The sequence below is a fragment of the Melanostigma gelatinosum genome (genome assembly GCF_949748355.1).
Source record: "Melanostigma gelatinosum genome assembly, chromosome: 6".
Taxonomy (NCBI): domain Eukaryota; kingdom Metazoa; phylum Chordata; class Actinopteri; order Perciformes; family Zoarcidae; genus Melanostigma; species Melanostigma gelatinosum.
Genome location: NC_136639.1, coordinates 2,938,149 through 3,082,327, shown reverse-complemented (window position 1 = coordinate 3,082,327; position 144,179 = coordinate 2,938,149). Strand labels below are relative to the sequence as shown.

At 44.0% G+C, this 144,179-nt stretch overlaps 2 protein-coding genes across 2 annotated transcripts in view; one reads left to right on the top strand and one right to left on the bottom strand.

Moving 5' to 3' along the window:
• The window catches only part of prdm8b (PR domain containing 8b), a gene marked incomplete at its 3' end in the record, with an annotated part of 5,104 nt that extends 421 nt beyond the window's left edge, over positions 1 to 4,683 (bottom strand). The window contains exons 1-4 of the mRNA XM_079269773.1: positions 4,611 to 4,683; positions 1,894 to 2,118; positions 1,028 to 1,259; positions 1 to 838 (exon numbers count right to left, since the gene is read on the bottom strand). The exon at positions 1 to 838 is cut by the window's left edge and continues 421 nt beyond it. Of these exons, the coding sequence (XP_079125899.1) occupies positions 1 to 838; positions 1,028 to 1,259; positions 1,894 to 2,112 (1,289 nt within the window). The 5' untranslated portion in view covers positions 2,113 to 2,118; positions 4,611 to 4,683. The remainder of the gene's footprint in view (positions 839 to 1,027; positions 1,260 to 1,893; positions 2,119 to 4,610) is intronic.
• A 30,974-nt stretch (positions 4,684 to 35,657) lies between these two features.
• Positions 35,658 to 98,493, top strand: antxr2a (ANTXR cell adhesion molecule 2a). Its single transcript, XM_079269732.1, has 17 exons — positions 35,658 to 36,069; positions 39,430 to 39,501; positions 42,174 to 42,245; positions 43,071 to 43,152; positions 43,250 to 43,354; positions 43,721 to 43,789; positions 44,891 to 44,971; positions 48,346 to 48,406; positions 48,828 to 48,923; positions 50,560 to 50,629; positions 58,208 to 58,286; positions 58,732 to 58,827; positions 64,008 to 64,058; positions 65,045 to 65,134; positions 66,749 to 66,925; positions 67,747 to 67,827; positions 95,904 to 98,493. Exons 1-17 carry the CDS (start codon positions 35,897 to 35,899, stop codon positions 95,940 to 95,942), a joined length of 1,494 nt encoding a protein of 497 aa, XP_079125858.1. The 5' UTR covers positions 35,658 to 35,896; the 3' UTR covers positions 95,943 to 98,493.
• Positions 98,494 to 144,179: the final 45,686 nt, after the last annotated feature.

Here is a 144,179-nt window from a genome sequence, read left to right as displayed (position 1 = left end):
GTGTTGCCCACCGCCGGGTGGCAGTCCAGCAGCTTGGTGGGCATCACCAGCGGGGAGATCTGGGAGAAGGAGCGCGACGGCTGGCTGAAGGCGCTCTTCCTCTCGCCACCGCTGCCGCCTTGCTGGGTGACCGAGGTGAAGGCGCTGCCCATCGGGGAGGTCTGCGGTGGCTGGGTCTCCGACAGCACCTGCCGGATGTTGAGGTGCTTCTCGGACGGATTGCTGCTGGGGCGACCGCCGTCTTTGTTTTCGGAGTTGGCGCTCTGGAGGTTTTTGCTGCCACCGCCGTGGTGTTTGAGGTTTTGGGCGGACTTCTTGACCTCAGTGAAGGCGCTGCGCTTTCCCTGACCGAGTTCTGTGGGGCCCGGCGGGGAGAAGGACTTGTGGTTCTCCTCCAGACCGTACGCCCCTCTGTAGTTCTGCGCCGACGTCGCGAGCTCGTCTTTCGACTTGGACTGCAGGAGGCTGGGTCCTCGGCGCTCCCGGTCCTCCATTTCCGAGAACTTCCTCTTCCCCGAGATCTCGCTGCAGATCTCGGCCTCCTTGTCGCTCGGCGGGCTGGTCCGGTTGTTCTCTAGATCCCTGGCCAGGTTGTGAAAGTCCGTGGAGGGTTTGTTGCCGTCCTGAGCGCCGCTGAAGCCCTCGGAGCGGCCCAGCTTTGGGCTGGTTCTGGTCGGGGTGGCGTTTGGTCGCTCGGCGCCGCTCTCTTTGCCCGGCTCCTCGTCGGCCCCCGTGATGCTCTGCAATCTTTTGGTGCAACGGAACCGGAGATGGGCCAAGAACGGGAACTCGAACTGGAAGCGCTGGCTGCAGTCTGGACACGAGTGGTGGGACGAACCTGCGAAGGAAAGAGCTGGAAATTAAGATCTGGTAGAAAGAGACGATCCTAAAACGATCCTGCATGAATGAGCAGCTTTGTAGAATTGAATTAAATCTGAATTCAGACATTCTCACAGATTGTTGAATCAAAATAAAGACGCACGGGCGTCAACAACGTCCAACGAGGACATGATCTCGCTGGACTCGCCTTTGCTCTTGGCGGGCGCCCGGCTGGAGCTGAGCAGCAGCAGGTCGATGAGGTCTTTGCCGTACCAGACCAGCAGCTCCTCGTCCTTCTCGATCCGGCGGCGCGAGCGGTACAGGAGCTGGCCGTTCTTCACGTAGGCCTCCAGGTTCTGCTCCTCTTTGTCCCGGGCGGACTGGACCAGCCGCAGCCACATCAAGCCCTCCGAGGTGCTGTTAGCCGCTGACGTGTCCACCTGAACAAAACAAACACACCCGTTAGGTTATTGTTTCAGTGCAACTGCTCAAATTCATTTCCAAGCAAGAAAATCTTATTTTATTTTGATTAAAACAAAACAAATATTGCAAATAGGGTGATTTAATTTCACCAAACCCGTCACACCACATATTTATTTCATTTTTTAAATTTCACTCGTATTATTGATATTATTGATGAATATTACTGGAATTTGAAGCAAATATTTGAAATAAATGGCTTTTTACAAGAACAAAATGATATCATGATATCATCACATGCACTGGCAGTCGTCCTTTCTTGTAGAAATAATAAAACAGGATTTTCACGACTAAATAAAGAACTGACTTTTGTTGCAGAATGGCCTGAATGGCTTTTTAAATTATTATTAAACTAAGACTGCAAAGATCTACCAACATAACAGTGTTGCTGCTCATGCATGGGAATATTTTGCAGATTTCAACTTCTTTATCCAGTCATGTGCATAATATGACAAGGGCCCGAATCTGTAATAATATATTTTGGATCTGCACAGCAAGAAAAGCTTGAATAAAAGACATTTTGACAGGACATGTAAAAAAGTAAACTTGCTGGTGCATTAAAGTACAATGAGTGTAAAATAAAGAGCCACTCGCCCTGAAGATGTAAGGTGCTGTGCGCTTGTCGGTGGACTTCAGAGCGATGAAGGCGATGCTGTCGTACAGCGACGTGTGGCTCAACACGCAAGGCCCGAAGATGGCGTTTTCTGGGATGTCGCACGTCGTGAAGACGCTGGTGAAAATGTCCGTCAGACACTGCTGCACCGCTTTGGCGTCCCCGTCCCACACCAACTTCTGGGAGCTGGACTCCTCCATTTCACCCTGCGGAGACGCGGAGACGTCAGAGACCAGAGATGGAATAGAATACTGCCAGTAGAATAAAACAACTCTTTTCTCTAAATGCGTTCTCACAGAAATAAACCGTGAATGCGAACTCAACCTGTGTGAACTATCTGTGTATTTGGTGTCCCAGCTGAAATAAATCTCTTCCGGTAGAGACAGATTGGCTAAACCAGCTGTCAAGGGGTCGTTTGGGGCCCGTTTCTTTCTTTCTTCCTTTTTTTTTGTTTTGTTGGCCAGGCTTTCTAATTAATTCAAACCCCATAATAAGTTCATGACGGTTCCCCCTTCAGCATCCTGCTGATGTGCTGTCCCAATGTTTTACATTTTATTTAAGAAGAAGAATACAAAGTAGCCGAAATACTAGCAGAATATAATAATAATCGTCATTAAATCACATTTATTGTGAATATTATTATTATATTATTATTTGTATTTGTATTCTCTATAAAAATTATATGTTTTTCAGATGATGTCACATCATTATTTTATTTTGTTTTATTAGATTATTTTAGATAAACGTTGGATTATGATAGAGTTTACCAGTCCGTCTGCATAATAATAATATTAATATTAAGCTATATAAATAATAAAAGTATTAGCATTGGTATTAATATTCTACAGCAGCATTAGGCCTCCATTGCCCTTGTCTGGTCAGCTGGCTAATTGTTATAATTAAAACAAAAACAAAAAAATCCTACAATATTTCTTTAATATTCCCAACGTGACTTCTCAAAAGCCATTCATAATCTCCTTATCGTGCTTTATGTTATATTTTTATTGTCATATATTCTATAGATAATATTGTAATGTGAAGGCTTTGTTTATTCGTCATAATAGAATCGCGACGTGGATCTTTATTCCTCGTAGACTTTAAAGACGCGTCTCAGTGGGAGCTGCTGAGGTCTGAGCACGTCCAAAGGACAGAGCATGTCCAATGGGTTTGGAGTGGACTGTCAGAGTCAGTGATTTCCTGTCAGCCAAACCTTTCTCTCCTCTCTACAAGCGGCAGCGTATGCCCCCTCATTACCATAATCCAGCACGTTCCCCTCCGAGACTGTAATTAAAGCAGCACGACCGGTTAATTATTTCTTTTCTAACCTCTGAATGTGTGTTTAGGCGGCTGCGGGGCTCTCCTTCCCCTTCGCCCGTCACACACACACACACACACACACACACACACACACACACACACACACACAGCGGAGACTGCGCGTGTTCTTCCGCAAATATAGACTCACTGGACAGAAATAAATTATATATATTGTAGAATGAGAAAAAAAAAAAGTCTTGCAACGCCATCAACCGCGAAGAAAACAAGTAATTCCTGATTTATTTATTTTAAATAATCCCATCGGTGCTGTGATTATTGCTGCACAAAAATGAGCATTACAAACATATTTCTCTTTATAATGTGGCTTTTTGGGGCCTATATGGCACGAGTTTCTATGTGTTATTACAGTCACATCGTGATTTATTTTGACGTTTAATTCTCCTATTAACCGTTTATAACAAGTCATAAATCAAACACCAACCAACCACTCGAGCAACTTCCACCGTGACACAGTTTGTGCAATAAAATAAATCTGTTAATTCAAAATAAAATAAAATAAATAAATTCACCCAGTAGGACCAAAAGTTTTGTTTTGCGCAAAATCAGGAAAGCGCACACTGACATTTGCGCATCAAAGCGATCCAATTAAGGAAGTAATGGGTCTAAATCTCACCAATGATGACTGGTGGGAACAGATCCCCAATACTGTGGTTTTTGTGACTGCACGCGCAGAAAAAAGCTGATTTTTCGTGCTGATTTGCTCAATACAAAGGGGGGGGGGGGGGGTGATCTGATTAAATAACCCGAGATAGTTCTAAATAAATGTATTTCTGCTAATCCGGCTGATTTTGGAGCATTTTGTTAACCTTCATAAGAGGCTCAACAGAAAGGTCCTCTGTGGAACATTTTGCGCACGGTGCGCTGGAGAGAGGCTTCTCCAAAGTGGCGCTCAGCGGAGCCCTAATATAATTTGTTTCCGGTAACGTGAAAGACCCCCTTTCAAACGTTCAGAGGAAGAGACTGCACGGAACGTGAGACAATAACATGCATCACGGTTCAAAGGGGAGGAAAAAAGAGCGGAGTGTTCGCACATCCAGAAACTGCAGGAACAGCAGACACCCTCTCCATTCAGAGCCACTGCGAGTGGGGGTGAGGGGGGTGAGCAGAGATGGGGGTGAGTTGGGTGGGGGGGGGGGGGGGGGGGTGGGGGTGTTTAACCCATCTGCTAAAGCCGTGCCAGGCTGAGAAACTGTCCTAAATCAGCGCTGTGACAGCGGCGCTGAAACATCTGCGGTGTTTTTTTGTTTTCTGTTTATTTCCCTTTTTCAACGCATCCTGCAGGATGTGCGGCTGCACGTGCGTCTTAAAAAAACTATCCAAACCCAACACGCTGTGCTCCCCGTTTCACAAAAAAACCTACCTTTCTTTTTTTTCGATGACGAGGAACAATAATCCACAAACGAAGAGCGAGCGATGCTGCGAATCCCCCCAAAAATAAGAAAGAATCCCCCGTTTGCACCTCCGGATGGCTGGTGGTGGGAAAGAAGAATACAAAAGCCCCGGAAACAAGCAGGGGGATGCGGCGTGATGGAGGTGATGGAGATGGTGGTGCGCTCCCGGGCTGCTCCGTAGTGTCAGTACATTTCCCCCCCCCCCCACCCCGGTGTGGTGAAAGTGACAGTGCTGCTGCTGCTGCTGCTGCAGATACTCGCCGACACTGGAAGTGAGCGGGCGGGGTAGCGAGAGCTGGACGGATAAAGGGAGACAGACGGGGAGAGAGAGCGCGAGAGAGAGAGAGGCGTGCAGATGGGGCCCGACGCTCTGTGGCTGACTGGCACACCGACACACACTTTTTGTTTGCGGCACATAATCTACCCAATGAGGCGTGTCACTCTCCGTCTCCTCCCTTTAACTCTTCACTGACCGACTGTCATTTGATGCGATTTATGGACGAGCAGAGGGATAAAGCCCCCCCCCCCCATTATTATTGTAATTCTAATCACAATAGTTGCTGGTTGTATTAGAATAAAGTGGCATTTTAGGTGTCGCATGTTTAAAGGAAAGAAAGTTTTTCTGTTCAATATCAGCTGGATGACAGTCAAAACAGGAATATTTGGCATGTTATTACTAATATTATTATTAACTTTGCCCCCCCAAAAAAGATATATATAAATAAAATAAATAAAATAAATAAAATAAATAAAATAAATAAAATAAATAAAATAAATAAAATAAATAAAATAAATAAAATAAATAAAATAAATAAAATAAATAAAATAAATAAAAATAAATAAAATAAATAAAATAAATAAAATAAATAAAATAAAATGAAATGAAATAAAATAAATAAATAAATAAATAAATAAATGAATGAATGAATGAATAAAATAAATAAATAAATAAATAGATCGATAGATAGATAGATAGATAGATAGATAGATAGATAGATAGATAGATAGATAGATAGATAAATACATAGAATAAATAGAATAAAATAAATAAAATAAATAAAATAAATAAAATAAATAAAATAAATAAAATAAATAAAATAAATAAAATAAATAAAATAAATAAAATAAATAAAATAAATAAAATAAATAAAATAAATAAAATAAATAAAATAAATAAAATAAATAAAATAAATAAAATAAATAAAATAAATAAAATAAATAAAATAAATAAAATAAATAAAATGAAATGAAATGAAATGAAATAAATAAATAAATAAATAAATAAATAAATAAATAAATAAATAAATAAATAAATAAATAAATAAATAAAAAATAAAAATAAAATAAAATAAATATAATTAAATAAAATGGGGTGTCACTCACTCACAATATATTTAAATATATGCTAATTACACAGACTTCCTTTGAGGCTTTAACTTGCACCTAAAGTGCTTTCTGGAGCATGCCCCCCCCCCCCCCCCCCCTTGTCGTTCCACCCTGCTCTGCACGTGTCCAGCGATGCAACCCGGGTAGTCTCACCGCGGACCGCTGCTGTCTGTACTGTGTTCAGGCTCATTTAGGGGGCGCCAGTGTATAATTTGCATTGAGTGAAGGCTGATATCTCTGATGGAAGGGAAAGCTTCGGGTCAGCTGCAGCACTGATGTTTCTGACTTGTGTCTGTACGAGAAAGCATTTCTGCACACTGAAGTTAAATATATACTTGTACTTCTTAATACTTAAATATGTGCTTGATTAAATATGTGGGAAGCTTTTTATGTTTCATATATCTGTTTTGCAACTCACAAATAATGTTTAGACTTAAATGACGAGTTTAAAGAAGATATGAGCAAATATTCACAAAAAAAATGATGATTGACTGAATAAAATCACTTTTAAATCAAGTAGCAATAAGAAGAATTTTAAAGTCAACGTATGTTTTAGTGTTATATACATGCATTTAATCAGTAATAAACAGCCATGGGCAAATCATTTCCAGGCCTTTTTTATACAAAAAATAAATAGAAATGAAAATAAATCAGTAATATCATCAATATCCTGTCCCACATCTCACATGGTTCTTGTTTATCACCATTGATTAGTGTCATTAGTGCCCATTTCTGCTTTGACAAAACAAACTGCCAGGAAAACCCAAAACACAGAACACATGACGTCCAAATAACATTTGATCAAATATTATATTCAACTAAACACCACTCGTCACACATTGTGTTAAGTGTGTTGGGTTCAAACGAAAAAACAAATAACCTGTGATATTATTTCACCATTTCTGACAAACTATTTCGGCTTTTTAAAAGTCGTGGCACAAAAGACGATTTTGTTATTTCTTTAAGACTTTTTTTTTTGCTGGAGAAATCCAGTTTCAAAAGATAACTGTTGATTAGATATAAGACTTGTGATGGACATGACGAGGGGGGTCAGAGGTCAGAGTCAGAGCAGCAGCACAGGGAAGTAGACGGTGATCGAAAGGAAGCAGGGAGGAAATAAGAGAAAGGGAAGTGTTCTGCTCTGCAGATGTAACGGCCGATCTGTTTCTTCCACGATCACTTCATAGAGGCTTTAAGTCACTGCAGCCGTAGATGCGACTGAACCGGAGCTCATTAGAACTCTTAAAACAGGAAACATGAAATCAGGTGAACCTTGTCACCAAGTGATGATAAATGATGTATTTCACAACAATGTGTTCGTCCCAAGAGAGAAGTAATTCGCTTAAAATATTTAAAACAATTATATGGACGTTCTGTATCTGCTTCAAACTGGTGAGAAACAATGCCGTGCAGATGAGCTGCACGCCACAGGAAAGATGTGCGGTGCAGAGCAGAGCTGAAGTACAACGTCGTGGACTCGGTGAACAGCAAACATGTTCAGGAATGAATTCATCGCAGCACAAACTCACGAGTGATAGTCGTCACATCTCGCTGTACAGCTCCCGCTTCTGGCTTTTCAATCCAGTTTGACAAAATCATTTTTCACTGTTATAAAATGTGTGTGTGTGAACTCATTCATGCAAAATCAAGGTATGTAAAAATAAAAGTATAGCGTCGTTCCCTGACTCTTTTGTTGCTGATGTTGTAAAAATAAAGAAATTGACACATTTTGTTTTCAGTTTTGTTTTCCATTTCATTTTGTTGATTGTTCACTGAAAGACATCTAATTCTACCGGAAATTAATATTAATTCAATGTGAAACACAAAACAAGTGTGCAGCAGAAAATACATTTTTAATTCAGAAAAATAGAAGAAATTATAATAAACTAAAGTAAAAGCAGCTTCCCACGTGTCCCATTTAATCACGGCTCGACTGTGAGACACGTTTCATTCTTTTCCTTCTTGTGATTCTCTGATCGTTTACATTTCGTATCAAAGTTTCTGCGCCGAAATCTCGAGAAAGAGAAATACAAGCTGTGCACTTTCAACAAACAATGTTTAAATATCTCACTTGAAATGAGAGCAAAGATGTGAGTGAGAGAGTGTGTGAGTGTGTGTGTGTTCACAGAGAGTGAGAGAGTGTGCAATGATGCTGAGGGTTTGTGTGTGTGTGTGTGTGTGTGTGTGTGTGTGTGTGTGTGTGTGTGTGTGTGTGTGCGTATTTAAAGACAGAAATTGACAGTTGAGGGAGCAGCGTGTCTTTGCGTCATCCTGATAATTCGACAGCTGTATTGTTTCCTGAACAGTCCACGATGAAATCAACACTCTCGTGTCTCATTACTGAGGAAGTTCATTTGTTCAGATAAACATGAGAAACACTCAGAGAAAGGGACTGAAGGCTTTATCAGGATCAACATTTAAAAAATGAAGAAAGCGATTGTATTAAAAAGGTGAAAAGTCGTGGAAATTGGCACCGACCTTGATAAATAAAGCTTGTTGTTGTGAAATGTTTGACAGTTATGTAAATCAAAGGGTTTGTTGTCGTTACGTTGGTCATTTTAGGACACGTCATGCTCATCTCTACACCGTGTGTCTCAATTTGAATACTTCCGTTGGTACACTTAGTCCACTGTGGACAGTACTGACTTACGTAGTGCGTGTATTTCAACTGTGCGGTGTTGTCTTAAATCAAACACGGCTGTTGTAGACTCACCGGTGATGATGATCAGGGCTGTGCTGTTCGCTAGCTAGCTAGCTCATAAAACAGAACTGTGCTGTTCGCTAGCTAGCTAGCTCATAAAACAGAACTGTGCTGTTCGCTAGCTAGCTAGCTCATGAAACAGAACTGTGCTGTTCGCTAGCTAGCTAGCTCATAAAACAGAACTGTGCTGTTCGCTAGCTAGTTAGCTCATAAAACAGAACTGTGATCGTCGCCGTGCGCTAGAGCCACAAAATAGCAACAGACAAATTGCCAGGAAATGGCGAAAAGTGCGGTTGTTGATCAACACAGACATTCCAGAATTAGCTGATGTTCATATAATAGACGATGCCGTACTTCAAGCTGCATCCAGTGCTGACGTTGAGCGCCCCTGCAGGAAGTATTTGCAAGTGTTTCCTTTATGAAGCAAAGCTAAAAATGTGCCTGTTTCCACACCTCTGAATCGCTCTGATTTCAAACTGACGATGAGGTCGACGAAGCTATACAGGGTGCTGTAAGTCAAATACAGAAACAACAGCTCAATTTAAATGAGCTCAAAACCTCAGACATGAACACTGACACTACGACCAGTCGTTGACCTTCTCCTGCTTCGGCTGTGCAGCTGACGTTCCCATCAGGTGAAATAACCTGTTGAGTCAATACTGAACGAGGAAAGCAGGTCCATGCCCACACCATCATCAATTCACCCTCATCACGCAACATCTTGTGGGAACAATCTTTGTGATTATAAATTCCCCGCCATCAATTCAAGGAAGAGCTTCTGACAGGATCATATTTTTTTAATCATGGAGCAACAGGAGTTCTTGAATGTTACCTCACAACTGAGCAACTTCTAAACTTTATGTCTGATCCTCTCCTTGTGATGCTAAATTCTGTGGAAATGATAAATTAATCTCCCCACACACACACACACACACACACACATTTCCATTCAACATATCAGGAGAATGACAACAGAAGCTTTTAGCAAATGGGTTTCAGCAGACAGACTCTGGCAGCGCCGCGTCCCGGATGTACTGTCTTCCTGTCACCGCGTCTCATCAAATATTAGGCGTGTTTTGTGCTTCGGAGGAGAAAAAAAAGCAGCTCTGGAGACGAATGCATTGATCTGTGATGGGTAAACACATCACAGGGAAAAAAAACACAGTTATTCACCCAGATGTCAAAGTCCTCAGCTGTGGACGTGTTAACAGTTATTGTTTCCAACAAAGCTCTTTAATAAATCTCCCTCCACTTTGATACGTGGAGCGGAATATGTTTTTGTTTAATGGTCCGACACATGAATAAAATAAAAGGAAGATGGGACACTTTGTTCCTTTATGAAACATACCGCACTCTCTCTGTTACCTGTAAGTGGAAAACTTTCTGACCTGCTTTACTGAGGTGCCTTTAAGCAAGGCAGTTAACCAGGTGGTTCATGCATGTAAAGCATTGGGATAATAGTTGGGGACATAATGTAGACAAGCCACTAATTACACCTAACTTTAAATTAAATGTCAATCAATATCGATGTTTTCTTGTAATTTTCTTCCCGTCTCAGGGCGGTTGGAGTCGGAGGGTGTAAGACGGAAGGGCGAGTAAACAAAAGGAGGTGTTTGTTTACATTTCATGACACAAAAACTTGGACGAACTTCGATATTGATGCATTTTGTACATGACGGTCTGCATCAGGGGCGATACGTGTACCTGCAATAATGTGCTGAGAATGTGGAGATGTAGAAAAGGGGATGAATGAAAGGCGGTATAATCTTGCAAGTAAATAATAATCCTGAAAATCTGTCTACATTTTTTATCAACATTTGTTGTGTTAAAACCTTTAGAAATATTTTATAATCACCAACAGGCCTTTCACGATTTGTGACCAAATTAATTTAATCTTATTTTAGTTTTAGTTTTTACTTGACCCTCTAAAATGACTACATCACAGTGTTAATTAGTGTTTGAAATCATTCCTTATTTGCCACCTGCTTCTAGCATTTAATATCAAATATATTAGTTTAATTGTAAGGTCCATGCATTATAGTGCCCTCCTAAACTCTCAGTGTCCGCAGCATGTCTCTTCTTTCTGCTGATGCAAAGCTTTGCCTCTGATGAATGAAATGAGGCTGCGGCCCTGAGTCACCTCATCGGTGCTCTTTAATGCTTGTGTGCACAGATAATCGTGGTTCGTACTCGGCATGGCTGTCGTGTTTGTGTAAAGTGCCTCAAGTCAATAATGTAGCCAGAAACTCTTTTGTTAATAATAATAACAATAATAATGCATTTTATTTGGAACGCACTTTTCATTAAAAAAAATCCCAGAGTGCCACAGAGCCAGTACATAAAAACAGAGTAAAAACATAGTTAAAACAAACTATAATAAACTCAATTTTGTACCCATTGTTGAAGAGTCAATTGAATATCAAGTCGTCAAAAACAGGTTCAGTCAGTTTATCTGTGCAGCAGCTGACAGGTTGTTCATGAAATCCTACTTGAGCCATTGTTTTCTTTATGCATTTAGCTTGTTCATCTACATTTATTGTAAGTATTGTGCTATTTTGTGTCACATGACTGCTGTCTTTCTTTGTGTCCTATTGGGATCATGTTGCAAATAAAAAAACATGTTTTTTACATCCATTAAAAAACGAATCCAAATCATTTATACTGGTGAGCAACATCTCACTGCAAAATATCAGCAGATTAATTCCAGAGGTTGCAAAATGATTAACAGAATGAGAAGTAAAATCTGCTGACAAAGAAATCATGTTCATTTTTTCAGACTTTTCTTAAATCTTTGTTTCCTCGAAAGTAGATTTGCCTCTCAAAAAGATGAGGCATCACTTGAATCTAACAGCTCCGACTCACTGCAAACTAATGGTTGTTATGTGGTGAATGAGCGATCGAGGGAGCGATTCTGCACCCAGCGGCTGCATCTTCTCCTTATCTACGAGTGGCGTCATCATCGCGTGAATCACCAAGAAAGACCCTGGCTCCGAATGGAGTTGTTGTAAAGGCAGTCTAGATGCAACGAAGAAGAGTTCTGCAGAATGAGAAGAGAAAAAAAGACATGATGATGATGGAGGAGCTGCAACGCTGAGACTGTGGGAGTCAGTGAAGACCTTCTAGTGTATTTCCAATGGAGGGCAGAAGAGGAGAGGGAAGAGAGACGCAAAAAGCAAAGAGGAAGTGTGGGATGTTTTAGAGTGTGTGTGTGTGTGTGTCAAAGAAAGACACACACACCACGAGGAGACAATTCCTGTGATAGTGGAAGAGGAATGTGAAAGCTGTTCATGTGAGACAGGGGAGGAAGAACAGGCAGCGGTGAAAAAAAGGCCTCTCTGTGTCCAAGAGCTTTTGGCTCATTTATTCACATTTAAAAATAAAAATGAATGTCAGTCCTGCCGCTCGCTCTCAATGATATAACACAACAGTCACTCAACCTTCCTCTGTCACACAGGAAGTGATGTGTCTTTTGGCTCATGTGGAATAAACAAGGAGAACTGGGTGGTTAGGTAAGAGCCTGACAAACTGACAAGTACAATTACAGTTTTCAACAAGAAAGTTACTTTATGTTAAAGTACTGCTCACAATGTATTACTGACAGGTGGAAAACAAAAATGCAAGAGTCTGATAAAGGTGCACAGTGCACTTTAAAGTAGGAGGCGAATAATAAATATGCATGGGGACTATATTTATCTTTTTATCAACAAAAAGGAGCCAAAGCCTGATATATCGTCTTCCTCGAAGCAATTGAGCTCCATTATTGTTCAAAAACTATTAAAAACACATCAATTAGCCTCACCGTTGCACTGAGTGACATGCTCCTTTGTCACCATGAACACCTAGTTTATTTTGACTCAATCCCACATACACTGTCCTCCTGCTGGAACAATTCAGCAGACAACAAAGTCTGTATTCATCCGCCGCTGGAAATAGGCCCCAACAAACGCCCTATTGTAGTTAAGTTTTGCGATCAAAAACTACAGTTACCAGCTGTTTTAGGAAATGATTGAGTTTTTTAAACAAGGTTTTGTACTTTGTACTTTGTAATTATGAAGTACATGGTGATTGCACAATGTCGGCTAATGGATGAAGATATGTGTTCAGATTGGTTACCTATCAGCCTTGTTTTCATTGTGTCTGCCACCAGGTCTCCCGTAAATATAAAGGATATATTTTTATACTGGTTTTACTCTGCCTTTATCAAAGCTCTGCGATTTGAGTTTTGTAGTTCTTAGGATTCTTATGGTTGTTTCTTGCTTTGGACAACAGCAAGGCTGCTAATGGTAGCCATGTTGCTAATGCTGCCGCTAGCTACTGCTAGCAGCCAGAAAATGAAATTGTGTCTGGCTTTCCAGCAATAGCTATGTTACTATGCTAGCTAACACTAACACTACCAGCCAGAAACAAAAAGGTTTCATAATCTAAACAACGCTAGCTAGTGCTAATGCTAACACTAGCAGCCAGAAACAAACATCTGTGACTCATTGTTCATTTGATAATCTACACAACGCTGGCTTGCGCTAACGCTAACACTAGCAGCCAGAAACAAACATCTGATTCATTGTTCATTTGATAATCTACACAACACTAGCTAGCGCTAATGCCAACAATAGCAGGCAGAAACAAACATCTGATCTTTTTGATAATCTAATCAAAGAACACAATCTGTTGAGGTGGTGTTTCTAAAATAAGCAGTGTTGTGTTTGTGATTATAATAAACTTGGAAACACTAGCGGGGGAAAAGTTAAAAAGTTATCTTTTTGCCACTTTAATAATGAAACTAAATATTTGTGAGCTGGTTTTAATGATTTCTGTCATCAGTAGGAAACAATGGGCATTGAGCTGAGAGCCACAGACTGGTGGAGACAGGTGGAGAAATCAGAGTATTTAGAAACTAACACATTGTGGGTTTTGGCCTTTATTTAGATATCTTGAAAATAGAACAATACAGTAGAACTTGGATTGTCCTTTCACAAATGCTGCATGTTGACTCAACCAGCAAAGTAAATTACTTCAAGAAACAAAAAATGCATCCTTTCCAGCCGTCAAATGCCCCAAGAGTTGGGTTTGTTGTTAAAATAAACCAATTTCGTTCTGATTAAAAGCAATTAAAACCTAATTTGTGCGTCAGTAGTGCACAAAACAACATTACTGCATGAATTAACCAAACACTTTAATCCCCACACTGCACGTTAAATTAACTTGTCGTTCCTTGTCCTCATAGACATCAAATGGATCTGGAAAGAAATAAAGGGAAATTGAGGAAAAACAAAAACACAGAGGGGAACTGAAAATAATTTTTAAAAAACTGGGAAGGAATGAATTAATAATGAGCCACTTTTATACCGGATCCAGCGATTATACAAATGGGGGAAACGGCCAAAAAATATTCTGTATGGCATATGGCACTTCAGCTGCCATATGTGCCAGTTTTCACAAAAATTGGCAATGACGTTCATGATGGTCAGTCGTAACTGCCAAAAACACAGCAAGGCCTGAACAGAGGGAGAGAGAGAGAGAGAGAGAGAGAGAGAGAGAGAGAGAGAGAGAGAGAGAGAGAGAGAGAGAGAGAGAGAGAGAGAGAGAGAGAGAGAGAGAGAGAGAGAGAGAGAGAGAGAGAGAGAGAGAGAGAGAGAGAAGGGAGTAATGCTTCAATAGCTTTGTTGGCTGGCTTGGACTCTTCTCTCCACAGCTTCTGGTGCTCTAACTACAAAGAGAAGAGACAGAGGGAGAAAGAGACAGAAGAGACAGAAGAGGGGGGAACAAAGAGAAACTGTCTGTGTTCACAGATCAAGTAACATTTTTCTGTCTCTGTTCGGTTTGTTTGGTCAAGTTATTACAATGCCACTTGCTTATTTTTTGTAGGCCCCGGCTGGTGTACGTGTGTGATTCACAGCCGAGCTACAATTGTACAATTGTTAGCTTGTAAAAAGCTAAATCAGGAGCTAAAAATTCCCCCTTCTGCATATCGTGTTATGCGTTCCACCACACACACACCCTGGAGAGCGAAGAATGAGGCATGATGGGTTAAAAGCAAAACAACCAAAAATATGACAGCGATGTTTGAGGTGCAAATTGTCACACGTGAGGAAATAACAGAGTGCTCTTTGTATTTATGTTTTTTCAATGGTTGCATTTGTGGAGGGGGACAATGCAGAGGTGGAGACGGAGAACAGCAGAGTGGTTTTTGGCAGAAAACATCCGCCCCCGGACCCTGATGCTGAAAGTAGTGACACCTTGAGCTGAATGGGCGGGGTGTTCTGATGCCAACCTGAATTGACGAGACTAATTACAAATATCATGTGCTCCAACAGCATTATAAACAATGCAGACGAACATTTCTCAATGCTTCTCGTGGCTTAAAGGAAATATTTTATGTTACTGTACAGACACATATACGACTTCATAAGATCCAAACACAGGACTTTCAACCAGGAGACCGGTGTTCGTGTCCGAACGTGTTGAGTTATTTTGAAGTTACTTCACTGATGTTTTTTGACATCTTTTCTGCACTTATCTTACGTTGTCCACGTTTTTCTTGGTTTACATACTTATTTTAAACCGTGACGTTTTTTTTCTAAACCTAACCTATGAAGCGTAAAATTCAAAAATTCAAAAAGAAAAGAAATCTCAGCAAACATAATTCAGAAAAATGCAACAAAAACTATCAACAAGCAAGAAGCACACAAATAAAGCCACAGAAATGAACCAGAAATGATCTAGATATTATTAATTAGCAGAAATTAAAGAAGGAATGATCCGTTTTTTCCACACAAACTGGCGGCTACTGAGACTCTTGATCGCAGTAACTAAATGTCTGATATCTTCCACAGAGATTTTGGACCTTTTGGAAAACATTTTTAATAATTGAATCACAATCGTAATATTTCTTTTTTTTCAGGAAAAGCAAAACTTTTACTCTGCACCTTTTCTAAAAGCTCTGTGGATGTTTGTTTTTTTCAATAATTATTCATCTCCAAAAAAATGTAATAAATAAGGAAGGATTAAAAAACCATAAAATAATAAGGCTAAAAATAATCTGACCTCAGATATTCAGTCGTGTAAATCCTGTTTGTTTGTTGCTTTTCAGCTAAATTCCCAGGAGCCTAAGAAACAACCTGGCGTCTGCTCCATGGGTCAATATTTTTTGGGACATTTTAAAAGGAGACACATTTTCTGTCGGTCAATCCATCTTCCAAAAATGTTTTTTAATTATTGCTCGCTCTCTGCTCTGGACCAACACAGCCAAACAACAAACAAAGGGGATCAACTTGTTCCCCTTCTGTTCATATACGTGATTCCCTCCCAAAAAATAAAGTGACAAAAAACATCTCCGTCGCCTCGGACGGGGGGTGTCCCAGAAGAGTGAAGATGAGCGAGCTGAATGGGGAGGGGTTCTCCCAAAAAACCTGTGCCCAACCCCACGCTGCCACCTCCACCCCGGGCAAGCTGCCAGAGCCGCTCAAGGCTCAGAGCTGTGCTGAGCCGCCGTGGCATGGCTTCATGTTCCAGGTTCCTCTGCCCTCGGGGCATCCTCCCGTACACAACCCGGGGAAAAACACACTCTTTGGGAAGAGAGCTGCACGTCTGCCTCTGTCTGGGGACAAACAAAAAACAACGTCCCCCGAACTCTTCAAATGTAAATGTCTTTGCTCTCTGTGTCTCACAGAAAGCGGGATGATTCAAACAGACTGAATTCCCCCAATTTAAAAAAAATAAAGTTTGTTGCTAAGTCTGTCACGTGAGAGTTGTCAGATGTGATGAGGGGGAAATGTTGCTCTGAGTGAATACAAACATGATTGTAATTAGTGGATCCAAACAGGAAAGTAAGTGCAGCATGAGAGTGTAACATGTGAATGTATAGATGTGTACAAACAACAAGATACCCACACACTGGATCTCAGCACCAACCACAAACAGTTTCCTCGGGTGTCCACTGATTCTAATGATGACGTTTCAATTTTAAATTCTGGCGCCATTTTCCTTATTATTGTGGTGCAAACAGAAACCTGTCCTTGAAGGTGGCACTTTCAAAGATGGTTGTGTGAGCTGTTTGATTTGGGAGAGGTGGAAAGTCACATTTTCTTTTCTTTTGTGTGTAATATGATGTTTCAAGAATGTTATTTGCTGATGAAACACCAGACAAAAATCTGAAATATTCTGATACAGACACTTCAAATGATGAACATTTGTTTAATTTTGATGTGGTAAACCTTCCTGACTTTGTTTGATTTTTTATGTTCACTTTGATTTCATAATTTTGACTTAATTCTCAGAATTATAAGAGATTAAACTCCCAACTAATATATTTTAAATGTGGCCTCATCACTGCCTTATACTCACACTGCTGAGGCACACGTAGTCAGACACAAAGAGCGGTGTGTGTGCAAGAATAATTTAGTCCAAAAATGGTTAAAAATAGTTCAAATACAATGTACTTAACAAAAGGAAAGCCAAGATAACGTTACCGCAAACCACCACCAACAAATACAAGAGGTATAAAATCCCTTTACTTTGGTCTTTATTACCTTGTTTGGGGGTCTCCTCCTCCTCCTCAGACACACCACTGGTTCCAGCAGCTGCATCTCGATGATACGAGTGCTGTCCCGTTTGTATTTCTACCGTTTCCGGCCCTCGCAGCCTCTCACACTCCACCATTTAGCAGGTGACCCTGAGGGTTCAGGGTTTAAGGCCTTAGGGGGGACATTGGGATTGGGCCAACAATCACAGGCCCAGCAGCAGGAAGTTTACATACATTTCAAACTAAAAGCATATAAATAACGCCAAGCAGTATCATAAAAAACATTTAAAACACAAAATATAAGTCATACCAAACAAAACTATGACAAATAAAACAATTTGACACACACATATTATGTTGTGCTCCTGTTGTGCTGGTTAGAAACAACACTAAAAAACCCAAACCGGTAATTGTGACCTCACAGTGTTTTATCACATGGCCCACACAGTCAGTGAGCGTCATTACTCTGTGCACAGCCGTGGTTGAACTCAGTAGGATAACGCATGAACATCATACTGACAGTCCTGTGTGAGTAAAAGCTCACGTCGCCAATTTTAATGCTAAACTTCTGTTTGAAATCGTTTCGGGAGGGGACAGTTGTGATGCAGCCGAGAGCAACAAACACACACAAAACACGTTTTTTTTGCGAGATGAAGATGACAAATGATGTGGAATGCCTTGAGGAGGGTCAAAGTCTGTGTTTGGGGGGGAAAAAAAACTGAATATAAAAAAAGAAAAAATTCAAACCGATGCAGACTGTCATCGAGCAAGACAGTCGTTCAGTGAGGAAAGTTTTATCCGGTTTCTGAGCTAACGAGCTGTTTTTACAGCGACACGAAGCCCTCAGTGAGGAGGAGGAGGAGGAGGAAGAGGAGGAGGAGGAGGATGAGGAGGAGGAGGAGGAGGAGGAGGAGGAGGAGGAGGACCTCTATCGTGGATGTTCTTTGAAGTGCTAAAAAATGCACGTGGCAGACACAGAGATGTGCAGCACGGGTGCAGCTGTGACGGAAGTGACACGTTTTCGCCACATTGCCGCTCTGGCTCGGGTCCCAACAGGAAGTCACGCAGAAATTCATCTGATTTGCTGCTAAAATCAAAAGAGCATGAATTCTGTTCAGTTGTCATGCAGGATGAATGAAGGATAAAATGGAGTTCCTTCTTATCTACCGATAGACCCTTTTACAGCCAGTGTAAGTGTTGTTTCCCCCCCAAACATCCAGACGAGTTCAAAGCTTTATTGATTTACAGTTAACAGCATCTGAATGTCTGCTTGTTTCATGTTCGGTTGTCAGAGTCGATATTCCAACAACGGACTCAAGTTCTACCACTGGACTGTGTGTTAAAGCTGAATCTAGTGGAACCTCTGAGTGTCTTCATGGTGTCTGACGTTCTGTTCATGAACTCAGAACAGAGTTGATCATCTCCTGATGTCTCTCTGGTGGAACGTTTCACACATACATGTTTACATCTGGACTCTAAATATATTCGGCCACTTGGTTTTCCACTCACTGATCTGGAGTCACTCTGTTTAGGTTGCATTCTCCATCTTTGCTGTTGCTCTCCGTCGTACTTCTGTTCCTAACAAACTGTAAAAAGTGGTGTAATAGTTATTTAAAAAAGCTTTGAAATGCTGCTGCTTTGTGTTTCCCTGCTGCAGCTGATGATGATGATGATGGTGATTTTTCTTTTTCTCTCTGGCCTTGAAGCCTTAAAGCTGCAAAATTGTATGACACGATGAGAAGGTTTTTATCTGACCACAGTATTATATGTTATATACAAATCTATAGTAGTGTTCCATGACTAACACATCATTTTGAGGAGGTCCTATGAATCAGGATGAGAGTCGCAATAAAAACCCAACTCGCTTCTTTCTTAGAAATTGTTTCAGTACCATATGGCTTGCAGGATTTGAGTGGTGGCATTAATAAGAGGATGAATCCCTCTGGACTTCCTGTGATGCCTCGCAGGGAGCTAAAGGGGCTGAGGTTGGTGGGGGTGGTGAGGGGGGGGACACCATCCCGGGACATGCCGGCAGTCACCAGGGATCCTTTAACTCTTGACCCTGGCTGACATGGATAACCATGTCTGACCATAATCGCTTTGAAGCCCCCCTCTCCTCCAAGACGTTTAAGCCGAGGAAAGGACCCCGCCCTTAATGAGTGACCCCTGCTTTTTAACGAAGCGCCGCATTGACCCCAAACCCCCCTCCGGGCACCTTATTCCCCGGACTCACTCCGGGGTCACGCACCCGTGGCTCGTCGACCTCATTCTCTGTCACGTCAGTGGGCCGAGCAGACGGGCGTCGTCCTCCACACTTTCTACATCGAGGAGGGGGGGGGGGGGGGGGGGGAGGTTTCACAGCAGATTTACCTCATAACCACCAACATCCTCCCCTCTGCTCTCTGGGGAATCCCCTAATTCCCACTGTGATCTCCTTTGTCTTTGTTGTTGTCTGAGGCTGGCACGCATCCCTGAACCACCAGTCCCTGTTTGTCTTATGTGGGGTGGGTTTTTTTGGGGGGGGGGGGATGGGGTGCCAAAAAAAGAAAAGGCATCAGAGTGTGGAATGACAAAAAAAACTCAATTTTAAATTGTTTTTTTTGAGCAAAACTTGGTCTGCATGAAGAGTTTAGAATCAAACTGATGATCAGATAAAGCAAAATGTCCGCTGCAAAAGCCTGACGTGAGAGGCCCTCCTAAAGAGTCCCGGGTTCTTCAACCTCACTGTTTGCAAAAAGAAACTGAAGGTGTTTCCGCTGAAAACCGCTCCGGGGAAGTTTGGAGCGAAGGATTTCGAGTTTCCCCGCTGAGCCAAGAACGTGACCCGTTGAAACGTTAGGCCTCGGCTCGAGCTTCTAACGGAGCGTTGCACACACACACACACACACCTCCCCCTCGTTCTCGAGTGGCGGTTGGTGTTAAGCTAACGTGACTTGAGGCTCAGGCACTGCAGCTCAACGTCCGGCTAAATATCGCTGAGATTGGCCCCCGAGTTTTACTGGTATTGTAAGTGCGCTCATTTCATCCCGCCGCCTCGGACCGCACACATCCGCAGCGCTCATTACTGTCACAGCCCTTTAATGTGAGATTAGTGACCCTTTGGAAATTAGAGGATGACCAGAGAAAGAGGCTGGAGTGATTGCCAGGAGGGATGTGCAGGGGTTATTTGCCCATCATCCATCCAAACCTCTTATGTTCGCTTTTGGGGGGAAAACGGAGGCCGTGGCCTGGACTCATGTCATCCTATGTGGCCGGTAATCGCATTAAAAGTTATGTGAAGAAAGAACTGTGTGTGCTGTCCTCAAAGGGATCCCACGTGAAGGGGCACGATGCGGCTCTCTGGTGTGCGTTACCGGGACATGACTCCGGGCTGAGATGGAGCTTGTTATAGCTGATGGTCCTATGGAGGCTCACAGGGTGATGTAAAGACGCGGAGAAGACACGCTGAACTGAGAACCTTTCTGACAGCCTCAAACTTTGGAAATAGGTTTCACTTTATAAGACATTTCTTACAAATGTTTTTTTTTACCTCGGTTCATATAGAAAGCTGACAAACCAAACGCTGGTGCCAAGAACTTTAAATGAAATACAAATTCTAAACTAAATAACCTAAAATGATTACGATGGATTTACTTTATTTTCACTCATCAAACAAATCTGCTCTTCCCAACTGTACTGAGCATGAAGGTGAACTGCCATCATTATTATTTATGGCATTATTTGATGTGCTTGTTTACATATCATTATTTATAAAACTTGTTTTCATGAATATTGATTTGGATTAACACTCCATAGGAACCATGTTTACGTCCTAACTTGTTCTGGGACATATTTAATTGTGGCAATCTTCCAAGAAGACACGAGAAGTGTTAAAAGTTTTTCCACTCCGCTTAAAGATTTAAGTTTCAAGTTCTGTTGCATCGCCCGTTTTTTAAAGATGTAACGGTTTTCAAACGGACTCATTCCTCTCGGTTGTGTGCAGCCAGTACTTTTCATCACGTCTCTGATAAGATGTGACATTTTTCAGGACGTTATTTTCGACACACTGCACTATGACCTTTAGCCTACAAGGACTGCAGTTAGCCTTCTTCTCTCGTTTGGTTAATTGGTGCAGAATCAGAAATGTAAAAGCAACAATGTCTTGGAGTTAAGTCCTTTAACTATTTATGAGCAAACAACAACTGGACGCAGTATTTCCTTGTTGTTGCAGGAGGGATCCTCTGGGAAACCATCCATTTTGTTGACCTTTGACCTTCCATATAACCCCACTGACAGGTCAAAGGGAAGATACATTCAAAACTGTTACCATGGAATTCAGATATTTTGGATATTCATGGTCCCCAGAAGAGTAACCACAACGTGTTTTGTGGCTTCCTGGCTGAGGTCTGATTGAAATACCTTTGTGGCACTGTACGCATTGATCAAAGACTTCCACAACAGCGAGAACATCTTGTACAAGAGGAGCTCGATGAAGAGATGAAGACATGATACCTGAATGAGAACCTGAGACAAATACCAGGGAGGGAAAACAATACAATGCAATTGTAGCTGAAGTGAAGCTAAACGTTCCCAGAAGAACAAACAGGATGTTGCCTCCTCCTAAACTACAGTCCTCATCGTTGCTTTCTGTTTGTTTTGCCGCTTTCTAGGTTACAAGAGTTGACGTTAGATGAATATTTGTGTTTAATGTCCTCCAAAGAAACCAAATTCACTTCTGCGGCTCCGGTCTGGCATGATTATTCATGAATGCTCTGATACTTCTACAACATGTGTTTTCTCTCACTCGGGCTTGGCGGAGAGGGAACGCGCTGAGGTTATTGATTACACGTCTGAGATCTGTGGGGAGCAGAGATTCACTGGTGTCTCAGCCAGAGTGTCTTAGCTCATATGAGTAGTGACTTCCCTCATCAACACTGTCAGTTTGTCACAGCGGGAGGGAATTTTCCGTCAAATTTTGTCCAAGATTAATCTCAATTATTGGCTTGGTCTTTTACTTTCGAGCCTCAGGAAATGAAAACAGAGGGACAAGTAGATATTTCCTTTCTAAACTAAATATTTCCAGCACATTAATCCATCTGTAGTTCATCCGTACCATGAATCTCTTCGAATACCACAGAAGGTTTCAACACAACAATTTCAACATTGAAAGCGTCTCCGTTGTCGATCCTTATATTACCTCCGCTGATGTTCTTGGTTCGGTTGTTGTCTGTTTGCAAGCAGGATGACGCAAGAACGAGAGGCGAGATCTCCATGAAACCTTGTGGAATGGTGCAGCACGGACAAAACATTATATTTAGGAGCAGATCCGAATCAAGGCCCAGATACACACAATGTTTTTCACTTATAAAAATGGCCTCGGTGGAGATCTGCACTCCCCAAGTTTCCCTGTTACTTTAGCCTACTTTATTAAACAAGACTAGAGACTTCAGTCGTGCTCGCGGCTCTGTGAGGCTACTTAGGCAAAGCAGGCGGCAACATCCTGTTCTGCCGAGTGAAGCCAATGCGGAAGTGTCTGCATTCTCTCTAGTGTCCACCAGGGGGCGACTCCTCTGGTTGTATAGAAGTCTATGAGAAAATGACTCTACTTCTCTCTTGATTTATTCCCTCAGTAAACATTGTAAACATGAGTTTATGTCTCAATCTCTAGTTTCAAGTCTTCTTCAATACAGCATGATGTTCATTTAGTACATTATGGTCCATTTAGAGTCACACAGACCATAAAGCAGGGAATGCTTTAGGGCGGGGCTACACAGTGATTGACATCATTGACCAGAGATGTATACGCCGTCTCTATGTTACTTCTCCGCAGTCCAAATATGGTCACTTCCATTCACTGGTTGCAAAGGTCCAAGATGGCGACGGACAAATCGCAGAACTCAGGGCTTCAAATCATCAGTCCACAAATCACGACGACTACGTCCACTTCTTATATACAGCCTATGATATAGTGTTTAACATGTTCAACATCTTAGTTTAGAGTGTTAGCATGCTAACGTTTGCTCATCAATGATGAACTAATTATTCCCTTGATGGGAATGTCATTTTTCAGCCTGGCTATTTGGTCAATATCCGAGTATGGGACGAACTAAGATGTTAAGTCCTTTTCAGAGAGAGCACGAAGAAAGAATTAAAGTCAATGGAATGATGCGGTTGGATGCAAATTTCAGCAAACGTCTCGTTCATACATTGGCTGTTTGGGGCAAATGAACACAAATGGTCCAGCTGTTAAATTTGGACTTCACTTTCTGTCTGAACTCACCTTTAAAGTGCCACGGCAATTGGAAATGACAACTCCATGACAGCTGAGCAAACTCCATCTACTGAGGAAGACTGTGTGATATAATTTAAAGCTCCAGAAGAGCTACGAAATGAACCTCGTAGGGGGATTTGTCAAAAACCCACAGATGTTTGTCTCCATTGGAAGACAGAAAAGTGAGTTTTACTCTCGTTCCTTTTCTTGAAATACATAAATTGTAGTAAATACAACTTTCCATTCTTCACTCTGAATGTGTTGAAGTAATAATCTCTAAGATGTTCTTTTCAATAAATGTCTGTTAAGTCACCATCTATCGTCTTGTGAGGTAACACAATGGTGATTGAGCTTAAGGTCCATTTATGACAGCAGACCTGAGATCCAAAACACATTCTGTCTTTTCAAGCTCAATTAAAAAGCCTCATCGGTTTGAACTTGAGGAGGGATACCTTGAAGAAGTTTAATATTACCACACCCTACCGGCACATAGTTACAGACATGTAATACAGGATGATAAACATTCAAATTCATTAAAAATCTTGCAGTAATATGAGGTTTAGATTTGACAAGACGCACATTGTGTGTCTGTTACATTTCGGTTCTGCCGTCACACTAGATCTTGAACTTTGCCAGCCATCAGGCAGGAACATCCTCTCCACCTCACCCTCATCTCTGACTCTGCACAAAGTTTGGGTATTTTTGATTTACATCCTTTCCCCGGCTGTCGCTCGGGCTCGCCTGGAGGCCTGCTGGCCCTCAAGGCCGCGTTGCTAATCTCTGGCGACACCGCTGCAACTGCCTCCGCCGTCTCCGGTCTGCGCTCTGGAAAACCTGAGCAGCAGAAAAAGGTGATGGGGACTTGGCGGTCGGCTGGCTACGATGGGGGGGGGGGCGAAGCACGGTACTGAAAATGTCAGCTGTCAAGAGATGTGACCCCCCCCCCCCCCCTCACCATCACCAACCACCGCCCTGGTCTGTCTGAGGACTTTGTCACATGCGTTAGATACTCCTGGTCGTCAGAGTAAATGCGGAGCGGCAAGCTTGTCAAGTTGAGTGAGGAGCCTGAACTCAAGTGTGACTGCTTAGGTAAATCCATGAAAGCGCTGAGAACAAGGGGGGGATTTCTTCATCTATTCAGCCAAAGCCAGGGGAGCAGATGAAGTGAACATCTCATCACATTTAACATCACGTTGCTTCCATGTCAAGAATACAGTGACATAAACTCCTAAAACTTGAGGTGGATTTTGAGGAAGTGGGTGGACGAGGTCTGTGATACGATCTCAAAGCAACATCGTGAAGCTGTTGCAATGTCGGACGCTGCCAAATAGAAATATGATCCTGCATTTGTAGCTCGACAACAATGCAAACTCAGTCATGTTAAAAAAATTTAAATAATTTGCTGGATTTTTTAATGAAAAAAATCTGTATGTGCATGTGAAAAAAAGCAGGAAATGTTGTGAAGTCCATGCAACAACTTCAGTTTAGTTGCTTTTCTGGAGCTTTCAATCATATCACACCTTCTTTATCAGCAGATGAAGTTCAAATTTGCATCTTTCTGAGCACTCTTAGGGCTGCTTAAGACATATTTGAAATAGGGTAAATAAAATGTTCTGCAACATTCCAAGCAGAGATTAAAGGGCTTGAGTTGAGTCGTTGAAAACAATAGGATACATGTAGGCGTTCAAAAACACCCTCAAAATATGACAAATCTTTGGTAAACTCCTGGATCAGCCTTAAAAGTCAGTAAAATATTATGTGGCACAAAAAAAGAAAGGAAAAACCAGCAGAACCACATGGTGACCATAACTATCAGCCCACAGGTGTTAAAACAGGAAGTGTAGAGTCACTGAAAGGTGACGCATGGTCAAAAGGCCTCCAGCATAAACCTCAGCCATGTATGTGATACTAAAGGCCTCGACACACCGAGCAAGTAACGAATCAACAACACAAAAAGCAAAACGCTGTGACTATTATATGTCTAGGGCTTTTATTGTGAAAGGTAAGATCTGGTCTTTGTCACGGTTGAAAGGAGTAGCCTGTGGTCGCTTTTTTGCCGCGTAATATTTACGTTTGTGTTGAAGTACTCAAGACAACACAGTTTGAAAGAAGTGTTTAAAGGCCTTTACTGTGCATGCATTTAAAGTTTGAAGCAAACCGCTTCAAACCCCCCCCCCCCCCCCCCCCCTGTGAGGTCATGCGAGGTCGAAGCCTCTCCTGAGCCACGTGAACAACAACAATGTGCCAGCAAGTTTTCGTCTAACGCTGGAAAAAGTGCAAAGACTTCCCCGTGACAGGCTGGAAAAAACATCGGCAAGATGATTCTCTATCTTGCTCCGAGCGCCCGGGGGCAGTTTTGAACCGGGGCTGGTGGAACGCGGAGAATGGAAGTGGGGGGGGGGGGGGGGGGTCGTGGGTTACACTGGAGGTGACGAGGCTTGGACGGATTATTTGCTGCAAACTTAAGCGACAGCAAGGCTCATGCACTTCCTCCTTCTTTAAAAAAAAAAGTGTTTCCCCCCCGAGGGGACAGGGTGCTGTGGGACAGTCATTAAGCTGTAAAAAGGGGGGATGGCGCTCACCAATCAGCCCCCGTCAGTGTTCAGCAGCGCCGCAGCCTCACATGTGAAGCAACAGCTACTGCAGAGCCTCGTCCGCTCGCTTTCACGTCAGCGACCCGCGCTCTTGCTGTTTCGCTCTCTTTGTCTCTCTTTGTTCCGCTCAACTGCTTCCCTGCCTCTTATGTACTCATTCAGTCAAACACACACACACACACACACACACACACACACACTTTGGATATTTGTGAAGTTAACCTTAATTTTCCATCGTCTACTTTTTTAAAAAACTCAACAAATTTTCCAACATTTCTTTGGCGTTGAATCTAAACCTAAAGATGAATGTCAGCAACATATTTGCTGCCTTGTAGCAACAAAAAAGCATTTGCATACCTGCACGGGGACTATTTTGTTCACCAGGTGATTATATATATATATATACAAGCTTTTATAGTGATTCTCCAGCCTGTACTCTCTGTTGGAAGATCCTGCCAATGGAGGCGTGAGAAGACTTGTCTCAGAGGAAATCAAGTCTCTCTGGTTGTTGCAATGGCAACTGTTTGCCAACAGAGGTTGATAAAGGTTGTGCATTACTCAATGTAGTTGTAACTCATTGTCCTGTTGTTTCTCATCATTTGAAACACACAGTGCCCATCTACGTAGGACCAGAGTGTGTCTGTGACCACTGTCAGTCATTTTCCTCCTGAAAGAGCAACTTAAACGTCCAAGAACCACAAAACTGAGGAACTATAAATTCTGCTTAAGTGTATTTTGTGTGTTTTTTTTTTCCCCACCGCATCTCGTAGCGTACAAGAGGGGGAAGTGTTCTATGATCCTTTGTGTTTTTGCAACACATTCTCACTCCCAACGTGTCAAATATCACAGCTTGGTCAGTGTTTCAAACTGTGAGTGTCAGTTTTACAATGTGTCAGGGACTTCGTGTCAGTTTTCTTCTCGTTACAATCATCTCTTTTCATTATGAACTTCCGACAAAGGTTAACTTCGTTTTCAGGTTTAATTAAGCAACAAACATACTTGGCTAGGCCGAGTCAAAGCTCGTGGTTTTGGGCTCAAAGAAGTACGTCTATAAGTTAAAATAAGTTTGATTGTTACGTAACTGGCGTTAAGTACGGAAGTTGTATAACGTTCTCGGGAAAGCCCGGTACCTTGTGTTCCAGCGTGAACTGAAACGTTTCACAAAACGTACTCACCGCTCAAACTGTTTCAACGTCAACGAATCGCCCCAAACTTTGCACAACGTTAACCACGACCGTTTTACCGTAACCACGTGTTCCAACGTTAACCACAACGTTTTACTACGTTAACCAAGTGTACCAACCGATGTTAACCGCAACCGTTTCACACCGTCGTTCACGACCGTTTGACGGTAACTACGTGGTCGAACGTTAACTGTGGCCGTCTCACGACATTAACCACGTGTTCCAACGTTAAAGCCAACAGTTTCACGAAGTTAACCGCTGTTCCGATCTTTTCACGTTAACCGTGCGCGACCCTTCAGCGTTGGCATGCTACCCACAATGAATGAGGCATTTCTTTGCCCTCTGGATATCTTTTGCAGGACCAATATGTTGAGTGGAGAGGTCTGATATCAGAGGACGTCTTGTACCTGGAAGTTCACAGGATCAGCGGTGTGTCAATCAACAGTCATGAATTACGAAACATCCTTGAGCAATACTCTGAACTCCCAACTGACACACTCATGCGGGGAGACTCGACAAAATACTCCGAAAAAAATGTGTTTAATGTGATGCGATGTTGAAATTCAGCGACTTCTCCAGAGACGAGCCTGCCTCAGGACGCCGCGCTGACCTGATGTTTTGCACAGAGCGCCGCGTCAGCCTGGAGGACATTTCATCAGAGTGGAGGAAGACAAAAAGAAAAGAAAGAATGCTGGTGAGAGCCGAACATCGCTTACACTCGTCTGCAGATGCTCTGGACAGGAAGGTGAGCAAACAATCACCAGGAGCAGGTGCCTTTTGATGGACAAGGCTGCCAGCGCGAAGGCTGCATGTCAGCCAAGTAAATAAAACACAGCGAGGGGGGGGGGAGGGGGGGGGGAGGCCGGTGGCGAGACAGAAGAGAGAGATGGATGCAAACTGATCGTTGTGTGTTCACAGACCAGCGCTGCGGTGTCTGAACCGAGAGGTATTCACTGTATTTTAAGGAAAGCAGGTGTTGAGGGATAACGTTATTAAAACAAAGAAAGTTACAATTTAAAGTGCTACGATTAAGTACAATCTTAACAGAGGAAAGGAAGCTTTCATTTGTCACTTGTACGGTGGGCTGATTACATCTGAATGCAACCCAGTCACCAGAAAAAAGAAAAGGCTGCGATTGATTGTCTCTGCAAACCACGTGACACGTTGAATCTATGTTGTATAAACCGTAGACTCTGGTTTCGACCAATGCTTTCAACCAACGGTTGGTACGATATCTTACTTTAGTCAGGAGATCAGTGATGACAGGAGAACCTAAACGCTGAGAGAAAGAGCACCAAACGAATTCCTCAATCGAGGGATCAGGCACGACTTGCATCTTTGCATTGACTTTGTATATAAAACACCACATCACCTGCAGATCGAGACAGAAGACAATGAAATGAAAGAACACTGTTCCTTCTTATTCTGTTACAATCATTAAAATGTATTCAGTATACCTTCAGCAGCTAGCGTAGCGTAGAAGTGCTAACTGACACTTGGGGGCGGGGCTTACCTAAGAGTTAATTTATTCAAAGTTAGCTGAGACTTGACTGCTCAACAGATCGCTCGTCACACAGCAAAAATGAAAATAGCCCAATTTAAAAGATTTTAAACGACAAACTATCCCATCATGTTCCATCTTTGACTAATTCAACTTTAATATGACCTTGCACTGCCCCATCCCCACTGCTCAACATCAGGAAACCACTGTGTGCTTCTGCGTTGACGTTAATCTGTTCAGCCTAATGTTTCCCGAAATGAATCCATACGTCCTCACACAGGCGTTCGCCTCCTCCCATGATACTCCACGCCAGACAAATCCTCGCCGGCTCAACGGCGCAGTGAAAGAAGTTGAAAAGGTAATTCTGAAACGACTTCATCACCTGTTTCCCCCTCATCCAGCCGTCCCCGACGCCCCGTCTGAGAGCGCATTCATCCCGATTTCCCTCTAATCCAATTAAACGTGGGAGCCGAGGTGCTGTCACTGCCAAACATGTTTCTGTGGGAGCCGGCTGAGTAAAAGCCTCGAGACAGATTAAGGCAAAGAAGAGCCTTAATTTGTTAATCACTGAACTCTGCTGTCACTGATAGGGGGAACGAGCACGTCTTCGTACGCGGGCCCTGATATGAGTGGGGAGTCAAGCGTGAAACACAAAGGGGGAATCAAGAACAATTACCGGGAGATGCTGGGAGGATCAAACGTGGATTCATTTCATTATCTGGACGATGCCTGGCTGCCCGGCCGTCTCTGAATGCTAACGTCTTTCTCCGAGGAGTCGGCGAGGACATGTGCTTTAGCTGAGCGACGTAGTGCACAAACATCTTTATAACGCCAATTTATAGTTTGACAACTGTAGTTAACTGGTATCTGTGTAAAGATACAGTATATCCAACCCTCAACGACAAAACAACTGCAGCTGTAGATATTATGTGTTATATTTACGTTAAGTACGGTGGCAGCCTCGAGTGCCTGTAGTAATTATGACGGGAGCAAAGGAGGAAGTCATGAAACGTAGTATTAAGCAATAGACTGTAGATAAGAAGTGGACTTAGTCGTCGTGACGTCACCCATTGATCTGTGGACTGATGAAGCCTCGAGTTCGGCGATTTCGCTGTCGCCATCTTGACTTTTTGCAAAAGGTGAAGTTACCATATTTTGGAGGAGTGACGTAGAGACGCCGTATACGTCTCTGGTAGGGCAGCGACCTGTCAATCACAGCAAGCCCCGCCCTAAAGCATCCCCTGCTTTATGGTCTCTGTGACTCTAAATGGACCATAATGTACTAAATGAACATCATGCTGTATTGAAGAAGACTTGAAACTAGAGATTGAGACATAAACTCATGTTTACAATGTTTACTGAGGGAATAAATAAAGAGAGAAGTAGAGTCATTTTCTATAGACTTCTATACAACCAGAGGAGTCGCCCCCTGGTGGTCACTAGAGAGAATGCAGCTCTAAGACACGAAGCATCGGCTTCCCTCGGCAGAACCGGAGGTTGCCGGCTGTATAATGTGCAACAAAGGCAGTGTCGGGAGGTCAAGTCGGAGTACTTTCACCCAAGAGACCGCTGTTCAGGTCCTGTGTGAAACTAAAAGTCAAAATGTTAAATTTGTTGGATTTCAGAAGATTATCGGCAGAAATGGTTGCATAATAACCTGAAACGATAAATTGTGTTTGTTGTTTTCTGAGAATTAGCCCTTCATATCTTCAGAGGGAGCAGGTCCTCTTCATGGATTACGCAATGTTGCACCGCCATGTTTCTGCAGTAGCCCAGAAAGGACAAACCACACTTTCTCTAGCGAGAAGCTTTGCTATATTTTTGCATCACCTGAGGGGCCACCGTAGTTCTCTGATAAGTCTAAAGAGGGAAAGTGAGCGGAGCGGTTTTAAGTTGGATGTAATCTGCAACATCACCACTAGATTTCAATATATTCTACACACTGCTCCTTTAAGTTACGCACGATATTATGGTCGTACGCAACAACGTCATACATGTACCGTTCGCTTTTGAAAATATAACATATATTTGTTCAGCATGTGCTACTCTATAATGGTGTTGGGATTCATTTTGCTAACTATATACTCAATCAATAATTCAAGAACTTTATTGTCAGTTTGCAAGCACAATAAAATTGCAGTCGCGTGAGTCCTAAAAGACTACGCATATTTAAAAGGAATAAATAATGCAGGAATGAGATAAAACATAATAAATATCAGCAATAAAATTACAGAATCTAAGCAAAATTTGTATTAAAATGAAGTATCATAAAATAACAATGAAACACAACTAACAAGTGTGCAGCACAAATGAACAAACCACCATGCTGCAATAATAATAAATCCAATCCTGTATATTATACAGATTTTAAAAAACATTTTAGTTGAGATGTTCCAAGATGGCGGCTCATCTTCTGCAACACCAGCAACTCTTTGTTTACATGTCGGCTTGTTGAAAACAAGAAAAGAAAGTCACTGTGTGCAAAATCACCATTTACACAGGTCTAAGTCCCACACACACACACACACACACACACACACACACACACACACACTACACTCATTACACACACGCACACACTTTTGGCTTTTGTGTGCTTTGACACTTGGCCTCAAGTCATGATTGATAGATGCTGTTTACTTGCGGGCAAGGCACTCAATTTCAACTTAAGATGCCATTAGTGACAAACAATGCTTTCTCAAAGGAGGAGAAACAAGCTAAAATAACAGTTATTACGGTAATCATGAGTTATAGACGCCATTAGGGCTCGCTGGATCTTTCTTATTGTGACTAATATTTCTTTGGTTGGTTTTCTTGAGGTGCTCTGATTTTCTGACGCCTCTCCAATTATTGATAACGAGGTTTTGTTTCCCTTCTTGATGAAGCATCATCAACATGCAGCAGTTCTTAACTTCAAGGACTTTTTAGAGGACGAAGGAGTACAGCCTACAAGACGTAGAACAGTCAATAAACATTTACTGTTCACTTAAATACACCGAGTCACAGAGAGCAGGACGCTGGTTCAGCGCTCTCAATTGTTTTTTTCACAGGTTGTTACAGTGAAGAAAACATCTGTATTGTCCCTGATTTGACTGAGGATAGAAGTTCCTTGAAATGCACTTGAAAGAGTGGAGCCTGAGCAGTTCATCATCACTATGAGCAACACCCCACTTTGATTGTGAGGAAGGATGAAGCGTGGAGACGGAGGACAAACGGAGACGAAAAAACAAATACAACTCTGAAAGTGGAGCTCCAAACACCTGCTCATTCATCCTCCTACTTCATGGAACACCAGTCAAATAAAACAGCTGCGCTTCAGAAATGATCGGGTTTTTAAATATTTAAATATCAGTCAAAACACATCCTGAACTAGAACTGTTACCCCCTGATTTCTGTCTTTGTGCTAAGCTAGGCTAAAGGGACTTCCTCATTTCTCAATACAATTTCTCCTCACGTGAATAAATGAGAAAGTAATTATTCTAAAGAGAGGTCAGAGGTTCATCGGCTTTCTATGGATCCCCGTGGTCCACTGTGTTTGAGGATAGATTGTCGACGGAAACTTTTCTTTTTCTCGACAAATACAAATATGTGTTTGTTGTTGTTGCACTTTTGCGTTTTGGTCGTGGCTTCGTCTCGCGATCAGCTTCAACACTTCACTGCTTCCATGAATTAGAGTTGTTGTTTTAACTGTCACTTTTGATTTCACCTCCAGCTCAAGAGCCCCGTGACGAATCAACGCACTGCAACTGTTTTCTCAAGCCGATGGATTTCCCAACACAACAGTCAAAGCGTGCTTGTTTTTCCCTCCGTTTTACGGAGCCCTGCTCAGGATACACCGGGTTAGCTCGCATATACTGAAACCAAACAGCGTGCAAAAGAATTAACATTCTAATTAAAATCTAATTATACTTTGATTTGCCAGATAATTATACTCGTGTGTCGCTGTTCTCTGGACTATTCAGATTTGATGAGGTGTGTTAGTGGTAATTAGCGCGCTGATATGGAGTTGTGTGACAGCGCAGTTTTCACACGGAGGCAAAACAAAAGAAAATGCAGTTCCTTTGTGTGTTACGTGTGGCCAGCTTTCAATATTTTATACATTTATAGGTTTTCATGACAAAAACATGCAAGTATGTCCGTCACAGTCTCTACAGCGGCCCTGCACAATGAAACACATATTCATCATATAGGAAGTTTAAAGATGAATCGATCAAGGCAAAAAATAACTCAACAAAATGAATATATTAAACTGTGGTGACAGAAACTTGACCGTGTCAACTGAGATCCAGGTCTGGCAGATGTTGTTACAAAAACCATGATCTTTTTTCTTACTTTAACCAAGTGTTTCACAACATTAACAAGTGACATTGTGGCTGATATGAAACGTATTCATGTCACACAAACACCGGCCTTTCACCCAGGAGACCGCTGTTCATGTCACGTGTGAAACGAGAAGTCAGCGTTGAATTGTCACGTGACTTCTCCACTTAAGTAACGGCACTTCTGTGGTTGTTTTAACCCAAACGACGATCTTTTGCTGAACCTAACCAAGTAGTTTTGCTGCCTGAATCTAACTAAGCTGTGTCCAGTGAAGCTGGAAGTTTATTTTGAAAAGCCTGCATCTATGCAACGAGTGGAAATGGACACGTGTTGCTGGACTTTTGCACGAAAAGTCATGAAAAAGTATCCAAACGTATGAGGGATACGTTGTTAGATTTGCATAGATTTGCCATCCATAACAATAAACACACCTTGTAACAAATATACCTACACGTATTACAGAAATCGCAATAAATACCAAAAACCTTTTTAATTGAGAACATTCGTGGCAGCACGAGCAGGTGCAACAGAGAGCTCAACAGCAGCGGTGGTGTTTTCACTTGCAGCGCATGTCGGTGCTTTGACATAATTCCACAGCCTGAAGTCACTTCCTCCACAGCTACACACACCTTGTTCAAACAAGAGGCAGCTGGAATGTCCTGCATGCCCTAAAAACAACACAGCATGAGGACAGGCGTCATTAGCGTTCATTGTAACCTGAGGGGGTAGAAGGTAGTCAGAAGTGCAGGAGTTACGAAACATAATTACTCATCTTGAGTCAATAGCTGTGTGACGACTGGCAGAACATTTGCATCATCCTTCTGGAAGACTTTTCTGCATTTTTTAAAAATGCCACTCGGCCACATGTTGGTGTTGCGTTTGGTGCAATGGATGAGGAATGCTTCGGTTCATGCAGCCCCATGCTCCTGTACTGTTGCATATCTGTGATGCTCAATGCTGTCAATGAGGTATTTTGTGTTACCAATGGAAAAGTGAAAATACGTGATTTCTGTCGTGTGTTATTGAAGGATTCTCGGGTCATATGAGGGTCGTCACCCACTTTCCACATGTGAGTTAGAAAAACTGAAAGAGAAGGAAGAACACAAACACAGAGGGGCCCACAAAAACACTTCTCACTCTCCAAAAATAACACACAGTAAATATTTGTTATGCTAAATTGCATCATTTGTCCTTTTGCAACATCTTTTTGTGAAACATCTTTGATTTCACTCATGGCAGACTTCACATCTGTAACCTCTTCCTGGTGTCACTGAGCCAAAATACTTTTCTGTTTCCTTTAGAGTGACTCTTTATTGGGAGATGAGTTTTGGATGCCTGCTTTGTTCGCCACGTGTTCATACTGTTCAAGCTGATATCTGAGCTCCAATGAGAGGCTCTCAGCCTGGATGTCAAAGAATGTAAAGGAGAAGATACACATTCCCATGCCTGAGCAGATTGCGTGGTTCTGTAATCAATGGTACAGCTTGAAAATGAGAAATGGAAATCATCTTTTAGTTTGATAGGTCCTCTCTCGGTGTTAATTACAACCGTACAACAAGAGATAGTTTACCGGCCAAAAATCTACGAGAACAATGTGGTTTTAGTCAACACAGATTACATTTTTGTTTCATGAAGGAGCAGGTCTTTAGTTACCACTGGAGTGACACAAATATATATATATATAGATAAATATAATATATATATATATATAAAATAAACAATAAAGGATCTGTGTATAATTCGGTTAAAGAAAAATGAAAGAACTATCAGTGAAAACAAAACTAATATTCAATAAAATAAAATAAAAGTAAAAATAAACATTCATACATGTGGCTGATGGGAATTAAACCCCCAACCTCCTGCAATGGCAGTGCCTTGCGCATTAATAGCCTGAAGAAAAATAACAATACAAAATAAAATAAAAGCTGAACTGCTGACTGGCCTGAGCTCTGAGCTGTGTGAATATTGTTAGTGCAGCATTATTAAGTAGCTTTGTACAGAAGAGGATACAGATGTTATTGGGTGTGTGCACTGGGACCTCTGGCTCTGCAGAAGTCCAACAGCTGGTTACATCTTGCGCATGCGCACTAAACTGGAAACTGACGTGACCTTGAAGTGCCGTTGGAAAGATTGGTTTTTACCTTTTATGAAATCCAGTAGTGAGACTAAATCCTTTCCAAAATAAAATGCTGATTTAACATGAATCATCAGTATGGCTGTATCTTATAGTTTATATGTTTTACTCAACTCACATATTGTCTCTCTTCTTTGTATAAAATACATATTTATTCTGCTGTTAAAACACAAGTTTCATGACTCATATTACAGCATTACTTTTAATCATTTCCAACTGCGTTAAAAATGAAGTCCCTCCTGTAGCACTCAGAAACCCGAGCTTTGAAAGCAGCACTTGAAGGCGGCGTAACTTTTCTTCCTCCTGAGTTTGTACTTTGTAGCAACTCGGTGAAGTTTGTTCTCGCGCAGCAGTGATTTATCCCCTCAAACGAGGGTCCACGTGAGCTCAGGAGACCGTTTTGTGTTTATTGGGGCTGTTGAGTGAACGGTGAGTCAGGGAGATGAAGAAACCTCACGGCTGGTGACGTCAGGGCGGTGGTTTCCTTTATTTCGCAGGTTTTCAAATCGGTTTAACTCTGTTGTTTTTAGAGGAACTTCGACATTGTAGCTCCTCTCACTGTGGGATGCGCACGCTGTGAAACTCTTCAAAAGGCTATTTATTATTATTTTTTTCTTCAACTCGAGACTTTTTACTGCAATTACTGTGGCCAAAAAAAAAAAAAATGTTGGAAAGGTTGTCACGTTATTCCCCCACGGAGGGGCAACGTTTTTCGGGAAAGAGTCGGTGGACTTCGGCGGCGGTCGCTGTGCTCCTGCTGGGGTTGTTTGCCTCGTCTTGCTGGGCGGAAGAAGCGTCCTGTCACGGAGCCTACGACCTCTACTTTGTTTTAGACAAGTAAGTAAAAGAGAGAGAGAGAAAGTGTGTCTGCTTTTGTAAAAAGCTGTTATTTTAGTTGTGAAACTGTTTAGTTTGCCTGTGGGAGGGGAAAGTTGTGATCAGGTGTGGTGCTGGTTTCTGTGACCCGTTATATTCTGTGACCTGATTATGGAAATGATTGGCACTGCACACATACAGTTGTTTTGTTGTTTTAAACCCCAAATTGGGTTCAACACCATAGTGCTAGTGTTTGGTGTCACAATGATATGGACACTCTTCTCATATGGGAAATCATGTGGACAAGAGTGTCAACATATATCTAATAAAAGGGAAGTCTGAATGGTACAATATGCCCAAATCAGAGATGGCAATGGTTTGAGAAAGACCCCTTCCTGTTTCATCATGACAACATCCAAGTCCTCACAGCCATAGATGGATAGATTATATCTTTATTTCTGGCCTGGCCTGCAATCTGCTTAAAAATGTTTATTTTCTGAAGCACAGCTCAGGTTTTAGCCAAAATAAGTCAACGTAAGTGGAAGTCATTTTACTAAAGAGTACGTCCCTAATGTCCTCAGGACAGTTAATACATGTTTGGTGTGGAAGAAGTTGACTGGTTTGCACAGAGCCCTGACCTCACCCTCAGCATACTTGTCCCTGATTGGCTGGAGTCTTGTGACGCTCAGTGGTCACATGGGAGGAAGAGAGGACTCTGAGTAACCTCATGGAGCCACACGGGTCTAACCGTGACCACTACCTCTCCCTGACACCAACCAACTAGTTTCATCCACGTATTCAGGTGAACCAACACGTAGCCATGCTGACTCTGAGGAGAATAGTTGGTCACATGATGTCATGAGGTTGGCAGCTCTTTGGCATGTAAGGGAAACAAAATACTGACAATATCGAGAAGTGTTTGTCAACTCTTCCTTCCTCACCATAACAAAGAAAATGAGTACTTGAAAATGCTTGTACAGATAAATTCACCCATGTTTTGTTAAGGTTGCATCATTCCAACAGTTATAGAGATGTCTATTCTTTGTCAATTTCAAGAAAAGTTGCACCCCACTCTTTTAATCTTCTCTGTCCCATAAAATAGCAGTATTCTACCTTAACACACGGCCATCTGAGTCCTTAAATATCAACACAAGTCGGACCTTAAACGCACTGAGAAGTCCTCGAACGTTGTTTTGTTAATCATGCACGAAAAGAATTGCATCACCATTTGTAAACTTCCTGTGTCTGCTGAAGTCATCACACACGCACACGCACGCACACACACACACACAGACGCTGCAGAGCCACATTCAGCCAGTTCAGCAACACTTTGCAGGAGCGTCATGCAAATAAAAAAAAAGCCTCCTAATATATTCGGAGGAGTTTCAGCCTCGACAGCGACTGGTTCTAATCCCGTCCTCCCCCGGTTCTGGAGACCTGCCGCTGCGCCGGGTCGTTGAGTTGAAGCGCTGCTCCTCTGACCCATTTAAAAAAACAAAAAAAAAACCCGACCCCACCCTCGTCTAAATTACCGGATGATGACCGAGATTATTGGCTCAAGTTAGACCCGAGAGCCTGCATATGTTTGTGAATTAGGGATCTGTTTGATTTACAAATGCAATGCATGTTTATGTTCGTGATGTAAGAAACCTATTCTGCAGAAGAAGCTCCGACCGGGTGGAATAGCTCGTCTCTTTGAAGGTTCACTTTGTCCCTGCAGGATACTGTATCTCCACTCTCACACTTCCTGGTGGTTCTGATAAGACGAACATCCTAATGTCGGCCAGTTCGTGAAAGCTCGACTGTTTGGTTGTTTTTTTTCTTTCCAAGGAAAAACGTCCTGTGAGGCGACACCTTTAATGTCCCTAAACTTTATTTATTCAGGGTGTTTTACTGAGAGCCAAGCTCCCTTTTTCAGGAACGCCCCGATCACACGTTGAGTCCCAGTCTGATGTGCTGCTGGTGTCTGAGCTGAAGGCCCCTCGGAGACGGCAATGAGGGAGCGGCGAGCGCTGCTCTCACATTTCTTTTTTACGCACAGATTTACTCTGCCAGTCCAGGGACAATAAAATAAAATCTTCTGTCTTGTAATGTGAAATGTTGTTAAAACAAATCCCCTCACCGTCGTCTCTGTGTGACCTCGTCTTTGGGTATCGGGGAGGAAAGAGAGGTGGCATGAAAGACGAACCCCTGTTTCACGTCCTCCCAGCATGCATTGCGTTGTAATTATTGCGTTAATTACCTCGTCGTCACATCGAGGGCACATGATTTGTGGTCAGATGGACTTATCGAGCAGAGAGGTTCAGCTGACATGGGGTTGAACTTGGTCGGTGTTAATTAGTCTTAAGGAGACAAAAGACTCAAATAGAGATACCGCACAGGAAAACCTGTTTCCTGTTATTTCTTCATACGAGCTGAGGAAGGAAGGAGGAAAAAGTTTCAGAATAAGGGTCAAAGGGAAGTTGCAAAAGTGTGACTGAAGCTCAGAAAAAGAGCAGGAATGAAACCAGGAAAGATATAAAATTATTTTTGAATTTCTCTAAATAAATCTCACAATCCCAGCACTTACTGATCCATTCTGCTGAATCACGCTGTATAACTGCACACCGTCTCTCTCTAAACTTCTGCTCTTTATTGAATTTGGTGAGTTTTTCCTCGTCGTCTCATGCCGACCTGAACACCAAACGACTCGACACATTTCCAACGTCAGAATAAAAGAGTTTTGAGAAGGCTGTGGCTGTCGTCAGTCGGTCTTTTTCTCGTCTTTACTCTCCAATAACTCAAACATGTTTGATATTAGCTTTTTTTTGTTCCCAGTCCGGGTTGACTGATCTCTCTGAGCGGTACAAACTTGTCATAAATGGCTTGTTTATGCCTAATTTATGCCACATGTTGAAGATTGAGATTTGATCATTTGCATAATTGACGGCCCTACGAATCTGCATTTTAGTCCGTTCTGTGTGTGTGGAAGTTTTTCATTCACAAAAAATGTTCCCGTAGAACAGAATACATTGCCTTTAAGACGTGAGCGAGTGTCAGACTTTAGTCTTTTCACAGTCTTATGGTACATAAGCATTGAGAGTTGGGCCTCATTGCTCATGTCGGCCGAGACTTTGCTGATTTTTCTACCTTTGTTTTGGGAAATAAAGTCTTAAGTCTACCAGCCAAGTGGATCTTCAGAAAGACAAAGCGCCCGTTTTCCACCAGCTGCCATACAACAGACTCGTCGGCACAATTATCCAGCATGTGGCTGGTGTTAATACCAACTGTGGCTGCGGCACGAAGCTCAAACTCTACAGTATCCGACTCCCCAGCACACACAATCTGCTGCTACTGACGAGCTGCTAACTGACTTCTTCTTCTTGTTTTTTATCGTTTCAGGTCCGGCAGTGTCGCCGATAACTGGGTCGAGATTTACTCGTTTGTGAGGAACCTCACCGACCGATTTGTGAGGTGAGTCCAAAGTGGCCAAAGACAGAGTTTCAGGGTTTCATAATTCTCATGTTTTGAAATGAGACCTGCAGATATAGCATGGAGCGAAGTCGAGCAATGATTCAAACAACAGAAACGATGAGAAAGGATATTCGTCTGCATGCATCTCTTAAATATGACGGGTCAAGTGAAATGAGCGGATTGGTTGAAGGAGAAAACCAGCTTTCTTGTTTTACATCACTTTTGGTTTCTTTATCCGACAAACGTCTACGACACGCAGCCCACACCTGCATTCTTACAAACTATCAAATTGCAAAAATCCATGACGGTTTTTTTTGCTGCACATACTTCGTTAAAAAACCCGTCTTGAAGCGTTCAGCTTGCATAACGTTTGAGTGGAAACGCGGCGGCTGCCAGCACAGTACAGACGGCGGCGACCCAGCCAGAACGAAGTGCTTCGGTTTGAAGGGAAAATAGCAAAGGCACCAGGTGGGAGTGGGTGGCAGAGAGGAGCAGTCTTCTGGGCTGTGAGAATGGCCATTTGCACCGGGGGGGGGGGCAATGTACAGTAAAGCAAAAGAACACTGGAAGGCGACGAGGACAGTCTGCTAAACAATGCTCGCTCAGAAGAGCTCTTCTGTCGCGCCATGTGGAGCGAACTGGACTCCTCCATCACCCCCCCCCCCCCCCCCCCAAAGAGAAAGAAATCCCACCACCACCCTCCGATATGTCCTTGGCATCGCCGCCCGTCTTCCTATTCTAGTTCAGTAGCATCGTATACAGTCACAAGCTCTGCCGGGAGCCCTCTCGGTTCACCACCCACGGTTTCTCATCTGTGACTCGGGTTAGTTTCCTTCGTCCACATATGACTCTGAAACTCGCAGACGGGATATGCGGACGTACACGCAACCGGCCAAGTCTGGCCGTGTGGCTTTTGAAGATTGTGCGATGTTTGGCGGGGGAGGCGTGGCGACTGGGCCATGTGTCACGTGGGTGAGGATTGTCAGCACCTCTCCTTATGCTCCGACAACGGCTTCGGATCGCTGCAGGAAGAAAGAAGCGCTGAACGAGCCGAAGTTTGACTCGCTACCGTCGCTGCTCTGCTTTTCTTTAGGTCGGTCCATTTTGGGAGACTGCACTACGTTTTCTACACTACGTGTTTAGAGGCGATTGGGATGTTTTTCTCTCCGACATTCATGTAATAGCTGCAGTTACTGGTGACGTTTAAGATTTTCAATAAAGATGCCACTTTTTCTCACCATCTACTAATTCTTTCTTTACTTTAAAGTCTCTACGCTGTGTAGAAATGATTGGTAGAATATGAAACTAAATATGCAGCTAAGAGTCCTTTCATGTGTGTGTTGGATGTTAATTATATTGTTGCTTTATTGGGTTTTTAAATGGCGTTACCTTTTCATTTATTACAGCGGTTAATAAGAAGTATTTGTGTGTGTTATTGCTCACAGTGGTGTGATACTGGACCCATTGTATTTCTATACCAGCACCAGCTGTATATTCAGTGTGAGATAAGTTGATGAATTACACCGACTCTAAACCGTTGTACTTTTAGTCGGAGACATCCGTTCACACCCTGAAACAGTCACAGGTACAAAGTGTGTGTGTGTGGGTGTGTGTGTTTGTGTGTGTGTGTGTGTGTGTGTGTGTGTGTGTGTGACTCATCCCCTCAACATGTTTCCTGTCTGTGAATTGATTAATCACTTCCTTGAGTCTCACAGAAGCTGCTTAAAGTCAAACGCTAATATTAGTTGACATTCAAGGAGCCCCTTCTGTTCGCTTAATTCTACATTTACTCCTTCGTTCTCCTGAACTGAACCCGAGTACGAGCTTCTTATCAGAACCGTCGGCCACACCGGCTCCTCCATAGCCACCCGGAGTATTTTTCACGTGCTCTGGTGCGTTGACTGGCGTGCACACAGGACATCTGTGGTGACTACAAATGGCAACTATATGTTCAATTCCATCAACTAAAGTTAGTGTTGAGCCCTGGTGTATAAACACGCACTGATGGATGCTGTGTGTCGGTGACGGTACAGGGGGCGTGGCCTGCTGAGAAAATATATTCAGCGGCTGTCGCCATTTTCTTACCGTCTGCACATTGAAAAACTCAAAGCAAAGAGAAAGATTCAGTGTATTTCTCACTATTAGATTCATACAGGTGCTTATTTAAATGTTTATGGATTGAATCACAATTTTAACACACCTTTTTTTGATTATGATGAAAAAAATAATATAATAATAATTATATATATATATATATATATATATTTATTTATTTATTTATTTATTTATTTATTTATTTATTTATTTATTTATATATATATATATATATATATATATATATATATATATATATATATATGCAACATTTTAAATATATATATATATATATATATATATATATATATATATATATTTATTTATATATATATATATATATATATATATATATGCAACATTTTAAATATATATATATATATATATATATAAATATATATATATATGCAACATTTTATACATATTTAAAATGTTGCATATAAATAAAGATATTTAGATTTTTTCCTTTGGTGTGTGAGAAGGAAGCAAAGAAGAATAGGATTTGAACACTACAATCTGTATAAAATAAAAGTCCGGTTTTGTGATTGTGAATTCCACGTTGTTGTTTTGCTCTTCAGCCCCAGGATGAGAGTCTCCTTCATCGTCTTCTCGTCCCAGGCCAAAGTCCTGCTGCCGCTGACTGGAGACAGGTACTGAACCACTGCACCTTTGCTGTGGCGCTGTAATCATGTTCAACGCTGTGTCGTGCTCTACATATCTCTGCTCTGTCTACTTCAGTTCAGCTTTTTCTTAATTATGATACTTTATAATCGCTGGTCACTCACTGACAGTTTTACAAGGGTGCTGTTGTAAAATGACACTTCTAACACTTCTAATATATTCATTATCGTTACATTATTATCACTGTATAATAAGTTACTCTAAGTCGTCATTGTTGTAAGTAAAGAGAACAAAGAGTAACTTATTATCACATTATAATGCATCATAACATTATATAACTCATCATGAATATTTAAGAGAGCTTATAACTGTAATTTGTCAGTGCATTAAGCAGATTATAACTCATTATTAGTATGCTTATAATGCATTACAGTATAATGCATTCTATGAAACGAACACTTTCCAAAGCTGTCGTAATATAACCCTGTATTATTATTATTGAATTTATATTCTAACTTCTGTGTTTAACATTGTGAGAACGTGTTTTGTTGATGTGGTCTGCTGACCTCGGCCTCTTCCTGCAGGCCGCCGCAGTGAAATGTGTGCGTAGTGACATTGGGTTGAGGTTAGAGGTTCAACTCTCGCTGGGCCTCTAAATGTCAAACTGGATAAACAGCTTCCATGGTCATCTTAATGACTAGAACAACTTGTTAAAGTCTCCTTTCCAGCGCCACCAGAACCACAAGTCTTCCCCACATCATGCAGAGCCTTCCACCCACAGCGTGACACAATAGTCTGACTAGTGGGCCAACATGTCAACATCTAGTGTGTGTGTGTGTGTGTGTGTGTTTAAGAAAGGAGATAGAGGACGGTCTGAAGCTGTTACAGGAAGTAAATCCAGCTGGAGAAACATACATGCACGAGGGAATAAAAGCGGTCAGTTTACCCTCATGAATAAATCACCATTTCCAGCTCAGTGGCTCTTTACAAATATGCAAAAGGTTGAGATGTGTGGTGTCGTTTGAACCTGCAGGCCTTGACTCAGATAAAGGCGCAGACCACCAAGACCTCCAGCATCATCCTGGCTCTGACAGACGGGAAGCTCAACGCTTATATTCACCAGCTCGCAGTGACGGAGGTGAGATTCAGATCGCACCAACAGTTGCACAAGTTATCACGTCCAAGTGTCGGAAAATAGTGTCGCAGCAGAAACGATGTCCCCACAAAGCTGATGTCGCACTTGTGACATGACGCTTTATTCTGCTTCAATTTGACTGCAAATACAAATTCAATTATTTCTCAGCTTTTAAAATGATTTTACAGCATAGCAGGAACAAATATCCTATTTGTTTCTTACGTTTATTTATTTGATTAATGACATATTAATGATTTATGTTTTGAATGTTGTGGTGCCTACAGACATCCTGCGTGTCAGTCATTTCTATTCAAATGTTCTCTACCCCTGACCCGTTGCACGTCATCCACACGTTTGTTTGCCCTGCAGGCCGAAGAGGCGAGGAACTTCGGCGGCCGTGTTTACTGCGTGGGGATCAAGGACTTCGATGAGCAGCAGGTAAGAAAGCCGCCGTCTTAAATCTGCAGCAGGGAAGTCTGCCGCTCGATGTGTGCCGAGCGATTACGTTCGATAGCGAGAGACGCGTTGCCGTGTTGGAAGAGTGTCAAGACAGGTAAACACGTGTAATGTGAGCGCCGTTACCTGTGTGGGAAATCTTAAAGTGATGTCATTAAAGCAGCATGAGCCTCTTCTCAGATGTTCATCGGCACGTTTCACTTTGATACAAATCGTCTTCGCTTCGCTGAGAGAAGTGGAGATCTGCAGCTCCCAGGACAGCAGTGTCTGTGCATTTTAGGATCAAATCTAAGTTTTAGTTTGTTTATCCGCTGAAGTGATTAGAAGTTGCTTTTATTTGTTTGTTTTTAATATTTGTTGATTGGTTAGGTGCTGCAGGAATGAGTCCTAAAACCTGGAAATGATTCAGCATCTTCACTTGTGAATTTTGAACCTTTTTACGTGCCTTTAAAATAAGGTGCACTTACAATAGTGCACTAACAGGAGGCCATGTTTTGGGCCAACCAAGTTCTCAGCAAGACTTTAAGTATTATTGTTTGAAGTGTGAACATGCCTTAAAGCAGATGTTTCCTGATGAAGTCACACTATTGAGAGCGTAGTTTCTTTGTTTGGTAGAAGAAGAAACTGGCGTGATTATTTATGTGGCTGTTAAAATCACTTCTTGTCCAGTCGGTCTGTTCTCACTGTTTAGGAATCAACTCATTGAATCTTAAATATTACATTTAATATCATTTGTCGTCAGCTGGACCAGAGTCCGAGTCTTTCCTTTTGTGTCTCTGATGTCCGTCGTCTTTCTGTCTCTCTTCCAACATGGTGGCCTGTCCCTTGTAACCATTGGTAACCACCCTGTGATGAGCTCTTATTAAGTCAAAAACAAAGGCAATGTTGCTCCCAGTTTGTGTTGCAGTGATACATTTTTTTTTTTTTTAATGGTTGAGCAAAGTGTTTGCCACAGTCATGCCATCTGCTACGTCTCCTCCTGCCCATGATATGAAAGCAAAGACGGTGCTCAGTCATAACGAGGAAAAAGAACACGAAAGCAGCGTTAAACCCGCACTACTTCTGTGTTCCCTCCACCGGCAGCTCGCTGAGATTGCGGACAACCAGGACCAAGTGTTTCCCGTCAAAGATGGCTTCCACGCGCTCAAAGGCATCATCAATTCTGTAAGTTCGCCTCCTTTCTCTGTGTGTGTGTGTGTGTGTGTCAGCTCAGGTTTGAGATTGATAAACAGAGTTTAAAACATGCACAAAACTTGATAATTATTCAAGTTCTTTTCCTTTATTTTAGAAATAGCTGAAGGTCGTAACAGCGCAGATTGCTGCTTGATTTGGGGAATCAGGTTGGACGGGGAAAGAAATTCAAGTTTGTCACAAATGAAAGCAAGACCTCAGTGAACTTCCTGCTGAGCTGCATGGAAATAGCTGCTCGCTGTGACGGGAGAAGGGAATGTCCTCACCACTCGGTAGCAAATCAAGACGCTGGACCGTGAGCAGCTTGACAGTTAGTCAGCGTCCGTATGACGTCCTGTTCAGTGTTTTTATTGTGTTCGAGTGTCAGAACTCTCAGTGAAGCAGCAGCAGAGATACAATTAATGCTTTTCATTTTTTAAATTCAGAATAAAAGCCGGAGTAACGCATCGAACACATCTCGTATGGACGACAGAACCCGTCAAAGTAAATTAAATAAATAAATGACATGTACCAAAAATCTGATTTATAATTAATGTAGGCATTAAATATGACTATATATTAACATATAATTACCGTCAGTATTTATTTGCCCTTGTATTTATTTTTCTATTCATCTACTCTTCTATTTAATTTTCCCTTTTTATTCATTACGTTTTTAAATTCATTAGTTTATTTCTGCATTTATTTATTTTTGATAAATTGTGTAATTATTAATTGTTAAATTCCTCTCTTTTAAAAAATGAATGCATTCCTGCGTCATTACGCGAATGAGGCTGTCGTTCAACGTGGCTAAGCTAGCGCGCTAGCTATGCTAGCTAACCTTCGCTGCACCAGGATCCTGCCGGGTTGCAAACTAAATTGCATCGTGAAAGCGAAGCTCATCTAACTTCATATTAGTCAACATTTCGTGGTCAAAAAATACCAAATTCGGTGGCGGTGCTTGGGTCAGCGGTACCTCCGGCCTTCCTCTGTTCCGTCCTCCGTAATCTTGTCCGTGTCGCTCTGTGATCCGGGAGAAGCTGTCGGAGCATAAGAGTTCCTTAAAGCGTGTTTAGATGAAGTTTCCCAATGCGGCCTTCCGATCCGCTGCCAGCCAATTAGTGATACTTTCCATTTGCTGCAGCTTTTAGCCTCGACGCCGTCAGCCAAGGCGGGGGTTTGTATGGCAGCATTTTTCTATGAATCTGAGGCCGGAGCCCCGCGGAGAACGCTGACCCGGGCTGGACCCGCATCTGTGTCGGAGCCGACAAGGCCGGCAGTGTTTGGGAAAGAGAGAGCAGAGCTCCACGAAGCCGTCAGCCGTGCAGCTGCAGCGACGCGGAGCCAAAGGGCGCGTCGCCGCTCTGTTGTGAGATCCAAAGTACAACAACTATGATTGATTGTGTTGCTTCTCACACGACCGTCGAGAGAAAGAGGCTCTGTCGTCTGACGCTGGCCGGCTGCAGAATATACGCTTCAAATCTCCTCTCCGCGTATGATTTTTAACAGATTATGTGATATGTATGACACGATTATGACAAATGTATATATTTAGTAAAATGCCAACATTTGCATGTCATCTCGGCTGCTCTTAAGTGGGTCTAGGTGATGCATCTTTCATACATTTTTCAGCAAAATTATTTTAAAAACAATGCAACCAGGATTCATTAAAAAGAGGTGCAATCGTTAATTTATGAATATTGAGTAACCATGACACTAAAGAAGGCAACAGGAAAACAATGCTGCACGATCTCTAACCTACGATATTGTCATCTCTGAGGAGCGGGAGAATCCCGCTTGTAATAATTATCATAAAATGTGTTTAAAGCCTCTAAAAAGGTGGATTTGATTATTTATAATTGGCAGAAAATATGCTTCTAATCTGTTTGTGCTGAGCTAAGACAATCTTTCATTAATTTATCTTAATTTTAAAAGCATGCGCTCCGTCTTCGTCACAAGGCATTCCTCTCCGATGAGTAAGACCGGATTCCCGAGCCTCCTCAGATGGATTTTGGAGGATTTGAGATGATCTGTGCAGCCTTTTCTCTGCAGAATTCACTGTGTTTCTGCCCCCCCCCCATTACGCCTTTTTTATTTTTCCAATCTGTGCCACGCTGGCCTTTTGTTGCCTGAGCTTCGGGCCTTTTGGGAAAACTCCAAATTGCAAAGTAGCCACATCGTTATCGTTCCGCTGAGCGAAGCCACCTGTAGTGAGCAGTGTCGCCGGATGTCGCGACGCATTCCTTTTTAAATAATGCGCGACAGAATGAGCCTTTCCGCCCAATTATTTCCACAAAACGAGTAAACCAGCCTCATCCTCTCAGAAAGCCCACCAGTCACAACGCCGGCTGAGATATTCCGATGACTTTGGGTATTTGGACGGCTGCCTTCCTTTCTTTTCCTCCCTGCAGCCTGTAAACAGTGTTTGCCACGAGATCCCATTGAAATGAATAGCTGCCGTTTGAGTTCAGCCAAACTGAGGCCTCTAATCTCAGCGTTCAAAGCTCACGCCTCAATATCTCCAGACTCCCAGTCCTGATGAATTTTGTTATATTTAAAAGTAAGTGCTACTTTATTTCATTTTTTTCAGGTGACAAAATTTCTCATTTCGGAGCAGAACTTTTACACTTAATGGGAAAACAATGTCATTGTCCTCCATCTCTTCAAGCTTAGGCAGGCAAACAGTCAATTCATCTTTTTTTTGTTTTTCAAAGCACTGCCAGGGAAGTAATTAGACGGGGAAAATAGTGGCACAGAGGAACAGCAGCAGATCCTTTTCCTCCCAGCTGTCATCTGCAACCCTCTTCCCCCTTTTAACGATTCCATATCAAACCATCACATTTAATAAGGCCGCTGTAAACACTCCCCTCCTCCCCTCCGCAGATTAAAGTTTCACCCAACATCAAATGAAAGGTTCAAGTGTCCTGTATCGCAGTTAATACGCTCCTTTTTACCGACTGTGTTCTGGGATTTGCATAGTTTGTCCTTTTGTTGATTTATTGAATGGCGGCGGATAGTGGCGCTCCATGACAGTGGGCTCACGCGGGCCTCTTTATATGATAATGCACGATCCCGGAGGTTTTTTAATAGAACTGAGGAATGTAATAGTCTTGCATAATTTTCCCATAAAGGCTGACACAGCTGCCGTTTTCTCCCCTCTCTGTCCTCCTCGCCGCTGATATTCGGCGCCCTTTTCCTTTTAGCCGCCACGCCGCGATCAGGAGTGAGACATTTCTCAGGTGTTGCACTCTAATCTGTTTTCTAAACTTGACGGAGCCGATTACGGCCAGGACTTGATGTATTTACTCTCGGCCCTCCAGCTATGATGTACCCATTTCATTTCATTTTTCCTCCTTGTCGTCCTCCAGATATTAAAGCGATCGTGCACAGTGATCCTGAGTGTGGAGCCCTCCAGTGTGTGCGTGAACGGTGAGTGCGTCCTGCTGCTCCGCACAGATCCTTCTCTGCAGGGCTGCTCGCTCACTGAGCTCATGATGGAAAATGTGCCAGTTTCAAGCAGAGGGTGAGGGAGCGAGTCTGCTTGGAGACGAGGAGTGACTCAATCACTTAGGGGCATCATAGGACACGCGGACAATTTCAATTATTTCACATTTAGCCGCTTTTTAGCCCTTTTTAAAGCACAGTAATGTTCGGGTTAATCCCCCTGAGTCAGCGGTTCCCAACATCTTTGGCTCCTAAAATGAAGCAGTGTCTACTTGTGACCCTTCATTACACTTTATTACACGCCCAAAGCATGTTGTCCTTCTCACACCGTTTCATTGAATAGAAGCTCTTCACTGTGCGTGTAGGTTGGTCTTCACGGTCTCATCTCTTTGTTTGCATTCCTCAGAGTCCTTCGACATCGTGCTCAGAGGGAACGGCTTCCCTTCCGGCCGCAGCAACGAAGCCGTCGTCTGCAGCTTCATCGTCGACCAGGAAACCTTCAGTAAGTGTTGGGAGATCAATAAAAGTCAACTTATTGGTATTTATGGAGATAAAGTCAAACCCAACATGTTTTGAAAGAGCAGGAGGTTTGTTGAAACCATAATAAACCACTTTCATTTCAAACAAAATATCTGTTAAACACTGAAGTCAGTTTATCCGATACGAGATGAAGTTTGACTGGATGAGTGAACTACAGTTTGAGCCGAGTTCAGGCCTGAAGTTCAGCTCTTCTGAAGATGTTTTGTGTCCATAAAGCTTCATCTTTTCTCACCAATAAGGACTCACATTGGTCACGCGGCTACAGTACGTCTACAGTAACTGAAGAGGAAGGAGTCGTTAGTCATGCAGTGCAGATTCCATGTCACGCATCATGGACACATCTGTGAGGTGGACTTCTTCTGCAGAACTGAAGGATTGCCACCGTTACGTAGAGTCACTGATGTCAGGAATAGAAAAGGAAATGTATTTGGAGCCACTGCATCCTCTCTGACTCAGCTATGCTGGTCATGTGATGTCATGTGATGTCAGTTAAAGCGCCCGAGGGTTCAGAGCTGAAGGCCCAAACCCGATCTCCGCCCTCTGTGAGTTCACGCTGCTTCAGTGAAGGAACCGAGTGCCTCAGCATCGATGACGCTACTCGGCTAACAGCTGAACGGGTTCTTTCTGCTCGTGGAAGTATTACTGTGGTTCTACTACGAGTGTCCACAGGAAGGATGAGGCTGAGCGGACCCCCGTCCCGACATGTCTGTTATCTCTGAGCGGCTCCCTGTCTGTATGATCAGAGCAGAAGAGAGGGGGGGGGGGGGGGCTATGTAGGTCACCGTGCTCCTTATTTTGAGCTCGCAGTCTGTTCTGTCGCGAAAATCCTTTTTTCAGGAAGCAGAACTAGATTTGGCACCGAGAGCCGATCTCGTCAAGCTCTCATTTGGCCGTGGGATCCGTGGGATCGACGCCTGCCAATGACAACACTTCCCTCCTTGACAAGTTATTTTTTGATTTTTAAACATTTCAACTTGACTAAAAATCACTCTAGCATATTTTTTGTTATTTTTATACTCCTTCCTTTTTTATGAAAAGGACTCGATCAGGAAGTGGCCATCAGCAGATGTCTTCCCGTTAGTCCTCTTCTCAGTTTAGTCCGTCTCACATTCGCCCACTTGGGGCTATTTATTCCCTGACTGGCTTCTGCATGTGTTCAGCTCAGACCTTTCTAACAGTGGGGCACCTTATAATTATGGACAGGCATCATGGCGACTATGGAACACGCGCCGCATATGTGGAGCAGATGCTTCAGTCTTCTCCATCACCAAACCGGTCGGAGCTCCCGGAGCAGAATAAAAATACATGCATATCAATAATCTGAGCGACCTGCGTGGCTGGAGATGATTCAGGCCTCAGTCAACCTGATGAACACACACACACACACACACACTAACATGTACAAACACACACACACTAACATGTACATCAACAGTGACCCAATGCATTGTAAAAAGATTATAATGCATTCAAACTATGGGAACTACAACACTTTATGATCCTTGCAAAGACAAATGTCAGTGAGTGACCAGCAATTAATAAGAATTATGAAATCAGAGCTTATGACACATTATTGTCTTCTTCTGTGGTTTTTACAGCTCGTAAGCCGACTGTTGTGCGTGACGATTACCTGCTGTGTCCGGCTCCGAAGCTCTACGAAGTGGGACAGTAAGTAGCCGGAGGGGAAGTGCTGAGCATGTTTATTTTATTTCATATCAGTATGTGACTGTCGGGCATTCTTGTGACCAGCTGCTGATGTGGTGCAGGTTTGTCCAGAACGACAGATTCAGAAAATGCAGTTTTAGTTGTTTTTCAGATTTCAGATTTACGGCTGGAAATATGCAAAGTATGTGTGGAACTTATAGCAATATTCTCATGAAACAAAGTTCTCCAAAATAACTGATATGCAGGTTATGTGATGGATTTAGTTAAAATCTTTGCTCGAGGACAACAGGAAACGTGTGAAATGTTAACGACGGGCATCTCGCTGTGAACTCAAACAGGACCATGCAATAGATTTATTTTATATATATATATATATAAATAAATAAATATTTATTTATTTATTTTTAACCTGACAAAACAAATGGAGATGAAGCCTCTTTTAAAAATGGTGAGCTGTCATGTGTGTTGCGTAAAGAATAGAAAATGAGTAATGTGTTAAATAAATGTTTTTTCAACTGCATCTAGAAATCAAGAATCTCATCATCACGTCTTTCCTCTTCTGTAAAACCACACACGCACACACACACACTCACTCACTCACTCACTCACTCACTCACTCACTCACACACACACACACACGCACACACACACTCTCAGATACTTCCTCTCTCGTACTTTTTATTTCCCGTTTCTTCAGGCATGTTGTCGTCTTCGCGCTGCTCTCCTCCTGCGTTCAGTCTTGGAGTCGTTGGCTGTCTGATTCCGGCGTATCTCTGATATTTAGATGAGACGCTCCAATCCATTTGCTTCCTTCTTGTTCTTACATGCACAGTTCTTCTGTTGTGCAAACAAACAACTCCTAAACCTATAGATTAGCTGTATGTTAAAACAGTAGACGCGGGGATGAGGAGTTTGCTGCAGCGTAAAGACGCAGTAAACATCGTCGAAAAAAAAACATACATACAAACCCACATAGATTTAAGTGCAAATATGCATTTACTCCTGGCTGCACAGCTATTGTTTGATTTTTAACGTCATCTCTTATAATCCCAAACCATAACAGATGATCGCTAAGGCGTTCTAGGCAGAACAACAGATTTTAATGTCCTCGCTGACTCCAATCCAATCAAAAATGTATGATTATGAGTGCCGCTGGCTCCTGGAGGTCCTTCAGCTCTAAAACAGATTACGTATCATATGACGCCGGCGGAGCGAAACGGCTCCGAATCAACTTGAACCTCACCTCGGATAATCCTCTCACTCCCAACGTCCAAACTGCTCACCACAACATGTCTTCCTGCCAGATGCCGACCCACGGAGTACATTTAAAGGGATGTAAAACGTGAAGTCAGACTGATGAAGTTTTGCATTGATCCCCTTCATGCACAAAGACGTATTCATGTACGTACACACAACATTCACATTCAATGCACGCTGAAACATTAGAGTATCTTTAAGCCGTCTGAGAAAATGAAGACTAAAATTAAAACGAGTTTGACTGAAACGACTAAAATGTGGCTTTAAACCAGTCACTCAAATTAAAACTCGACACTGACGCACACACAGTCTTGAGCAATACGTCGATAAATCGATAAATCCTCAACTATTTTAAAAGTTGAATAATTGGTTTGAGTAATTCCTTTAAGAAAAGAAGTCAAAATTCTCTGATTCCAGCTTCTTAAATGTGAATATTTCTGGTTTGTCTCCTTCTCTGTGACAGTAAACTTCATATCTTTGTGTTGAGGACAAAACCAGAAGTCGTCATTTTTCTTTTCACCATTTTCTGACATTTTAACGACCAAAAAAACGGATCGATCAATCGAGAAACTAATCGAGAAATTATTCGAGAATGGGGGAAAAAAACGGTCATCTGCAGCCCAAATTGTGTTTAACTGTCTGCTCAGAGTTGCAATTTTGCGATTATCTTATAAAATACTGCACACACACAAAAAAACGGACACATTTTCTATAATTGTCAGTCGCTAATAATAATTTTCCTGCTCATGAAATGACACATTTAAAAGGATTGTGCAGCCTCGGCGGAGGTTTGTTTCTCTTTTCTTTTCTCACAGCACGTCGCTGCTTCTCTTCCTCCAGCTGCCGGCGATACGATGTTTGACACTTCTTTTGATCGCGATCACGTGATTCTCCTCACTTCTCGACGTGGAGACGTTTTAACATTGGTGTTACAGTGGCAGCTACTTCCTGCTTTATTCCCAGGAACCATTAGAGCAAAACAGGATCTGGTATCTTTCGCCAAGGATGCAGTAAAAACATAAAGTTGCATCTGTAAACGGGCCGGCAGCGCCCGCTACGACCTGAGCTGCCGCTGGCGCCACGTGCCCGCCATTTTGGGAAAAAAAGGAGAAAAAAAAAAAAAGAAGGCCCGCTTAATTAACTCTTGGCTGCCGACGGTGACCCATTAAGTAGTTAGCTGGTACGGGGCGGTGAGTAAACACATCTGCTGGAGGGGCTCTAAAAGGATGTGCGACAGATGCAGCCGTTCCCTTTTTCCACGCTCGCCATTTCAATAATTCACCGCGCTCTGACAATCCCCGCGCCCAGGACCGCCTGCATGGAACAGCGGAGCCCCGGAAACGTCCCGTCTCCGTCCATCTGTCTGCCTCGGCTCCCATCGCCGCGACCGTTGAGCACACAGGGCGGCGGCGGCGCTAACACGACTCTACTCAGCCGGAGAAGAATCGGCTTTTTTGCGCCTCACATTCCTTCCCCTCCTGTTTTTTTTATTTTTTTTACAACCCATGTTTTGTTACACGCAAGAGGCCTTCTCCTCGGTGCTGCTCGAGTCTCGACCTCGTCAACATGGGTTGTTGTTGTTTTTTGTTGCCGGGGAACATATTTCGGATGCGGCGCTCGGCTGCAGCTTCCTGTCCCAGCGGGGCTCCACGTTCAGCCTCCATGTCCTGGAATCGCAGCGTCCTCGGTCGGCCATCGAGCCGTGTACGAGCGCTCGCGGCGGAGGCGTCATCTGCGCCGACAGCTGCGGCATCAGGCCTGAAACACTGGCATCTGCTGACGCCCTTCCATCCTCCCCTCCCCCGCATCCCCTCCGTGTACCCCCATTAGGAGAACCCAGAATCCCCTGCTGGGGCTCCGACGGAGAGGTTAAGTGGCTGCGCTCTCGCAGCAGCATGTCCTCACCTGGTGTTTTTACAATAACGGTGGAGGGCAAAAAAATAACTGAAGTGGGTTAGTCAACACCTGCTTTACAACGCAGGTACAGTAGCTAACGCTAATGCTGGTCAATAATTAAACTGGGCCGTCCCCGGGCGGCTGCTAGCGGAGGCGTCGCCCCGCAGCTGCTCCGGTGGGGGATGAAGACGTCCTGTTGTGGGACAGACATGTTGGATGTGCATTGATTGCCACGCGGTGAAATTGGAACCAGCGCTCTTTGATTGAAGGTGGCGAGGAGCGACTTGACGGCGTCGGTTCTCAAATACCCGATGACTCGAGCTCCTTTTGGCGCTGCAAAACGAAAACAAGCAATAAACTGAAACAGACAGAAATTTTGCAACCGGCGCTTCATGAACATACGTGACGAACATTCTTAAAGGAATACTTCACCCACAAAATGATCAATTACTCTCCTTGTTACGTTGAATTCACAAAGAAAACGTGTTTTTCTCTTTTGCCAACAGTAAAAGTGTATCAACACTTTGTTTACAATCTCTCACACAAGCCCTGCAGCACAATCCACGTCTCATTTATCCAGTTTTATGCTGACTACTGCTAAACATGTGCATCTTCGCTAAAATCGTTCCATTTAAAACACGGTCCGCTCAAGTAGGTGACGGTTGCAGCGGAAGTGTTTGAACGATTTTGGCAAATATAGCGAAGTTTCCTTCAGGAAATTCACCGTTTTCTGGAGATCACCTGAAGAACTTAAAATCAATTTGAATTGAACAATATGCGAATCACACTTGTGACATTCCTCAAATGTTCAGGATGTTTGTTTTAAACGTTACGAGTGGTTTCGTTGGTGGTTCCCAACGCTTTTGGATTGTGACCTCATCACAAGTTACTTTGTGTTAGTTAGTTTGATGGTGTGAATTATTCACCCGGCTTTGTTTTAACGTCTCTCTGTTGCTTTATCTCGTTGCTTTAAAGTCGTCTTTATTTCCTGCTCGTGCTCAGTAATGGCCTTCACTGTGGTTTTACAAAAACAAAAGCTGAATTTGGAGCATAAATATTTTTGGCGGACCATCAGATATGCACAGGATTGTTTCTATGCATTCAACAGGAATGGGTATTGTTACTCTTATCGGTTATTATTGAGTATTTTGTGAGACAGAAACTCAAGAAAAGACAATTTTCACAATAATTTATCTCGGAGGCAGAGTGGGTCGTATCAAAGTGTCCAAATTGCAGCTGAAGTCTGTTCCATCGGTGTGCGAATGTGAGTGAATGATGACATGTTGTGTAAAACGCTTTCAAGTGGTCTGAAAGGTTTATTTCTAATTATCAGTCATTTTGTGCATGAAATATTTCCAAAGCAACAAGGAGACTCGTTTCTTCTTTTGTACGACCAACAGTCCAAAATCACATTTTTTTTTTCTTCATTTCCAGCGACAGAACAGAGAAAATCAGCAAATATTTACATTTGAGAAGCTGGAAACAATGAATTAGTAATTTATTTTCTCAACATTTAGGTGATTAACAACATGACTGACACGGCAGCACAGAATACTTTTACATAGACTGTCACCCAACTGCTAATCGTTCTTCTGTTAATCTTCCTGGAGATGTAAGTGTGGGGGGGGGGGAGCATATATGACTTATGCGTCTGTGCTGGAGCAGATTCTGCCTACTCAACAGTAACTGGCTAAATTAGCAGTCGGTGTCTCAGGGAGGAGGAAAAAAGAAGCGGCGGTTGGGTTGTGGTGCGTTAAAGATGTCCAGACGAGTGGGGGGGTGGGGGTCCGTCAGTGTAACTCGCTTGGGAGCCTTCCTCCTTCACACGCCGAGGTCCACACCTCCAGCTTGATTAACAACCTGCCCACCATTATCATGAGGGTGTCGGCTGAATTAGCCTCTCCCCTCACCCATTCAGCACAAAGCACTCGGTTAACATGCAGAGCACCGGGAACGGGATCCACAGAAAGGATGTTTGGTCTGATGGAAGCAAACTGGTTCACCATTAAACTGTCTCTTAGAGCAAAGACCGGGTCGCCAACCACCGGTGGGACCCAGGAGATTTCACTCGGGTCGCCAAATAGATTTGCAATAGTCTGTTATTTCGGTACAGCGTGTCGCATTAAGGGGGATCTGTTGGAATATAATATTAATATGTACGTTTTCTTTAGTTCTTAATGACACTGTGTCCTAACTATCGCTAGCGAGGTTTAGCGACAGTCTGTTTGGTTGCTGTTCTACGGATCCACGGTTGAAGACCAGCGTGGTGGTTCATCCTCCCTCGGTCTAAGGCCAGCACATATAACCTGACCTGGGACACTACCAGGACCGGGAACATCCCACTTTAGTCCAATTGTCTGGCCAAATAGATTTGCACTCTTTTGTTTAGTGTTTAGCATCTTCAGCGACCCACGTCGGACACAAAGAGGTGTTTTGTGATAGAAGCAAACTGGTTCTCACACAAACTGTTAATCCAACAGTTGTCAAATCTTTTTAGAGCTTTAATTTCCAGAGAAACAACACAATCCATGTGGTTGAATGCCTTTTTAAGGGGAACCTTTTGTTGGATGCCCTGGTTTCTACATGTTTCACGTCTCTCGCTCTGAAAGCGCCGTAATGGACGCGGAACTGCTGACGAGTTCAGTTGAAAATGAGGAGTTCTGTTTACGACGGTCTGTCCGGTCGAGCTCGGACAGACTGCCAGTCGCTGCTCCGGGTCAAAAGAGTGAAACCTTGATTCATAAGCTGTTGCAGCTTTGCCGGTGTGAACGGCGTCGATGTGAAACATTGTCCTGCCCGGTGTGTAAAGACTACCTGATTATAAAAACGCTGATAATGACATGATTGAATAAACAAATGGAAAAAGAGGGAAAAGATAAGTGGAGACATCAACAAGCTGAGTGTCAAAGTTGATCCTGTTTTTTAAAAGTTCCATGAACTGTATTTTAAATATTTATCTTTGGGTAAATAACACAAATAAACAAAAAGGGAGTCCGTGTGGAATATTGAGGCTCCCCTGCATAGTAATGGACACGCGGCCCGGCTGCTCATCTGTTCTGAACCACGGGAGATTTGGCCCGAGGCGCTGCCTCGGGCCAAATCCAAAGCAAAGCTAAAGAGCTCTCTTGTTATTATTCCGCAGCACCGGGTTTTTCATGCCGGCCTCCCCTGAACGCCACCGCACACACTCACAGCTGCTGGCCCCTCACACACACACACACACACACACACACACACACACTACCAGCCCGCGTACTCCTTTTCTCTCCTCTTTTCTCCGTTAGATTTTTAGCCGTTCCATATCCTGACTTCTCATTAAACCCGCGGTAATTGGATCGGGCGTAATGGACATATGGAAATTGCGGTGCCGTTCATCATTAGGGTTTTTTTAATTGCGCCCGTTTTTTGCCGTCCGCATTTTTTTCCCCTCCCTCTAAATAAGTCATAGGCGGTTGACGACGCCTCGTTACTGACGGCTGTGGTAATGAGAGGAGTTCCTCCCGCCTGAGCCTGAACCCCGGTGTGTTTCTTTGCCGAGCGCCGCCGCTTCTTAATCATCTTCCAACTGGATTCACTCGTGAAGTGATACAATGTAGCTCTTTCATTCTGTCGCAGGAAGTCGTATATCTTTACACCCACGGATGTATGAGCTTTGAGAAATGACTGATATTGGGGGAAAAAGTAAATGTGACACATGATGATACATAAGCCGATGTTCCTTATTTACTTAAACACTCGCCGTTTTCAGGCCTCAGTTGGGGAACAATTCTCTGCTTTCCACCAGTGGAAACGGCAAAAATTGGCACTCCGAGAGAAATATTTCATTTTCATATTTGTTGCGTTTACTTATAAGCGCAGCGCACAGGCATCTGTTGAAGAGACGATGCCGAAGCAAATTCAGTTGTTTGACTGAAACGAACGAATGTGCAAATCGATATAACTGACAAAGAAGTAAATGAACAAAAAGGAAAAGTCTTCGGAGGCGAAGTATCTTAATTACTCACAATGATGAGGTTGCTAAACATGGCAACCACAGTTTCATGTCTGGATCAGAACTTAGTGTCTGTCTCTGGTATTTGTAGCTAGTTTCTTTTTTCTTCACTGAGAAAACACAAACATTTGCATGAATTATCCCTCATATTTAAGTTATTAAAGAGTATGTATATCTACTGAAAGACTGTCTGTGCTCCTCACAAATGATTTTTTCTGTCCACTGATGGAAGAAAAAGAAAAGTGTCAAAATCGACGTCCCTTTATTTTGCAAAATTGACGTCAAAAACACGTCAAAATGCAGCATCGAATAAACATTTCTGTTATTTCTACGCCTGCTGCTATAAACAGCTCATGTTGACTTTACCAGCGTTTTTCTCGTCCACTGTCCCGTCAGCATCACATGTAGTTAACGTAACACATTATTCTTCTCTGCAGGTCTATGGACGTTCTCATCAGCCTGAACCACGGCAAGTCCTTCATCTCCAGCGCCTTCACCATCACCGCCTCCACGTGTGTGAGTCCGACTTCCCTTAATGTCTGAAACCAGATGCTGAGTTCTGGTCTCTCCCGTCTTATTCACCTGTACGTGTTCTATAACCGCTATCACAGCTAGCTCTTCATAATCTGTCACATCCTTAATCTGTTGCTCATATTGTGGTTTGAGTTTGTGCCGGTTACTGTTCTTTATGAGCAGAACTGCTTCATCCTGTCCTCCATGTGTATCAAGACGTCAGAGTTTCTTACTTTGTTTTTGTATCGTCATTATTTTTTTGGTACGTAGTTCCACTGAACCAGTCATGTAAAACCAAACGATTGACTGTGGGGGTTAGTTCTTGTAATAGAAGCTTGTAAACGTCTTCGTCTGTATTTTGTTCACTGGCCAGCAGCAGAAGCGAGTGACACCACAAAGTTCATCTTCAGGATGAGCTAAACCGCTGACTTGTACTTCCTCCTCGCAGTCGGACGGTCTGGTGGTGGCCATCGTCTTCCTGGTGCTGCTGCTCCTCGTGGCTCTGGCCCTCATGTGGTGGTTCTGGCCTCTTTGCTGCACACTGGTGAGCGTCGCAACTCTGCTCACTACACATTCAGCCAGAGCTGGTGGTTCCTGCCTGCAAAAGAAAAATAGAAATACTCACTGCTACCATCTCTAGCTATGCTGAGGACCGACATCCTTTTGCTGCAAACGCAGCTCGTCGTAAGAAATCGCAAGTTGTGAGAGGAGATGAAGTCACAGAGTTTAAAACCGATGGGAGAGGAATGTGACAGAGTGACAGATTACGTTAAACGGCGTCTGATGTTTGCTGAGACTAACGGCGGACCTACCTGGGGACCGGAGTGAGTCGTAATAATCACAGAGATTATTCACGGTTTAATCCGAGTCTTTCATGACGACGCTCCAGCTTCAAACACTGACTCTGTTTTGGTAAACACAGAATAATATTCTTTACTAATCCAGAGTGTTTCATTTGGTTTTGTTCCTTGTGTTTTGTTTCTATTGTTATTATTTTTCTTTGGCGATTACAAACTTCCTCTGCTCATCAAGGATGGAGGCAGTGTCTAACATCTGGAGAGGAAACAGCAGAACGTGTGTTTTCTTTTGCTTCAAATGTTTCAACAAAGCTCTTTTTGACATTTCAGTCCTTTTGAAAGAGCTCTGGCACCAAATATATATATTCCAACTGTAAACGAACACAGTACAAAGCTCTTTCTACTACAATACGTACATAAGGATTATCTTATCTTATATATTGCCATATAAATATTCTAATTATTATGTTGGTTTAAACTATACCAACCAGCCAAAGTGACATGACGGATTCCATTCGTCGGTACAGATGTGTGTCTGAACGTGGAGGTTAGGTCATTCATTCATCCCACAGATCGCCACGTGAACAGGTGTGAAACTAGCCAACCTTGAACCTGCTCTAAACTCTGAGCGCTCCTTCATTGCGTCGCCTTTCAACAACTCGATTGAAGGTGTTTTCTTTCTTGAATTTGTTGTTAAAACTTTTTTTCTTTGGATATTCATGAGAACCGCTCTCCTCATCCCCAGCCTCACCCACTTAACCGTTTACACAAATCCACCGCAGATTACCGTTTGGGGCCGTGAGCGAGGGGCTGCAGATGGTGCACCCTGCTCTGTTTCTGTGCCGCTTTTTTCTTTTCTTTTTTATCTACTGGGATCTGATAAAGGCAAACTCCAACCCCACCCACCCCCCCCCCCCCCATCCGCCACCGCCGCCCCTTAAATGATAGACGTCACCTGGCTTTGTGGACCTGAAGGGAGCCCTTCCAGGATGAGATGGAAGCATATTTTGGAAAACCAACAAAGGCATTAAAATGTAAACCCCCTGCAGCATGTCTGGCCGCGGACGTGTTTGTCTTGGTGGTGGGAGCTGCTGTTGTCTTCCATCGAGGGACGCGGCAGAAGAGGAGGGCCATGTGTGGCTTGTTAATATTTAAACCCCCAGTCTGCCAGGTTTCTGCAGTCGGGATGAGGCCGCGCACACACACACACACACACACACACACGCCCAACCTCTTTCCCACAATCCCTCTCTCTCGCTGTCTCTCTCCCCACATGGAGCGAAGCCAACAGAGAGGTCACACAAGCTGTGGAGTGGTAAACTCTTTGTTTATGATTTGTTTTAGGAAATTAAACTCGGAACGACGTCTCCTCGATTCAGGACGTTCTTTGAGTCGTTCATCCAAATCGCAAAAAAAAAACACAATCGCTGCTAAATTGGATGCACTTTGGGACGCATTATAAACTCAGTCGGTGCTTATTAATATGTTGATGATCTCTGACTGCTTCGTGTTATTTCATGTTTGACGTTGTTAGCGCAGAACCGTTCGTCTTCTTTTGTTTCTGTTACTGTCAGAATCGTATTCATAAGATAGAACTTTATTAATCCTGAAGGAAATATGGTCAAAGATTACGACAATAGAATACTAACTTATATGAACAATAGAATACAAACTTATATGAACAATAGAATACTAACTTATATGAACAATAGAATACTAACTTATATGAACAATAGAATACTAACTTATATGAACAATAGAATACAAACTTATATGAACAATAGAATACAAACTTATATGAACAATAGAATACAAACTTATATGAACAATAGAATACAAACTTATATGAACAATATAATACAAACTTATATGAACAATAGAATACAAACTTATATGAACAATAGAATACTGACTTATATGAACAATAGAATACTGACTTATATGAACAATAGCATACTAACTTATATGAACAATAGAATACAAACTTATATGAACAATAGAATACAAACTTATATGAACAATAGAATACAAACTTATATGAACAATAGAATACTGACTTATATGAACAATAGAATACTGACTTATATGAACAATAGCATACTAACTTATATGAACAATAGAATACTAACTTATATGAACAATAGAATACTAACTTATATGAACAATAGAATACTAACTTATATGAACAATAGAATACTAACTTATATGAACAATAGAATACTAACTTATATGAACAATAGAATACTAACTTATATGAACAATAGCATACAAACTTATATGAACAATAGAATACAAACTTATATGAACAATAGAATACAAACTTATATGAACAATAGAATACAAACTTATATGAACAATAGAATACTAACTTATATGAACAATAGAATACTAACTTATATGAACAATAGAATACTAACTTATATGAACAATAGAATATTAACTTATATGAACAATAGAATACTAACTTATATGAACAATAGCATACTAACTTATATGAACAATAGAACAACAATTATTAGGTGTAAAACAAGTAATGCTGACACTATTGCACAATAAAACAGAATAGCAACACGAGGAAATAAATAAAGTAAAACATTTAAATTAAAAGGAAAAAGTTGATTACAACAACGAAGATTAAATACAAGAGTAAAAATATGAAGTGTAGAAGAACACCAGTGCCTAATAGAAACTAAAATGTTCAATAAATTTGTCCTTTTACTTTTTAATTTTCCAAATATGCTACCTGCCACTGATCCGTCCCGATAATCCTCCTCAAACAGCTTGACGCGCTGGAGGTTGGGAGCGAACGGATTATCAAGTCCAGTTTTTCAGAGACGGCCATATGGGCACGACGCCCACGAGCGCCTCTGATTGGTCCGCTACCCCCCCCCCCCCCCCCCCCCCTGACAGCGGTGGCGAGCCGCCGGCCTCCGGTGCCAGACGGCCAAGTATCCCGCGGTTCACTTTTTAACTTGGCCCGCCCCTCCTCACATCTGTCACATCTGTCCATCAGGCAGCCGCAGAAAGAGCAGCACAGCCCCGTCAGTCATTTGTGTCGCGCTTCATTTATCCCACAATATGTCCCGGAAATCTGCCGCATAATTACTGAATAAAAAGAGCTCATCCCGTCAGCGTAAGGTGTGGCTGAAACCACCTCAATCAGCGTATGGAGAGGCGACCAGGAGACCTTCGCTGGATTTGCTTACAGCCAGTTGTGTGTCAGAGAGCGATGAATTAACCCTAATTGATTATTTTTCATTACTCTAATGACAACGGTGTGATGGTATGGCCGGCGCTTTAACAGTGAGTGAAACAGCTGTTGGGATCTATGATGTGCCGTTATTACAGCGCTCCTTTCTTTCCTCCAAAACCAATTTAGCAAATGCAACGAGCGGAGATGACGGCGGAGCGTCTGTCTTTGGTGACTAATGGACGAAGGTTCTGCCTTCAAGTTGAAAAATAAATGTCCTCACTGTAATTCTACTACGTGCAGCATATATTTATATTCATAGGCCGTGGAAACTCTCTTTCATCAGTTTCTACTGGACCATTGTCCAAAAACAGTTCACAACCCGAAGATATTTAGTTTAAAACGTTATCGAAAAGAAAAAGAGCAAAACCTCATATTCGTGGAGTCAGAACCAGATGATGCAAATTATTACAGAATGAACTTTATTAATGTAGCCGCTTTTATACTTGCAGCTCAAAGTGCTTCACAACAGAAACAAATCAATAACTCGGTTATTAAAAACAGAACACAGAAAAAAAATACTATAACAATTATATATAGCTTATTACTTGTATAATATAAGTAATATTTGCAAGTTGATGATAATAGAAACAATTTTGGGGTATATAAACTCGAGAGATATACAAAAATAGAGATTTTTTTGTTTGACTACTTGCTGATCAGCATTGTTTTCTACCATTGACTGATTATTACTTGACTCATAATTCCAGCATGGGGCGCCCCTCTGTGCACATGTGGTCACTTAAAACCCCCAGTTATCAGAAGCCGTAGTCGGGACCTCTGCTCTCTGCAAGCGACCTGAAAACACCACAGAAGAAGAGACTGCATCTTTATTTTATTCCTTTTGTGCTCCCATCGCGATCCCTCTCACAGACGATGTCTTCAGCGAAGTAAAAAAATGGAAAGATAAAGTCGGACGTCGGTATGTGACGCGTCTGACTGACACCTGCCAAGTGTCTCTGGCGGGCCGCTCTTTGCTTGGCGGTGCACATCTGTAAGAACCCGGCGGAGGCATCTCGTCCTTGAGTGGAATCACATTGTGGACAACCTGCTCCTCAGGTGCCGTGTGTCACGAACAATGCCGCTGGGCCGCTCAGTCTGCTGACGAGGTGCACTTGTGTATTTTCCTTTTTCTTTACCCTCCTGTGTGTGTTTTCACTCATCTCTCCATGCAGTCGGGGGGGGGGGGGGGGGGGGGGGGGGGGCTTGGAGCGGAGCCCGGGCCTCCTCCTCTGCATCTCATCGGAGCTAATTAACTCCTTAGGACTTTATGATTGGGGGGGAATTGCTCGGGAGCTCTGAACCCCGTCCAATTAATTAAGAGCTAAGCGGGCGGCGCTCGCCCCAAAGACCCCCCCCCCCCCCCTCCTCTTGTCAACAAGTTGGTTTTCAGTTTTTCTTTATTTTGCACTTGGGGGGTGATGTTTGTTTACAAGCAGAGCCTCTTGTAATCAGTAGTCAGCGGGTTGCAGAGCAGCAGCGGCGTCTCCGCCGTGTGACGAGCTCAGGGACGTCTCTGTTTGACTGAGTCACCTGTCACGAATCACCTGTGTGTGTGTGTGTGTGTGTGTGTGTGTGTGTGTGTGTGTGTGTGTGTGTGTGTGTGTGTGTGTGCGTCCCCTGATGGACATTGTGCTGATGCTCTTTTGCTTTTTTTTTCCCTTTCTGTTTATCCAGGTCATCAAAGACCCGCCGCCACCGCCTCCACCTTCCCGTCCTCCGCCGCCTGTGAGTACATCGCTCTGCCGCTGCAGTGTAGATGACGTACAACACAAAGTCACAGACCAGATACTGCACTTCATTATGCCACGTTGAAATCAACAGATATAACAAGATAAAAAGGAATAATAGAAGAGTTCCCACTCTTGTGTTTTTGTGTTTATGATACATGTAGCTATAGCCGGGAAGAGATTAGCCTAGCTTAGCATAAAGACTGACTCACAATGTGTCACTTTTACATTTGTGTACAGATTAAATAAACAATATTTCATGTGTTAATTAGTGAGTGTTACAGGAGGATTTTATTTTTTACTTTGGACAGAGACAGGTTAGATGTTTCTTGTGCTTGCTGTTCTTATGCTAAGCTAGGCTAATCCCCATGCGGGCCCAGGCTCCTAACATAACACACAGACATGAGAGTGTTGGGGATCTTTTCTTATCGATCTCTGACAGAAAGTGAATAAGAAAAGACTCAAAATGTTCAACTGTCTCTTTAAAGAATGTTTGAAAAGTTCCAGTTGGCATTAAACTGAGACATTCCGCTGTATATTGTGTTTTTTTATCACCTAGTTTAAGTTAAATAAGCCATTTGTCCTTCAAGGAAAATGATATAGTTTTATTATAAAGATCTGACTCATGTCTCAGGTTTTAGTCTCTGATAAGCACTCGATCTGACAGACCGGATTACAAACACTGAAGGAAATACTTTGAGTAAACTAATTATGTCGGTGATGATGACGACATCTTTGAAGTAAGAATTGAGGACACGAAGGACGTGAGTGTCTCTTCCTTCCTGAGGAAATGACATAAATGTATTTCCTGTTGAGAGGAAGTGCATTCAGATATTGATAAATGGGATTGAAAGGAAATGGAACAATAGCAAGCGCGGTCCTGCACCACCTGTTTGTCCACGTGGTCGACTTGATATGGAATCGTTTACAGTTTGCATGTGGTTCTGTACACGAGGGACTAACTTCCCCGTTCTTCTTCTGAAGGAGCCAGAGCCGCTGCACAAGCAGAAGTGGCCGACTGTGGACGCGTCCTACTACGGAGGAAGAGGAGCCGGAGGGATCAGCCGCATGGAGGTCAGAGCCTGAACCTCATATTGCTTTCAGGAGCGTCAAACGCTTTCATCGCGGTCACAGAGCCGCGACTCCAACGTCACGTTTGACACACGAGGCTCTTTGAAGAGGTCTCTGTGTGAAATGATGCGAACCCTCTGAACCCCGACATGTTTGAGGTTTTGCTGATGGCCTCGTTTTTCACTACAATATAAAAGTCCTGCACGCAAAGATCAGATCCCAGACAACAGGAAGTGACCCCGTTATCACGTAAACCTGCAGCGTGTGTTTAGAGAAAACTGCTGACGAGTCAGTCTTCTCTCGGAGGAGGAGGAGGAGGAGGAGGAGGAGGAGGAGGAGGAGGAGGAGGAGGAGGAGGAGGAGGAGGAGGAGGAGGAGGAGGAGGAGGAGGAGGAGGAGGAGGAGGAGGAGGAGGAGGAGGAGGAGGAGGAGGAGGAGGAGGAGGAGGAGGAGGAGGAGGAGGAGCTCGTCAGTCCACTGATCCCGCCGACATGACAGGCGCTGCCATCTCGTCCTTGGCCGTCCGATCCTGATTGGATCAAGTCGTTGCCGCGGATGAAGGATTGAGTGCCGCTGTCAGCTTGACGTATCCACCCCCCCCCCCCCCCCCCCCCCATCTCAACTCCCAAACCTTGGCAGCCTCTTTGTTATGCGCCTCCTCCGAAGGGAGTCCAGGTTTATAAGGCGAACTCTCCTCCTCCTCCTCCTCACCCCCTACCTCTTCTCAGCCCCGAGGAAGTTGGTGGCGTTGCAGGGATTTCCCAGCATCCTCGGGGAGCTCTCTTTACTTTCTTTCCCCACGAGTGTTGCAGCGATTTCAGGTTGAGGCCCGTCTCCACTTCTCAAGCCTCCCCCACCTCTCCTGCGGATGGAGAGCGAGGTGCTTGCCCCCCCCCCCCTCCCCCCCTCTTGCATCCACTTTGTAAGACGCCATGCTGTGAACGCCACCTCCGCCGCTTTTGCCGCTGCCAATATTTCAAACGTGCATCGAGCCGGCTGGTGTGACAACGTATCTTTTATTCATGGCGGCCTCGTCTTTACTTGATGCTGCGGACCAGAGAACCAGAGATGAGTCTGAAAAGCTGTTCTATATTGTCACGGCTTAACCTACGGCTTGAAAACTGTGTCGCTAATTAATCACCTCTCCCCGTTCATGTGACGGTGTTTCTTTTTTTATTTTTTTTATCTCCTCCTTGCAACAGATGTGACGGATTCAATTAAAAAGCAGGACAGCTTAACGAACACGCAGGCCTGCATTCACACGCTCACACAATGACACATTGTACCACATGGAAATGAGCTTATTAGTAAAAGCAAAAACAGGTTTTCAAGGCCATTGCATATTCTTATGGATAATGTAGTGATAAAAGCAGGTTGATGCCCTTCTTAAAGGGCCAGTGTTGTATTTAGATTGATCTCGTAGCAGAAATTGAATATGATATTAATCACAAAATGCTAAGGAAAAGTGCTTCACTGCTTCCTTTATTCGCTCCTTTAGCATCAGAAACACTGGAGTCCAAAACAGTAATCATGTTTCAACGATATCAAACGGAGAGAAGCACGAACAGAATGAGCTCTTCTCTCAAACGGGTGCCGTGTGTGGTTCTACCTGTGCAGGTGCGCTGGGGCGAGAAGGGCTCCACCGAGGAGGGGGCCCGGCTGGAGAAAGCCAAGAACGCCGTGGTGTCCATACCGGAGGACTCGGAGGAGCCCGTGATCAAACGTGCCCCCCCGAAGGCCGCCCCCACCTACCATCAGAACCAGAACCAGAACAAGTGGTACACCCCCATCAAGGTGAGCCGCTCATGAGACTGGATATGTTTGGGTTTGTTATGTTGGGAACTAAAGGAGCGTGTTTGGGTTATCAGCATTTAAGAAACTGAATTCTTGACATCAATAGAATTATTAATGTCAGTAACAATTATTAATGATTATTAATAACAACGGGGCACCACCCTGCGAACAGGGACCAATAACCAGCATTCAGCCAGCCAGGAGATGGCTGCCAGAGCCCAACAGTTTAGTCTTTCAGCATTAACCCTTTCCACTTCTCTTTCCCTCTGACTAATGATGAATGTCTTTTCATTTATTATGTTACTAAATGATACACAGTCCTGCTCACCAGTAGAATAGAGTTTGGCTTTATTATTTCATTTCATTTGACTTTAATTTTCGGTGGGATCCACGTCAGCCTCATTGTGACGTGTTACTGAATTTATTTTTCCGTTTTCATCCGCGATGTTAAAAGGCTTTACGTGGCATTTCCATCAAGGGATTCTTTTTATTTTCATCTCAATGTTTTTTAGGTTTTTAGTTGTTTTTTTTTTAATACAATTTCATTCGTTTAATTTTTTTGGATTTGTTTTAAAAAAGATTTTTAAGTTTGTTCAAACACTTTATTTTGGGCCATATTTGAAATGAGGCATGATGGTAATGTCTGTTTTTACATCTTCTGTATATGATGAAGACATTTCTTAAAGAAAAAAGTAAAAAACAACCGAAAGTTAGTAAGTGGTCCTTCCAGCTTTTACCATTTAGTTACAAAGGTCAGAAATTACCTAAAGTCGTCAAAGGTTCATGTTTTAATTTTGCTGAACTGAAATCCTCTTCCTCAGGGTCGTCTTGACGCTGTGTGGGCTCTGCTGGGGCGGCAGTATGACCGGGTTTCCATCATGAGACCCTCAAACGCAGACAAGGTAAGTCACAAAGTGGAGAGATTTATCTGCAGCGAGGCCTGAAACACAAACCACACAAACCGTGTGTGTGTGTGTGTGTGTGTGTGTGTCAAAGTCAAAAGCAGTGAGTCAAAGTCTCATCAGGGCGGCTTGTTCCATTCGTGGCTATAAAGAAGACGTTTCAGCCTTCTTGTTTGTTAACCGTTCATTGTTGTTGTAGCTCTTCTATAAAAGCCCTCATCCTCAGTATGAAGGTGTTTTTTTTTTTATTCTTCCAGATCTTTTGAGTCACCAGGATCACAGTTCAGAGCTGGTTATTTTGTTGCAGTATTGCGTTCCAGCTGTGGCGGTTCCAGTAATCTGTGTGCCGGCTGCAGTTTAGCGTCGCGTCGTCTGTTCCCTAACTGGGCCGATGTGAGCGGCTCGCTGAGGGACCACTTAATATGGCCAGACCGTGACTTTCCTCAGCCTCCGTCAGAGGAGAGGAAGAGTATCGGCTGCACTGAAAACCGACACCACGCAGGCGGTGTGGAGAGCACGCCGCTCGCAAACCGCCACCGCTTTAGAGCAGAGCAGATGTTTTGATGTGTTGTGAGCTTTCTAATGCAGCGGTTTATCCAACAAACCACCGTTTTTATTTCTTGAGGCCCAGAAACTGATTTTCTTTGGCCTCGTCTTAACAAGAAACTTCAAACCATTGCACGGTGAACAATGTGAAGTATTGCAGAAGCTGTGCAGGAAACAGCGAGTCATCTGTACATACATGTAGCTTGTGTGGTGGTCCCTTCTGATCATCTTCCACTCAACTGAGCTCTGAGAACAGGAGCCATGAGAGTTTTCTTTCGTGGTTTCATGTCAGACTGCAAATGTCTGCAGAACGTAGACAAGATGAACCGGTGGGCCAGCTGTGAGCCTGCCAGTCACTGCTCAGGGTGTTTGGGTGCCCTAAGCATACCTCAGAATATCAGTCGTGTCCCACTGTTGGGTTTCATCCAACTGTTCCACCTTTCTCTTCAGTTACTGACATTTTCCCGCCTCCTGTTGCAACCTCAGTTCTTCGCACCCTTTTACAGCCGATGTCATCAAGAATAAGCATTGTTTGGCCCCAGCTAGCGTTATCAAGTGTCAAACATTGATTTAAAACTGTTAGCAGCATCACAATGTCTCGTTGTTTCATGTTCGGCTGTCAGAATCAACATTACAAAAGCAGATTTCAGAATCCAGACGGGACCACGGCCGTTTTACATGTGACCGTGTTATCTCGTGAACCTCGTCACGTAAATGTTGTTTGTGATAATAATCACAGATGAGTTTGTATTTAGAACCGGTTGAAGGCTCTTACGAGGACATGTACATGCTCTGTTGGTGTTTTCAACAGCTGGCCTTACGCATCCGGCTGAGAGTCACCAGCTAACACGGTCGCTGGTTAAACTGAAACACCGGCGGTGTTGACTACCACTGGACTGTTTGTAGCGTCCATTTTAAAAGTGAGTAAAGTACATCCACACTGATACGTTTGTTCCTTGAGAGTTTCTGAGTGGACTCTACGATGGTTTGATAAATAGGCATCAATAAGAAACGGAAAGTCTTCTGTTTTGTGTCCATCGTCCTCCTCAAAGCCGCAAACGGCCGCTCCGTAAGGCCGATAACGCCGCTCACTAATCACTCCAATAACAGCTGCTTCCTCCGCATGTCGGCACTAGTAGAATTATGGAATGCAGAATTTAACTGCACAACAGCTGCTGTTATAGACCACAAGGTCAGCAACGCCTGTGCTCACTTGTCCATGTTAAATGAACCTAGTCGATCGGTGATCACGTGACAGGGCCGTGACCAATCGGGGAGGGACACGTCGGGACGTCTAAGGACCAATCGAGTCGTGAACGCGGGCGTCTTCCGCGTTTACAACCGTCCACACGAGGAGTTAACCTCGGAGGCAACGAACTGTTCTTTACGAACCGTCGATGTCGAGTCGGTAACTTCCACCGGGTCTCGACGAGGCGCGCGTGCGATATTGAACTGAGCAGCCAGACTTGATCAAAGTGAGAGGAGTCTGAGCGGTCCGGTGGGAGGTTAGGTGTAGATGGCAGAGCGGGCAGCGGCGACGCGGAGAAGGGAGAGTAGAGGGAGGGTGAGGGAGGGAGGGCAGCGGTCTTTGATGGCGGACAGGAAACCTCCAGGGTCACCCCTCTTCCCTCCCTCAGTGCTGCTGCCCGGAGCCAGACTGCTGGATTGTCAGCAGATGCAGAAGAGAGACAATCTTCTTTTTTTTTTTTCTGGTCTCACATTTTAGCGCCCGAGGGCCTCCAACACCAAAGGTAGAGCGGGGGTGGACACAGCTGCAGTGCCGAACTCGCCCCCAGGCACAAATAAAGAGATCTAATGCGGTTTGACGGTGTTGTCGGTGAGACCGGCGGAGCCAGGGAGGCACTTCAGAGCCGACTTCGCACGGCAACATCTGCCGCCAAGTTTCGCCGGGGATCGACTGGGGGGGGGGGGGGGAGGGAGGGAGAGAGAGAGAGAGACCTTATTCTGGTGCTCAATCAGGCTCACGGTATTGTTTTCTAAAAGCAGCTGTCCTCACAATGTCCAAACATGGTGTAGAATGAATGATGCGTCCGCATACATTCAAGCCTCCGACAGAAGGAGACAGAGTAGCAGGCGTCTTCATGGCGTCTTCATGGCTCCGTGTGGGTTTCCATTTGTTCCTCTCGGCTCTCATCTGTTCCTCACCAGGGAGCCGTGTGGGCTGAGAGCGCTGTGGAGGTCAATACTATAATCTGATGGACCTTCATGTGTTGGAGAGCTTCTAAAAGGCTTGTTGTTTCGTGTGTGGTGGGGGGGGCTGCTCCTTGGTGTGTCTTTACAGCACTAATGAGGTGATGGTTGCCGATCCTTCGGGGGTTGAAGCATCTCGGATCCTGCTTTGCACGACCTCTGCAGACGTTCCACCGCTCCTCGTGTCCCAGTCACTCTCTGGCACTGAAACATGACGCGAATAACCAATAAATTGTACAATAATAAACAATAACAACGAGACGAGGGCCTTCCTCTCCCCTGTAACCTTAAAAACTGTTTTTTAAATACGTTTTCTTGATTTATGTTTGTATTTCGCTCCACGTCTTCATCCAACAGATAAATAAACACGCTCATCGTGGCACAACTACCATGTTTTTAGATGAAATGTTACAATATAATACAGGTTATGATCTCCTCTCTGTCTGGGAACATGTGTTTTATGTTGCCAGGAAGTAAATAGTTTCTTGCTTTGTGCGTTATTCATGCAGATAAACATGTGACATCATGGTATTTGTTAGAGTCAACTAACTGGAAAGAATTGTTAACATTCATCAAGAGCATATTTACACGTTCATAATCCTCTCGCGTAAACTCACGAGTGAGTGCAGCGGCACAAAGAATGTAAATCCGACAACCAGCAGGAGAGATTTAAAGCTGCAGCACTCTGACAATACAGATGTAATTATTATTATTATTATTATTATTATTATTATATCGTGCTGGAATAATGTAGTGGATTCGTTGATCAATTGAAAAATGTGTTTTTATACTTGATGAATCTTCAGTCGTTCTTGTTTGCAGCTTCTCAGACGTGAGGAGTCGCTCACTCAGAACAAGAACTTCATCAATAATGAAAATAATCCACTTATACACGGGGGGGGCATTTGTGTTTTTATACGATTAATTCGAACATTAGTATTTTTTTGAACGATTGTTTTTGTTATGACTACTACTCACAAAGAACTTGAATATTAATGTAGAAAAGCAACAAGTTGCTCTAGTGAGCGACAACACAGAGGCTCATTCTTACCTTTCACAATAAAAGCTCGACACCGATTCGTTGTGTGACTGTTGGCCAGAAGGAACTCAAATTCTCTGAAAGCTTTTCACTTAAAGAAGACTCAATGACTGACAGCAGGATCCTGGTAGTTTGTCCTCTGCCTTTGTGAATCGATTCAAAACTTCTGTTAAAAAAGTGCGACCGATCATACATTCCAACATGTTAAATGTCTACAGGAAGAAAGATCCATCACGTAACACAACGTTGCTTTCATGGGTTTCTCTACTTGAGTAGATTTGCGACATCAGACCATTTTGAAACTCTTGTGATGCGTTCAAGTACAGTCAGACAACTTAGATTTCAGAGGCAGCTGTAGTTTCCACTACAGCCATGACAGTTGAACATCATCGGTCTTTTGGGTTTACATTTAAGCAGCTTTTCATCGGAGCTAATCGGGAAAAGTTTGATGTTCCAACATCTGTGTGAACACCAACCAGCAGCAAAACAGTTTAAAGTAGTTTAAACTGTTTAAAGTAAATGAAAAATATTGTTAAAGGTGTCTGTGTATTGATCCAGTGGTAATTTCACCAAAGTCACACAACAACAGAAACAAATGAACCGATGGGGCAGCAGTAGACCGGAAACTCCGGTGTTCTGCGAGGAAAAATCTCTGTTTGTTTTTTTCAAACATTTTTACAAAACTAAAAAGATGACATGAACTTCTCAATTTCGGGGTTTTATGAAGGCAACATGTCTTTGCTATTTGAAGAGGAAAGTATCACTGGTCTGTACACATACTGCACAAACATAAGGGATGACTAATATCACCAGTAAACTAGTTAAACCCGACTTAAGCATTGGACCACAGCCACGCTGTAGGATCAGCAGTAAACTGGCTGCACTGGTGTGTCAGTATGAGCAGGCTGGTCACATGGAAACCATCCAAGAGAGCTGATTACTGAGATACACGATGACCCATTTAGATGATGCAAGTTTCTATGTAAAGATCGAGTTTCGTAGTATCGGCATCCTGAGCAGAGAACTCAGTTACTCACTCTTCTGTTTGTGTTCTAATCCAATCTTCTTTGTTCTGGTGGTATAGAGCCGGCCGTGTGTGCATGTCAGTCCTCTTCCTTTTGAAACTGTTTGCTCTTCATAAATAGAGAGTGACCTCCCACACGGCACTGTTCTTTAAAGGCAATGCGGAAGTCTCTTAAAGCTGCATTCTCTCTAGTGTCCACCAGGGGGCGACTCCTCTGGTTGTATAGAAGTCTATAGAAAATGACTCTACTTCTCTCTTGATTTATTACCTCAGTAAACATTGTAAACATGAGTTTATGTCTCAATCTCTAGTTTCAAGTCTTCTTCAATACAGCATGATGTTCATTTAGTACATTATGGTCCATTTAGAGTCACACAGACCATAAAGCAGGGGATGCTTTAGGGCGGGGCTTACTGTGATTGACAGGTCTCTCCCAGAGACGTATACGGCGTCTCTACGTCACTCTTCCTCAGTCCAGATATGGTCACTTCCTGTTCATCGGTTGCAAAAAACAACATGGCGATGGCCGTAATCCAAGATGGCGACGGCGAAATCAAGTTTTAAGTAGCCATCGTTAGCAGGGTAGCTAGCAAGCTAACGATCACATGGATTTAGCTCGACAGATCGAAAAGAAATGGCTGCTCGCCGAGCAAAACACGTTACCGATGCTACTGAAGTACTCGGCACGATGTGCAGCACCCTCTCGTTCGCCCGGTGTACATAAACCACGTCGCTTGATGTTGCTCACGAAAACAGCGGGATGCGTCGACATCCTGTAAATGTGGTGTGTAGACGCTGGGAGTGGATGAACATTTGCACTGTGCTCGGCAGTGCGATCCATCCAACAGACTGTTTATTCAGTCTCATACATAAAGGATGTATTTAGCAGCTTCTTTCTTTGCATCTTTTGTCACTTGATCCGAGCATGTAAAGCGGGGCAAACATTTGCTCGGTATTGTAAAAAAAAAAACCAAACAGATGCACACATACTCGTGCTTTCACGCTTCCCGTTTGTTGCTTTTATCTCGTCGCATCACAATGCCACGCTGAATATGGTGAGAACATCTTTCTTGAAACGAATAAAAGCCGTCGGAACTGTATTGTTCGGCGTTGGAATAAAAAAAGAGCCAAACGATGACGCATCTTTGAAGGTTGTCGCTGAAAAAAAGGCCCAGGTTTTGCTCTCGCCGCAGCCGTCGAGAGGAATAATTTGGTGCCTAAGCGTCTGATAAGACAATATGCTGATGTGGCACTGAAGAAAGAGTTGACAGCGGCACAAATGCAGAATAAACACGCAGGACTTCTACGTGTTGACATCAGTCGGGGTGTTTACCGGCACGCGCGTAGATACCTCGCTGGAACAAACGCAGCACTTCATTTCAAGATAAAAGGCTTTAATGGAAAGTAAACAACCCGGAAAAACGACGTTAAGTTGAAACGACGCTCGAGATCAGAGAGCGTGAGATTTGCTAATTAACGGGGCAATTGGAATTAAACCAGAGCGTCGCTAATGATGAAGCGTTGGGAGAGGAGAGAAAGGGCCGGAGTCGACTCTGACAAAATAAAGCTCGACATAACAATCAGACGTTACTCATGCTTGACATCTAACCCCCCCCCCCCCCCCGAATAAGGGAGGAATTTATTTCATGTTTTTCTTCTTTGCTGCTTCTCTGTGGCACTACGGATACGTGTTGTTTGGGTTAATAGCTGACCGCCGCGGTACAAATTGAACAATAAGGGTCTGTTCTTAGCAGAGAGGGATGTTTTTCAGTTAAATATCCAAACGTTCCGCTTCTTCTGTCTTTCCAAACAAAACCCAAACCTGCTAATAACATAATATACATCAATTCTGGGTATTTGGAACCATGAATATACTGTAAAACATCCCACGTTGAGGCGTTTTCAGATCGCTTCAGTGTAGAAATGTGAAATAAAACCGATTTTTCTTTTCAAGAAAAAGAAGAAAATTCCAAAAATGAACCTCTACACAGACCAGAACAATATGAAAAACTGGTAAATCAGCAGCTTTTCATTGCAAAAGTATTTAGTGCTCAAGAAAGCTGTTTAAAGTCGTGTTTATTGTGCATCACAAGTGTTTGTAATAATCATGAAAATCCTCATGATACAGCCTCCTATTAAAAAATACAGGAATTATCAATGTTGCTCCTTTTTTCATTCATGCAGGGGAACCTTATGATTTATGATCACCTCATTTAAGAATGTTTCCATGTTTGTTTTTCACTAATAACCACGTTCACCTGAAATAAGACGCGCGTGTCCCATCCGTGCTATTTGTTTCTTTACAACAATAAAAGGTAAAGTGATTCTGGAATGTTTTTGTGCCATTTCAGGACTTTTAAGCATATTTGAATGAATATTGAGATAAATGGCGATATGTAATTTTGAAATATAAATTGCACTGCAGCAACATTCATTTTCCGAACTCATAACCAGATTATCAACCTTTTTTATTAAAACCCTTGATGCAGCGATCTGCTTTATGTTGCTGTGTTTCAAGTGAGGTTTTATTTATTTTTATACCTTCAACATGAGACTCATAATAATAATAATGACGATTGATGTGCATGTCTTTCTTGCACCTTGCCGCTCTCCATACCTCGTGCAGCACATAAAGCAGCGGTGGTGCGGTGGTGCGGCAGCGAGCCCTGGGCCTCATTAGGGCTGTCGGTGGACGGCCTCGTTAGCCCGAACAAGTAGCCGGCTGACGGCTCCATTCAGCCGCCGCTCCCCCACGAGAGAAGTGACGGCTTTAACTCCGGACGCAGAGCGCCGACGATTCACGAGCCGTCGTCACCACATTAGTTCTTTTTACATTAACCGAGGAAAAGTAGGGCAGATGTCTGTATGACTGGTTGTAAATTTGATAATGACCGCCATGTTAATCCCCCTCCTCCTCCTCCTCATCCATGCCCCCTCACGGCAAGTCCAGGCTGGGAACAGGATTACCAGTGAGGTGTGTGTGTGTGTGTGTGTGTGTGTGTGTGTGCGTGCGTGTGCGTGCGCACCAGGAAGCTTGTTGTTGTTGGTGGCGGCTGGTTGGAGGAGTAAAAGTAAGCTAATGTGGGAAAAAGAGGATTAGTGAGACATCGGGACTGAATCCCCTCCAGTTCCTTCACAGCGTCCTCAGAAGTCTGCACGGAAAAAAATCACTCAAAAGACACTAATGTCAGGATGCATTCAAATGAATACTTTAAATACGAACACTTCATTGTTCTTAAAAAGCAACCGGATCTTTACGAACAAAAGCTCAAACGTGTGTAATTCATTCCTTTATGTATACATTGAATAATACTTTATTCATAGAAGTATTATTCTGTACTTTTTTTAATCTTTTTGCTTTGGCAACATTTGTGTTTTTAATACACACACACACACCCACACACACACACACATTTAAGAGTTTGTCAGGTCATTAAATAGAGACAACACTGTTGTTTTTATTCCTGTTTTTATTACAGAATTGGATTTAATGCAACAACAAATTTCTCAAGCAACATGTCACCCCAATAAAATGAAGAAAAGAAAACAATCAGTTTGTTGCACATTTTAATACGTCCTTCAAGCTTTAATGAGATCTATCGCCGGGTCACGTTCCTGGATGAGCTCGTTGTTTTTCTCTTCCTTCTAAATCTCGTTCTGCGCTGAAATCCGCTCTGAACACAGCGAATTACACGCCGCTTCAGAAGTGCTTTGTGATTCTATGGAGTATCTTCTGGTGTTGTTTTTGGAGGACCCCCCCCCTCTCCTCACTGTTGTGGGAGGCCTCTCCTCTTCCTCTCCATTAGCTGATCGGTGTTGTTGTATCTGGGTGGCCGGGGCTGGTACCTGCACCTCCCCTCTCCGCCCTGATACGATCTGAACTGATGTCCTGCCGGTGCCTTTTTTCCCAGAACCCCTCAGACTGGGCGGGCGGCGTCGCCGTGTGCCGAGCCTTTTCTTCATCGCCTATTAAAATCAAAGCCCCGTCGTTTGCGCGAGGACCGCTGGGAATCATGGCTTTAATTAAATGACATTATTGTTAACGTCAGCTCTGTCGCGTGCACTTTGCCCTCCTCCTCCTCCTCCTCCTCCTCCTCCTCCTCCTCCTAATAATAATAATGTAATGTATTCTAAAGCCGTCGCCCCCCCCACCTCTCATCGATTTGAATTTTTAAAAAGATGGAAGCGGGGAGTCATGTTATGCAGGGAATATGTTCACAGTGAATATTCAATTAGCCCGCTCCTATTTGGTCTACATAAATGTAGCGGCGGCGGCTAATACGTGGTGAAGGGCCCTCGCATGCAGCTACATGTAATCCGATCCGCTCTCGTATGTTTGATACCAGACGCCATGAATAAACATGTAAACATGTCAGTGATGCTCGTACTGAACGTACAGCACCGCGCTGTACTGTTCTCCACCTTCATCCTCGTCTGATGACGGGTTAACTTGTCAATAAGTCTCTTTAGTTCTCTTTTTCTCTTCACTTGTCATGCAGGCTCATTATGAATATTATTGTTTTGGTCAGAAAACACCCTCGATGCCCCCCCCCCCCTGCAGAGCCCCTCTCCTCCATCCTGAATAGAGCAGTGAAGTGTCACTAATGTGCCTCTATTCACTGCTTTTTGCAGGCCTGAGCCTCCTCATTGGTGTAGTCCAACTATGTTATAAAACACGGTGGGAAATACAGCTTCATGTTCTGATTTACTACGAATCAATTCAGTTTCCGAAGTGTCTGAGATGAGTTTGGGAATCCTTGTAAGCTTTTCCGTTGGCGTTGCATTTGGTACAACACACACGATCAGCAGAGACAAAGTTGAATGTCGATGCTAGTTTTTCCAGACATTGACGAGTGATTTTGTCGATCAATGATCCGACACCTCTGACCTGGTTGACGGGCGTCTCGTTCCGACGTCTTTTGTTCTTTTATGACATTTGTTTGTCTGTAACCTTTACAATCTTTAAACTTTCAGACTTTGAGGAGTCGCATGTTGAAGACCTTTTGTTCTTGAGTTCTAGTTCTACAGTAGTTGGACTCGCGTAACCAGAAATGACTCGTCACGGTTAAGACGAGCAAACAAAAGGACGTTTTTGACATCTGTCTCGATGGCGCTGAGTGGACATATCTTTCACGGTTAATTATTTTTCACTTCTTTATTTCTTCCCCCTGAGAGTCTCGTTGGATCGGTCGGCATCGGCCTCCAGTGACCATTTAAGTGAATTAGCGGCGTCCCCGTCAGCGGCTCAGAGAGGGTCACTCCTCGTCCAATTACCGGCTCCACCTCGTTAACTCCTTCAACGCCAGGCCTTTGTCATTTCTCTCTTTTTTTTTGAACATGAGCTTAATTACGCTAATGAACTTCAGCGTGCAAATGGGCCGAGCTCTTTCATCCTAAACTGTAGGCTCAACAGCTACTTAAAGACGTTTTCCTTCCTGTTTGACACTGATTCATTGTGTGTTAAGTGACCTCAGCTGAGAAGAAAAAGGCCTCTCCACTTACATGCATGTTGTACAAAAGGAATCAAAAAAGTACCAACTTATTCTCTTTAGATGTCCCGTTGACGAATACATCTCATCATGAACCTCCCCGGTTGATTGCCTACTTTACACGATGTTCTTTACACTATTCTTGACACTGTCGACAGCCATAAATAAACACATTTTCTCCATGTTTGTAGTACTAAGATGTTGTATGAATCAGGCTCTGAGTGATGTGTGAACAAACCCCTCTGTAGAAACCTTCAGCATATAGAGAGGAATGAAACTGGGAGGTTTGGTGTGTGTGAGAGCGACTGAAGTGTTGATTTCTGGATCAGAGTCTGAGAAAAACCAGCCTTTTAAAGGGACATTTCACTCGAAAATCAAAAGTACATCTTCTCCCTCTACTTGCTATTTATCTATCTCGATAGTTTTGGTGTGAGATGTCTAGTTCTGGAGATATTTTCTGTAGAGATGTCTGTCTTTTTCAAGACGTAAGCAGATTCCTGGAGGAACTATTTTCTCTTAACCACAGAATAAAAACATGTATTTTTTTTATTCTGGGGTGAACCGTCTCAGACACAAATAGATAAACGAGTCTGAAAGACGTCGTGTTATGGACGTTAAATAGACCAAAGGAACCAGTGCAAGGAGCAAAGCTTGCAGAAGGTGAACGGAGCTTTTATTTACGTGGTCTCGTGACGTAAACGGATGTCTTCTTTAAGCGTGCTGCTGGATGCCGAGGGGGGCAATCCTTCCTACCTTCTCTCACAGACTGGAGCCCGAGTGTGACACGAATAAATTACAGCGTTTCATAATCGATCGAGAGAAAGGATGCAGATGTGACAATCGCTGGCAAAGCGTCCCGGCGGCTGATTGAAAACATTGTTGAAGAGGTTCCAGATGTAGTTGTCATTTCCGTCCCACCTCGTGAAATATCCCGTTGTTTTAGGTTTTCAGTGCAGAATTCATCTCGAGGAGACTTTGACTCGCTCGTCTCATTCGTCTCACGTCTTTGAAGAAGTCGCCTATTTTATCAAGATGTCATTTATCATCATAATAGATGTATCCCGTGTTAATGATGATAGTTTATGAAACAGCTTATTAACCTTAATGACGGTGTGATCTTTTACAATTGATAGGTTGCCTCACCTCCAATTATCCTGAGTGATGCTGATACAGATTTAATTAATGCTTAAGTGCTCCCGCGGCTTCTTTTAGTCCACGTCTGTGCAGCAGCTCACCGGTGTTTGTTTGGACCACGGGAGCCGATATTCACCCGTCGTTGCTCTTCATGCGCTGGTCAAGTCACATGTGTCGGTCCGTTTAGCTTCCGTAACACGTCTTCTACCAGAGTAGTGGGAAAAAACTGTCAAAACACACATTTCAGTTATTTTACTGCTGTGTCTGTCTGTCTGGAGAGTTCATCTAAATTCACCAGAAGGTACCATTAGATAATGCCTTATTTGCATATTTAAACATAACATTTCAGAACAGTTGTAATGTAAAAAAAGAAGTGTCTTGATGTAAGTAGTAAACCTTCCTGTTTCATTCCTCTCTATTCTCTAAAGCCTGATTTATACACGTTTATGAACGAAACAGCAAAAGTTATTATCTTCTCATTTCTGATACAAAGAGAACAACATTTGATTCTAACATGTGAACAAGATGAAACAACCAGGCTGTAGCCAATGTTCACATTTCTGTTTTATAACAGAATGCCTCATTTGCATATTCAAATAAACACATCCAGAAAAGTTGTACTGCGAGAGCTAATATCTTAATGTCTGTTTCATGGCGAGATCTATTCGTTAAAGACTGCCGTGTCTCTCCTTGGATTAGTGGAGTGGAAGCGGAGCGTCGGCGGTGCTGCTGCTCAGACGTGGTGCAGTAGAAGTGTGGTAACAAAGTCGTCTCTTCTTCTTCTTCTCTGCCCGTCTGTCTGTTTATTCGCGTCTGAGCGAGTGCCTCCAAAGCGCCCGTTCAATCCCACTGTTTGGGAGCACAGATGCGCGCTCTCCGCAGTCTTAATAGTGTTAACCCGTCAGCTGTCCCCAAATACCGAGGACACTCTCCACTGCTTCCTTTTCTTTTTTTTCCGCCGCTAAGCCGGATTTTCACTCTTTTCTCACCGAGCCAGAAGCCAACGCGACTTCTTCTTCCAGCTTCCTCCTCCTTCTTTCTCTCTCTCTCGCGCTCTCTCTTTCTCTGACAAAAGGAGCTCCAGATGTGCTGCTTTGTTTCTCATTTTAATGTTACTTCTGGTCTTCCAGGCTCTCTGTGCCAGAACAATAATAGTACAAGTCTTTATTTATCCAAGCATCATGGTTTCTAAACACCTCCGTGTTTCCACCTCACAAAGTTTCATCGCCCACTTTTAAAACATTCAAGAGCACTTTAAGGGTCCTGAACTGCATTTAAAACCAATCCAGCGACTGCATTTCTTTTTGTTAATGTTTCGATGTTTCAGATTTGTGTGTCTGCTTTTGTAAAGTTTTGCAGCTGCAGCAAGTGAAACCTGTCAATCACAGACACTCACACAGAGCTAGTTTCTATATACATATAAATATATGTGTATATATATACATCTGTATATATATACACATATATATATATATATACAGATGTGTGTGTATATATATATATATATACAGATGTGTGTATATATATATATATATATATATATATGTATATATATATATATATATATATATATATATATACAGATGTGTGTATATATATATATATACAGATGTGTGTATATATATATATATACAGATGTGTGTATATATATATACAGATGTGTGTATATATATACAGATGTGTGTATATATATACAGATGTGTGTATATATATATATATATATATACAGATGTGTGTATATATATATATATATATACAGATGTGTGTATATATATATATATATATATATATATATACAGATGTGTGTATATATATATATATATATATATATATACAGATGTGTGTATATATATATATATATATACAGATGTGTGTATATATATATATATATACAGATGTGTGTATATATATATATATATATATATATATATATATATATATATATATATATATATATATATATACACACATCTGTATATATATATATATATATATATATATTGATGATGATGATGTTGTCTGTTGATCTTGCCAGATGATCTTGTCTGTTTTAATCACAGCATCCTGAGCTTCATCATTTGTTTTGCGTGATGAAACTTATCTTCACACAAAACTCTCTCGTCTCCTTTTATTGCTCACTGTCACAACTTCCAGCCTCCTCCTCCTCCTCCTCCTCCTCCTTTGTCTGCCGCCTCGGCGTCTGACTTTGTCCACGCGGCCCCGTCCCTCTCTGTCCGCTCGCATCGGGGGACACGAGTGGCGCGCGGGACGGCGCTGACACTGCGCCCTAATGAAGACGTAGAACTGCGGGCAGCAGGTTTCTGAAGGTTACACTGTCTGTACCGCAGGAAGTGATGAAGAATGGAGTCGCTGATGACATGTGACGTTTTCACCGGGGATGATGCAAACCGCCGCTAATGAAGCCGGGGCCGTGGAGGAGGAAGCGAAGGGGGACAGGGGCCCTCTCTCTCTCTGTGTGTGTGTGTGTGTGTGTGTGTGTGGGGGGGGGCAGGATTTGCTCCAGAGGCCTTCTGGGATTTCAGGGCAGGATATTTGAGTCAATTAGACAGATCGAGTGCGTGAGGGTCGCTGCTCTGCACTGAGACCGATTAAAAGTCTGTTTCCTCGTCAGCGTGCTCTCATGAGGTTACATCATTCTCATGGCTGACGGTTCATTCACGTTCTACGATATTCATATGAACAATCACAGACTTTCAGTGGGATCACATCATGAAGATGAGATTTTAACAAACTGACAAATCTACTGAAAAAGAGCTGTGTGTGTGGAGAGAGTTTATTTGTATTTGTTTGTTATTGCTGATTGAGATTTTACAGTTTAAAAAGACCATTTAGATTCTTCAGGTTCACCTTCTGAACTCTGTTGAAAGCAGGTGATCAGCTGTGAGCTTTGTTTTCGTCGATCTTAGTGTTTAAGAAAAGGCGTCCATGTTCTCTGAAACGTGTCCTTAATCCCTCTGAATGTAAACTGAACCTTCTCGAGATTTAAATAAAGCCTCGTTTCTTTAGGCCTCCTCGCGTGAGGCGCTTCAGGAGAATGAGGCGTTGAGACGTCGGCGAGAGGAAAGCGATGCAGACTGTTGTCTTCCGCTTTTGTTTTGAAGGTAAAATCTGTGAACCATCTTTTCCCAGTTGTATCCCGACTGCATCGGTGTCGCGTCCCGTCGCTGCTGTTTGGACTCCACTTCTACCATCGAGGCCTAAACATCTGCCGCCGACGTCCCGAAGCTTTTACGCCGTAGAACATAACAGCCGCGGCACAAGTCGAGCTGCATCTTTCCAACAGCGAACGCAAACGAGAACATTGAACTGAAAAGCGAATGCATAAAACATGACAGCTGGCGCTTTTTTTCTTCCTTCAAACAAAATAATCTTGACGCGGCGCATAATGCAGGACCAGGCGTTGCTGATTAGCATGCATGTCGCCAGTAACCGTACAGCTCGACTCCCCGGAAACAACTTGGAAGCTTGAACGCTCTCGGGGCCGGTGAGCGTAACATGGCGTGTGAGGGGGGAACGTCCTCCCGCACTTTGTGCACATCGTCATGAATTACATGGCCGCCAACCTCGCCGTGAGGAAAGCAGCAGTTCTATTCGCCTTTGTAACGCCGCGCGGTGGAGGACGGAGCCGCGCCGCACAAGCCGAATAATTACACTTAATGCTGAGCGTGTTGAGACGAGGCTCCGGGCAACTGTGAATGCCTGTAGTTTCCCCCAACATATGCAAATAAATTAACATAATGGCAGATCGCACTCTGATTCGTGCTCATGGCAGCAGCAGAAGTTGAAACGAGTGTTGACCCACTGCAGAGCTGGAGAACCTGCTTAATTAAACAGTGCAATCAGCGACTGCGGGGCTTTAACGCAGCAAAAGAGCAGCGACGGAAGCTTTCACACGCGGAAGTCCACATTCAGCCGAGTCGCTAACGAGATCAGCCGATTTATCGGACACATATTGGCTTTTGTAGGTGTTTCGGTGTTGGACGATTGTTGGCAGAAATGCAGAACAAAAGTTGCATTGTACGTAGTTTGACTCATATTTGTCTCTTGTGTCCAGCATCTTAAGTGTCTCATTTATATCTATTTTTTTTCTGCACACACAAAATGTAAACCTCGGATCATTTGCTCACAATCCTCCTGCATGAACACGTCACAAGAGTATTTGTTGCAGTTCTACAGGACGGCCTCTTCACCAGGTGGTTCATTTTCTTCAACGTGAGATTCGACGGTAGGAAGTAGCGAAGGAGAAGATGCACGCAGGCGGACTTGCCAGTTGGATGTCGGTGTACATGCAGTACGCTTTTCTCCCCGTCGCCTCTAAGCTGGTTAAATCTCCCCCCCCCCCCCCCCCCCCGACAATCCTCACGAGTTCATTGGCGTGAGCGTCTGAGCCCAATGTGAACTGTAGCCCAAATGTGACACACTGGCTCTGGCCATATGCAAGCTTTTCACCCCTCCCCCCCCTCCCCTGCACTGATACTGGTGTTGTGAGTACACGAGTCGTGACTGTTGGCCGTGGCAACACTCTGACTCACATAACCCCTCGCAAGAGATCTGGCCCGAGCTCCTCCAGCCCGGGCCAAGCCGGGCCGTCTCCGCGCAAGACTCTAATTGATTTGATGGACTCGTGCGCCCGTTCGCACCGCCTTTCCCCAAACAAACAGAGTCCGCCCAAGATCCGTCTCCGCTGAGACAAAGAGGCATCTTGCTTCCTGGTGACTGAGCTGCATTTTCAAACCTAGAGGTGTGTTCCTCCGGTCAGATACAGGTGAGTTATGAGGGGGGGGGGCAGTGAGGTTGTTCAGCCAATCAGCAGCTCTGTGCAGAGTTTGCCTCCTTCTTTTGTCACAAACTGTTGATTGATCACGTTACTCGGATCGCTAACGCTGTTTACTGGGTTTGTGAGCGCGTGTGTTGCTGCTCATGTCTTCACTGCTCAGGTCGCATTAACCCGTTCTCACAGTTTGTAGCCCATGTTTTAAAACACACACACACACACACACACACACACACACACACACAACACCTCCCTGTTGTCAGCGTGGCTTCAGGCTCCTTCACGCTGTTATATTTGCAGCATCGCTGGCCGATGATCACATTATTTACTGCTTGTATTAACATGCGGCTCGATAAGCATATTTTCCTCAGTAGAGCTAACAAGATGCTTTATCACCGAGCGCCTCCCGCCGCCGTAGCAGGACGCCGCCGCTCGTATCTCCACCTCTTTAATGATCGCTGCCTCGTAAACAACGACTTTTCTCCTGTTGAGATTTAAAGCTGGAGTTGTTTTTTGCTGTAAAATCAGATTTAACTTTGAACATGAAGACATATTTTGGTTGTGAGTTATGACGCCAGAACCCTTTGGTGTAAAAGCTCTGCTACATAAGCAGAACGCCTTTGGGATTAAATACAACCGAGTGAACTTTGTGCTTCTTTAACTTTTATTCAGTCTTATAAAATGATGGAAATCTCATTTTTGGGTGAATCCCTCGGATGATATTAACTTTTCACGATGTGTTGAACTGATACCAGAAGAGGATTGAACCCTTCACATCCACACGTCTTCTATTTCGCTTCCAAACTGAGAAGACTCATCAGTTTATTGTGGAACAAGAAGAAACGGGCGTTATCATAATTATTAAAAGACAAAATGATGAAAAGGAAACCTTATATTTCCCAATACTGTTGATTTAACAATCACAGAAAGACGTCCCTTCTCTGTCGGAGCCGAACGCTAACGAGGCAGCTCCAGATGTTCACGTACCGGCAAACATCAAATGAACCAACATTGTCAGAGAAACTAATAATAATTAATTCATCAACCCGGAACGCAATTATCTCCATTTGTGTCTTTGATTGGACACGTTCATTCTTTTACCTTCTTTTTTGTTTTCCTGTAATTGCAGTGAATCATGTCGACTGCAGGAAAGCGTTTTGTGTTTTTGTCGGTTGGCGTCGGCGCGTCGGCGGCTTCTGAATCATGTCTTTAATGAGTTGATTGACTCTTGAAGGAGAAGCGAGCGCTGTGAAGGATCCATGACTCAGTCATGAGACAAAGAGGAGATTCTTTGAGATTTGGGAAACGGGACATTTTTAAAAAATATGAATATTCATTTTCAATTAAAATCCAGAGGAATAAATGAATAAAACTATTTACAGACGTGGAAATCGACCCTTTTTCTTTTTTTCCTGCACTTGCTCCAGATTCATTTCAGGGCGGGCTTCGACCCAGACCAGCCTTCCCTTTTCACCTCTCGACCGGGCGCCGCGCCAGACCCATTTCCTCCTGCATTAGTCTCATCAGGGACCTTAATGTGCGCCACCCTGTAGGAGGGCAGCCTCCCTGGCACGTGCACAACACACACACACACACACAAACACACCGCCCCGTCTTGACAGCTCACTCCCAATTACTGGCCCTCCCTGTCGCATGGCCTGCATCTCCGCTAAGAGCAGATCACATGTGACCCCGTGCAGCATGCCGCTGGTGGAGGAGGGGGCACCGTGCAGGGTAAACCAGAGTATAGTGACACACACACTCACACACACACTTACACAGTGAAGAGGAAGGAAACAACTAATTGAGGCCAATCAAAGAGCTTCATTCCAAAATGAGCTCTTCAGCCCGACTGGCTCAAAGTGAAGCGCGTTGCTGCTGATGAGTCATCATAAAACCTTTGTTTACTCACAGAGGGAACGATAAATATCTGTTAATGTGGACAGATGAATTTAGAGCAGCAAAGTTTAGACCGAATGGATATTCGGCATATTTATCTTTGGAAAGAAACAGTTTGTTATTTTTTTAATGATTAATATTAAAGGCTGTCTCATTGAAGATGCTGCTGCTGTTGGTTATTTATTAAACAGTAATAACAAGGCAGACGGATTAATGGAAGCAAGTCGTTGAATTCAATGAAACAACGCTGGACTCATGAGTTTTAACATTATAATGATACATTATTTTACTATCTTGTATTTATTTATTTCATACATTTAACAAGTGACAGAAATGAACAATATAATCAAACAGGGTTAATAGATATTACATGTGCACTAATGTAAATACAAACTAACACATAACTACAACCCAGTACCAACAGAGCATCCAGATATTATATATATTCTATGTTACAATAAATGAACAGCTGGTAATACATGGAAGCACCAACAACACTTCCTGGTTCAGTGGAAACCTGTTCTTCATTTCTGATCCACATTTCTGTAATTGACCGTTGTGTATTCATTACATGAGTCCAAAGTAATAAGACGGAGGTCTTCGCCATTGACTGACTTGTGTTGACTGTTTAAAACAGGTGGTGCTTCAGTGTTCTGTCTCCGTCACGAGCAGCCGTTTGAGTCTCTGCTGCTCCTCGGCTTCCTGCTCCGCTCTCATTCAGAGGGAATAGTGTCTTCTTCTCAGGGTACCAGCTGGCTGCAGGCTGGCAAAGCATCATGGGAGTAAAGTCAAAAAAATATATATCTCGTACAATTTCTTTTCATCATGTATAAAAATACTCAAAATGAACACGACCGGACTACTACGAGTGAATCAAATAAACATCATTTGTAAAGAATTGATTCTCTCGCCAGCGTTTAGATCCATACACGCGTTTGATCTCTTACATATTTATCGAATGTATCTAATGTGTCCTTTGCTGCTGTGTAGTTAGACTTTAGGAATAAAAAAGGTGCGACTTCATTGTCAGTGTTGATATATTTATTCATGACATTTGGAACATATCTAAAAACTCAGGGCGTCACAGAGAAACGCTGACTGCAGCAGATCATCGAAGCTCTTTTCACTGCGTGACGGTTTGATGAGACGTGGAGAGCGTGCACGTGATCAGGAAACAGGACGTTGGGCTTCATCCGCACCCTCTTTGTCTGCAGACGTACTCTGCTTCAGGGGATCATTGTGCTCTGCGTGACATCGTGGCTGCTGTAAATGCACATTTCATCAACAGTGGTGTTTTGTGAGCATCTGTAAAAACCCCGAGGTTAAAGCAACGATGGAGGTTCGCTCCATTTAGCGTAAAAAAAAACAACCAACCGGGCAAATGTCCCACGTACTCTTAATCCAGCCGAACACGAGAGCCGTTCGGTTGACGGGACGCGAGCTTATGTTTCCAGTGCAGTTGTGAGTGTTTCGTGGCGTCTCTGCTGGCCGCTGTGGGAGGACAGATGTGGCGTGATTTAAAAGTACAGATGAGCCCAGTGGCTCCGCGTGGACGCTGATACACTGTGGCACCCGGAAGAAAGAAATTAACAAATGCCCCCCCCCTCCCCCCCCCACTACTACCTCTTTATTTTGGGTTTATGTTTTTGGCGTCCTCGTTCAGAAGGCTCGCACATGTAGTCTGAGCGTGTTGTACTGCAGATCTGAGCTTTTGGGACACCGAACAGCTGCGGGTCCAAACCAACAACTGGCTTCTGTTTATTTTGGGGGGGGGGGGGGGGGGTGGAATTCGGGTGCTGCTGCAGTTTGCACGTTTCATCCAAAGTATGCTGCAACTTAGTATCTTACTGATGTCGTCTTTCTATTGTCAACTAGCACCGAGAAACTTTTCTGTGCGCCGTGCTGTTCTGCAGAGTGTCAGAAGGCCGAGCTGCCCACCCAACCGCTTCCTCCACCCAACTGCTTCCTCCACCCAACCGCTTCCTCCTCCCAACCGCTTCCTCCACCCAACCGCTTCCTCCACCCAACCGCTTCCTCATCCCGCCTCCACCCAACCGCTTCCTCCACCCAACCGCTTCCTCCTCCCAACCGCTTCCTCCACCCAACCGCTTCCTCCACCCAACCGCTTCCTCATCCCGCCTCCACCCAACCGCTTCCTCCACCCAACCGCTTCCTCCTCCCAACCGCTTCCTCCACCCAACCGCTTCCTCCACCCAACCGCTTCCTCCACCCAACCGCTTCCTCCACCCAACCGCTTCCTCCACCCAACCGCTTCCTCCTCCCGCCTCCACCCAACCGCTTCCTCCTCCCGCCTCCACCCAACCGCTTCCTCCACCCAACCGCTTCCTCCACCCAACTGCTTCCTCTTCCCGCCTCCACCCAACCGCTTCCTCCTCTCGCCTCCACCCAACCGCTTCCTCCTCTCGCCTCCACCCAACCGCTTCCTCCTCCCGCCTCCACCCAACCGCTTCCTCCTCCCGCCTCCATCCAACAGCTTCCTCCTCTCGCCTCCATCCAACCGCTTCCTCCTCCCGCCTCCACCCAACCGCTTCCTCCTCCCGCCTCCACCCAACCGCTTCCTCCTCCCGCCTCCATCCAACCGCTTCCTCCTCCCGCCTCCACCCAACCGCTTCCTCCTCCCGCCTCCACCCAACCGCTTCCTCCTCCCGCCTCCATCCAACAGCTTCCTCCTCTCGCCTCCACCCAACCGCTTGCATTTTTAGAGAAACCACGCAGACGGCTGAAAACGGCTGAAACTTAAGGTATCGTGACCCTTCAGAAGTATTTCAACTTTTTATAAAAAGAACGCGGAGCTCCAGACTGGACTTTTGTCTCTCTTCTCGGTGGCCACTTAGCACCATCGGAAGCTGTGACTAGTTCTTCCTACAAGCATCTGCTCTGCACTCCTCGCTGAAGCATAGAAGGAGACACAGAAGGAGACACGGGGACGTGTTTTTTGTGAATGCTTCGCACAGCAAATGTGCAGCATGTGGGCATCACCGTGGGGAATGAAGGGAAAAGATTTATGCGAGATGCAAGTCTATCGCCGTCACAGGTCGTATAAAACCAACAACCAGGCCCGGCTCACGCGTTAGCACAACAGAAGCATTGTATCGGGAGCCGGTGCGGTCGATAAACTGGCTCTTCGCTGACTGACGGGGTCCATTGGCTGTAGCTGTCTGTCTGCGTCGGGCTTCAGCACGTATCAGCCCAAAGAACCATCTCTCCTGTCTGATCCCGCCTGGCACGGCTCCACGCCGGTCCTCCCACCACCTCCCTCTCTTATGATTATTTCATCATTTTAAATACTTCATGCCGCATCGCCGTGGCACCGCTTCTCCCCGCCAGAGCAGAGCAGGCGGCGCTTGGCCATACAGTACATTCACACTACAGTTATTTGGACGGCGCTCCGGTGTGGCTCTGTCCCGGTCCCTCGGTTGGATTCTGCTCGTCCATTAGTGCCATCTGTGCCTTCCTGCGCCGTCTGTGAGGCCCCCGTCGACGCCAAAACGATTGGCATTTCTCTGGAACAACCAGAGGGACGGTGCCCAGAGCTTTTAGCTGCCAATGATGTGCACTTACTCTGAGAGGGGGGGGTTGGTAGGGGGGGGGGGAGAAAGCAGGAGGGCCCTGCAGGAAACAGCTGCACCTACAGTACTGCAGCATCCACGTTCAGGCTTCAGGAGCTTCCACTTATCCCTGCAACAACAGACGGCTGGTGCAAGAGTCGGGAGCCGTGTCATTTTAGACATTCATGCACGATGATGACCGCATGAAGGGAACAGCAGGAAACAGGAAGTAGAATCAAATCTGCGACGCATCGGGGGGTGTAAACGGTTCTGCTCTGAAATCGAGCGAGCAGCCGAATCTTACACCAGCAGACAACATGACGTCAACAACGATACGCCGGCATTGTGACTCGGCCATGAGGTTAACCCTTGAACAGATTCCTCCTTTTCTCTGCCAGCAATTGGGAAACAGACGAGACGGTCAGATCAGCTTTTGGGGGATTCGATTTTAGCTTTTCAGCTGATGCTGTTCTGCAGCATCTGCTTACAGGAAGCATTCGGTGATAGAATTTTGGCAATTGTGCAAATCATTTTTTTACTCTTGGTTGAGGTGGTTTTTAAGATGCAATAAGTCGTAGATGTAAGGAGGAAGATGAGATGTAATGACTCTAACTCAGCTCCCGGCACACAGTTCAGACTGATATCGAATCCTCTAATCGCGGCGGTGGAAACCTCAACAAACAGAGAAGCTAACAACACGATGGTTCGGACCAAAGAACCCGACCTCACCATCAGCTTCTCTTCTTCTCTCCACTCAGTAAAACATTCTCCTGTCTGCAGGAAGCTGGAGCCAGCGATGCTCCGACAGTCTGCAGACCATATGCTGCTGCTGCTCGCGTAACTTATTTTCTTTTACTGCAAGCTGTCACTCACTCCCTCTCTGCTCCCAGGGTCAGTGAAGTAGCCACCAGAGCCGGATTCATCCACACTGAGGCTCCCTATTGGAGGCAGTGTTGGTGTTTCCAAAGGCGTGGTGTTTTTGATCGCTTAGATTGGCATCAAAGTTCTATCCCTGCAGCACTACATATGAACATGGAGGCATTTATTACATGCATGTCAAGCAGAGACCGCTTCCTGTTTTGGAGCAGGAAGAAGAAGAAACAATGTCTTCCAACAGATCTGCTAAACTTCACAGTAGTGAAAAGAAATGTTGTCCTCCCATGTACCTTATGTGCTTGTATAATCTGTATTCATCTCTTTACAATGAGGAGGGAACTGCCCGAGTTGTCAGCGAGCATCATGTATTTGGCCGAGTCTCAGGTGGCTCTGATTTCCCAGCAGGCCAGATGGCAGCGCTGTGTGGGCAGCATGTGTGTGTGTGTGTGTGTGTGTGTGTGTGGACGAGGGGCTGTGAGAAGAGGGCCAGCAGCCTCGTGGAGGGAGGATTGCTCACACCCTGGCTCTCTGCTCTGTCCTCCGTGCAGCTGTGCTTCTCCCTCCGACTTGAACTTTTTAATTTGTCCAATATGTGGCCGAGGACACGGAGTAAAACGGAACACATGTCTGGTGGCCGAGGCGCTCGACGGGCCGCGAGGACGACACTGAGCGGAGTTAATATCGCAACGTGTCGAAGTTCACACCTGATTAAATGATTACATTTAAATGAACCTTTATTAAAACAGTTTCTTATCAGTTTGATGTGGAAATGTGCTGCAAAACTACGAAAACTACAAAACTTTCAACTTTAATTTTCCTCAATGAAATAAACCATTGCCCTTGTCCACACAACACAAAACTGTCCAGACAGTGGATGCTGACCAATCGGCTATCCTGACCCCCAGGAGGTCAACATCTAACCTCAACCAATCGTCTCCGCCTCGAACAGCTGTGCAGTGGGATTCAGAATAACAAGTGACCGACCTGCAACATCAGCACGTGCATATCGGCTACTTTACCATCTTCATATATCTCAGCTGCTGGTGGACCTCAAGCCTGATATTGTCCTTTATTTGCTTGTTACGGTCGTTTTTATTACATTAAGTGTTGAGAAACTACATGAACAAAGATGTTTCCCACATTTAGCAGCACGCTACCTGCAGGTACGACACCGGCTGGACTATAACCGGTGCAATCGAGGTCCGTGTGAATGTTTCTTCCTCCGCACGAGTGTTTGGAGCGTGTAAGCGTGTGTTTGGTGTGAATCGGCTTTTATGATTCCCTTTGATGTTTATTTGTACTTTATTTAATACCCAATGCACTGAAAGATTCCGCTGATAATTATGCAAAAACAGAAATGCAAACCCGTTTCTGCTGAAGCTGATGCACCAGTCAGTTTGGTTACCAGTCTGATTGCTTCTTGGTTTTTGTTTCCGGACCTAAAAACATCTCCGTCGTCTCCAGCTGGTGAGGAAGTGACGTGGCTAATATTACGTACACACTGTGCAGTGGCTCCTTGTGGCTCCTGTGACCCGACGAGAGGCCGGCGCTGACCCCGGCCCGTGTCGGGTGTAGCAGCAGTACGTGCTGTCGGCAGTTCACGCAGGAAGGGAACTTCACAACGGCTTCACGATGCAGTTTGGATTTGCTCTTCAGCTCATTAACATTTTGTCAGAACAACAAACGCGTGTTGGAGTAATGTGAGGAGAGTTGCTGTTGGATTAAGTAAGCCCTAGATTAACTAAGACACTGTATAGGCTGCAAAGCTCTAATGTGGGGGGGGGGGATCTCTGTTCTGGTAATAAAATCTTTCAAAGCCTGAAGCTTATCACTGCAAAATAAGCATCTTGCAACTGGATTACAACTCTCATGCTTGCAAGTGTTTTCACACTCCAGTCCAGATGGGAGAGTCCTTCTGCAACCTAAATGGATGCTTCTCTCCTGCATCGGCTTCTTTTCTCTAGATTGTAAATGTGACGAACTACACAATCGATGAACACAAGACGAGCCAATGCACACACTTGGAACTCATCAGCTGTGTTCCTTTCATTCGTCTCCCAAAGACGTGGATGTGGAGACTTCTTTCAAACGGGTCCAGAGAACAGACGAACCTGATGACCCGAACAGACTAAAGATCTGCTCACTACCGCTTGTGCTCTTACATTCCAGAATAACTCATTTTATGCTAAAAGCTTTCAACCTGAATCCTCGTGATGAACTGAAACACATTTCAATGAGCATCTTGTTAAAACCTGTTAAAAATGAACGTCGCCATCCTTTCCCAAACAATGATCTTTAACATTCCGATGACGTGGGCCAGAGTTGCGTCCGAGCTCTCTGAGTTGCTGCCGTCTGTCCTCAGAGAGTCGCAGCTCTACGGGACTCGAGCTGCTCGGGGCGAACGCTGGCGAGAGACGAGAATGAAACCCAAACACGTACAGACAGTCTCCTCTTCGCTCCTGCAGCTCCGCCTCCGGTTACAAGCCAAACGCTTCTAGTGACGAGCATGTTGTCCGAGGACCGGGGCACGACGGGGCCTCTGCAGCGAGGGGCCCGCTACCCAGACCTCAGCGCAGCGATGGGGCCGTATTCCACAACTTGAGTGGCTTCAAACGCTGAGGCTATTACGACACAATGTGGATCGCTCAGTGAAAGGTCCCGTCATTGCTTTCGCTCCCGGTTATAAAAATGCTCTGACAGAAAGTATTGGTAGTTCACCAATGTGTGCAGTATGCTCCGGCATCTTGAGTGTCATTTGCAGCTTCTTTCTCCTCCTCATGTCATATTTGTTCGACAATGAATATTACTATTTTCTGCCATTTTCAGACTGAACAATAATTTATTGATTGATAATAAAGATGATGGTGACATCATGATTTCAGCACCTCTGCTGCAAACTGCTTTTTTGTGTTGGACAATTCTTCTTGTTCTAATCAGTTGAGTTTGATACCAAGGTTCAATATATTTCCATTTGTTTTCATACTAAAGCCAGTGGAGTGTCTGTAATGAACCTTATTAATCACAGCCCCCCCCCCTTGTCTGTTCACCTCTCCGTCTCTCCGGCTGACTCGTCCGCCCGTCTCTCTCTCTGCAGCCACGCTGCCGTCCGTCTGATGAGATCTCTCTGACACTCCTCGCTGACGTGTTCAGACTATAGTTCTGCCGCTCCGGGTGGCACAGGTGGGCCTCCATCTCTCTCCAACATGGCCCGGTTACAAAGGCGGCGCTCGCTGCCAAGTCAGGGCCCCGCTCATCCGAGGGGGGGGGGGGGGGGTGTTGGAATGGGTTTGACCGTATTGCGCCGCACCTGCTTCGCCCTCGCCATCAGATCCCCCTTCGCCTCGCCTGCCATTCTGCCGCCGCAGAGAGCGCGCCCTCTCCTCATCAACGCACCCCCCCCCCCCCATGCGCCGCAAAACCCCGTAAAATCCACTGAACTTAGCCGCTCTGACGGCCGTGGCCAAAACAGCATCTGATGTGCCTTATTTGTTGACTGTGCGAGATTAGCTGCAGAGGGTACACGTCGAGGGGCTTACCATGCAGAGATGGAGCGAAGCCCCCACCCCCTCCGTCAAACACCCACCAGCCCTGCCAAATGATGAGGAATGGAAGACTCTCCAGCTTGTCTAAAGCCCTCGTCACAGTCGGTCCGCGCACACTTCTGCTCCCGAGCCAGACTGCAGTGCAGATACTGTAAGATACCGAACCGGCTGCCGGCTTCTGCAAACGGCTCATCTCTGTCCCTCGATGGGACGCATGCACCTGCAAATATCATTCATGAAACAGAGGGGACCAAGAGATGTATGTGCACATTGAAATGCACATGAATCAGGTCTTTTTATCAATTTCTGTCTCAACTTTCCTGTGAGTAAACAAGAGCTGACTGCGTACAGGTCGGCCTCATTACTGTATGTCAGAAAGCACACTCCACTGCTTTGAAACTCTTTATCTTTAGTCCATTAAAGGTGTTCTGCTGCAGCGTGATTTTTAATGTTCGACATTGTGACGCAAAGTTTCACGTCTTGTCGCAGAAGTTTGTGTCGTGAGACGGAGTTTGATGTTGAGACGGAGTTTGTGTCGTGAGACAGTTTGTGTCGTGAGACAGAGTTTGAAGTTGTGACGCAGAGTTTTGCAAAGTTTCTGCATCGCACGACTGTCAGAAAGACATGGCAGCATTGATAACAACTATCGATACTCTCTGAGGCATAGAATTCCAACAGGTCAGACTATTTCTCAGCTGGAAGCTGTTCCTGAGTCCCATCACTGGTGGAGATGCAGTGAACCTGCTGACCCTTTCACCTGAGTTCAAAGCCACTCGGGGGCTTTTATTTTGCCGTTGGTGCCCATGATAGTGCAGCTTTCCTCTCGACCTCACAGTTAGTTTCACATTGAAGGTTAAGTTCACCCAAATGACTGGAAAGCACTGTCGCGCTTATCACTTCGGATTTTAAACTGCTGAGGAACTTCTTGCATTCATGTTGCTGTTCAGTCATCTTTCAAAACAAAATGCCATCATCACTGCTGCGTCGGTGGCCTGCATGGATAGATGCGAGTAGATTTGGGTGAATTGATCCTTTATGAACACCGCTGTCCTCAGATGTGATGCTGCTCGCTGCCGCCAACATGTTTACAGCTCGTCAACGGACGCATTCAAGAACGAAACAGAACGAAGTACCTCTGATGTTGTGACCAGGTTACAGTGAGCACATGTAAACACACTGACGGAGTGTGTGTGTGTGTGTGTGTGCGTGTGCGTGTGCGTGTGTGTGGGGCCTGCTGGCTGGTATGAATTCGCTGTGCGAGAGCTCCCTCTTGGTGCCAGTCGGCCTACTATTGGTGAGCAGACTGCTGCACCGAGAGGCTCAGACTGTTGCCTACACACACACACACACACACACACACACACACGTTGCGTGAGACTGTGCACAGGGAGACGAAAGTGAGACGCCAGTATTCTTAGAAAAGAAGTGAGATGTTTGTTCACCAGTCGATGCTTCATTTGATTTGATTTAAAGATGATTGTTTTACTTTATTTCTCCTGAAATTATAAAGTCATTAATCTGTTGTGTGTGTGTGTGTGTGTGTGTGTGTGTGTATGTATATATATATGTATATATATATATATACATATATATATATACATATATATATACATGTGTATATATATATATACATATATATATATATATATATATATATATATATATATATATATTAAAAATAATTCGGACTAGTTATACATACACATCAATATTTATTTTCATATTTTCTTCTTGTTCATCATTTTATTTTGATTATTTTAGTAGAAATATCTGTTGTGAAAGAGTCGACGATGAAATCATGACGACTGAACTTTTTATGTAAATTAAATGTATTGGGAAATATTTAGATATGCTAATTAGGAAATATTGGCATATTTAAAAACAAAACATTTTTTAAGTATGAAGCAGGTTGTTAATTCTAACAGTGAATACTTTCCTTCTCTTTGTTTCAGGGTCGCTGTATCAACTTCAACCGTGTGCAGCGTCAGTAGCAGAGCAACGTGTGCTGATCAACAGAACAACAGAACGTCAGCTCGTCTTCACTTCTAGTCCCGCAGTCCAAACCACGATGTGTTCTGCACGTTTCCTCTGCTGGGTTCCTGCTCTCACAAGTGTTGATATTAACTCTCATTCCTTACGTGTTTCACAAGGACATTTCTGAACCCAAATACATTTTTTAATTTGTAAAAGTCTAGCAGAACGCCCCAGAACTCGGCGCTCCGACTCGGTTAGCCTTCTCGTGCGCACCAAAGCCTTTAACATATTCTGACCACATTGTGCCTTCTGTGGGGGGGGAAAAGCCTAATTTCATGCACACAGACGGAAGCTATCTGAAGAAGGAAAGAACAAAACAAAGTGGGGGGAAAGGGGCTGTTGTGCCTTTGGCGTGGAAGTCTGAATAATCCCAGTGGGGCCTCACAAGTGCAGAAGTCCGTCGCCTGTTGGCGATTGTCTCATCACGGATCCTCTCCCGACTTCAGCGGCGCCGCATTGGCCGGCGGGCCGCCCCCTCCGCCCGGCTCATCTTGTCATTTTAACACTGAGAAGTGCACACGCTTGACAAACTGTAGGCAGGAACGCCCCGAGGTATCGGGAGACTTTGCCCTGTAGTTTTCCCGTTGTTTCCGCCGAAGACACCTTCCTTTCATTATGCGCCCGGGACAAGGGAATTAATAGAGCGTTATTCGACCGCAGGACCGGGCCGAGCTCCAGCCCTGTTTGAGGGATTGATGCCTCCAAGACCTTGACATGGCGCTTGGTGTTTTTTTTGTTTTTGTTGCCCCTGTTTCCAGCACAGTCTGCTCTCTGCTCAGCAAGGCGTAGCACATCACATGCACAGGCCCATCAGCTCAGACTGTAAGCTGCAGATACAGCTGCTGCCCTCGACGCCGGCTCCATCCCTCCGAGGGCCTTTTCTGTTCTCCCACCGGCCCGCGTCACAACTCACCAGTTCACTCAGCGCCGCCAATATCAACGTTTAATTAAAGGCAACAGCAAGCAGCAGCCTGTGAAGACGTGTCTGTCGCTTTTTTGATGCCTTTTTGACATTGAATGACCTGTTATTGCGTTATTCACGCAAAAGGACACGGTGCCACGTTGACGCTGCGCCAACGTCCAAAACGCAAACCCGAAGTAACGGATGCGATGGTCGGATAACTATTGTTCATTTCCAGAAATTATGTCCACCCCCTCTACACCCTCCTCCACCCCCCAACTCCCAACTCCCTCACCCCCCCGGAATAAGCAGCGTGTATACACACACACATATAAATATATATATATTGTGGATTTCTCAAGCGCGCTGTCATGACGCCAATCCCAAATGATGTCAGTGCGAGCGGAATAGAACCCACTGTGGGGGAGGAAAACAGGGCAGCAGCTGAAGAAAAAGGCTGGAATGATCCAGTCACTTCGGATACCGTACTTCAGATGCGAAATGGATATTCGAGTCGAGACCTGACAAAGCGCGCCGGCTTTGACGGGAAGCGGTATAGACAATGACCAGTGGCTGGGTCAGTGGGATGTCTCTGTGCAAGCAGGGGAGCTTATCAAATGACACTAAAAATAAGTTCAACAACCGTCAAGTTTGAGGGGGAAACGGGCGACGTCCACCGGTCTAATTATTCCTTTGTTTCCTCTCCGTCCCGACCGCAGCGACATGAATAAAAGCAGATCTGAAGCTCGGGTGTGCCGGTGTTTGTGCGTGCGCCTTCAACACTTTTAGCCTCTTGCATCATTTAATCGGCTCATCGGCCTCGTTCTGGACGCTGCGCGAGGAGACATTTCAAGCACTTCAGATCTTGTCTTTTTTTATTTTTATGTTACAACCACGAGCACAGGAATGTTATTAACCCGAGCTCATGAGATATTAACATCGCCGTCACAACAGGAGTCGCCCTGCTAGTAACACGTCACATGACCCGTCCGCGTCCTCACGCCACCACATCGCGCTCACTTTAGCACTTATTGCTGCAGATTCATTCAAAGCATCGTTGAATGTCTTTGTGCCTTTTTATGTTTTTTAAACTGATGCATTTTATGAGGAAAACATGTGTTTTTTGTATTTCTGCACTTGTTAGATGAGGTTGTTTTCATTTCAGTTAAACACACAATTTTTGTTTTTGAAAAAAATTTCACATCAGCCAAGTTTTTCAATGTAACTTAAACAAAGAAAAGTCACAATTGTTGATATGTCTTCATTTTTTATTTGTGTTTCTTTCACATTCTGGATTGAATTTGATTTGCATGCACTTCTTTCTGCTTTGTACATTATTATTATTATTATCATTTAAGGTGCATAAATTGTAAATTATCATTGTATTATCTTTACAATTGTACAGTTTTTGTCTCATGCTGCCTCTTCGATGCTCACGTAGCACCTTTGAGTCCAGGTTCAAGTCACACGAGCTGCACATTCGAGTGAGAGACCAAAGACGTCTCCTTCGCAAAGCTTCTTTTTTACGAGTTCTACACTGTTTTGTATTTTGTTCTTGTTTTACACTGCAGTCTGTTGTGTCTAATATACATTCGATGAAAAGCCAACGTTGTTTTCTTCTTGTTTCTTTTCCTCTCTTTTTAACACGCGTGTGTGTGTGTGTGTGTGTGCTGGTAGGGGTGGACATGCTAAAGGCCATCTTTAATTGGGCCCTTACAGATTTATAGGGCCCGACAGGGAACTGTGTGTGTGTGTGTGTGTGTACAGAGGAGTGGACAGTGTGCAGCCTCTCCCCCTGTGAAGTCAGTCACCGGAGGCACCACACACACACACACACACACAAAATCCCTCCAAGGTCTTCAACGCCCCAAAAATGAGGTCTTGCATTTAGTAAAAATATGCACTCGTACACCTTCTGCTTTATCCACGTTTGCATGCTGTGACGAGATGCCAGCTGAGGTGTGTGTGTGTGTGTGTGTGTTCGTGCTGTAACGCCTCCATGTTGGAAGTGAGAGAGCGATGTCTCCTTGTTCGAGGTCATAATAATCTCACTTTTTCGTCGCGTTAACTCTCCTCTCATGGACGTCGTTTCACAGAACGTACGTCCTGATCTCATTTCTGAGACTAAAAGTTGCAATAAATCATCTTCTGTTGTCCAGAAACAGAATTCTGTTTTAGAATGGAGAGTGGTGTAAAGCTGCTGCTGTGAGGCATCAACAGGCTGAACATCAATAGCAGCTCTGTAGAAACACAGAAAACTTTATTCTACTCTGACAAAGATCAGACCAAAACCATCGCTCAACATTTATCTTATTTTCCTGTGAACTTAGAAATACAAATGCAAAGTTCCATCTGGTAAAGAAACACATGTGGCCTTAACGTGCTCCTGAATATGAAAACACAACTGATCCCTGAAGAACATGCATGAAATGGGAATACTCACGGGAAGTACAAGTACCTTTTGTAACGAAATGTACTTCGTTGTATTCCACCGCTGTAAAATAAGAATTGAATATCCTTTGAAGAAGTGAAATAGATTCTTAATTTGTTCAAATGTAGATGAGTTCCTTATTCATGTATTTATTCACATCCACAACACTAATACATCAAAATAAACTTTCCTTAAGCTGTCACACCTCTAACATTGATCTCATGTTCACGTGTCATTTGACAAAATAACGTCTGATACATTATTGTCATTTTTCAAATCAACTTAAAATGTTCTCTTTTATTTGTTCCTGCCTCATGAATGAGGATTTGTATCTGTTCTCATGAACAGAATCCGGTTGAGTTTTTTGAATAAGATGAATGTGATCGATCCCCTGCAGAGGAAAACTGGAGGATTCAGCAATTTTTATGTGTTCAGGCGAAATAAGGAACTTCTGCAAACTTTTAATCGTCATCCGTCATTATGTTCCGTCATTTCATAAACTAAACAATCAAAGAATGAAAACAATACAGCCGCATATCAAAAGATTATGAATAAAAGCATTGCTGCAGCTTCACTACGGACACTAATGTACCAGCTGTACTGATGACAATTAACGAGTCTTCAGCTCCTTCTTTCCTGTCTGTTACTTCACTCAAGTCTTGATTACCAACATTTCCCTGAAAAACAGCTGCATGGAAGCAACGAAAACCTTTTAAAACGCAGTCAGTCGTTCTTTTTACTCCCTCAAAGCTTTTGTCTGTCGATTCCGTATGAAGTGGACTAAATGCATCGTGTGTGTGTCGCTGTGATCCCTATAAGCTGATCACTGCTCTCAGCTGACCCGCTCACACAGCCTCCACAACACCAACGCTTCAAATGTTTAAAATATTCATGAATACAAACTGCAATTTACCCTCGTTTTTCATCACACAACAGATACGGTCTCATTTTTAATTAACACGCACAGCTAAACTGCAGTTCACTGTGTAACAGTGCTGCTGCGTTTAGTCCCGTTAGCCGTTAGCTCAGGTAGCCGTATTGGCCTCCATTGGCCCCCATTGGCCCTCATTGGCCCCCATTGGCCTCCATTGGCCCCCATTGGCCCTCATTGGCCCTAATTGGCCCTCATTGGCCTCCATTGGCCCCCATTGGCCCATATTGGCCCCCATTGGCCCTCATTGGCCCCCATTGGCCCCCATTGGCCCCCATTGGCCCTCATTGGCCCCCATTGGCCCTCATTGGCCCGTTAGCCGTTAGCTCAGGTAGCCGTATTGGCCTCCATTGGCCCTCATTGGCCCCCATTGGCCCTCATTGGCCCCCATTGGCCTCCATTGGCCCCCATTGGCCCTCATTGGCCCCCATTGGCCCTCATTGGCCCCCATTGGCCCTCATTGGCCCGTTAGCCAAACACACCACCGGACTGTGCTGCCCAGCTGGCTGCTAACAGCGCGTTCGGTGCAGTTTGGCATTGGCTAAGCTTATCGTTAGCGATAGCACCAATACACACACTCATTCATAGGAATACATGCAATTGTGTAAAGAAAAATCAAAAGAGGAAGAAGACACAATCTGTAGTGGAAACAAGAGTCAAACTGAAGCAGTCGCCGATCACTTGTCGCCCCTACGTACCTATGAATAATATCTAGAGAACACAAAAGATGAATGCGTTCACACAGGTTGTATGGCACCGCAACAAAAGACAAGGAAACAACGAAAAGAAGGTTAAAAACTACAAATAAGTCAAAAGGAATCAATCGACCCATTTATCCTCAAAGACATCAAAGAATAACTCCTGAACCTTCAAATGTTCACAAACTTTGAATGCATATAACCAAAATGTAATTTGTTCCCGAGTCTGCAAACGCTCCTCGTGACTTTTTATTTGGTTCTTTAATGAAGCGCCATCCTGTCTCACTGCTCTATACCATGCTGCCGTTCAAGCCCATACATGGTGTGTAATGTAAACGGGCTCAGTGCACAGCAACACACCGCCACACGAAAACAAACAGTCGTTTGGAGATGAAAAAGACATCTGACAATATAAATAAAGCAGCTGAATTAACCAAAAGATGTCGTGTGTGTAAAGAAGCTCAGACGCGGCAAATATTCTTCAATTCAGCAGGAGGTGAAATCACAAATATGAAACAGAAGAGATACATGCTGATCGTTTTGTAGAAATTAATTCAGGAGGTTTTTATCAGTGAAGTTGATTCAATTCACAGGCGGCACTTTGTGGGTTGAAACGGGAGTTTTTGTGACTTTGAGAGGAAAGATAATTCACTTTTGTATCCGTTTGATCCGTGGATTGGAACGAAAGCGGCACACGAGCACGCCGGCACCCGAAAGGTCTTTAGCGTTCTTCTATTTTTATATTAGCGACTCGCAGCCAAGAAAACACAGAGCAAACTCCCAAATCCACCCTGAGCTGTGCCACAAGGTTCTGTTTTCACAATTTGATGGAGGGGGGCTTAGCCGCCGTAAAATGTCAACCTCCACTTCCCCTGATAAAAGTTCCCTCTGGCAGGCAGCGGACGGACTCAAGCAGCTGTTGAACCAGACCGAAACCCCGTCTGGCTTCCCAGGTTATCCCCATTTGCACAGTTGTCTCTGCGATGTGGGTAACTGTAGGGGATCAAGGACTCAAGTACTCTCTCCAGCCCCTCAAAGCCTGCGCCCGGACCCCCGTCCCGTCAACAGGGCAGCACATCCGCTCGAAGAACAGCTTGTTGGAGTTGACACTTGATTTGAATGCATTGTGTTTCTGAGAGCTTTACAAACTAAATCCCCTTCTCAGGCAGTACAGAGGGCCGAGAAGCCGACAGCGACGGCTGTGCAGAGTGCAGGTGGTGGTGGTGGGGGGGGGGGGGGGGGGGGGGGGGATTAGGAGAGTTTGGCGGTTCGGGATTTCGGAGCTTTATCTTGATGCTCTTTTCTCCGTGAGCTCCCTGTGAATTTTAAAGCCCAATGTACTATATGTGCTGATAAAGATGTAGGACTCCTGTAAGATGATTAGACTGTGTGTCATGTGATGGTTGAACAGTTATTTCAGCGGAGCAGCAAAGGAAAGCGGAACCCAACTTATGTATGTGGGTGATATAAGTCCAGTCGTATTGCACGAGATTGGGGCGGTTGTAAAATAAAACGTAATCAGAATGAACCGTGAAACAAAACGCTTTGAACCTACTTAGAAAAAAAGTCAACTAAGTGCTATTACCCAAATATTGTACTTGTACCAGGCGGCAACCTCCAGTTCTGCCTAAATAAAGCCGATGTTGAAGTGTCTTAAAGCTGCATTCTCTCTAGTGTCCACCAGGGGGCGACTCCTCTGGTTGTATAGAAGTCTATAGAAAATGACTCTACTTCTCTCTTGATTTATTACCTCAGTAAACATTGTAAACATGAGTTTATGTCTCAATCTCTAGTTTCAAGTCTTCTTCAATACAGCATGATGTTCATTTAGTACATTATGGTCCATTTAGAGTCACACAGACCATAAAGCAGGGGATGCTTTAGGGCGGGGCTACGTCTACGTCAGTCCTCCGCATTACAGATATGCTCACTTCTGTTTATTGGTTGCGAAAAAAACAACATGGCTACGGCCGTAATCCAAGATGAAGACGGCAAAATCGTCAAACTCGAGGTCAGTTCGAATACCAATGGGTCGATCACTACTTCCACTTATTAAACACAGTCTATGTTTTTATCACTGTCTTAAAATCCAGATCAAATGACGCAGATCTGTAACCAGCTCTCGTTCACATAAACGGAGAAAGGAAAATAACAGTAAAGGGAGAAGTGAGTGGAGGAGTTCGATACCACCAGATCCTACACACTGTCCCTTTAAGGCACAATGAAAAACGACACACTCTGTATTTCACATATAAAATAACCCATAAAAAATGAAGAATCAACAATAATATTGCCGGGTGTCGGTACCCACAAAAATGTGGAATTAATATTCAATAATATAAACAAAATACAATATACTTTTAATTCAAGTACATTATGCTGATAATACTTTACCAAACATACTGTACAAGTATTGTACATTGTGGTATTGCTACTTTTACAAGCAGACAAAACTTAAATCTATACTCTACATTTAATTTAAGGGTAGAGTGCTTTAGTGCTGATACACATGCATCCAACACAAACACGAGAGAAACATCCAATGTGCAAGAGAAGAACAAATATTCTCTTCATGCAGTCTGGTGCAGTATTCCAGCAAAAGATTTTGATTTGTTTCACGTCATGAGCATATTTTATAAGCAGGTCAGAGAGGCTCTGCGGAGCAAAGCCAGCAAGTACATGTTTTTAAAAAATAATTTCCTTCAATAGATGTAGAAATATTAAGTGAACGCGTTCTCGAACGACAACAGATGGTCAGCAAATGCAAAAGGTTTCGGATTACATCCTCCCTCTCCCACCTACACACAAAATAAAGAACTCCTCTCACAGCAACCTGCTTCTGCACCTGAATCCGTGCTCCTGCTAGGTATGAAATAATGATGGCACAATATGTGTGCCGAAGCTCCGCGGGGGCATATGTTGAGTCAGACGGGCCGAGCGAGATCACCTGTCCGGCCGGAGGGGTCGTCGGGGGCCGTCTGGAGCCCGCTAATGATAAACCCTCCAACATACTGACTGTCAGCTCACGGCAGGGGGTCTTTTTCCTCCGAGGTGGCAGATCCACGGCGGCTGACTGAAGGCCCTCTGAGCCGATGGCGTGGGGCTGTGTGAAAGCAGAGCCGGGGGTCGGGTCACCTTGCCAGCAGCGCTCTGCGTCGCGCTTTGATGAAGGCAGAGGGAAACTTTGGCTGGAGGTGTTTTGTGTGAAATCATGTCACATGTTTTTGCGAGAGGAGGCGGCAGATCGCTTCTGACTTCTCCAGCAGATGTTTGGAAATGGTGCTGACGTTGTGGGTGAACGAGTCTGTGGGTGAACGAGCGGCGAGGAACTCGACGAGTTGTTTCTGGGTGAAATGTCCCTTTAACATGAAATACATCAAACATATGTGTTTCACACGTGTATGCGTACTGTTGGTCCACACTGCAGTACGCTACGTGCTAACGTGCTAACGCTACAGCCAGCAACGTGAGCGGCATAAAATTCTACTAATGGTGCTAATTTTGGTTTGAATTGTTGGAATCCAGTAGTTCATGTGCTTAAAAAGTGCGTGTGAAGCCTCACGTGTGTCGTCACCTCCGGTTCTGCTGAGTGAAGCCGATGCAGAGGTGTCTTAAAAGCTGCATTCTCTCTAGTGTCCAGCAGGGGGCGACTCCTCTGGTTGTATAGAAGTCTATGAGAAGATGACTCTACTTCTCTCTTGATTTATTACCTCAGTAAACATTGTAAACATGAGTTTATGTCCCAATCTCTAGTTTCAAGTCTTCTTCAATACAGCATGATGTTCATTTAGTACATTATGGTCCATTTAGAGTCACACAGACCATAAAGCAGGGGATGCTTTAGGGCGGGGCTACTGTGATTGACAGGTGTCTACCAGAGATGTATGGAGTTTATACGTCACTCCTCCATCGTGTAAATATGGTAACTTCTGTTCAATGGCCAGAATGCTGAACTCAAGGCAATCAACGACTCTATTAACCCCATCAGTTCCATTTCACTTACAATTAGTTTTGAGGTTAATTTAGCTAAAATTAGCTGGTGTTTTATGGTTTTTATGTTTGAAGCATATTCAGGCCTGTTGCCCTGCCTGTCTCTCCATCTTCTCCTCCCTCTGGAGACTCTTTGTGGAGCGGCCACAGTTCCCGGTCGTCCCCGTAATCCAGCCCCGACCGCAGATCCCCGGAAAAAAGAAAGAAAAGGCTCGTATACAACCTCAGCTGCTGCGCTCGCTGGGGCGAAACACAACACAGCCCTCCCACCCGGCCGATGCCACTTCTCTCTCCGTGGCTGGCATCGTTTAACATTACAATATTTTGCCGGTGTATGCCCACGGATCATGAGGCTCTCATTGCTATGCATGTGCCAGATGAATCATAAACCTATACCATATGCCATCGCAATTTGCTGATGGGCCCAAGCTGTTTTGGAGGATATAAAATCCTGGGATTATGGAGGCTTGATCCTCAGTGAATGAAGGGAGTGAAGGGCAGAGAGAGTGAATGTGGGGGAGAGAGTCATAGGGCGATGCCCTCTTCTCTGCGTTTCTATTGGTCGACGGGTCAGCGGCGGTGGGGAAAGGTAGGCTGCTGATTGACACCTCCCGAATCCACCGAGGCCTGCGAGGTATTAGCTCAACCTGCTGCTTTGTGAAAGCAAACAAACAATTCCTGCGCGCACAAAGACGACAACATGTTTGTCACCTTGTCCCCGCCGTGGTATGCTGGTAATTGAAGTAGCTGTCAAAAGCAAAAGGGACAAAAGCCCCCCAGGGAATTACTGTTGTTGTCGTTCTCCTCTCTGAAATCGAGAGTATTACATTCGTGTTGGCGCTAAAGCTCCTATTGCAGATAGAGCAGCGGGATTATGGAGGTGAGGAACGCCTCGGTGCAGGTTGTTGATTGTTAATCAAAAAACAGGAATTAAGAGCTTAGTATTTGTTGTTGTTGAAGGCTTTTACAATATAGAAAATAAGTTGTTGTATTCTAATCTCGGTAATAATTGTGCTGGGTGTTTTCTTGTAACTTTGAATGCCAAACTCAAGGATTGAAAATGTGTATATTTCTGTTACGTGCTTTGTGTTGACCTAAACAAAGACAAAATGTTCTGAAAGTAGAGTAAGTGTGGAGGTCGGGCTGGTGGATATTCTTTACTCATGTAGTTTCATTTTGTACCTTAGAAACAATCTTTCTCTGGCTTTAAAGTACTTAAATTCAACATTCAGAGCATTAATATCATCAAACAACGAATGTAATGTCGACCTGAGCAGAGAAGGAACTCACTCTCCCTCCGTGTTTGTTTTTATCCGAGCTTCTCTGTGCTTTGTCGACATGTTAGCGTGCCCCGCTAGCTAGCTAATCGCCGCTACTCTGCACTGCGCTCATACGGCAGAGTTGCAGTCTTACACACTCTGAGCTTCCATGAGAGCAGTTACTCACGCAAAACCACACAGAGACTGTGTCTGCCCCACGGCCACTGAAATTAATTCAATCAAAAGTAAACGATCGTTTCAGTCCGGAGGGCCGACGCACTCACCACATGTAAGAGTAGCTTAAGACTTTGCTCTTTGATGGTGCTCATAGCTAGGGCTGGCTCTGGCTTGCCTTGGACCGGCCCATGGACAAACTGGTACAAGCAAAAACTACAGGGGGACTTCCTACACTGAGCACCTCTCTCCTCCTCTTCTTCACCTCCGTCTGTATGCATTGATGTCCCATTAATGCTCATTACTAACTTTACTTCTTCCCCGGAGTATTTGTGCTTTCTCGCCTCACAGGATGAGCGCAGTTTTATCTGGACACTGGTTCTTCAACCAGCCACGGCCCTGCTGACACCTACTACGATCTTCATTGTTAACATTATTAATCATATTACCGAGACCATTAATGCACAGTACTGATTCTGTCTCTTCCCCGGAGTCCTTGTCTCTCCTCACAGGTTTCCATGGAGCATGGTTTCATCTGGACCCTGGTCCTTCCTCCTACCATGGCCCTGCTGACTCCAACTGCTCATATCACTTTTATTATTACTCACATTACTATTTCATACTACCGATACCATTAATGCACATTATTGACCTGCTTCTTCACCAGAGTCTCTGTGCTTTCTCGCCTCACAGGTTCCTGTGTATCCGGGTTTACCTGGACCAGGTGTTGCCTCCTGTCGTGGTTGTGTCATACATTGCATGTGCTGTAATTACATTGAATGTGTTGTAATTCACTATCCTGTTCTACACATGACATCATTGCACTTCTGTCCATCCTGGGAGAGGGATCCCTCCTCTATTGCTCTCCCACAGGTTTCTTCCTCTTTCCTCCCGTTAAAGGGTTTTTTTGAGAGTTTTTCCTGTTCTGATGTGAGGGTCCCGGGACAAGAGGATTGTAAAGCCCTCTGAGGCACATTTGTAATTTGTGATTTTGGGCGAAATAAATTGAATTGAATTGAATTGAATTGTTTACTCTGGATAACCATCCCGGTGTGAAAGGTCCAAAACAAATATCGATAAACACGCAAAGAGGCTTTATTCATTTTGATTAATATCAATATTTGGCTTATGGACTTAGAATTCACGTCACGCTTGTGACAGCGAGGGAGGCTTAAGGATTATGTTTCACATCAGCAGCCCCCCCCCCCCCCCCCCCCCATGGTCCAACTTTATATTTAACTTGACTGCACTTTCTAAAGGTCACCTGAACTTAAAGCTCTGATACGTTTTAAAGGTTTAATGTATAATTTCTTAAGTAATTGCACAATAGACTCGGGAGCACCGCTGAGGAGAGACTGTGCTAACCACCATAACTCAAACCAACAGCATGTACGAGCGATTACCTCGTACTTTTTAATTGAGTGGGTTCAGAGAAGCTCTAACTTCCGAGTTTTACGAGTCGGTGGGGTCCTTTAACGGCTCGGCCGCAGTAATCCGATAATCATTTTCATTTGGTAGAATGCTGGCGATCAATCTGATGGATGACTTCATCAACCCTTATAACGCAGTCTTTTAGGCGGCGGATACTTGAGTGTAAGTCGAGAGGCCATGAATCGTCTCTTTATGAATCACATTCCAACTGAAAGTTGATTAGTGAGCTATTGCAGCAGGGAGATACAGCCGCACTTGATATTCATTACGATAAGGTGTCACTGCCAGCGTTACATGGTTTGTGACAATAAATTTTGCCATTTGCATGAAAATGGGCTCAGAAATTTAAATGGCAAAAATACAGTCCAGCCCATTGTAGCGCAGTTTGGCAGCGAGGAAGTGGAGTAATTTATTCATGAGGCTGGCAGGATGTCGGGTGCCGCCATCTGAAGTGTGTGGTGAAGGGTGCCGATACTGCTCTGCAGTATGTGTTTAGGAAGAATCAATTCAATTTCACATTTAAATCAACATTTTGCTGATCCTTTAAATCCTCCTTGAAATCAAACAAGGTCAAATTTCCAGATCAACAACAACAATCGGCCAATAGAGCGCCTGTTTCCGGAGCCAAACAAACGACAGTTGATCCCAGATTGATCATGTACAACACACAGAAGATGAGTTCCTCGCTAACCCGCCGCCGGCCTTTGTTGTGCTCCAGCTCTGCCGTGTGTCCAAACAATCGGTCAGTGAATCATATTTGTACCATCCTATCAATAATTGAGATGATCCTCTTGATTATCCTGTTTTGCAGACGAGCTCCCCGGACCAGCAGATTGTGAGGAAATAGTTACAGAGGACTTAGGTATGCCTGTAAACAGTGACTACGTTAAAGAAAAAGAGATTATTCAGAGAATTCAGCTTTTGGACACCACTTATCATCAAAAATAAATAACAAAATCCATGTTTTTTTGTTTATTCTTGACCGAGCTTTTACACTTTTTCAGCAGAGCTGAAAAATCACTTCATACCCAAAATCAATAAAACCTGTAAAACAATCAACAGGTATCATTTTACTGTGTTAACAACTATACCTCCAGTCTACATCCGACTGTCACAATCGTATATTACAGCACATTTCTCCTCCTTATTGACTCGCTTTTCTATCAAATCCTTTTCGGACAATTGGCCGGGACAGCCTCATCATCTCACCTCCTCAGACGGAGGAAAGAGAATGACAAGACATGTGACAAATAAACAAACGTTGACTTCTTGTGTCACATTGTCTGCTGAGCTGAGAGGCGTTTGTTTGACCCATCCTCACATCCCTCTTGTGTTCGTCCTGCAGACTTCATGCTAAATCGTTGACGATCACGTGGATTACATTCAAATTGCTTTCGTGGCACATCGACGCCTTCCAGTGCGTTCCTGTGTCGTGAAGCAACAAACACTGTGAGAACCTGCTTTCACACGCCAACATGTGAAGAAAGGGAGAACCGGCATTTATTTCTGTTCCACTTCAAGCACTGACGCCCATGTTGATAATGAAGGACCATGTCCTGCAGTGCAACAGTGATGTGTTTCAATGGTTACGCACACGATACACGTCGGCAGATACGTTCATTGATGGTCTTTGGATTTAACCATAGCAACAATGTATCCTTTAATTATGACACAAAATCAAATGACTATATATTAATATATATCTTAATGCTGTTGGCTTAAACATGTGATAAAGTCTGAATGTTGATGCATCAGAGGAATGCCTCACAATTACATGACGCCTCAGGGAGAGATCAAATTGAACTTTGTCTTCTCTAATCAAATGTCACGACTGAGGGTTCATTTCATTTCAACTAAATATAATTAATAAGTTATGAGTAGAACGTGGCAACGACAGCGCCTGTGGAAACAGAACTCTTGTATGAGCCAGCACATGTAGGTAATGAAGCACATAAATATAAAAATGAAACACCTCGAGCTCCTATCGGAGGGCTCCTCAGTCGTCCTATGTCTTTAAGGCCGTGCACATTAATTAAAAACCTCACTCAGAGGGCTCAGTAACACACGCAGTGTTAACGCGCACGTCATTAATGAGGACGGGAGAGCGACATGTGAAGGTCTCACATTGTGACTCATTGAAAAGGCATCAATCATCCGGGGCCATTTCACTTGCCTCAGCACCTGCTGCTGTATGGAGGAGGGCCACACGTTGAACAGGACCAAGACGACTTCATCTAGACCGATGAGCGCTGCAGACTGAGCCAGGAGGACGTCGCCCTCGTCTCACTTGAGTTTTATCTCACGGGATCAGGTCCACGGGTTTCTTCCTGGAACATTCTAGGAGAATAGAGGGTGGCTTTGTCTGTTGTCCTTTATTTCAGTCAAGGATAATTCGTACAATGCATTCAACAATAAGAACCTGTATTATAAATTAGCAGCCTTGCGTGCAACTAATGCTGAAGTCGAATCGTGAATGTAAGAAAGCGGCTCTGACCTCGTAACCATCATGTCATGTGAAGAAGTTCTGGGAAACAAAGTAAGAGGGAGAGCAGCTCCAGAGACCGGATGGGGATCATCAATAACCCACCGCCCTCAACTCACTTCTGTGTTTTTCTTCTCCACACTCGTCATCTATATTTCATCCTCGAGTCCCAGCAGCTCGGGCTCGGTCACTGCTGAGGCTGTGGCGAAACAGATGTTTGGAATGGCAGATGAACACAACTTAGGCCTCGCATATGCTGCACAATCAGGAGTTGGGAGTGATTTATTCATACCGGTGAATAATGTAAACACGCTTCTTTTTCCAGGGTCTGGTTCGGGATGTGTGCGCGACTCAGTTCAGCTCACGACAAGCTGATGTTCGTGTCACAGGGAATATCAATCACGTTGCACTGAGGGTTTACTCTGCATGATCGTACCGATGCAGACAATTCCCTTTTTCAGCTCTTCAAGTTAAATCTTCTCACCGGCCGTCATCTGCTACCAGCCTGATTTTCTCGCTCTTTATACGTCTGCAATTGTTCTGACTACTACGGTAAAATAACTCAACGTTGACTTGACCAACGGTCTCCTGGGTGAAAGTCCTGTGTTTGTTTGACCCGTCCTTCCTCTGCTACCACCCTCCCTACGTGGACTTTCTCCCTCTTTGTACATCCTCAATTGTTCTGACAGCCTAATAATGGCGCGGACGGGCTCACAACGGGTGAAAGAACATAAAGGTTTCGTCCTGCGACGGTGTTTGACGAGTCGGGAGTGAGAACGAGTCGCTCCGGCAGCCGTGATGCTGCGTACATCGTGAACTGGTTAGATAGACAGGTAGATATAACCAGATGACAGACCAGATGATGAAGCGATTCCACGGGTGAGAATCACGGAGGCGGATCGTGAGCCTTTGTTCAGTCATTTGCACTTAAAACCTGGTACGAGCACGGTGTACCTATCAGTGACTGATGGATAATATTCATAGACACGCCTATCTTCTTCAGCTTTAATTCTCCTGCGCTGTTGTCCTTCTTCTTAGCTGCTCCGTCTATTCCTGCACCGTGAGTGAGATCCCTCGTATGTGATCCACGTATGCTTGTGTGTCAACAGGATAGAAATCCTTCCCGGAGCTAATCGGCACTGAATGAGTTAATTGCCTGCCCCCCCCCCCCCCCCTCCATCTCGTTAAGAAGATTGGTCATTTCAGATATTCTCCGTCGCCGTGTGATTGTAATGACAGCTCTCTGTAAGAATCATTTCATCTGCCTGCATTACTTGGAGGACGGGATTAATGAAGCGCAGCGTCCCTCACTTTCCTCCTCCGCTCTCCTCTCGTCCGCCGATATCCCCATCCGCTGACGTTTACTTCAGTTCGGGCAAATGTATTAATTCCAAAGATAATTATTCAATAGACTTTTGTCACTGTTGATGTAGCTCAGCGTCACCCTGCGAGCTCTGCTCTGGGAGGCCCGACGTGACTTTGCCAGATGAGAAAAACGGCTCCAACGGAGGTCTGGTTCTGAGAAGAAGGCCATATGTGAGCGGTAGCATGGAGAGATTAGCAGACGGGAGACGAACGGGCCTCATCGATGCATCTCTGATATACTACGCAGGTCATAGGTCACTGCACGAGCACATTACACACACAATGAACACACACGGATTGATATGGAGTCACAATATTTGTTTGAAAACCTTCCAGGAAGTTATGCAGCTGGATCAGAACGTGGGCGTTTTGGCCGTCGCCATCTTGGATTACGTCCGTCGCTATTTTGGCTTTTTTGCAACCAGTGAATGAAAGTGACTTGGAGACGCCGTACACGTCTCTGTTGACGACCTGTCAATCACAGTAAGCCCGCCCCAACATGACCTTATGAGCCCTTCACTTCTACATGTTTCTACAGTAGCCCAGAACAGACAAAAACCCTTTCATCAAAAATATACTTGTAAACATTTCGCTTTTAAAGACTGATTTTCAGGAGGATGCAGGTTACCACCTTGCTCGTGTAGCCGAGGGTTTATGTTGCGCCTATACTTTAGGATAATAATAACAGAACAAACACGGGGCTCCGTATTCTGCGCCAAGATGGCAGCCACTTTATTCCTTGTCACACACTCCTCCAGAACCTCTTTCCTCACTCTCGCCTTCTGTCTCCTCCTTCACAATAAAAGCACACAACACATATACAGGAACCCTTCTTAACATACTCAACATAATAGCTTACACTAGCTTCCTTACCTTGTACCAATAATACGGCTGCCGGAGAAACGTGGAGAAACTCCACTTTTTAAACCCTAAAGAGGATTCAAACATGCAGCACCTTTGCATCTAGTGTTGTATTGTATGTTTGATAGATTCGAGAGTTGAAATAAGCTCTTGTTAAAGTAAAGAACCCTTTTTTAAATACTTGACAGATGCTTTGATGTAATTGAATGAACGGCAGCGTGAACAGACCTGTTTCCTCAGACGGAAAAGTGAGTGGAACCTTGATGCATGGAAAACCACATTTTTCGGAGATTATTGAAGTCGCTGGCTTGAATGGACCGTGGGGTCATCTGTCAAACAACACACTCCACCTTTCAGCATGTGGGATTGCCAAAACATCTGGTGGAGCTCGACTCCACCATTGACTTTCCTTCTTTTTCACCGTCAGCAGTGTGGCACATCCCCAAGGAGCTGTTACGCAACAGGTGTGGGGGCGAGTATGGGAAGTAACTTGGCAGAGCTTTCTGTTTCCCTTCAACGTGTGATGAGATGCTTTTGTGAAAGCTGAAAGACTCCAGGAACCTAAAACTGCCCCTGAGAATCAAACAGCTGATGAGGTTTCCCCGGAGAAGCATAACCTTCATTATATCTGGTCTATGATACAGTGTGATGGGACATGAACCAGATGTTTGGTGATATATTGTTGTTTTTCATTGTTATCCCTCTCGGGGTCATAACTCAATCAGCCAGATGTCAGCAGAGTATCATCACAGAATAACTAAACCACTGCTTCTTCAGCTGAAAACCACTGTATGTGTTAATGTGGCTATTTAGTGATGTTGTTGATGGATTCAGGTCCTAATCTTGACATTTTAGTGCAAAGTATTTGAATTCTACATATTGTGCTGAGTAAAAATTGTAAGATGACCTCAACATACGTTTGCCAACGCCCTACAGCGAACTAATATATGTCACACTGAATGTCTTCAACATATTGTGTTGAGAGTGAACTGGAGAGACTCAGAAAAGCTTTGACCCTTCTCACCGTAGTCCACAGGTCAACAGAAGTGACCACATCTGGACTGAGGAGGAGTGACGTAAAGACGCGTATACGTCTGAGACCTGTCAATCACAGTAAGCCCCGCCCTAAAGCATCCCCTGCTTTATGGTCTGTGTGACTCTAAATGGACCATAATGTACTAAATGAACATCATGCTGTATTGAAGAAGACTTGAAACTAGAGATTGAGACATAAACTCATGTTTACAATGTTTACTGAGGTAATAAATCAAGAGAGAAGTAGAGTCATCTTCTATAGACTTCTATACAACCAGAGGAGTCGCCCCCTGGTGGACACTAGAGAGAATGCAGCTTTAAGATGTGAAGAATTGGCTCCACTCTTTGGAGCCAGAATGTTGATGTCTGGATTTGACTCACAGTTTCCTATTTTTGAGGAACCCTCTGAATTGATATGACATCAGTTACTCCTGTGTTCCCTTTCTGTATCAGCTGGACGCCATTTGTGTCACAACTTGACCATCTGCCTTTTTGCTGTACACCATACGGTCATGATTAGCAGCAAGAATTTTACAAGGTTTCATTTAGACTTGAGATGAAAACACGCGTGAGCTGCAGTGACATCAGGAGGTCTGCAGGACGACCAGAGGTGACGATCAGGAATCAGAGAGGCCGTCGAAAGGCCCGGACGATCCGTCAACCAGGCAAAGATGCAGCATCAGCAATCGCTCCTCACGCCACAAACAAAGACTCTGAGCATCGTTTGTTCTCTGTTTGCGTGTCAGCCCTTCACCACGCAACACAAATAGAAAGCAGCAGGAGTGGAGCGAAGCCCGGAGAAGAGCACATCACGCCGGCTGGTTGTCATCCACCCAGCGACGACATCACAGCGGTGCACACACATCAGTCGGGCTGTGTGTGTCCGAGGCCATCTTGCAGATGTCTTTGTTGTGTCCTGTCTCTCTCTCTCTGGGCTGAGCTGGCCACTGTGTGTGTGTGTGTGTGTGTGTGTGTGTGTGTGATGGATACCAGGAGACACGAGGGGGGGGGGGGGGGGGGGGGGGGCCAGCCTGTGATATTTCAGCAGCTGTTTCCTTTATGCAGCTGCACCGCCACAGACAGGACACTTCAAATCATGCTCATGGCGGCCACCGCGGTGCGTGGCGGTCCAAAGGGATCTGGTGCCCGACGTTTGCAGTGGGACTCAACAGGGAGTGGAGGGGCACCCTACATCTATCACCTCGGATATGATCAGCACAGAGGAAACACAGGTCCACGATGTGCGTGGGCAGAGCGTGGCACTGGCTGTGTGGACATGGATGCTTTTGTTGCAAATGTGTCTGGAATAGAAGCTACGTGGCATCAAACGCGCCTCATGAAACCCCCTCAGTGGGAATAAGCCGGTCGATTCCACAGACATGTCCTTTTTGCAAACCACGGGATACGTTGAATGTCGACTGTGTTGCATAATTCCGTCAGTGTTAAACGGTCGTTATGATGCGCGCTATTATTCACTTTTCATTCGGTTCAATTAAGTTTTATTAACATAGTTCAATTGTACAAATTTAGCTCAGAAGGCTTTAACACCTGTACGAGATATTATTTCACTCCCAAGTGATCACCAGCATATCAACTGATTGATTAAAAACACTGGACAACATCAACTTACATATTACCAGTTATCATCATTGCACATCGCACATCTGCTTATGACAAAAATACCAAAGAATCTTTTTTTTTTACCTGATAAATTGACTCGTTCGAATAGCAACTTTCTCGTCTTCCGACCACTCAAAGCGCATTACAATGCATGTCATTATTCACGCATTCACACCCATTCATGCACAGACCGCACAGCGTTCAGTGTTTATTTAGAGCAGGGGTCTCAGACTCGCGGGCCAATTGCGGCCCACGAGCCGATATTGTGCGGCCCGCTGCCGAACATAAAAGTGTAACGTCAATGCGGCCCCCGCGTTTTTCTCACGCGCACCTTTTTCTCACGCGCACCTTTTTGCCGAGTTGTTGCGCGAGTCGTTGTGGGCGTTTTATATTTACAACGTGAATTAGCGAAACTCGTCACTTGGGTGAAACGTGATTCAGGAGTGACACCAAGTGGAAGGGAAATATAATATATCTCACCCAGCCCCAGTCAGGTCTTTCTCAAAACCTGCCGTGAAGAGAAAGTGGGAGACGGAATGTTTTTTTGTTGAGCACCGGGGCACTCCGACGTGTCTTCTATGCACAGAGAAAGTCGCGGTACATAAGGAGTACAACCTCAAACGGCATTACTCAAAGAGACATGCCGAGGAGTCTACAAAATACCGGGAGATGAGCGCGAGGCCCGGGCCCGCGATCTTAAAACATGTTTACTGAGGAGACACGATTTTTTTAAGAAAGCGAGCAAAGCGAGTGACGCGGCAGTCGAAGCGAGCTACGTGGTGAGTGAGAGGATCGCCAAGGCGGGAAAGCCATTCAAAGAAAGCGAGTTCATAAAAACGTGCATGTTACAGGCTGCAAGTACTCCTTTGATGTGCAAGATGCTCCTCCTGTGCTTCAAATGGAGCTCATTGACCTGCAGTGCAATTCTGAACTCAAAGGCAAGTTCAGGGAGGTGAGTGGAATAGCAGACAAGCTTGGACAACTTTTGAGAGAATTGCCCCCCCCACACCTTCCCTGAGCTTTCCAGGATGTTCAAGCGGACCATGTGCCTTTTTGGGAGCACGTATCTGTGTGAAAAGCTCTTCTCAACCATGAACTTTCATAAGTCAAAGTACAGGTCCAAACTGACTGATGAGCTGTGTGAGAGGAAGCGCTGCCAGGTCTCTGGTAGCAAGGAGTAGGCAAGAGAAGCCTATGTTCTGAAGAACCGTTCATGTTCTGAAGAACCCGTTCATGTTCTGAAGAACCCGTTCACGCTCTGAAGAACCGTTCACGCTCTGAAGAACACGTTCATGTTCTGAAGAACCGTTCATGCTCTGAGGAACACGTTCACGCTCTGAAGAAACGTTCATGTTCTGAAGAACACGTTCACGCTCTGAAGAACCGTTCATGTTCTGAAGAACCGTTCATGCTCTGAAGAACCCGTTCATGTTCTGAAGAACACATTCACGCTCTGAAGAACCGTTCACGCTCTGAAGAACCGTTCATGCTCTGAAGAACCGTTCATGTTCTGAAGAACCCGTTCATGTTCTGAAGAACCGTTCATGTTCTGAAGAACCCGTTCATGTTCTGAAGAACCGTTCATGTTCTGAAGAACCCGTTCACGCTCTGAAGAACCGTTCATGTTCTGAACTGTTGTTGATGAAGATTGGATCGGTTGTACTTCTTTTTGGAATACTTGACACGGCCCAGACTCTACCTCCAGCGGCCCCCAGGTAAGTTGAGCTTGAGACCCCTGATTTAGAGTAAGCATATCGTTTTGTCATCTCTACTGACTATTTCAACAAAAAGTGAAAACCATGACCGAGATAGTTTACATTTTCCAGAGCATATATCGACAAAATACCCAAGTTGCATTATTATAACTTATAGAAGTATTGTGAGTTTCTCTTTGAACATAGGTGTATATTAGCATCCCTTCCAAAGAGCCGGTATCCTCCCATCAACATGTTGCTGTATGGCTAACATTGTGAAATGATTAGCTCGGGTTTAGGCAACAAACTACTTGGTTAAGGTCAAAAAACATCACCAGTCGAATCCCAATGCCAACACCCCGGCTACAACTAGACAACCATCTTTCATTTCCTCATTTATTTTTCATTTAAAGCTGAAACCACATCGGAGTGCCCGTGAAAAATACAGATTTCACCCTTGTCTACTTCGGGGGAAAAAGATCCAATGAGGCAGAAAGACACATCAACAGTGAGGACAGAGCGAGAGAGAGAGAGAGAGAGAGAGGGGAACACACACAGCGTGTCCTTTGAGCCGGTGTCACCCTGCTGGGCGGAGTTTGACATTCAGACCATGCGACAAGGCTCGACCCAGGGTGGACGGCCCCCCTGCAATATTAACTCTCATTTGGAGAGCAGCTGTGGCTATGAGCATGAAACATTGAAGGAAACAGCTGCCGTGGATCCAGTGCCATCGCACCACCTCTCGCACTGTCTATTAAAGCGCCCGCCCCACTGTTCCCTCAAGCCTGCGTGGAAAAAAGAAAAGCACACAAACCGGCTCTTATTCCTCATGTAATTTCCCTTCGGACCGCCGTCTCCGGGCGACTTAGCCCGTCTGTGTGAGGCGGGAACGGGCTGGGAGATGTCACCAACATCTGGACCAAGGAAAAGTGCTTTCAAGGCCTCTCTGTCTCGCTGTTTGGTAGTTTGTGTGTGTGTGTTTGAATCCAATCCAGGACAGGACACAGAAAGCGTTATTTAAGGCGCTAATAAAGGCAGGAAGGGTCCGGACAGTGATGTGTTGTGTACTGAACGTTTAAACAGTAAACTAGTGGAAGAAAAGAGGCAGAAATATACTGTACTGCTGTTATTTTATGAACAAATCCAATTTAAAAGAACGCAATCGATAATGAATATATTCTACTTGTCTGTGTTGCCAATCCTATTTATTTATCTTTAATATACATTTAATAAAACGCATGAAAAAGTCATACAAGAAAGACGTCGGAAACAATTGTGGTTGGGGTTAAAATACGTACGTTTGTGACTTGAAAATAACTACTTGTTGCATAACTGTTGTTACTTAAAGGAACAGTTAACCCCAAAAATCTAAAATACATATAAGATCATCACAGACCTTGTTTTGAGCACTTTTCTGTCGAAACTATTCGGGTATTTCCAAAACTAGGAGACTCACAACAAAACAATCTAGATCGCAGCACAGGTAAGAGAACAAATATGTATTTTTGATTTTGTGGGTGAACTGTCCCTTTAAGTACAGAAGTTACGTAACTTCATTCTTTGTGCAGCAACACGTGTCGATTTCCGCTCTTTACATGCAGACAGTCTTTTCAAAACAAACATTCACCTTCAGAGGAAATAACTTGGTTAGGTTTCGGCAACATAACTACTTTAAGTTTAGGAAAAGATCTTGGTTTGGGTTAAAATAACTACAGAAGTGACGTGACTGAAGAACGGAAGATACATAACAGATACCAGTGTGTGTTTGATCCATCACCTCCGCTCCTTCCTGTCCAGTGTGATGTTTTTTCTGTCTTTATACTTCCTGGTTCATTGTTCTCTCTCGTGTCCACCAGGGGGCGACTCCTCTGGTTGTATAGAAGTCTATAGAAAATGACTCTACTTCTCTCTTGATTTATTACCTCAGTAAACATTGTAAACATGAGTTTATGTCTCAATCTCTAGTTTCAAGTCTTCTTCAATACAGCATGATGTTCATTTAGTACATTATGGTCCATTTAGAGTCACACAGACCATAAAGCAGGGGATGCTGCTTTAGGGCGGGGCTTACTGTGATTGACAGGTCGCTACCACGTCGTCGTCCGGTCTGGGAGTCTTCGTCTTACAACTTCAACTCTTTCACTGTGTGTTTTCACTTCATGACAGTTAATTATAACTTTTCTGTCACCTCATCATTTTGTTGTACTCGGCTCCGCTCTCTTCAGTCAATACCGGTTGCAAAAAAAAACCAAGATGGCGACGGCTAAAACCCCACACTAGAGGCCCCCCTCCTGCCTGTTCTTCCTGAATCCCTCTGAACGCTACAGCGACTCTGCTTCCATTTTACACTCACACGTTGGTCCGACACGCTGTCTCCTAGAAGACCCTCGCCTCGTAAAGGAGCTCCTCGGGGACGCATGCTAATTCACTTTAGCGTCGGGAGGGGCGGGAGCATTAAAGGTCATCGGTGACTGCTAGTGACAGGTTGAGAGTAAGTGTGCATGCGACTGAGCCCGAAGCTCCGCTGGGGGCCCCCGGACCCCCCCACCCCCGGTGCTCTCCTGGTATCCGCTCAAGCTCCTGTCGTCGGCGCAGTGTGTCAGAGACTGATTCAAAGGCAAGTGGCTTTGAATAATTGATCGGTCGGGTCACCGCGGCGGTGGATTATAGAACACGTGAACACTCTGTCCGATATCCGCCGGCGTGTTCAGCTGTGGAGCAACACGACGTCTCTCACAGAAACACGGTGCTCAACAAGAATATGAATAAAGAATCCATCTGCAGAGCCGCCACAAACCATGTAAATGAGAGGCCCTGACTCTTTGCCAGCAACGTGGACAATTAAGCAGTTATTAATTATTCAAGAGTGGAAATAATGGATCGGCGAAGGTTGAAGTGTCTGCGGGTTGTGATGGCCGGGGCAGTGCCACGTTCACGGGGGACAATTAGCAACAGGGGTAATTACACTTACAGCCAATTTGTACTACCAGCGTTTCTTAATGCACGCCGCGCATCACGGCCTCAATAGATGAGTTTATTTCCAGGTTAAAAGGAGCTGCGTGAGACTCTGCACTGGGAAATACAGACGAACAGTCATTCAATGGTTAACCGCAGGAGAATGTGGTTTATGGCAATTGTTTTTCCAGACTGGTTGTTGCATTTCTAATACTATTGGTTTTGTTATTGCTCTGCTTTCTACACTCTGTCGTGGTCTTTTGTTGTCGTTTGTTTCCTGTTTTAGTTTGAAAATCTTCTCCTCTGTGTCTTGTTCTACTTCTGCCTTTGTCTCACCTGTCCACCTGCTGTCGTCTGTCCCTCGTTATCTCCCTCCTGTCCTTGTGTCTGAAGTGTCTTCATTTTATCTGTTGCTTTATTGTGGATGATAAATACTTTTACACAGAACAAGAATATTGAGCAGTGATAAAAAAAAGTTAGATTTTTGTTTGCACCGCGAATAAAGACATCAACCAATCACGTCGTTTGGGACGGGGTTGAGTTGCACCTGTGTTTGTAAAACAACACGGAGAACCCACAGTTCAAACCAAGGCGATAAACTTTATTTATCCTTTCAACCTTGCCTTTCACAATAAAAGCCCCAGATATACTGTATGATATTCACAAGCTGATATGTTGCATTTTTGTGTCGTATATTTGTCAAACCCTCGGTGTGTGAAGGCCTTCACACCTAAACGTTTACTCATCACCAGCAGCTCTAGTTTAGTCACGTCTGACCAAACATCCCGATGATGTCAAGATCATAAAGAGGAAGGCTTCCTTTCTAACCGGTGCTGATGGCTTTGAAAGACGCAGAGCGAGGCACAGACAGGAAGAGACGCTTTGCACCAAAGTGAGGAGTGTTGAAGCAAAACGGACCATTTCCCCCCCCCCACTTCCTGCTGCGACCCATCAGCGATATTTCCATGTTGACCGGTCACCTTGTTTAAATGTGTCAGAAATGACCAATTAGTCGCTCATTTCCTGTCGCCGCAGTGGTGTCATCAAACGATGAACTGAATCAGGAGAGCCTCCTCAGAACGTGTCACTGCTGAGAAGGTGATTAATGGAGATTACAGGGAAATGTGACGAGCACTTCTTCTACAAGTCCGATTCTTTTTGCTGCGTGTATTTTAGGTACACGACCACACAGGCAAAATCTTCACAGAAGTATGTTGGTTGTAGATACACCACTTATGTATGTCAGTCAAAGGTTCCTGAATGCCATGTGTGATGTAGATCTGTGGTGTATTACTTATTATCTCAACGGCTCCAGTAGTCGGCCTTTCTCACACCTGCTGGTGTAGCACATGTAGCACAGGGATGCATTTAAGGTCCAGTTTGTAGCATTTCGGGGGGATTTATTTGCAGAAACGTAATATAATATTCATAACGATGTTTTGATTTGTGTAAAATCCCCTTAAACTGAGAGTCGTGGTGTTTTTGTAAGCTTAGAAAAAGCCCTTCATATTTATCGGGTCCACCATGTTTCTGCAGTAGAACGGACAAACAGCGGCTCGAGAGAGACGTTCATGTTTTTACGTCACCTAAAGGCCACCGTAGTTCTCCGACGTGCTTGTGAAACGGCGTTAACGTGAGTCCGACATTGTTTCAGCGACTGAAGTGATGCAGGACAAAATCCAAACGATGGCCACGAAGTGCTGATGCAGTCTGATGCGTTAAGAATTAAATAATCACATTTTTACAATAGATTTATTCATCAAACATAAACATTTGAGTCTTTTGAGACCCCACGATCACACAGAGAGAGAGATTTCTGCAGGATGTGCCAGAATATACACTGCAGAGCTGGATAACCGAAAGTGAAACCACTTTACCCTCTCTGTCCACCACACACACACACACACACACACACACACACACACACACACACTCTTCCTCTCTCTCTCTTTCTCATTTCTCTGATGATTCATTTCCAATGTGCCCTTTGCAATTAAACCCGGGGGTTCCTCACTTAAGACAGACAGTCCAGGGGAGGCGGGTGTCAGCCGAGACCATCAGTCAAGCATGGAAGCTGCGGTGTGGCTCTGTGGATGTGATGACTTTCTCCAAAAAAACACTGCAAACAACTGCTGGCTGCCACACACACACACACACACACACACACAGTCAATTATCAATGAAATGGCACAACACTATTTCTTCTACTGTGTCTCTCTCTCTCTCTCTCTCTCTCTCTCTCTCTCTCTCTCATTGACGTTTTAGCACATTAATTGACTCATTATTCCGATTCTTGCTCAGGGAGGTGGGGGAGGGGGCCGTTGATTAACGGAGGCAGATGCCCAGTCGCTGTAGAGGAGCACCGGATCACTGTTGTTCATCCCGTATACGTTTGCATGACTTATTAGAGCAGCGAGGGACTGCTGCCTGGAAGGAAGAGGAACATAGAAACATCGTCACCGTCAAAGGATTTAACAGAAGCAATTTATAGATTATTCTGTAAATCATTTATCGACAAAAAATGTCAAAGATTTCATCCTCTCGCATAAAAGGATTTGATGATTTGTGTATCCGTGTACTTTGAATCATTTTTCCATGAGAATATTTCATTTATTTTTCAAATTGTATGCACTGAATTATGAAAGAAAACATTTCTTTGCAGTCGGTTGGTTCTTCTTCAGCCATTTCATGTATCAGTGTTCCAGACCGATGGTCTCGAGACCGGTTGATGTCGGTCTAGTCTCGGATGTTGTGGGGTCTCACTAAACTGCATGTGAATTGTCTAATTTATCATCATTACTGTGATTCCGCATTAAAAAATTCCCACAATAAATTTTCACATTCTGCATCGCTTTAGATTATTACAGCGAGACGTTCCTCACGGTACACCTTTTCCGTGGTTCTTGTTTATGTGAATGTGGATCTTTCGGAATTCTGTGCATGACTCTGCATTGGCCCTGCTCCCCCTCCCCCCCACACACCCCCGTCTCCCCTTCCCTCCTCATGTCTCTCTCTATGTGGCGCTAACATAAGATTTTTAGGCCACATCTTTAACCCCATTGTTTCACGGAGACAGCTCAACATTTAGCCGCCCTGACACCACCGGTTAGCTACGAGCCCAAAGTTTCCCTGACACAGGGTGGCCTACTTATTGCCTCTCGTCCCCCTTTTTCTTCTTCTGCAACCCCGCCCATCCAATCCACCACCGCTCAAGTGTCCCCCCCCCCCCCCCCCCATTCCTCCTCCTCATCCTCATACATCCTATTTGGGAGAATTAGGAGGGAATCAATCATTTGTCGATGCCTACATGTTGTTACAGCCGGCCTTACTCCGCAGCCAGGGCCTGCATCTTCCATCTCCAGGCCGACAGGACGGTTTGGTAGATTGGGGGTGGGTGGGGGGGTTGAGAGATCATGTGGCGAGACCAGGAATTCAAAGTGACGCAGGTTGGAGCTCTGGTGGCCGTTAAGTTTCTCTGACAAACTGACTGCAACACCCCCCCCCCCCCCAGGCTCTTTTTCCCTTCCTCTCTATCTGTCCGTCTCCGATATCTCCTCCGCCGACGCCCCGCTGTTCTGTCATTTAATGAGACGGGAAGCCGCCACCATCGCTGTTGTAGCAGCAGCCAATAAGAGGCTGTCTGTCTGTCTCCTCGATCTGTTCTTTAATTGTCTTGAGGTTGAAGGGTTCTTGGGGAAACAACCTGCTCAGTGTACATCAGTCTGGATCTGAGCACTTTAAAGGAGAAGAGGGCACAATTACAGGGAGGAGGAGGAGGAGGAGGAGGAGGCATCCTAAGAGTGATGAGTTTTAACAGAGGCTGTCTCTCTGGATGCACTTCAAATTCAATCACATTTGCTTCGTAAAGACCCACCAGGACGGCTGTAACTTCAGAGTGTTCAACAAACTGACCCCGAGTGTTTTAGCATCTTTGAGCTCGTTGTTTTGGCTTTCTGGCCTTTTTGGTTGAAAAGGCCAGAAAGGAAGAGGAGACGCTGCTGATGCTGCTGCTGCCGGGAGCTGAGCTCTCCTCCTCCCTCCGGTCTCTGCTGGAGGATCTGGGTCTGTCCACGGTGGACCGGTCTCTGCTGGAGGATCTGGGTCTGTCCTGGTCTGTCCTGGTCTGAACCTGCATGAGTTCATCTGGTTTCACCAGAATCCGACCCGGTGGCTCCGATGACGAGCATCAAGAATAACTCTATAGAAACAGACCATCTTCTCTCTGATGGTCTCTGTACTGATGGAGGTCTGATAGAGGACCAGGACTACACTCGGACTGGTTCAGAACCAGTTAAAAGTTCTGGCAGTAACTTAATGGCTCATTATTCAAGGCACCCCACAACTTGGTTGTTTTCTTTCCGTTCTGTTACTTCAGCTTGCTACTCTGTTTTTACATTTCAGTGATTCTAGAATATGAATATTAACAAAGATATTACAACTCAAACTCACACAGCAGCTTTGACAACGACATAAACATAACCCGGCCACTAGAACGAGTAAACACACTGTGGGCACAATAAAAAAAAATAAGGAGATGAATTCAAACGAGAAGGTGTCCGGCCGCACCAGAGGGAGCTGGAAGTGCCTGTAAATCTGTGTTTGTAATGACGTCATTAGCTCTCAGCTGTTTCAATAGTTGATTAAGGCCCGTGCAGCTTGCACAGCGGCCCCTGACACCCGCAACATCTGTTTTGTTTGTGTGGGCTGAACAGCAGTTGCTCTCACACTGCGCAATATGTGCCTCGGTAGCGAGGTGACATTAGCTCTGAGGACAACACAGCCACGCCGATGAGCTGAGCACTGAGCGACTGCAGAGGTCTGACTCTGATGCGGCGTTGCTCCGCCTGCTGCTGCGCTCTGACTCCGTCAGAGATGCTGTTTGAGGGAAAAAGTAGATACATTGTTTTTGTTGATGCGTTTTGCAAAATATTCTCATATCAGAAGATTCTTTTTTTTTTTAAATTGATTCCGATCTAAAGCTCAAGAAGAAGAAATCCTGAACTTTTTCTCGCACAGTTCTTGGCTCAGTGAGGAGCCTCTGTGTTGTTGTTCTACTCCTCTAATAATTGTAGGAGCAGCTCAAGCGCTGGCTTCTTCCTTTGTGCCGTGAGCCGTCATTTTCCAGGAGATCGTAACCGGTGGAATAGTGAAAGCGAAGCTCATAGGGAACCAGTGTGAACACAGATGGTGTCATTAATCTATAGCTTTACATTGTGCAATCAGCTGTTACTTCATAATGATCGGTTAAAGCAAAGAATATGGTTATTAACATGAACATGTTCCCTCTTGTTCCCCTCTTAGCTGGATGCTTTAAAGTACCAGTCCACTGTTTTTACACATGTTGGAAACATTCGGGGCTCAGCCCAACACCTGCAGTATAAATGCACAAACGAGCTCCTCTGGTGGCTGCCGTCGCTGAGAGGCCATTGTGTTGGACATGTGTTGCTTTTCTGCTTGTCTGCTAACACGCTAGCATTAGCATGTGCTAATATGTTTGTTTGCTTGTTTTGGAGCATCATCGTCTGCAGTCACCAACGCCCCTTCCCCCCTTTTGCTTTATCTCGACCTGCAGATGGTGACCGGCTCTAATAACAGTCACTTAAATAGGACATGACTTTCTAACGCGTGCATATGTCTGGTTCCTGCTCTCCCTGTCTGTCTCCCTGTCTCTCTCTCTCTCTCTCTCTCTCTGTCTGTCTCTTTCTTTTTTTGGTATTCGGCCATTTTTCATTTTAAACGTTGCAGCTCCGGCTGCTTGGAGGATCTTCCTCGCTTGTCGTGCGCTCTGACCAAACGACCCGCTCATGCAGAGAAGTGATGGCCGCCATGAAATGAAACGTTGTCTTTATCAGCTTTGCATGTCAAGAGAGAGGCGGGGGGGGGGGGGGGGGATACACAGAGACGTTCATTTAGGAGAGAGGAGAGAGAGTACAGAGGGGGATGTAGAGCGAGAGGGAGTGAGGGATCAACACACATTTAACCAGACATGGGGCCCGGTCACAAAAGCCACTTGGTGATGCACGTGCACACATACTGTGCAGAAATGTGTGCACGTGCATGTAAACACTGCAGCACAATCACACTGTTGCTTCTAATGTCTTTAATTATTGTACAGACAAAAAAAAGTTATTTGTTCTTATTCACAGATACTAAACTATTCATTGAGTAATCCAAACAAAAAGTTGATATATTTGCAACCACCAAAGAGCTGACGGAAGCTGTTACCCTGACTTCTGTCCCTTTCCATCTTTCTTACGTTACACTTTGAAAATAAGTTTCTTATCAAAACAAAAAGGGTTAATTCTTAAGATTAGAATCTCTTCAAACAGCATCCTGGATTACAGAAGATCATTCTCCGGATTAAGAATGTGTCATAAAGGAGTTGCAATCTGAGTCATTTGTGTCTCTTTTCTGTGTTCTCGAGTGTAACATGGACAATGGAGCACAATAATTGCTGCAGACTCCTAAAAGCATCTTAAAGGCACGGGAAGCTTCAAATTCATCTTTTTAAAGGTTTTTTTTCGCTCATGGAGAATAAAAAGCGTGACATGGATCTGACACATCTCAGTGATTATTACGTACGCTATGGTAGGGTGGAATGATTCCTGGTTTGTGACAGAGCCCTCTCCGTTCTTCACTGACGAGCTTTGACTGTGGTGGTGTAATACTGACTCCCACCAAAAGAGGGCTCTCTCAACCTCTGGAGGCCTTAAGGGAGGGGGGGGGGGGGGGGGTGTTGCAACCGCAGAGAGAGGGGGCATGTGAGAGGGTGATTTTCTGAGAGGGTTTATCGGTCGGAACATTTGAGTGGATGGATCAGATATCGTGTTGAGGGAGAGAACACGATGCAGAGAGGGAGAGAACATGCACAAGCCCCGCTTAGCATATTGGTCACCGGTGAGCACAGCGACATAACCGCTCAGCTGCATCGCCATTACACTCCCGCGTTGCATGCAGCTCCCAGGTGTGATGTGTTTAAGCTCGCTGCACTGGTGGTGGGGGGGGCTTTTTGAGAAGAAAAGTGTTTTTTCTGCAAATTTCCACCACAACGGTCACCAATAAATAAATGGCCGTTCAGGAGGAGACCAACGCAGAGGTCAACGGCTGCCACCGTGGGAGCAGTCGGTGTGTTTTAACAGCTCCACTGTGGGCGACACTGATTCTGACACACCTCACGTCCCTCTCTATTGGAACAACGACGGGGGGGGGGGGGTTCGTGTGACAGAACATGTTTCCCCCCCCTCCCCAGCTGATATCTTGTCCCCCCGTCGGCGCCGTCCGACAGTCAAGAGTCGACGCTCCGGGGAGAGCACGGCTTTGTAATTGTAACCACATCCAATTAAATTTCCAATTCAGCCTCCTATTAATCAGGCCAGTGATCAGAGAGGCAGAGGCTGCAGAGCATTTCCTGTGAAGGGAGCCGTGTCACATTCACTTTTTTGCCTTTCTGATTTGTGCCTCTCAGCGTTTGGGGTTTTAACTACAGGGGGGATGTGAGTTCTGTGCCACAGAAGGTAACCAACCATCCTTTGAGGGCTATATTCTGGTGAATAACTACCTTTGGGGGCTGATAGTTGGGGAAAGATTCTCTCGTTCTGTTTTCAGTTAATAAAGTTGTGTTAAAAGTTTAATTTGACCCAGAGTAGTAAAATATGGCTCCTTCATCTCGATATTTCATGACCTTTCGAGTCGCCCCCTGGTGGACACTAGAGAGAATTCAGGTTTAAGGAGCAACAGTCCAAGCAAAGTTAACCCTGATGACATCATTTAAAACTTTAGAAATCTCCCTCCAGAGCCACAACAGACTTCATAACTTGAACCTAATGTGTACAATTAGTGGAGTGATCCTCTATTTTTCTGTCAGTAATGCAGAATGCAGTACAAGTGTGGGATGCCTAAACTGGCCACATCTGTCTGCCCATTACATAAATCAAGCATCCATATGTAACCCAAGGTATTGGGGTGTGACGACTGAAGTGATATTGGGACGCGGCAACACTCATAATCCATCTAATGGATCAGGCAGATCTAATCCACACAGAGTTAAAGTTGAGATAAATCCACATGCAGCTGCCCGACGAACAACAGCAGGAATGAAAGTCTCTGTGGTGGTGGGCGATCTTCTTTTTAATAATAATCCCCATGATGTGTTGGAGTGTAAGAGAAAGAGCTTTCTCTTGTAGGACAAAGCGTAATCTGCATGACAGTGGGGGCTGCTACAAGTCAGAGTCAGATACCCCGTCATCTCCGAGGGATATCGGCTTTTATCTAAAGCGCCTTATCGCCTCAAACAAAGAGGTTTTACTTTCACCCCAACACATTTTCATTACATTTAGATGGTGACAAGTTCAGCTCGTAAATGAATGCGACTGTTTTAGTTCCAACTGTTAAATCAGCTCACAGAAAAGCCCCATGCATGAAGACTCTATCTAATCATATTTGTTTAGACTTCGATTTACCAATGCAAAATCAAATTCCCTTTGCACAATTTTCTTGCTTTACATATTTAACCCTGAGAACTTTTTCAAATCTGCAGAACTGTTTTTATTCTGGAGGAAGTCCCAGAGTTTCCAAACATGTGAGGCATGCAGAGGGCATTTTGGGTAAATGTAAATATCAGGCGGCAACCTCCGGTTCTGAAAAGTGAAGCCAATGCGGAAGTTCTTTAAAGCTGCATTCTCTCTAGTGTCCACCAGGGGGCGACTCCTCTGGTTGTATAGAAGTCTATAGAAAATGACTCTACTTCTCTCTTGATTTATTACCTCAGTAAACATTGTAAACATGAGTTTATGTCTCAGTCTCTAGTTTCAAGTCTTCTTCAATACAGCATGATGTTCATTTAGTACATTATGCTCCATTTAGAGTCACACAGACCATAAAGCAGGGGATGCTTTAGGGCGGGGCTACACGGTGATTGACAGGTAGCCGTGTACAGCGTCTCTACGTCGCTCCTCTGCAGTCCAAATATGGTCACTTCCATTCACTGGTTTGTAAAAATCCAAGATGGCGACGACCCAAATGCTGAACTTGAGGCTTCAAAACATCAGTCCACAAATCAATGGGTGACGTCCCGTCGACTACGTCCACTTCTTATATACAGCCTATGGTTAACATGATGCCATGACATGTTTATTGTGTATTTCCATCTGATGAAATGATGCTGCCATAAAAAGCCTTGAGAATTTTTTGTAAGCATCATATACCTTCAATAAAGAGGTTGAAAAAGATGATGCATAATATATATCATACTATCATAGTGTGAAATATGATCATTTTAGCAAAGCTACAAAGCAAGCTGATATCACTGTGACACTTTATGTTTCGGTGAAGCACCTAATGCCAATTTCTTATTCAGCAAACATAAAGTCAGTGGTCGGAGTGGGACGAGGCATCAACAGAAGGTGTGTGCAGCTTTAACTGGAAAGAAACTGGTGACTGCGTGGTCAGAAGCTGCAGAGGCCAACTGGGCTGACTCATAAGTCCATTGTCAGTCAGCATGTGAAACAGGATAAGCCCTCCGCCTGAACAATGGATTGGGGCCCCCTGTATAGGCATCTGACACGCTTTCGCTCAGATTAGTGTGTAAAATATAGGTTATCCTCTGATTGAGGTGACAAATGCACTTTGTGGAAATGTGAACGCCGATGGCGATTTGACGAAGTGCCATTGTTTTTAAAGCTTCATCCATAATAATGCGGTCCAATGCTGTTTGTTTGGGGAACAATATGCAAATAGCTGTGGTTGCTATGTAGGATACGGTTCGTCCAAATATCAAAAACTACATTCTTTTAAATGTTTAGGCACATAACCTGTAATGTAAAAGTATTGCAACAGAAACATTTGATGTTGTCAGGTGGTCAAAGAATCAGGAAGAACAACATTTTAGATGAATTGGAATGGAGGAAAACGGTTAAAACTCAGTGGGAACAGGACGTGTTGAAGATCAATCAGTGGGTGAAACAATGCAAAGTAAAGCAACTGGACATAAAAATTAATTTAAAACCATTAATTGCTGAACACCTCAGCGACTGTACATATAATGTTGAGCCGGGATGGAAGCGCTATTGTTTTACTACCCGTTGCTTTTAATTCACACATTTGCATTTGTGACAGGGGGTAATTAGGATCTATTTATTATTCACATAATCCCTCATAAAAGGCTAATGAGCATTTGTTTTGATGACAGTAAAAATGCAAGAGAAAACGATTTATATTTGTTAGCACTCACAGGTCATTATGCTGGAGCCATTTGTCAGGGGCGTAGCATCCTCTGCTTGATCTGAGTCGGGGAGAGAGCTCACTCTCTCTCTCACTCCTCTCAGGAAGCACTGAGCTGCCCGACAGTGTGTCTTCCCAGCAGGGGTCCATCTGTAATTCTAAGAGTCCTGGGTGTATTCATTGATCTAATATTTTATATATTTATACTACATATTGTATGATTTTACACCTCTCTTCTATTATTTCTTCATGTGTTTTTGTAACATTTTTTTTACAGTTAAGTGGATTTTTACCTTTTAATATTTGTTGTTATTTTCTGATGTTTATGTTCGGTTTGTTCTGCCTTTTGTTTTGCTTTTCTACTGATACTGGGAAGTAAATTAACATTGATTTTTAAGAAAAGAAAATTGTGTGAACCTTGGAAGGACTAGCAACCACTTTTTGGATGGAGAATATTGTTTTTAAAACGAGAAAATCATAATGTGAGGAAAGATATTGCAGCTGAGGAGGGTTGAAATGAGCCAAAGACTGTCATTGGCTGAGAGCACTGTCAATCAAACAGACACTCCTTAACATGCATATTTTAGCTTTCATTACTTTAAACTGAAACTGTATTTTATATACGTTTAAATAAACATTCTTAAGTTCATAATTGTGGATAAACTAGGGTGTTAATGAAATGAATAAAGGTTAAATTTGGAGACTGGGTGAGGCTGAGCGTCATTGGATCAAACACCTGTCAATCAAACAAACACACTCCTAAAACAACATTTAAAAAGAAATGAATAACCACTGAGTCCATTAAGTAAGTCATAAAGAACATATAAGACCTTAACAAATATAATACAATGTATAATATAAAATGCTGTGTATTCAATGTATTTGGAGAAAAGAGTGAGTCGCCCCAGTCAATGAAAAAAATAAGTCCCGCCCCCTCTTTGTTTCGCTAGTTTAGCTTCAGACTAGCTTGTGCGGTTGAGTTGGTAAATAATATGCAAAACATGTGTCTCAATGGGCTTTTCACATTGGTGTATCTATCAATAGTTGTGGAAACAAGACATGGAAATAAATAACATTTAAGCCAATCAATATATCTTCAGAATATTACAGTTTTAATTGTTTTGGCCTCGACAAAGTGTGTTTGGCACACAGTATGACGACAGTAAATCCTACAGTTAATGACGATGAAAGCTATTGAGTCGATTGTATTTCTTTAACAGGAATTGAGTGTACAGTGTTCTGCCTTTATGATCAACAGTAGGGGCAATTGAGGGACGTCAACAGTGAATTGATATTCTCGGACAGTAGGTTCAGTATAGCAAGGTATGTGATTCCGAGTTGAGTTTGATATATTTATTTCATTGATCTGGCTCCAACCTCAGCCCATGTTTACTTTGTTTGCTGGCCTCACTTGTCTAAATAGTGTCATTTTGTATTTGATATCTACGTTTGTAAACCGAGTCATTGTGCTATAAGCAATAAAGGGTTCTAGGTGCCTGATTACACCAGCGCTACGTTGCTGCCTTTACTCCGAGTGCCTTCTGGGTCGTGACAGGAGAAAATATCAAAACGCTCTCCCCGTCACGCAGAGCCGAGACGTCCAGGGCTGAAAGGTGAGCGGGTTGGTGAACTGGCATGTCCTCACTCTGCCGGAGGCCTGCTGGCCTTCACCTGTTCCCTGTCCTCCTCCCCTCCCGTCCTGCCGCACAACAGACGTCTTATCAAACGTGACTGATTGCTGTAATCTGGACTGGAGCCATTAAGCAAATTACCTGAATCATTGCGAGGATTAGTCTCATTAACACATGATTAGCATCAAATTAAAATGAGTGTTTAACTTGTGATGTCTTCCAGTTGTTGGAACAGCTTGATCAGCCACGCCGGGCTTATAGAGGGGGCAGCCCTCCGTGTCAGGGATGCCGGGGTGCAGGGATGGACTGGTCCTGGACCTCGCCGGCACTACCAACCCCCAAGCTGAGTGTCCTCGACGAGGTGTTTCATGACAGAATGTCACGTTACGGTATTTGCCACCGGAGTTTTGCCCCAACTTTCAAGATTAAATTAAAGAGGACGTTGAAAGGGAAAATGGAACTGAAAATCTGCACCTGTTATGGTCACATGAAAAGATAATGCAATAGTGCTGTGTTCCTATTATTTTGTCCACCCAATTTATCAGTGAGTACAGGTTTAACTGCAGAAACACCGTTACAAGGTTTTACATGGAAAAAAAATCAAGGTGTAATGGTGACATGGAACTGATCATGTCATCAATACATGAACAAGACATATCGCCATTAAATGAAAAGAAGGAAATATCTTTAAGATATGAATATCAACATAGAAATATCAAACCAATGTAGGAGTTTTCATTGTAGCATTGAACATGTTGTTGTCAGTCTTGCATTGGGAAAAGTAAAGTATAAAATACAAGTTTTACAAAAGTATACTCCTGTGAAAGTATTGATTTGTAAAGGAGAGTGTTTTGGGGTTTTAACAGTAACATTTTGGAAAAACAAAATGTGTGGCGAATGTCTGAAGTGCTTCCTGCACCGTGAGTGATCAAAACCCCAAAAACAGCAATGTGATGCACAGAAACAAATACACAAGTAAACAATCAAACAAGTGTGAAGAACACCTGACATCACCAACATGCTCTGACCTGCTGGGATCACTTTGCCTCCTTCTAATGTTCAGTAGCCGGAAACTACCAGACTATTTAGTCCGTCCCAGTACAGAGTATGTGATGTGCAGTACACGACAAAAATACCAGGATGTATTTCTACAGCCCGTTGCATTTTTGCAGTTTTGCTAGCCAGCATGTTTCTCTGGCTATTCTGACCCACAATCCTTTGCACAGCAGATGTACGAGCAGGAGGGTCAAAGTTGAAGGTGCCACGTTATGAGGAAGTAGTTTCTCCCATTTGAGTGTGTACTTCATGCAACAGTACACACTTTGTGAAGGGTTCATTTTTTTGTAGCTTTTTTTAAAAAGTACTTTGCGAGCATTTTGGTGAAGGAATCAAAAACGGATTTCTTTTTAAAGTTAGCATGAAAACCTGGAACTTTAACTTCCCACTGGAGTGTACTGTACTTCTTTACATGGTCAAAGATTTGAATTCATAGATTCAGCTGCATTGGACACAGCTTTATATTCTACATGTATATGTTTACATGTCCCCTCTTAACTGTTTCTGGTTTGTCCTACATCCCACGAAGCGCCCGTGCTGGTAGAAAGTTGTGCTTGCTGTCCATGTGTGACCCGACCTGTTCCAGCGTGGATCACAGGGTCGGACGAGGCTTTCTACTCTGCAGACGTTCAGGAACATCTGTCAAACCACAATTAATCAGCATTCGCAGATGTTGCTTTACTGCAACCTGTTGAACATTTCCCCGAAAAAAAAAAAGCCCCTTTGCAACAGAGGACATCTGACGACTTGAGTAACTGGTAAAATGTTGCATCATCATCCTCAACCATCCAGCCTCACCTCCTCACAGTGAAGATGAACAAACGGGAGTGTAGCGCACCGTCTGCTTTTATCTCCACAGATTTATTTTAATACCACCAAATGCATATTTAGAAACCGCTAAGTGTAGTTAAAAACTATAATGCTAACTTGCTGCTTGGAGATTATGGACCCTGAATGACATTATGTTGTATCAGATGGGGGGGGGGGGGGGAAAGGATGTCAAGTGCTCGGCCCAGCAGCACGATTTAATATCATATGCAGCGAGCACAATTCCTTTTTGCACTCCTGAAAACAATAGCAGCGCTAAACACTGCAGCCTACATTGAATTTAATCTTCTGAGGGATTATCTTCCTCGGCTAATGTCGGAGTGTAAGACGGCCCGTGAATATTAAATACATTTCCTCTGCAGATGCGGCGGATAATGTCAACAGATTTTTGTCTGAGTTTCTTCATATGGGCGGAATTACTTCGTGAAGCATTCCCGGTGGAAGCGGGTTTTTTTTTTTTTTTTTGCCTTTGCCGACTTCTCCATTATGCTTGAATGTCATGACACCAAAGGGGGCGGGTGCTGTGAGGATCGGATGTGTGTTAATGGCCTTGTGTTCCTTTGGCTCTGGCTGAATTAAAGGGCTTAGCAAATCCATCTTAACCGTGACTGTACGGCAGCGGCAGAAAGCCACTGCTGCATCTGCAGGCTATTATAAGAGTGGTCACTCAGACGGCCCGGTCCACTAATTCTATTCAATTCATGTTTCATTTAAATCACTTTTACATTAATTCATTATTAGAATTACAAGTTGTTGTTAACAGTTGCTTTTTGAGCAACCTCAAACTGATTTTAACACATGTGAGCTGAAAAAAGCACGAGTAGCGTCGTCCCTGCAGTTTAACGAGCATGTTTGTAGCGATGCGGTTTGTCTGATCGAGTAGCGAGGTGGCGCCCACGTCGGCTGTATTTTCCCGAGCATTTCTGAAGCTCAAGCGTTGGTGTTGACTCAAAGGAAAGGTGTCAGAAGGTGAGGACACAGAGAGGAACTCATCCCAAAGGATTTAAAAAGTCGAACTGTCAACTCGTGAAATACAGCAGCGACGTCATCTGTCCTACATTTCAAATCATGACGCTCCACATAACCCTCTAGTGTGAGTTTTGCATGCGTCAACTTCCACTCGTCTTTACTAAATAACCTTCCGTGTTCACAGGAAACAACTTGTTTAGGTTGAGGCAACAAAGCCACTTGTTTAGGCTCAGAAGAAGAAGAGCAGCGGCCTACTGGGTTAGAGTTCTGTGTTTTTAACCAATTCATCCACATCAACCTCCCAATGCAGACTTTGTCCTCTTCATACTGCGCCACCTGACTTCCTCCTTCACTCCCTCCGTAACTGCGGCCACATAGAGCGTCATTGTTCACCCCTTGGAGCCACAGACGAAGCTATTTAACGCCTCTGGAGTGAGAAGAAGTGAGAATCGGTGCATGTCTATTCAGCTGTTTGAGAGTTGTTAAAGTGCAGTGTGGCCTGAGAAGCTGTTTCCTCTGCAGGCGACAGTAGTGACACGACTCTCTGAAACTCAGCTGCCAGCTGGAGGTTCAGAGCGTAAGTCGGCCCTTAAAACGGCGTCGTTTTATTTGCTATAAGTCGCCGATAAAGTAGAGAAACTTTACAGCCAAGACGCGCGTTTGTTTTGTTTTTTGTGGCTGACGATAACTTCCCACATTGTTGCTACTTCATGTCTGTCTGAGCCCATCTGTGGTCTGCGTGGCAGAGGACGGTATTTCTCACTGAGCTCCGCTGTCGTGTTGGCGGCGCACAGTTTCTCTCTGCAAGCGAATGGAAAAAGTCATCCTAAGGACAAAGCGGCATCCGCCTAATTGCGGTTGATTAATAAAATACCAGCGCGGGGCAGCAGTTGGCAACTCCATTATTGTGTGTCTCAAACAGATTAATTGCGGTGAACAATATGAGGCTGCCACCGCTGATAGCGAGACTTTGGATACAAAGGCGGTCATCAAGAGCGAGCCCCGCATCGCATTAGTCATTTTTAAATAGCTCACTCAGTGATTACTCTCGTGTACCAGTTTCAGGCTGAGGATGTGCTGCTACGAGCTCATAATACTGAAGGAAGTACAACTGATCGTACTTTGTTCGGTGCAAAAAAACACGTAAGATCCGATCGTTCTCAGCTTAAAAGCATCGTATATCTTTGATTGATGTTGTGTTTGTGGAGCAGAATGTAAATCTTAAAGACACGTATCCTCTCAACACAGCCTCTGTAGTTCAGACTCTTGTTAATGAACTTAAGCTGAGGGGGGAAAAGCCCCCCCGCCCACCTCACGACAGCAAATAGCCAAGGGCAATAGCCGATAACTAATGTGTGGAATATTGCAATTAGCATGGCAAAGTACTTACAGGGATCAAATTAAAAAATTCATCAACGCTCACACTTAATTAAGAAACACTTTTGGGTTTACATGATAAATTATGACACCTATTAAATCTTCGGGTGCAAGCTGTAATGGCCTTCTTTGCTCCTGGGTATAGACGGTGTTTCCTTTCAGGTTCAAGGAACTCTCCAAGGACCCGAAGTATTTATTGAAGAGTTTATTATCAGGAATAATGTTTCCCTGCGAGGGATACAGGAGCAGCCATTTTAAGGGGAGATGTGGAGCTATTTGTTGCACCTCAGCATCTTGTCTGAACATGTCACACTTAATTGAAACACGATGGGAAAAGAGCCTCGAGTTGAATGTGTTGTTAAAGGGGAAGTCAAATAATGAATATCCACTCTCGTGTCGGACATGCAGCTCATTGAACGAGCCCTGCAGCACGTTTCACGGCCAGCTTGTTGAGATACTTTGCTGAGAAGCTTTTGTTTCCTTCACACAATATTGACGATGATATATTATTTAGGGTTCAGCATCTGGTTATATGTTATATCTTCGGTGTCTTCTAATCTGTCATGGAAGTAAGAAACTCTCTTCAAGTATCACGCTGGCACACGTGTCAGTTCAACAGTTCTAAAAGGTTTCAATGGACGAGTTTCACAACTCACCGGCTACGTTTGTAGCGGAGGCGCCCGCTGTGTTTCGGAGGCGGCCGTCGGTCCTTAATCGTCTCATTGATATACCGAGGACGATTCCACACACCAGTAAACAGGAAACTGATCAGCCTCAAACAGGCGCGTAGATTCATCTCATTTGCAGCGCGGCCGTCCACAGATGAACCTGTTGGTCCACGAACAGAATGTGAGGAAGTGAGATGAGTGCGGCCGCCTGCTGGGGCCTTAATCTTCCTCACAACAAGAACTCTTGACACGAGGCCTCTTGAACTCTTGGCTCAAGTGGCCGCACTAGACGAGCCCTTCATTTTGGTAATTTGAGTCTTCTAGTGCATCCAAAATGGCCTCTGAGCCGGTTACACAGATGTAACGTTGCATGCATCGATTTGTCTCTAAAAACCTTCCTCTATGCATTCATGCTTCTTAATTAACATCATTGCTTTGTTGAATATTGCACAGTAAACTACTCCATAGGTTTTATTTTTTTGTTATTTCTTTCCCCCCACATGCAAGAATCTATTAATATTATTAATAACGTAATTAATATCAATTAATAGGGGTGACTTGGCACGAGAGAGAAATAAAATAATTGAAAGAATTAATGTGTCGTAGACTTTCAGCAAATATTGTTTTGTTGTCCAAAGAATCGATATATAATATGGTATTATGCTGAAACTTACCCGTTACTATACTATACCCGTTACTTACTATACCCGTATAGCTATAAATGAATGGATGAAATGCATAAAATTGCATCACGCAACATTGCAACACTTTATAATACGCTGCAAAACGCCTGCTTTTGATGATATTCTATGATATCTGCTGTCGTATGTTGTTGTATTTTGTCGAGCCGCAGGCAGAGGTCCGTTCTTTATCTCCTGCATGAACAAAAGAAGAGTTCAGGTGCAGCGTTCAGCCGACAGCATTTCATTAAAGTTGCGTCTCGTAATGCGTCCGTGCTTCCTGGAGTTGATTCCACGTCACTCCTTATAACTCTCTCTCTGTGCATTCATCTGCAGCTTGAACAAAAGTTGACATTGAAATAATCCAAAGTGCATCTTTTGCTGATTTGAGTGAATTCCCAGTCATGCACTTTGCTCGTGGAGACAACTGCGATGTTGGGTGTTGAATGGGAGTGTTGGACAGACAGAGAACTCGGGGTTCAACAGCTCCCTTCTGCTGCTGCTTCTGGTCCCATCTCAACGTGTCTTTGAGTTTCCGCTGCCTCTCTCCTCCATCGACCCCTTCGGGTGAATAATTGGCAGAGCGTCGGGACAAAAATGGCCGACGGACAAGTCACGAGTGAGCGAACGTGCGGTTGATTTGAAGCCTCGAAGCGGACGCTGGCTCACTTCTGTTAGATTATCTCAAACAAGTGTCCGGAGCCGTGACTAAATTATTATCTGTGCATTCCATAATGTTACTGACAATATGTTAACGTGTCCCCCCCCCCCCCCCGCCCCCCCGCTGTGAACAGATGGGTCCTTTTACCTTATTTTCCACATCAAGTATGATTACTTCTTTGTGCCAAGAGCCACCTGCCGTTCCTCGGTCTCTGTTCTAATTATTTATGTTGCTAACACACAAGGCAAGGCAAGTTTATTTGTAGAGCACATTTCATCAACAAGGTAATTCAAAGTGCTTCACATAAAACCATTAAAAGCATCAAAACATAAGGCAAAAGAAAAGGAGATTTAAAAACAATTAAGAACATTCATTAAAACATTAAAAAACAGTGCAAGAAATAAAATGCAGTAGTAAAATGCAGAAATGCAGGAAATTGATTAATATATGAATTGAATGTGGTTCAATTAAAGGCAGCAGCAAACAGAAAAGTCTTCAATCTTGATTTAAATGAGCTGAGGGTCTCAGCAGACCTGCAGCTTTCTGGGACTTTGTTCCAGATATGTGGAGCAGAAAAACTGAACGCTGCTTCTCCATGTTTAGTTCTGACTCTGGGAACAGAAAGTAGACCGGTCCCAGACGACCTGAGGGGTCGGGATGGTTCGTAAGGTAGCAGCAGATCAGAGATGTATTTTGGTCCTAAACCATTCAGTGCTTTGTAAACCAACAGCAGCATTTTAAAGTCAATTCTTTGTTGGACAGGAAGCCAGTGCAAAGACATCAGAACTGGAGTGATGTGGTCCACCCTCCTGGTCTTAGTGAGGACTCGAGCTGCAGCGTTCTGACAGGCTTTTTACAGAGACCTGTAAACACACCGTTACAGTAGTCCAGTCTGCTGAAGATAAATGCGTGGACAAGTTTTTCCAAATCCTGTTGAGACATAAGTCCTCTAATCCTTGATATATTCTCCAGGTGATAGTAGGCTGATTATGTAATTGTCTTGATGTGGCTGTTCAGGTTGAGGTCTGAATCCATAACTACACCTAGATTTCTGGCTTGGTTTGTGGGTTTTAACATCAGTGACTGAAGCTGAGCGGTGATTTTCAATTGTTCGTCCTTGGTACCAAAAACAATTACTTCTGTTTTCTCTTTGTTTAATTGAAGAAAATTCTGGCACATCCAGTTGTTGGTTTGTTCAATGCAGTTACCCAGCCCTTGTATGGGGTTATAGTCCCCTGGTGACATAGTTATGTAGATTTGTGTGTCGTCTGCATAATTATGATAACACACTTTGTTGTTTTCCATAATCTGAGCTCGTGGAAGCATGTAGATGTTGAACAGAAGAGGCCCCAGTATTGAACCTTGGGGAACACCACATGTCATTTTAGTCAGCTCTGATGTGTAATCAGCTACAGACACAAAGTATTCTCGGCCCTTCAAGTAGGATTCAAACCAGTTAAGTGCTGTGCCAGAGAGTCCCACCCAGATGTTTAGTCTTTCTAGGAGTATGGCATGGTCGACCGTGTCGAATGCAGCACTGAGATCCAGTAACACTAAGACTGAACTTCTGCCATTGTCTATGTTTAAGTGGATGTCGTTGAAAACCTTAACAAGAGCAGTTTCAGTGCTGTGGTGCTGTCGAAAGCCTGACTGGAAAACATCAAAGCAGTTATTTACGGCCAAGAAGTTGGTCAGCTGTTGGAAAACCGCTTTTTCAATTATTTTACTTAAAAATGGGAGGTTTGATATTGGCCTATAATTTTTCATCGTTGCGGAGTCTAAACTAGCCTTCTTTAGGAGCGGTTTAATAACTGCAGTTTTTAGGGCTTTTGGGAAGACACACAGCAGGACTTGTTATCAGTTGGATGGTATCTTAATAAAGGAAGGCACATCAACATATTGACATCATGTTCAAGGGGAAAATCTATCATCAGGCAAAAGTGGGCAGAGGGTGTGTGTGTGGGTGTGTGTGTGTGTGTGTGGGGGGGGGGGGGATCAGGCCATGTGCCAACACCTCCAGATCTGACCTCCTTTTCTTCCCCGACTCCTGAGCTCCTCTCCAGCTCGCATCTCAGGAGCCGTGTGATGGTAATTAGGTGAAAGCCCATTAAAAAGTCAAATCAGAGAGAATACATTATCATTGAGGCACAGGGAACCTGATGATTTTCACTCTGTGTGTGTGTGTGTGTGTGTGTGTGTGTGTGTGTGTGTGTGTGTGTGTGTGTGTGTGTGTGTGTGTGTGTGTGTGTGTGTGTGTGTGTGTGTGTGTGTGTGTGTGTGTGTGTGTGTGTGTGTGTGTGTGAGAGACAGAGAAGGACGAAGAGGTCCAACTACGAAAAGAACAAACACACCTGGTGTTTGTTTCTTGTGTCCGATCCAGAGAGGGGCAGGTCTCCTCACAAATGAACCTTCCACACACACACACACACACACACACACACACACACGCAAACACAAGTGGACTCACGTGAGACTCGTGGTGTCTTCTGGTAAATGTCCATCAAGTCTTAACTGACAGGTCGAGTCTCGAGGATTCTCTGTGATCTTTGATTGACTTTTCTTGTGTTTGTTTTGTATCTATTATGGGCTGTATATTCTATGTTTTACACACTCGGCACACTTTTATATTTTGTGCTTCTTTCATGTATGTTTTTCGTGTCCAACAATGCAACATAGTCTCTGGTCCATGTTTCTATGTAGCATAATTATCCCTCATTTATTTGCTTTGCATGTTTTATGAGCCTCTGTGTTGCATTTCTTAATAATACTTGACAATATAGTACAAGAGTATCCTGAGTGATACTTACTCGTATTAACATTCTCTCTTCTTTCATTATTGTTTCTGCATGCTTTGTAGCGGGTATAGAATGAATGCCTTTGAATCTTACATTCAGTTTTTTAGGGTGACAGATAAAAAATAGACATAAAAGACATAACTGTGAACTCGAGCTTGCTCTCAAGGATCTATGGAGATTAGAAAAAGATCGAATGAGTGTAAATCATGTGTAGTGCCGTTGATGTTTTATTAAAGTCAGAAACAGTGAATTATGAAAGTGTTTCTCCTTTCATACAGTTTATTTCCTCCTCGTTCTTTTTGTTCCGTCCACAGACTGATTCGGACAAATGAAGCGTTGCAGCCTTGTGATGTATTTCACTTCCTGTTTGGATGTGTGTGTTCTGTGCTATCGTGATACAGTTCAGTGCTTAAAGTCACGCTCGTAATAACAGGCTGTAGTTCTGGGTTGTCTTGGTTGGTTTCGGTTTCCGCACACGTTTCACCTGCAAGACGACATTTAGTTTGTTCGTCGGTACTTTTCCTGGAGAACCCATTCAACATATTGATGAGGACTTTGTGCTGTCGTTGGTGGTTTTTGACTGATGTAAGAATTAACATTTAATAAATATATATATATCACATTTTGTGAAACGTTTTGAATTTTGAAGTTCCTTACAGAATGAAGTGAAGAAATTGAGTAAAAGAGAATGAAAGAGACGGACACTTTATAACAATATGTAAGGACAAGATCACAAAGTGAACAAACCACGAAATATAAAGTTATTCGATCACGTTAAAGCAGATGAAAACACGAGAGTTTTGAACTGAATGAAAAGACGAAACACTGCAGAGCCGAAGAGCAAAGAAAAAAAAGAAGTAACACACACGGGAACCATCGGAGCGAGAGGATGGAGATTGAGTCCGAATATTGCGAATAAAAGTAGCAATTAAGTGAAGTATTAACGTGGTTTCAAAGCGTCCTGTCGTGGGGATAGGTCACTCTTAATCAGGGGCTCCACTCTTCTAAAATATAGAACACTTACAATCAAACGTACTCAATACTTTAATCCCCCTGCGAGCTCAAAACGAATACGCCATAATTACAATTCCACATGTGCGGCTCCTGCTTGTTTCTAATGTGACTGGAGATGGGTTCAGAAATATGCCGTTGATGACGGCGGATGCATTATAATTACAGATTCCTCTATCCTTTTTTTTCTAAGCTTTTTCTATCCATCCCGGGGGCCGAATACAAAAGCCGTCGTATTACCCCTCCAAGGGCCAGTAAGCCATTGTAGCACTCCCATTACCAAGCCCGATTTAAAAGGGTTACAGAACCTTTATCTACCCAGTTAAGAACATATATATATATGTGTGTGTATATATATATATGTGGGCTCACGGTATCCGCAGGAGTGCAGTGAGGAAGAGCCATTGTGGGGGCTCAGACAATGCTCTGACCATAAATCTATAACAGCCTTTAGGATTAAAGAATATGCTCTCTGAGTTTAATTACATATTGCTTGTGAGAGGTTTACCCCCGCTGGGACGGGGAGGCACACTCACGGTCCTGGCGACCGCAGATGAGGGACAGACGGCCTGAAAATGAACAGAAGGATTTATTTAATCTCAACTCGTGAAAGTTTTTTGTTGTTGTAGCGTTAATGCATCCACGTTTCACCGCCGTGCGGGTAGAGTGAGAGTAAGAACAGGCCAACTCACACACACACACACACACACACACACACATACACACACACAATGTCAGACCCTCTTGATCTCACTGCACTATTCACTCACGTATTTCCTGTTCCTGTTATTGAAGCTGGAATTGTCCAGTTGAAATGACATAATAGTGATTAAAGCTACATCTAGGTCATAAAAGCTTTCACATTTCATGCTGTAGACTAAAATTCATTTTGTTTTCTGCACTAATTAAATGGAATAAAAAGAAACAACAAAACGCAGGAACAAAGAAGGACGTGGACGGTGCAGCAGTTTATTCTAAACGGGCAGCAGTAAAGTCAGTAGACACCATTTGATCGTCGTCCATTGGTGCACGCCTGGTGTCATCTCACATTGTAAACAAAATAGTAAAGTGCATTCATTTCTTGGACATTAACTATTAGAATATAACATTGACGGGGTGCGTGGGCTTTTTATTAAAGCCTCTTTTTTTGACGATGTGGGTTTCATTTTTTAAATGAAGGAAATAACACTCGCTGTCTGCAGATGAGTGACGGCTTTGTTCTGCCCTTTTTCCTGCAGCCAGTGTAGCATGAAAGCATGGTGGCATTAGTAAGCTAGCTCGCTAACTAGCCACCCGCTAAATGAGTGAAAGTTAACTTCATCCGCACCAAAGACTCTTGTTGTTCTGCTTTATTGTCTCTGCTCTTGTCACAGCGTAGGAAAGCACATTGCTGTCGCAAGATCATCGGCCAATCACAGCACTGCTGGCACTAGCCAATCACAGCGTTCTGTCATGTTCTAACTTACCAGTACTCATTTTCACTGAACAGAGCCTGAACACATCATGGTTTAACTGACTGTTAGCCGTTAGCAGTGCTGCTAACATTACTAGCTCTTCTCCGGTCAATTCAAACACAGATCAGTTGTTTACATTGTAACATTATCAGAGATCGACAAACAGAAAGCATTCATAAAGTCCTGATCACATATTTCACTGAATATTGTTGAATAATGATGACCAGTAAAACTTTATTGCACACTGTGATGATTAACGTTAAACTGTGTAATTAGGGGGGATCCGTACAGATCAACAATGATCCGTCACATCACTAGTTCACAGCATGCAGGACGAGATAGAAAGCCACCCTGTACAATGTCAACAAAACCAAACATTGCCACTTCCATGTCGTCGACTTGTTATTTCGTGGACTGCATCCTTTGTTCAGGTGCGACTCCTTTGAGACTCTTTGGAGGGCGACGGGTTGTGTTCGGGAGGCTGAGGAGGAGGTCCATGTGTTCCCTCCTCCTCTACGGGGACGGGGCTCTGCAGAAATGTCGGTTAGCACCCATGCATCCATGTAACGCTTCTTTTAAACTGCAAAAACACACACCTGAGATTGTAGATGATTTGTTTTGAGCGCGGATGACTTTTTAACGAGCGATTTTTCTTTTCTTTTTTTAAAGTGTGCTTGCTGAACAGCGTCGAGTCTCCGGGTTAGATGATGCTATACCTGCAATGTCACTGGGAGGAATTCATTAAACCCCCCTGTGAGTGGCTGTTTGATTTATAGCGGGTCTTGGATCCCTTCCTTTGAATTATAAAGTCCTGCAATTAACAGATTGAAAGGACGTTTAACCTGCGTTGAGCGTGTGCCGGGAATTACAATGAACGGCGCCGAAGTTTATCAGCAAGAAAGTTGCAAAGAAGGAGAGGATTTTACCCCGTTTGAAGCGGAGCCGTTCCCCACAGTGCTGTAGGACAGAAGGACAATAACTCAGTAAGTTGTGGAAATGACTTCTATTGAAGAATATCG

What these genes read in the sequence shown, in the direction of transcription:
- antxr2a (XM_079269732.1), top strand. Translation starts at nt 35,897, where the DNA reads ATGTTGGAAAGGTTGTCACGTTATTCCCCCACGGAGGGGCAACGTTTT. An exon ending in AAGCTCTACGAAGTGGGACA is followed by an intron (nt 50,630 to 58,207) that starts GTAAGTAGCCGG and finishes TCTTCTCTGCAG; the next exon opens with GTCTATGGACGTTCTCATCA. An exon ending in AGTGGTACACCCCCATCAAG is followed by an intron (nt 66,926 to 67,746) that starts GTGAGCCGCTCA and finishes CCTCTTCCTCAG; the next exon opens with GGTCGTCTTGACGCTGTGTG.